The sequence below is a fragment of the Neltuma alba genome, unplaced genomic scaffold, assembly GCF_004799145.2.
Source record: "Neltuma alba isolate B1F8T4 unplaced genomic scaffold, ASM479914v2 tig00010335_pilon, whole genome shotgun sequence".
Lineage (NCBI taxonomy): Eukaryota > Viridiplantae > Streptophyta > Magnoliopsida > Fabales > Fabaceae > Neltuma > Neltuma alba.
The window spans coordinates 379,199-513,092 of NW_021635245.1; the positions used below are offsets into that span (position 1 = coordinate 379,199).

A 133,894-nucleotide genomic window follows, 5' to 3' on the forward strand; every position below is an offset into this window, starting at 1 on the left:
ACAGGATTAAATTTCTCTTCTCACTTTATTCGATCATTTGTTCAAATATTCATTGATCGATCAACTGTTCGATCACTTCAGATAGTCTGTGTCTTTCATTGAATATATTCATACCCATGGTTTATCGATAACATTATCCATCATACATTTATCGATAAGTTGTTCGATCATCAATGACTGAAGTTTCATTTCAATAACATTTGAATTATCGATAATCTGTTCGATCAAACAAGTGTTCGATCACTTGTTCGATCATGGAACGATTTCCTTTTGCCATGATAATTCTTAGAGTCAATGATCCAACACTTGATCGATAATATTGGTGAACTAATTCGAAAAGTCTTCATTCTGTTTATCGATAACCTGATCTATCATCAAGTAATCGATCATCTCTTTGATCAAACTAAACCAGAATGACTTTCTGCTCTTCTTACAGATAAATGATTTTGTCACAAATGTTTGAATGATAAATTTGTTTTCTCTTCTTTGTTCATGATTAAAGTATTCACCGCAAGACTCTCATTTGCTCAAAGCTTAAAATATGCAGATTAATGAAAACGAGTGCAACGGCTCTTCAACGGGATTACGTAGACTGCGACCTACAGTGTCAGAAGCTCAGACGCATTAATGGCGGAGCTGTTGAAACCAGCGAAACACGCAAACGGAGTCACAACGGCTAGAAGCTCTTCAGTCTAACGGCTACTTAACGATATCAACTATAAAAGGCGCGAAGAAGCATTAATGAAGAGATTGAATACCGGAACTACCACCTGCGATTATTTAGTCTAGCATTCAATACTCTGTTTTTCACGAAACTACTGAGCATCAGTGTTTATCATTAAATTCACTCTGTAAGAGAGCCAATTACTACTCTTATTAAAAACTTGAGTGATACTCAAGAGTGTGGACTCTTGAGAGGGCTTGTATCCTTACGGGAGTAAGGGGGAGTGATTGAGCGATTCAATTACTGTACCGAGGCACCAAGAGCCCTGTCGATCTTGGAAGATAGTGAAATACTCAGAGGTGTTCTGGGGACTGGAAGTAGGTCACGTGGTTTAGACCGAACCAGTATAAATCTTGTGTCTCCTCTCTGCGGTTAAATTTCTCCTTACTCTGACTCTCTGTTTTTATTCAATACTGTCACGCATTTGATTTAAAATTTTTGTATCTCACCCAATTCACCCCCCTCTTGGGTGAGATTGTTTCTAACAACTCTCAGAGGTCACAAAGAGTGATATTAGTAGAAGTTAGAAAGAGAGAGGTAACCCCTGATTAGAATTATTAGATTCCCCCTCAAGAGGAAGAAGAATGATGAGGAGTTGAATGAGACTGTTAGGGGTTAAGTCTTTACACCATTAAAAGGTGTGAGTGGCAACCTAAGCTGGACAAACTCTTACAGCCTCGTTAGGGCTAGGGCCCCATGATAGAATAGCTATCTCAAGTTCTGAAAGAGATAAATAGGAACCTGGAGATAGTGAAGTTAAGATGGAGAGCCCTAGTGAAATGTCTTAAGGATCGAGAAGAAGAGGACGAGACAAATGACTATGTAGGGAACTGGCTTAGAGGTTGGCATGTTCCCCTTAATGTTAAGAGATACTCAGTCGCTTGGAGTTTAGGTTGAGAGCCACCCTTTTCAAGGGATAAGTTCTTAGCCAGGAATCTTCCTAGAGAAAATGGGAATTGGCCCTCTAAGTTAGAATTGATATTGCTCAAGATGGAGCAAAATGCCCTATCCGATTGGGAAAAGGGAAGTAGCCGAGGCAAGGCAAGTAGAGTTGACCTTACCTAATGGAAGTATGACTAGCCAAGAATGAAGCTAGCCTTAGATGTACCTGAGCTTAGCAGAGTACTAGAGTAAGTAGAAAGAAAAAGAACCTCAAAAGTCCTCTCCCTATGACTTCCAAAAGCAGCTGCGAACAGAAAAGAGGCTCCCTTGTAGGGATAAGATGTCTGATTGGCACACTACGGACATAGCAACCAGTAAGAGCTTACACTCCTTGCATTAAAATGCCAGGCATTATGCATGCTAGAGTATGCTCGCACTGAAAAGCAAAGTAGAGGAAAGAGAAGTTGCATAAGTCCTCTCTCTGTACCGTTCTAAAGTAGTAAGAGATGGTAAGAGTAGCTGGAGGAGTAAGAGAACTCCTAAGACAGATTGGCTTAGGCACCTAAAGAGACGAATATGTGGCCTGGGGAATTGACAAGAGGCTTAAGAAAATGGTATTGGTTCTTCGAACAGTCTTGGGGAATTATTAGTATGGTGACCAACTGAATGGAGATGACTTCACTTAGTCCTATGGTCTAAGTCTTCCAGAGATTGGTACCTATTTGGGAAGATGAGGACCAGGGATGAGTTGAGGATGTGGAAACCTCCTTCGGTTGTAAACCAGTATTGAGAGAGTACCCATGATTTCCTTCCAGATAACCTTATCATTGATTAGGCTGGATTCAATTTCCTTCCGATTAACAAAGGAAAGCCAAAGTTAGAGGAGTTAGAGTCATAAGACCTAGAAAAGAGACATTCAGGCTAGCTCTAGATACAGGAAGAACTCCATGTGACATAAAAACAGACTGGGTATCGACAGGCAAATCCTTAAGATGAGGTGAGAGACAAAAGAATGTAAGCTGAAAAGACCCAACTAAAGATAGATTAAGAAAGGGGTCTAAGACAGCAAAGTACCAGGGTTGAGCCTATCAAAATTAGTGCCTCAGTTTTCTGTCAGCACTGTTCAGTTAAGTGTGCCTGGTAAGAGTAACCTAGTGATAGGTAACCTCTGGGAAGTAATGTAAGAGGGTACAAAAGCCAGAAATGTTAGCTATTTTGGCAAGAATGCACTAAGTCTAGCAGATAATGGAAGATGAAAGTTAAGGAAGCTATTAGGCTATCGAGTATCCTAAGCAGTATGGTTTCAGACTAAGACCTGAGATTTACTTGAAGTTTTGGAGGTCCTTATGAAAGGAATGGACACTACTCTCAACTTCAGTATAGCCTACCATCCTGAGACGGATAGGTAGACACAGAGAATGATATGGATGTTAGAAGATATGCTACATGCATATGTACTTGATTTTGGCAGTAACTAGGGTATGTACTTATCGTTAGCCGAATTCGCTCAAGATGACAGTTTTCATGTAAGTATTTGAATGGCGCCATATGAAGTGTAACATCCAGACTTTTGGGCTTAGAAGCATCAGAAGTAGCCTGAATTGGATAGGCTACCAAACCCTTTTTGAGCAGAAGTCCCAAAGATGAGAAAGGAAGTCAAAGCAGTTTCAGGGACTAAACTGCAAAGTAAAAGTTTTTCAAGGGCTTCAGTATAATCAAGGTCAGAGACTCCAGTAACATCTCAAAGGCCCAGAGAGAGAAAAGAGACTAGATATAGGCCAAAGGTTAAGTTAGAAGCCTCAAAGAGAGGATTATATGAAGTTAAGTCCAAGCAGGGACTAAACTGTAAATTCAAAAAGTTATGACCAGCAAGGGTAAAAATGGAAGAGTGTACAGAAAATTCCAAGAAAATCCCAAAAAATGGGAAATAATATTCTAAGACTCCTCTATGAAGAGAAAAGATGAAAATACCCTTGAGATAGCTTAAATGGAATTTATGAGGTTATGGCCAGTAAAAAGTACACTGTTTGAGGTAATTATTTAAAATAGCAAGAGACCTCAAAAATATATGTAAAAATGAGTATTAATTGGTTGAAAGGTTATACTAATTTATAAAATTAGTCTCGTAACCAAAAGGCCAGTGGAATGGCTTTAATAAATTAAAGAGCAGATTATACCGATAAAAGGGTATTTTAGTAAATGATTTTTATACAGGTTTAGAGGAAGTGTTATGGCCTAAGAAAATTCATAGATACTCTCTAGAATAAAGGGGAATTTATGGAGTAGATAAAAGAATTTTTGAACCCCGGAAGGCCATAAAGAAAGTCAGAGAAATGTGGGCCAAGTAAAATAAGAGAAAACTTAAGGGCTAAGTTTGATCCAACGGCTAGGATCTAATCTCCCATCTCCTCTACCACATTTTTGACACTTGGCATCTTCTAGAAGCATGATGCAAGGATGATGTAATAAGATGATGCAATGATGATGTAAAAGTCCACTTGAACTTCCAAAATTGCCCTTACTCTTTCTTCTAGCTACCAAGGGCATTTTGGTCCATTCAAGCCAACTTTTTGGCTATAAATAGGCACTCTTCTTCCCCTCAATTCAGCCAAGCTAATGAACACTAGGGTAAACTCTGCTGCCCTTGCATCTAGAGAGAGAAAGAGCTATTTCCAGTGAGAGAAAGTCCACCTAAGTTCAAGCTTCAAGATCAAAGTATGTGGTGGCTATATCATCTGATTTGATGCCTATTTCAAATTAGTTACTTTGTATCTAATTCTAAAATTTTGTATGCTTAAAGTAAACTCTATAAGCTTTAAATCCATGGGTAGAACACTTCATTTGGATATGTGTACGATTTATGGTGATTTTTCAAAATTAGGGTTTGAAATCTGGAAACAGTGTTGAACTTTTGAAATAGTTTTGAGTTCTGTACAATTTCGGTACTGTTCGGCATAGTATTGGTTTCTGAAACTATTTTTCATTTAAATTTAACTTAAGGAGATTTCAGTAGGACTTGGAAGAACTAAATTTTGATTTTTTTAGATTTAATTATGAATTTTCAAAGTTGAGCAAAAATTCTAGAGTTTCTGCGTGAACAGTACCCGCGAACCAAAATTTCCAGATTTGGTATTCTTGAATCTAAAGCCATCTAAAGTGATCCTAATTGATAAGAAATGGACCTTAAGGATGGGAAATGATGAGATCTATGTTAGAAAAGGTAGAAAGAAAACCCTAAGACTAAGAGAAAGGGTTGAGGTTCAAGAGAGCTAGTCTTGAACTTTATGTAATTTAGTGGTCCTAATAGATTGTGTGATCATTATGATTATGTTTAGGACCTTGGAACATCTAAGAGGATGTTTGGTGATGTTGACCAACAGCCCACATGGTTGGAAAGTCAAGGGAGTCAAAGGAAAAGTAAGAGGAAAGCTTGGGGTGTAAGGTAGTGAACTTACCTATTGTCATTGCTTTATGTTGTATGCTTGTGTGTTGCCGTGTACATGTTATTGAATGTTATTGTGACATGTTTTAGCTACTGTAATTGCTATTCATGATGAGTAGATTATGTCTCCATGGCCATGCATCAAGAAGTTAGCTTTGAGCATGCTAGTATGTCACTAATTAACAAGAGAATAAACAAGTTGCGTGTAGTGTATGAGCATCCATCTAGCATGATTAATATGGTATTGTTTGCTACTGAGATTCCCCTGAATCTCACCCCTTCCCTAACCAACCATTTAGGTCAATCAATGATGGGCACTAATGGCATGACAAGCAAGGAGAAGAAGTGGAGAATCATTGATACTAATGATTGATATTAATATTCAATGTATAATTCTCCTATTTTATAATTATGTTGTAAATTATGTTATGAATGCCATCAATCCAATATGTGCTTAGGATGTTTATGGAATGAATGAAAGTATATGGGTATGAATGAGAAAGATTAAGCCCATGTTATGTATGTCAAAGAAATAAAAAGAATTAAAATAGGGAGATGTTAAGGGATAAAACGTTGGTCCTGAAGCAGTTAGTTTTGAGCTTCAGTTTGACCTATCAAATGAATGAGTTAAGTCACGAGATTTGGTAGACTCATAGTACACATCCCAAGATTTAAAACAAGAGGTAAATTACCTCGTTTGGATGTGTATATGAAGTGATATGAATTTTCAAAGTTAAGGCGCAGAATTTGGAAAGTCCAGATTTTACCAAACGAATAGTAATCTTAATCCAATAAACTGTGTGTTTTCAGTGAGGATGAGTTCAGTTGAATATTTTTCCCTTAAAGAGCATTGAAAGAGCTTTCTATAGAATTTTGGAACACCTCCATACGATTTTTTTAGAATTAGTTATGATTTTCAAAGTTGGACTTGTAATCTGAAAACTGGACAATGAACAGTAATTTTCTGAAAATTAACGTCCAAATTGAAAATTTTAAGTTTAAGACCATCTGAAGTGGTCTGGAATGGTTCTAAATGAATGCTAAGGTACTATATAAGTAAGGTGTGACATTTTTGGTATCAGAGCAGAGGTTTTGGCGTAGGAAGGAGAGAACTATCTGTAAGAATTTAGAAAAGCCCAGTTCAGGTTAGAGCTAATAGTGGAATACTAGCTAAGGTCCAACTAAGGTTGTGGATTGGAGGTGAATGCTCTAGGGAAAATAAGTAATAAGGATCTTTAAATGAAGTTGGGATCCTCTGTTAGAAAGGTACAGATAAAATGATGATAAGAAGTTATACGCAGAGGAAGGTAGTCACTGTGTAAAGATAAAGAGACTTCCCTCTAAAGAAAAGGGGATAATGGCTCATAAGTCAGATAGAGGTATAAGTCTAAACCCTAGAAGAAAAAGGGTCAAGTGGCAACCTAAGTTAGATACAGTTACTGTAGCCTTGTTACGAGGTTAAGGCAGCATGATCAAAATAATTATCTTTGATTCCTAAATAGATATAAAAAGGTCAGAAGAGCTAAAGATCACTTTCTGCCGCCGGTAATCCCGGAGGATAAGGGAAAGCAAAAGCGCTAATGGCCTAGAGTTGTGAGCCAGACCCTTCCTTCATTGCTTGAAAGGAAGTAGTTGACTTAGTTGGGGATTACAGTGATGCTAGGACATGGAAGTCCTTCAGGCAGCAGTTAAGGTTACGATGAACAAAGCTAAGTAAAACTAGCAGAAGTAAGAGAAAGCATGTTTTGTCATGATAAACCAAAGAAAGTGGTGGTGAATAAGAATTCTGGTCAAGACGAATAGAGATAGTGACTCTCAGATGCTGAGGTGGTGTCTTGGCACGACTTGATGGACTATGAGGTCCCTGAGAGTAAGACTAATAGAGATCAAAGAGAGAGTAGTAGCCACTATTTAAAAGCTATCAGATTCCCCCTCAAGAGGAAGAGTAATGATGAGTTGAACAAGATAGTTAGGGGTTGAGTCTGTACATCGTTAAGAGGGTGTAGTGGCCATTTAAGCTGGACAAACTCTTAAAGCCTCGTTAGAGATGGGGCACTATGATAGAGTAGCTATCTCAAGTCTCTGGACAGATAAATAGGAACTTGGAGATAGTGAAGTTAAGCTAGATAACCCTAGTGGAATTCTTAGGGATCAAAAAGAAGAGAAAGAGATGAGAATAAGATAGACAGCTATGCAAGGAACTAGCATTATGAGGTCGGCATGTTTCTGATGATGTTAAGAGATACTCAGTTACTTGGGGTTAGGTTGAGAGGCACCCTTCACAGAAGATATGGTCTTGGCTACTAGTCTTCCTAGAGAAAGCGGGGAACTAGTCCTCCAAGTCAGAATTGACACTGCTCTAGATAGAGCAAGATACCCTGTACGAGCAGGAAAGGGAAGTAGCCGAGGCAAGGCAAGCGGAGTTGACTTCACCCCAATGGAAGCATGACTAGCCAAGAATAAAGCTAGGGTTCAATGTCCCTGAGCTTAGCAGAGAAGGGCAAATAGAAAGAAAAAGAACCTCAAAAGTCCTCTCCCTATAACTTCTAGAAACAGCTGCGAACAGAAAAGAGGCTCCTTGACGAGAGCCTTTTGTCGTTCGCCTTGGGGTTCTCAATAAAAAATAAATCCAAACTATGCAGTATAGTGCAAACTCAGGTCGTTTCACTTTTGGGAGCCTTTATTAATTACCTAAGCTAGACTAAATGCCATGCAATGCAATGAAATAAGGTTTTGGGTTTTTAAGATTTAAATGAATGGTACTGAAACTAAATGCAATGAAAACAAACCTAAGATACTATATTTTTGGTGTTTTAAGATAATAATGATGGAATGGAAATGAATGATAGGAAATCTCTTGAAAATGGTTTTGATGGCAATCATAGTTCACTTAAAATATTGGGAGTTTCACAAATCCATTAGGTTTTCTTAATAACAACCTCAATAACTCATTGAGTCCAAAGCTTACATTAATGAACTCATTAATGAAAACTTTGTTAAGCTTCCCTAATGTGTAATTTTGGAATGATCATGCAACTGGCTCAATGTAACACACAATCAACTTAGTATCAAAACATAACCATGCAAGATAGGAGAGAATCATGAGAGTTACAAGAAGCATATATGCAACTACATATATTTAAGCACAAAATTCAACATCAATCAATCCAAATTACAAATGTTAATCATTAACCAATGATTACAGAATTAACCAAAGTGTCTAACTAAGGCTTTACAACTCCTAGACCTAGGAAATCATAAACACATAACTAGAAACTAAAGATTAAAACTAAAACTCCCCTTTGAAGCTTGGAAACTAATGCTACTCCACCATCTTCAAGAGTTGGAAAACCCTAGCTCACCGTAGCCTTGGAATCAGCTCCAACCAGAGTTAAATCTTCAACCATAGCAGTCAGGAGATGAAGGAAATGAGGTGGGATGAAGAAAGAGTGTAGGAAATGGAAGGGGAAGAAGATGGAGATGGAGAGGCAAGAGGATGAGAGAATAGAGGTGTTGGAGATGATAGAATGGAGTGATAGGTCGAAAATAGGGTTTCTAAGGGCTTTTGGGGTCCATCTGGGTCGAATCATATGAGTAGAAGGTTTATTTTTGCATTTTGGATCCGAATCTGACGTTACTGATACGAGAGAGTTTGTCGCGGCGAACTCAAAAGTTTACCGCGGCGAACTATTCCAGAGAGGAAATGTAATGAGATTTTGAGAGTTTGCCATGGCGAACTCAAAAGTTTGCCCCGGTGAACTATTCCAGAATAGCCACTGATGTACATTTTCAGACTTTTTGCCATAGCACAGCATTTTCTTGGAAACTCTCGTGTTGTGTAATGCTTTGGTCTTCAATCTTGGCTCTAATTCTCAAGTGTCCTACAATAAAAAGCAACAATTTGAAGCATCAATTGTATTCAATTGTCCTAGAAATCAATTGAATACAATTAATAACCAATTATGACAATTTTACCCTCAAAAAGACACTAACTCAAAGTAAGGACTCTTAATCAAAATTAAGCACAATTATCATTAAAAGGAGCCAAAACCTATGATAAAAACCCTTAAAATGATATGAAATAACATAGAACAATTGGGTTCAATCACTCCCTCTTGTAGGGATAAGATGTCCGGCTAGCATGCTACGGACATAGCAACCAGTAAGAGCTTACACTCCTAGCATTAAAATGTCAGACATTATGCATGTTAGAGTATGCTCGTACTGAAAAGTAAAGTAGAGGAAAGAGAAGTTGCATAAGTCCTCTCTCTGTACCGTTCTAAAGTAGTAAGAGACGGTAAGAGCAGCTGGAGGAGTAAGAGAACTCCTAAGACAGATTGGCTTAGGCACCTAAAGAGACAAATAAGTGGCCTGGGGAATTGACAGGAGGTTTAAGAAATGGTATTGGTTCTTGGAACAGTTTTTGGGGAATTATTAGTATGGTGACCAACTGAGTGGAGATGACTTCACTTAGTCCTATGGTCTAAGTCTTCCAGAGATTGGTACCTATTTGGGAAGATGAGGACCAGGGATGAGTTGAGGATGTGAAAACCTCCTTCAGTTGTAAACCAGTACTGAGAGAGTACCCATGATTTCCTTCCAGATAACCTTATCATTAATTAAGTTGGATTCAATTTCCTTCTGATTAATAGAGGAAAGCCAAAGTTAAAGGAGTTGGAGCCATAAGACCTGAAAAAGAGACACTCAGGCTAGCTCTAAATATAGGAAGAACCCATGTGATATAGAGACAGACTGAGTATTGACGGGTAAATTCTTAAGATAAGACGAGAGACAAGAATGTAAGCTGAACAGACCTGACTAAAGATAGAATAAGAAGGGCCTAAGACAGTAAGGTACTAGGGTTCGCGCCTATCAGCACTATTCAGTTAAGCGTGCTTAGGCAAAAGTAACCCAACGATAAGTAATCGTTGGGAAGTTCTTGTAGAGGTCCTGACTAAGGTATAAGCAGAGTATTGGTTCAAGCAAAGCCCGGTGTGAGAGAAAACCTAATTAGAAAAGTAACGAGTGACTAGGATTGGTCCAATTGAGATTATGATAGTGAGGTGTTTTCTTCAAGGGAAATAGATATAGAAGAGAAGTAAGAAATAACAGAGAGTAACTTGAGAGATAGGTAGTCGCTGCTATGAGACTCCCCCTCAGGAGAGGAATGGTTGGGCTAAGAGAGCTTGACCAGGGAATGAGTCAAAGTTGAAAGACGTCTCCAGAGGATAATGGCTAAGAGTATGGTAAGCCAATAAAGAATAGGAGTCTAGACCCTAATAGGGAAGCAGGGTGATGACCTAAGCCTCGGGTAATTAGTTAAAGGTGCTTGACTGGAAGGTTACACAACAGAGATGTTTTAATGATCAATGCCTGTTGTGTAATATGGTCACTTTATGATTAGCATATGACCATAGAAGTAATGGGTAAAGGTATAGTAACCAGTCAGAGGTATAAGTCAATGCCCTAATAAGGGAATTGAATGTCAACCTGTACCTTAAGTAATCAATATGACCTCGACAAAGGCATGGTAACAGAATGAGATGTGTTGAGGTTTGTTCAAATCCCTGAATAGAGGTGGAAATTCCTAAAGGATAGTGAACCAAGAGGAACAAAGATTATATGACAACAAATGAAGGGTCAATGATGACATTGGTGCCAGATCTAGATACCGCACAGCAAGGTGAGTAAACATTTACTATGTGATGTGATGTGATGAGGGTATGGTGATCAATACTGGCCCAGAAAAATAATTGGTCAAGAGGTGAAGAAAGTCAGAGAGAGTAAAGTGAGGCAAGATCCCTCTTGAGGATGGAGATGAAAGGAAATGAATAAGAACATGATAGTGGATGGTTGCATTGGGAACTAAAGAACAAAGAGAGATAAGCAAGTTCCTTGTGATATCTAGAGCTCGATGATGCTTAGATATATGATAATGTAAGGGACTAAAACAATATTCTTTTATGTCCCTAAGGTATCCAAGAGCGTGCAACCATGGCAATTAGGCCATTAAGGAATCTAAGAAATGAGATTCCTATAGATAGATGCCACTGCTTATAAGATTGAGTAATCCAGTAGAGAGGCTCCCTTTGATAGGGATATGGTATTCGAGGAATGTACCTTGGCCGAGATTGCATATGAGGAAAGTCTTGACCATGAAGTACCTCTCTAAGATTGGGAAGTGGTTCTCCGGATCAGAGTGGCACTGCTCTAGTAAGAGTAAGCTATCCTCTGAAGGAATGAAATAGAAAGCAAGTGGTTGAGTTGACGATGCTCCAGTTAAAGCAATCTGTCCTCCCACAGGAAAAGTAGAAGCAGCCGAGATAAGGCACAGGATGGACCTTACCCCAGAGAGAGAGAGTGAAACTGGTTAAGACAACAGAAGTGTGATATGTAAATAGGTGCTCCTCGAGCTTAACAGGGTACTATGAAATACTGATGTATAATGAGAATGTGATGATATAAGTCCTCTCCTGATGTTTTTTGAATTATTAAGAGACAGTAAGGACTATGGAGTCTTAAGACAAGATAGGCCGGCATTGATGCAACGGCAAGTTAGTGGGCTCTAAAGATGAGCCAGTGCCTAGGGATTCACATAGGAATCACATTAGCTACTATTGATGAACTAGCATGCTTATCAATTGGCAAACTCAATCATGCAAAGGCCAAAGCAAGATACTATAAAGAGCAGCCACATAGGAATCAAGAGAGCTCAACCACAATAATAGCAATTAACCATACAATAATCAACAATGCTAGTTAGTGGTAGTAGCTAGGTTTAGCTTGCTACCTTGATCCAAAGATTTGTGCTTTCTTTGATTCTCTTCTTTTTCTTCACAAAGGTCAAAATCTAGTATGATAATCCATAAAAAGGACAATAAGAATCATTATCCATTTCAACCAAAAGCAAGAACATAACTCAAAAATACTCTTGCTTCATAATGGTTCTATCTTTGCTCTTTGCTTTTGAACTTGTTTTCCATAGGGTTTAAAAATCCTTTCTTGCCTTATCCCCACATGTTTTTACATTTTAAACACTATGGAACCATCAAAACATTGAAAATATCATCCTAGGGGCCATTTAGTGTCAAAACCGAAATGCTCCTTACAATACACAATAAAGAACACACTTCCAAAACACCCTAAAATCACTTGTAACCACTTGGATCTTTTATGTTTTGAAGTGTTTTACCATATTTGAGCAATATAACTCCTTCCCCTACACCATCATCATTTCTTCCAGCACCCAAAGAAGAGGAGAAACAAGATTTCCAACCATAAAAAGCAAGAAAACAAGGCAATGAACAACTTAGAACCAAAAATTAACCTTGAATCTCACTTGTGTGCTCCAAGATGCTATCTTTCTCCTTAGTTCTTCCTTGGTTTCACTTGAAACACTCTCTTTTCTCTCTTGGCTATGGCTTGCACGAAATGGAGGTCTGATTTTAGGGGAGGAAGTGCTCATTTAATGCTTCAAAATATCTCAACCCCATCATTAATGCTAATCCAAGTGTCACTACCCCCTTGGTTCCTTCTTTCTCTTTCTTAATTAACTAAATCCAAATGAAATTAATTACCAAAAGTCAATTTTTCTTAATTAACTAAATTCAAAATATCTCAACCACCATCATTAATACTAATTATTCTTGACCAATTTTCCTTAATTAGTCAAACTTTTCATAATTGGCTTGGAAAATCATAATAATTATTTTCCACCAAAATTCTTCTATTTCTCCTTATTATTTTTTACCCTCATTTATTTAGGAATATTCCTTATTTCGAATTACCATAATACTGGATGTGACATTTCTCCCCCCTAAATAAATTTCGTCCTCGAAATTTAAAGCGTACCTTAATGGAAAAGTTCTGAGTACTTCTCCTTCATTTTGGTCTCCATCTCCCATATGGTTTCTTCAGATGAAAGACCCTTCTAGACCACTTTGATCAGTGGAATTTGCTTGTTCCTCAGCTGTTTGACCATCTGATCAATGATTCGCTCTGGTCTAACCTCAAAAGACAGGTTGTCTCGAAGCATAATGTCATCATATTTTATGACATGTGTCGAGTCTGGATGGTACTTCTTTCATTGGGAGACATGGAAGACATTATGAATCCAATTCAAATTTAAGGGGAGGGCCAACTTGTAAGCTACTGGTCCAGCTCTGGTCAAAATCTGAAATGATTCAACATACTTTGGACCCAACTTCTTAGTCTTCGAGGATCGACCGACTTCCCTTATCATTACACTTTAATCATCAACTTCAACCTTTAACGGTCTCCTTTAATGTCTAGGTAGCTCTTCTGTTTATTTTAAGCCGTTAGAAGTCTTTATTGAATAACTTTAATCTACTAGGAAGTCTGATCCACTATCATAGGACCATACTTACTTCTTTCATTGAGTTCTATCCAGCACAAGGGAGAGCTATACTTCCTCCCAAAGAGTGCTTTGTATGGTGCCATTCGGATACTTGCATGGAAATTACCATCTTACGTTACTTCAGATAATGGTAAGTACGCCTCTGAGTTACCACCGAAAATAAGCGCAGATGCGTACATTGAATCTGAGGGTAGTGTCCACTTCTTTTATAAGGACCCCCAAAACTTCAAGTAAATCTCGAGTCTTAGTCCGAAACCATACTGCTCAGGACACTCGGTAGCCTAACAGCTTCCTTAACCTTCGCCTTTCATTCTTTGCTAGACTTAGTGCATTCTTACTAAAAGAGTTGACACTTTTGGCTTTTGCACCCTCTTACATTACTTTCCAAAGGTTTCCTATCATTGGGTTACTCTTGCCCACGCACGCTTAACTAAACAGTGCTGACGGGAATCTGAGGCACTGATTCTGATAGGTTCAACTTTGGCACTTTGCTATCTTAGACCCTTTCCTGACCTATCTTTAGTTGGGTGTTTTTAGCTCACCTTCTTGTCTCTCACCTCATCTTAAGGATCTGCCTGTCAATACTCAGTCTGTCTTTGTATCGCATGAAGTTCTTCCTGTATTTGGAGCTAGCCTGAATGTCTCTTGTTCAGGTCTTACGGCTCTAATTCTTCTAACTTTGGCTTTCCTCTATCAATCGGAAGGAAATTGAGCCCAGCCTAACTAATGATACGGTTATCTCGAAGGAAGTCATAGGTACTCTCTCAGTATTGGTTTACAACTGAAGAAGGCTTCTATAACTTCAACTTATCCCTAGTCCTTATCTTCCTAAAGAGGTACCGATCCCTGGGAGACTTAGACTATAGGACTAAGTAAAGTTACCTCCACTCAGTTGGTCACCTAACTGATAATTCCCCAAAACTATTCCAAGAACCAATACCATTCTCCTGGGCCTTGCGTCAATTTCCTAGGCCACCTTTTTATCTCTTTAGGTGCCTAAGCCAATTTATCTTAGGAATTCTCTTATTCCTCCAGCTGCTCTTACCATTTCTTATTATTTTAGAATGGTACAGAGAGAGGACTTATGCAACTTCTCTTTCCTCTACTTTACTTTTCAGTGTGAGCATACTCTAACATGCATAATGCCTAGCATTTCAAGAAGTACAAGCTCTTACTGGTTGCTATGTCTGTAGCGTGCCATCTAGACATCTTATCCCTACCAAAGGGAGCCTCTTTTTCTGCTTGTAGCTGCTTCTGGAAGTCATAGGGAGAGGACTTTTGAGGTTCTTCTTCTCTCTACTTGCTCTAGTACTCTGCTAAGCTCAAATACATCTAAACCTAGGTTCGTCCTTGGCTAGTCATACTTCCATTGGGTAAGGTCAACTCCACTGGCCTTGCCTCGGCTGCTTCCCTTTCCTGCTAGGATGAGAGGCTAGAAAACTGAAGAGGGAAGAGATAAAGGGAGAAGAGGAAAGAGGGAGAGGGTGACTGAGGAGGATTTTGCAGGTGAGGGCCGACGGTTTCTGAAATAATAGAGAGAAGGGGGCGAGGGTTTTTGAAATAATATGGAGAAGGTGGGGGGCAACGGTTTCAGATGAAGAAAATGAAGGAGTAGTGGGGGTTTAATAGGATTGGGAAGGGAAAAGATGTCACACCCTGATAATTTTATTCTAATTGATGAATGATTTGTGACTGACTAAGACCAAATAGTATAGTAGATTGGTAGAGGATTCAGGCTATAAAGAAAAATCAGGATAGGGACATAACGGTTATTTTTGAAAAGATCGGTTAAGAAAGGGCAGTATTGGAAATAATGTCCGAAATTCCTGAAAAATTCCCAGAAAATCATGAAAAATAGAAAGGAGGATACAAAATAATGTTTGAGGCTTAGAAGGTGAATATAAGATTAAAAATAATTTATCAAGGAATTATTTGTAATTATTGGAATTTTTGGTTAATTAAGGAAAAATTAGCCAATTTCCATTATTTAAAATATATAGAGGCCTCAAAAGTTCAAGGAAAAATAGGAATAAATTATGTGACATATTATCCCAATTTATAAAATTACTTCCCACCTTTGGATGTACAGAGGTTAGCTTAAAGAATATTCAATACCGAATTATTATCGGTAGAATAGTGATTTTTGACAGAATAAAATTTAGAAAATTATAGAGGGAGGTAAAACTTGACAAAAATCATGGAATACCCTTGGAATGAGGGGAATTTAATGAGGTGTTGAAATCAAAATTTTGTGACAGTAAATTGGACAGGATTGTTGGAAAATCGGACCGAAAATACACAAATAATTAGTGGATTGCACTGAATATTGGATGATTCATTTTTCTTCCAATATTTAGAGTAATATTTCGGCCAAAAATAAAGGGGGAGGACAAAGTTGGAATTTTCCAAATTGTTCAAGGGCATAAAGGGAAATAAGAGACAAAACAATAAAATAATATTTTATTTCCACATGAAAATCACATGGTGATTAGGTGTCCATCCATGTGTCAACTTCTTATGGTGTGTGCCCTAAGATTTGTCCATGTGTAAAGTAGAAAAAAATGGACGGCCGAGATCGCATCTTTTTCCCGAAGGGCATTTTTGGAATTTTGAAAAATCAAAGCCTATAAATACCCCCCCTTTCATGAACAATTCAGCCAAAGAGGTTTGCATGAGAGGGAATGTTGTGTTCTTGAGTTTTAGGAGAGAGAAAGGAAGAAAGAAGAGAGAGAAAGGGAGAAAGCAAAGTTAGACACCTCTAATCGCCGATTAAGAGCTAATTAAGGTACGTTTACCTCCCTAAGTGTTAATTATTTTTAGTTAATTATTTATTTGAGGAAGATTAGGATTAATTACCTTGATTAATTATGGTTTAGTGATAGCTAAGATTAATCATGTTATTTGATTAAAGATTAGTAAGTAATTAAGGTTAGTTACCCTGATTAATTAGTAATTAGTGATTAGTTATGCTAATTGAAGGATGATTAATTATGATTAATCATGTTGATTAAGGAATGATTAAAGGTTAATCATGTTGATTAGAGAATGATTAATGGTTAATCCCTAAGGGATTAGTGACTTAATCTTAGAAGATTATGTTGTACTAATGACTATGTGACTTGAGAACCTTAATTAAATATTGGATTAAGGACTAAGGGTTAGTGATTAACCAAGAAAGCATGATTAATCATGGATTAAGGAAGAATTCCAAGACCTTAACTGAGGATTAAGGCTTGGTCAAACCAAGGTCAAAGGTTTAGGAAAGGTATACAGAAATTATAAATTGAAAGGCACAAGGGTAGCATTATATAAAGAAAGAATTATATACTGGATATGGAATTTACCATACCCTTACTGTATGGTTGATAGGCAATTTTCTGGAAACCTAGGAGGATCTCAAGCAAGAGAACAAGGAGGAAACATTAAGCGTGGAATTGAGGTAGCGTGAACTTGCAATTATTTTGTTGACCTGCATTTGGTGTTTCTGCTATGTGTGTTTATGTGCCATGAGAATGTTTATGTACAGATGATGTGAACTCCTTGCAATGTATGCCTTGGCTCTTGCATGATTGAGTTTTGACCAGAATGATTATATGCTCCATGATATGATGACATGGATACAGAATGGTTATGGCATGGCATAAAGACTAGCAATGTTATTTTACTGCATGTAGCATGACATCTTATGCATGTTAACTTGATGGTTGTATGTTCAATGCTACTGGGATTTCTATGAAATCTCATTCATCCTACAACATGATATTCTAGGTGCCACTACTTCCAAGGAGAAGGGAAAAGAAATAATCATGGCTTGAGGAAGTTATTAGTTATGTACTATATTATACGATTTTGAACCTTTCTCTTTCAAGCCATGTAAGCATATTCTGATCATGAACACATGATATGATAACCTTTTTGAATGTATATTAATGGTAGAGCACCTTTATATGTGGTTATGGTATGCTTATAGTGAAAAACGAAATGGTGCTAGAATTAGTGAAAAAGGGGATAAAAATGGTCTAGATTTGACCAAACTTTGACCAATGAAGACCCTGGTCAAATGATTGAATTTTTCCCTAAAATTTGGCATGCAAATAGATCTTATTTTTCCCTTTAAAATGAGTGGTGAAGTGTCACAATCGGAGCTCTGTACAAGAAGTTATGCCTATTCAAAGTTAGGCAAAAATCCTGGAAAATAGAAAAATGACCAATGAACAGTACTTTTTGAAATTAAAAACGGATGCATTTCTGATTAAAGTGGAACCTGAGGTCATTTTTCCTTGATAGATGATGTTAAGAGCTTCGAGTGAGACTTGGAACAATCTTGTTTCGATTTTTCTAGAATTAGTTATGATTTTCCAAAGTTATGCCAAGTTTAAGGTTACATAGAATAGTAATGCGGGAGAAGAAATTTTCAAATTCAGGTTTTTCAACTCCGTAACCTTAAATTGCGCTTCCAAATATCTTAACTTGGCACAATATAAGGTCGCAAACGTAAGGTGTTACAAAAGATAGAAATAGATTTAAGAGAAGTGAGTGGGTTAGCAGAAATGGAGGGTAAACTGGGGATTTCACATGGAAAATAGGGTTAAAATGAAAATATGTTGCGCTGAAGTGGCAACTTCGCTGCGGTGAACCCTTATTGAAATGAAAAACAAAGGGAGAGAAGGATGTTTCACCGCGGCAAAGGTAGAAGTTCACCGTGGTGAAACCATCCCGAGAGCAACACCCAGAAACTGGTGATCTTCGCCGCGGCGAAGGCTGGAGTTCGCCATGGTGAAAGGTCACAGAGAACAACCTAACGGACAAAGGACCACTTCATCATGGCAAAGGCTTAGGTTTGCCATGGCGAAGTGTCACAGAGACGCCCAGAACAACACAGAAACACCCAAACAATAGAGAAACACAACACACAAACAACAGAGGCAACTGGATACTTCAAAAGCTTTAAAGTGCATCAAAAGAGATCAAAAGGTGCTCAATAAGTCCATGATTAAGCAGCATACCACAAACAAGCTTTCTTAATCAATCCGATTCATATAATGCATTACAAGCACCATATTACCAACAAGCACAAAATGAGATAGGGTAGAGATCAGAACTTGCAGGGGATCTTATTGAATTCAAACAACAACTACATTACTATACTACTGAATTGGTTTCTCGCCCACACTCACTCAACATACAATGCACAAAACATAGCAAGATCAATAATTAAGCAAAAGCATGTAAATGAGTGAAGGAAAGAAACGACCAGGGAATTAAGGAGGCTTTTGATTTTCATGGTAGAGCTTCAGTAGATGGCCATTAACTTTGAATCTGGTCCCAGTCTCCTCATGTAGCAGCTCCACCATACCGAAACTGTGCACTTTAGTGACTGTGTATGGCCCATCCCATCTGGTGTTGAATTTTCCTTACTTGAAAGTGAACCGAGCCTAATGCTAACCCCAATGCTAACCAAGTGAGGAATGGAGGCAATGGAGGGATTGGAGAACAAGAGAGAGTGGGAGAAAATAATGGGAACCCTGGAAGAAGAAGAATTAGGGAAGCCACTACATCTGATATCAATTTTGACCCATTTACTACTGCGTGCCCTAATTTTGAAGTTAATTTTGAAATTAAAGGTTTATTGATTAACTCACTTCTGAAATTCCATGGCTTGACAGGAGAAGATCCTTATCTGCATTTGCAATCCCTTTCTATGGTTTGTCAGAGCATAAAGCATGTGGGAGCACTGTTGGATCAAGTGATGTGGAAGGTTTCCCATTTATCATTGGAGGTTAAAGCTCGAGAGTGGTACATGAGCCTTCCAAGGCATGTGGCTGATGCATATCACGGTTAGGGGAACTTAAGGAAAGCATTCTTAGAGAAATGCTTTCCGGCTTCTCAGATTTCATCAATGAGAAAGGAGATCTACTCAGCTAAGCAAGACTATGATAAGTCTCTTTACGACTATTGGAATAGATTCCAAGACCTGTTGTCAAGGTGCCCACATCATCAGATTCCAAATGAATAATAGGTGCAGTATTTTTATGATAGGTTGAAGAACCAAGAGAAGGGTATGTTAAACACTGCATCAGGAGGATCTTTGATAGACTCTACTATAGAAGAGGCTTAGGATTTGATCAAGAAAATGGCCTTGAATCATCAATAATTTAGTGCAAGAGATACTCGAGCGGTACATGAGTTGGGAGCTTCAAAGGTTCACAACTGAAGAATGGACACCTTGGAATCAAAGGTTGATTCTCTGGAAAGCAAAATGACTTCTCAATTGTCCCTTATCATTGCGGAGTTGAAGAATATGAATGTGCATAGACCAGCAACCCCTATGGATATTACTGCCCCTAGTTGTGAGACTTATGGCTCGGTTATGCATATTTCTAGTGTCTTTTTTGGCCGATATCAAGAGGTATCTGCGGTTTTCCAGGGTCGTCCAAATCAGAAGTGGGACCCTTACTCCAACACTTATAATGAGGGGTGGAAAGCGAACCCTCGACTTGGATGGAAATATGAAGAGAGTAGACCTCTAAACAGATTTCAAAAGTGTGGAGGAGCTGGTTCATCCTCAAACTTGTTCCAAAACCAACCTCAGGCCTTGACTATTCCACCTAAAGAAGACACCAATCAACTCCTACATAACATGATGGCCTTAATGAAAGAAGAAAGGACTTCTAATGCAAATTTGTTTAGCTCGTTGGCTTCATTGATTCAACAAGACTTATCTAAAAATGATACCAGATTCAGTGCTTTAGAGAAAAGAATGGAGCATTGGGAGACAAAGGCTAAGAACATTAACTCCTATGTAACTCAGCTTTCCAATAACATCAGTGAGCAACAAGCTTGGAGCAGTGGCACCATCCCCTCCAATACTGTTATAAACCTTAAGGGTTTAAATGCTATCACTCTTCGAAGTGGGAGGCAAGTGAAGTTTGATGAAGAGGAGGATGAAACTGTTGATGAGGAGATTACTTGTGATGATCCGCCACCACCTTCCAAAGAGGTCAAGAAGTCGGAAAGCTCCAAAGAGATGAAATTGTGACAGAAGGAGTCGACTACTAAGCATGATGGCAAGGAGAATGCAAAGGAATCTGAACCAAGCAAACATGGAGCCTTGAGCAAGGAAGGTAAGGAGGTAAACATCAATGAGCTACCTTTTCCTCATTTGTACTTGAAAAATGTAAAAATGGGCAATGAAAGGCAAGATCATGAATTGCTTGAGACCTTTAGGAAGGTAGAAGTCAATATTCCCTTGCTTGACCTAATTAAAAAGATTCCTAAATATGCAAGAGTTCTTAAAGAGTTGTGTACACAAAAGAGGAGGTTTAAGCCTAATGAAAGAGTTCAATTGCCCTCTAATGTGTATGCCTTGTTTAAACCCCAAATCCCAGTAAAATGTCAAGACCTTGGATCTTTCACTATCCCTTGCACTATAGGAAAAGTCACTATAGGGGGAGCCCTGCTTGATCTAGGAGCAGCCATTAATGTATGCCTAAGTCCGTTTACACTTCACTAGGAGTCAAGACTCTTAAGTCTACTACTGTTGTACTCCAACTAGCTGATAGGACTATTAGGTATCCTGAGGGCATTATTAAGGATATTTTGGTTCAAGTTAAGGATTTGGTTTTTCCTACTGATTTTTATGTGCTTGACATGTCTTTTGAGCTTGTAAATGACACCACACTAATCCTAGATCGACCTTTCTTAAGGATTGATAATACCATAGTTAGCATGAAAGAGGGGACCATTACAATGGAAGTGGGTGACAATAAAGTTTCTTTTAACATGTATGAAGCAATGAAACATCCTTAGGAGGACCATTCACTATTGGTGTTAACATGATAGACATTGCTGTTGAGGATGCTTGCTCTAAAATTGAATTGCAAGATGATTCTTTTTATTCTGACCTTTACTCTACTGACTTTAATGATAAAGATGAATCTGTTTCTTCTTTTTCATCTCTTTATTCATCTCTTTCTACTTGCTCATATGGTGGTGACGTGACATGTCTTCACTGTACTGTGGTTAATTGCATGCTTTCTATCCCGCATACATTTTCTGTGTCATCAACCGATGCAAATTCAATTTGTGATTTCTCTATTATCAGTGATGATTCCTTTGGGGAAATGTTTTCTGTTCATGTTTCAAATTGCCCTAACATCACAGAAACTGATACTGAAATGGGAAATGATGATATGGAAAAGAATCCCTTCAAGGCGGTTGCTACTGTAGATCAACTTAAAGTTGGTTCGACACTTGGAGAGGAAGGAAACTGCAAAGCTAATCAAATTCAACCAGAGCTATCATTGGTTGAAGGAAATGGGAGTAATCTGTTCTTTCTTGAACTTCATAAATTGATCCCTTCTGTTGTGCAACCACCTATGATTGATTTAAAACCCCTGCCTTCTACTCTGAAATATGCTTTCCTTGAGTCTAATGAACAATTACCTGTTATTATTGCTAACTGGCTGTCTGAGAGTGAGGAAGAGAGATCTTATCTATTTTAAGGGAGCATAGGAGGGTAATAGGGTGGACTCTAGCTGACATTCCAAGAATTAGTTCAGCTATTTACACACACAGGATTCTCCTTAGTGAGGGATCAAAACTAGTGAGGCAGCTGATTGAGCTCAAATTGTTTATACTAACTGATGACTTTTTCCATATTTTTGTTACACTTTTTGGTTCATTTTAATGATAGTTGTGCTTAATTGAGATTGAGGGTCTTTGTTCTAAGTTAGTGTTATTTGAGGGTAAAATTGTCATATTTATTCATTAATTGGATTTAATTAATTTATGGGACAATCGATACCTCAGACCATTACTTTTTATTTCAGGACACTCAAAAAGAAGAGCTAAGGGTGAAGATCAAGGAAGTCCAGCACACAAGACGGATTGACGCCTCTACCAGGTTTCATCGCGGCGAAGACACTACTTCAGCAGAAGTGCTCTCGGCCAAGGTTCACCGCGGTGAACATATACTTTCACCGTGGTGAACCCCTCGAATCAGCAACCCAAACCCGAACTATTTTTCAGAAATTTTACCTATCCAACATTGAGGCTTGTGTCATTAATCTGTCAATTGAGGTTTTGAGCCTTTTTAGCTTGCATTTTAGGTAGTTTAGGTGCATATTTGTTCATAGTAAAGGATTTCATTTTGCATAGCATCAAAATTTGGGAAATAGAAACAAAGATACTGATTTTCTATACCTTTATCATTTTCACCCTGCATTTGCATCGTTCAGAAGTCTGTCTAGCTCTCTGTGATATTTCACTGTGGCAAACATCTGCTTTCACCGCGGCCAACTAGTAGAATCACTAGAGGATCCCTCTCGGGAAACCTTTGCCGCGGCAAACCTTCTACATTCAGCTCACAGACCGTCTCGGCCTACTTTCACAGCTGCATACTTCTGCTTTTGCTGCGACGAACACTTCTGGAAAAGTTTTAAAACTTGAACTTTTTGCTTCTTCTTCTATGCATACACACTCATACTCATACATACACTTGCATCCATCACAACTCATACTTTTATTTGACTTTGTGTGCTACAAGTCATTTTTGTCTCCTTTTTCTCTGCGATTTTGTTCTTGCATGCCACGAAAAACCAAGCTTGTACCCTTTAACCCTGAGATTGAGAGAAGACTCAGAGAGATACGAAGAGAGAAAAGAGTTGAGGGGACAAGCGAATTAGTGGTCGAACAAGAAAACATCTCTGTAGAATCTAGCCTATCTAGTAGTGAGAGTGAACCTATTGAAGAGGAGATGATGGCTGATTTACCACCTAACCCACCTAATCCTAACCCCAATGCTAACCAAGTAAGGAATGGAGGCAATAGAGGGAATGAAGAACAAGAGAGAGTGGTAGAAAATAATGAGAACCCTAGAAGAAGAACAATTAGGGAAGCAACCACATTTGATGTCAATTTTGACCCATTTACTGCTGCGTGCCCTAATTTTGAAGTTAATTTTGAAATTAAAGGTTTATTGATTAACTCACTTTTGAAATTTCATGGCTTGACAGGAGAAGATCCTTATCTTTATTTGTAATCCCTTTCTATGGTTTATTAGACCATGAAGCCTGTAGGAGCATCATTGGATCAAGTGCTGTGGAAGGTTTTCTATTTATCATTGGAGGGTAAAGCTCGAGAGTGGTACATGAGACTTCTAAGGCATGTGGCTGATGCATATCACAATTGGGGGAACTTAAGGAAAGCATTCTTGGAGAAATACTTTCCGGCTTCTCGGACTTTATCAATAAGAAAGGAGATCTATTCAGCTAAGCAAGACTATGATGAGTCTCTTTACGACTAATAGAATAGATTCCAAGACCTGCTCTCAAGGTGCCCACGTCATCAAATTCCAGAAGAACAATTGGTACAATATTTTTATGATGGGTTGAAGAACCAAGAGAAGGGAATGTTAGATGCTGCATCAGGAGGATCTTTGATAGACTCCACTGTAGAAGAGGCTTAGGATTTGATCAAGAAAATAGCCTTGAATCATCAACAATTTAGTGCAAGAGATACTCAAGCGGTACATGAACTGGGAGCTTCAGCAGTTCACAACAGAAGAATGGACACCTTGGAATCAAAGGTTGATTCTTTGGGAAGCATAATGACTTCTCAATTGTCCCTTCTTACTGCAGAGTTGAAGAATATGAATGTGCATAGACCAGCACCCCCTATGGATATTACTGCCCCTAGCTGTGAGACTTGTGGCTCAGTTATACATATTTCTAGTGTCTGTCCTGGCCGATATGAAGAAGTATTTGCATTTTTCCAGGGTTGTCCAAATCAGAAGTGGGACCCTTACTCCAACACTTATAATAAGGGGTAGAAAGCGAACCCTCAACTTGGCTGGATAAATGAAGAGAGTAGACCTCCAAACAGATTTCAAAAGAGTGGAGGAGCTGGTTCATCCTCAAACTAGTTCCAAAACCAGCCTCAAGCCTTGACTATTCCACCTAAAGAAGACACCAATTAACTCCTGCATAACATGATGGCCTTAATGAAAGAAGAAAGGACTTCTAATACAAATCAGTTCAGCTCATTGGCTCCATTGATTCAACAAGACTCCTCTAAAAATGATGCTAGATTCAGTGCTTTAGAGAAAAGAATGGAGCATTGGGAGACAAAGGCTAAGAACATTAACTCCTATGTAACTCAGCTTTCCAATAACATTAGTGAGCAACAAGCTTGGAGCAGTGGCACCATCCCCTCTAACACTGTTATAAACCCTAAGGGTTGAAATGCTATCACTCTTCAAAGTGGGAGGCAAGTGAAGTTTAATGAAGAGGAGGATGAAACTGTTGATGAGGAGATTACTTGTGATGATCCGCTACCACCTTCTAAAGAGGTCAAGAAGTCAGAAAGCTCTGAAGAGATGAAATTGTGACGGAAGGAGTCGACTACTAAGCATGATGGCAAGGAGAATGCAAAGGAATTTGAACCAAGCAAACATGGAGTCTTGAGCAAGGAAGGTAAGGAGGTAAACATCAATGAGCTTGTAAATGACACCATACTAATCCTAGGTCGACCTTTCTTAATGACTGCTAATACCATGATTAGCATGAAAGAGGGAACCATTACAATGGAAGTGGGGGATAACAAAGTTTCTTTTAACATGTATGAAGCAATGAAACATCCTTATGAGGACTATTCACTATTGGGTGTTAACATGATAGACATTGCTGTTGAGGATGCTTGTTCTGAAATTGAATTGCAACATGATTCTTTTTATTCTGACCTTTACTCTACTGACTCTAATGATGAAGATGAATGTGTTTCTTCTTTTTCATCTCCTTATTCATCTCTTTCTACTTGTTCATGTGGTGGTGACGTGACATGTCTTGACTGTACTATGGTTAATTGCATGCTTTCCATCCCGCATACATTTTTTGTATCATCTACTGATGCAAATTCAATTTGTGATTCCTCTATTATCAGTGATGATTCCCTTGGGGAAAGGTTTTCTGTCCATGTTTCATATTGCCCTAACATCACAGAAGCTGATGCTGAAATGGGAAATGATGATATGGAAAAGAATCCCTCTAAGGCAGTTGCTGCTGAAGATAAATTTGAAGTTGGTTCAACGCTTGGAAAGGAAGTAAACTGCAAAGCTAATCAAATTCAACCAAAGCTATCATTGGTTGAAGGAAAAGGGAGTAATCTGTTATCTGTTGAACTTCATAAATTGATCCCTTCTGTTGTGCAACCACCTATGATTGATTTGAAACCCCTGCCCCCTACTGTGAAATATGCTTTCGTTGAGTCTAATGAATAATTACCTGTTATTATTGCTAACTCACTATTTGGGAGTGAGGAAGAGAGACTCTTATCTGTTTTAAGGGAGCATAGGAGGGCAATAGGGTGGACTCTAGCTGATATTCCTGGAATTAGTCCAGCTATTTGCACTCACAAGATTCTCCTCAGTGAGGGATCAAAACCAGTAAGGCATCCCCAAAGGCAACTGAACCCTCTTATACTTGATGTGGTTAAAAAGGACATTACTAAGCTCTTGAGTGCAGGGATTATCTATCCTATTTCTAATAGTGAATGGGTCAGTCCGGTATACTTAGTACCCAAAAAGAGTGGGGTAACAGTGGTTAAGAATGAACGGGATGAGCTTATCCCTACAAGGGTGCAAAATTCATGGCGTGTGTGCATAGACTATAGAAAACTTAATGATGCCACACGAAAAGATCATTTTCCTATTCCTTTCATAGATCAAATGCTAGAGAGGCTTGCTGGCAAGTCACATTATTGTTTTCTAGATGGATTTAAAGGTTATTTTCAGGTTCCTATAGTCCCCGAGGATCAGGACAAAACCATTTTTACATGCCCTTTCGGTACCTACGCTTATCGTAGGATGCCATTTGGGTTATGTAACGCTCCAAGCACCTTTCAAAGGTGTATGATGGCAATTTTCAGTGACCTCCTTGAGAACAACATGGAAGTCCTCATGGATGACTTCACAGTCTATGGGGAGAGCTTTGATCAGTGCCTGAATAGCCTAAAACAGGCTCTTGAGAGGTGCATAGATAAGAAGTTGGTCTTAAATTTTGAGAAATGTCATTTTATGGTGGATAGTGGGATAGTTTTAGGGCACCTAATCTCCCAAAGAGGGATTGAGGTTGATAAGGCTAAGATTGAAGTTATATCCTCACTTCCTTATCCCACCTGTCTTAAAGATTTGAGATCCTTCTTAAGGCATGCGGGGTTTTACCGGTGATTTATTAAAGATTTTAGTAAAGTTGCCCTACCCCTTTCTTCGTTGTTGAAAAAAGATGTGGAATTTAACTTTGATGACAATTGTAGACATGCTTTTGATACTCTTAAATCTATGCTTGTTTCACCTCCAATCTTAACTGCACCCAACTAGGATTTACACTTTGAGCTATCATGTGATGCTTCTAATTTTGCAGTAGGTGCCATGCTTGGTCAGAGGGAGGAAAAGCAGTCAAGAGTCATAGCCTATGTGTCTAAAACACTTGACCCAGCTCAAGTCAACTACACCACTACCGAGAAGGAGATGTTTGCTATTGTGTTTGCCTTAGATAAGTTTAGGCAATATCTAATCAATTCTCGAGTGGTTGTTTTTACAGATCATGCGGCTGTCTGCTATCTATTCAAGAAGCCACAGTGCAAGCCAAGATTGATAAGGTGGGCTTTGCTTCTGCAAGAGTTCAATATTGAGATAAAAGATCGAGTCGAGACAGTGAATTAAGTAGCCGATCACTTAAGTAGGCTACCAGAGGACACAAGGGGAGTAGACTCTTCTGAACTCACTTGTGATTCTTTTCCTGATTCCGCTTTATATGCTGTGGTTGTTAAAGAACCTTGGTATGTTGATATTGTCAATCATCTCATGTCTGGACTCACCCCTCCTTTTACGTCTAGATTTCAAGTACAGAAGCTTCGAAGTGAGTCCCGACACTATATATGGGATGCACCTCATCTGTGGAATAGGTGTAGTGTGTCACATCCAGTAATATGGCATTTAGGAATAGGGATATTTCTAAATATTCAAAGGCTAAAAAGGATGATTAAGAATAAGGAATATTTCTAAATAATTAAGGGTAAAAAATGACAAGGAGAAATAGAAGAATTTTGGTGGCAGTTTTCCAAGCCAATTACGAAAAGTTTGACTAATTAAGGAAAATTGGTCAAGAATAATTATGGAAAAATATTTCCAAGCCTCAAAAAATTAAAAAAAAATAAGGACAATATTCTTTGAGAATTATATGGGATTATAAAATTGGTTTTATAACCAAATTGCCCTTAGAGAAATTACAAAAGAATTTAAGGGTGATTTAAGCTAGTTTAAGGTCTTTTATTTGGAAAATTCCAAATAAATATTTTTAAGAAGGATAAAATCCTAAGAAAATTCTTATGATATCGCAAGGAATTATAAGAGATTATGAAATTAAAAGAAGACCCTCAAGTATCCAAGATTTTTCCCAATTTCTTTGAAAAGAGGAAAACTAACTAAAGACAAGGAAAATAGTTTTCCTTTTTATTTAATTATTGGGAAATTAAATTTGAGACAAAGAGGACAATTTTGGAAGATAAAATTGAGGAGAATAATTTATGGATCTGGTAGAGAAAATAATTACAGAGGCCAGAGCACTGTAATTATAGAAAAGAAATTAAACCCAGAGTAAAAGGGCACCAACAAAGTGTTAATCAAAGTCTTGCACTTTGCTTGGCCCATAAGTTGCCACTTGTAAAGCCTTCAATGGATGGTAATTAAAGCATTCTAAGTGTCAAGCTACCAATGGAGAGGATCTTGACTTTGAAATTTAATTACATTATGATCTAAGTCATTTAAGAGGGAAAATTCAAGAAGGAGTAGGCACTTGACAGTTGGCATCTCATTAATGTGGTAGATGAGATATTTTGGGATCATTAAGTGAGGTCTTCCTCCCCCATTTTCAGATTTATATTTCATCCAAGGAGAGATCAAGAGAGAAAGGAGTGAGCTTGAAGTGGAAACAAGAAGAAAGCAACCATCTTGGATCAAGTAAGCTTGGAGTTAAGGTTGGTAGTTGATATTATGTTGTTCCTTGCTTGATTCTCTTGTTTTTGATGGTTGAAAATTCTGGTTCTCTCTCTTTCATTGTGCTGAAGAAAATAAATATAAAGAAGGGAGGGAAGTTTTGTTGTTCAAACTTGCTAGAACACCTTAAAGCATGATAGATCCTAGTGGTTACAAGAGGTTATAGGTTGATTTTGAAGTGTTTTCTTTGTTATAATGTATGAGAACCATTTCAGCCAAACTAAGATCTGGACTTTAAGATGTGATTTTCAAAGTTTTGAAGCTTTCATTGTGTTCAAAATGAAAAATGGTGTAGGGTAAACCTAAAGAACAAGTATTGGAAGCCATAGAATCAAAGTTGTAATTTTTGAAAAGTGAACCATAGTGCTTCGGCCAAGCTGAAACTGAAAGGAGAAATTTTATTTTGTTAAATCCAAGTAGATATTTAGAATCTACATAAAAAATCATGTAGGAATGAGTTAAGAGGAAATTTTTAGGGTTTATGGAAACCAACTCTAAAAATTCAAGAACAAAGATGGAAGCTTTAAAGGGTTTAGGAGTTACTTGAGTTATGTTATTGATTTTTATGAGGAATGGTTGATGATTCTTGCTGTCCTTTTTATGGATTGCCATGTTAGGATTTGGCATTTGTGGAAGCAAGAAAGGAGAACAAGAAAATCAAAGAGTATTGGATTAAGGTAGTAAGATTTAATTAACCTTAATGTTGAATATTGCATTGATTGCTATGCAATTTCATGTGCTATTATGTGGTTGAACTAAATGATGATGATGATGTTGATTGTGTAGCTATACTCCTTGCTTTATGTGCCTTGGCTATTGCATGTTAGAGTGCTACATGTATGAGGTAAAGTAGTTCCCTATTAATAGCTAAAGGTTGGAATGCTTGTAATTGATGCATGTTAATGTTTTGGTTGATTGATCTTGCTACTGGGATTTCTTAAAATCTCATCCCCCAAATACAATCTAACATTTTAGGGCCTGAAACTCCCAAGAGCAAGCTGCAGATTGGAGGCTAAATTATGGTGTCACACCATAAAAATTCGTGGACTTTCGGTTATGTATAAATATCAATGGTTGGTGTTGTAATCTCTAAACAGGATGTCAATTTAGAGCCACGTTTTATTAACTTACTGAATGAATTTCTGCACAAAATTTAGTATACTTAAATTTCACGTCTTGAGCTTCAAATCAATAGGTAGCACGTTAAAATGGCCAACTACATGATTTTAATGATTTTTCAAAATTAAGGTTCAGAATCTGGAAAAAGGATTTTTGCCAAATGGACAGAGGTGAATTTCACAAGAACCTGACACTTTTTCAAATGGAATTGGTTCATAAGATTATTTTTTCCTAAAATAGAATTCAAATATCTTTTTATATAATTTTAAACCACTCCATTTTGAGTTTTCTAAATTAAGTTATGAATTTTTGAAGTTGAGCCAAAAAACTGGATTTTTACCTGATGAATAGTAAAAATATGAAAATCAGCGTTTTTCATGAATTTTTGAGCCCAAGGCCATCTAATGTGGTCTAAATGGTTTTAATTAAATTCTAAGTAGATTTGATAGTAAGGTACGATATTTTTGGTATCAGAGCGGAGGTTCTGGCATAGGATAGAATGCTCTGCTTAGTTACTATGTCAGTTAAAAGGAAAATTGACATATTGTTGCAGGAATTGTGATGGAAAACACAATGGATTGGGATGCTACATCTGGAAAGTCAGTTAATGATGGGGATACTAGCATAATTGATCTCATAACAGAGGATCCGATGGGATGGACTATGGGGACTGCTAGCCCAGGATATTCAATAAAGGAGTCCAACAATTATCCAGAGCATGGGGCTAACCTTTTAGGAGTTAGTGTTGAGGATTTAATGAACCTTCCTAGACCCAGTAACCCGGTGGATCCCACAACTGATATGTATCAGGAACCAATGGATCCTAGTTTTGACATTCAATCTCATGGACAGCTTGTTAGCCCAAGTGTGCACCCAAGTGACATCCCCGAATCCAGTACCAAGCTAGGGATACCCCCGACACCCACAGTACCTATCCCTGTTCCAACTGAGCCTAAGATCCGTAGTCAGGATCAACTAAGAGAGAAGTTGGAATTCTTGGGTCGACATATCAGGAAAGATGAGGATGAGCAAGACCCGAACATCTACCTCGAATACCTCCAGGGAGTAAAGATGTCATATCAGACTCAAGGACTGGGTAACCCTTATCTAGACACCAAGGACTAGATTTTTATGATGATGGACATGCTTCCATATTTACCCTTCTGGGTATATGAGTTCTGTCGCTTGAATCAGATAGTGGATTTAGGTGTTGAGGATTACATCCAGCACCTTGAAAACTTTGTTAAGATTCACTATTTTTAGATAGTCAGATCCTTGTAAAATTGATGTAGGACTTGTATTGTTACAACTAACCGTAGTAGGTTAGTCTGGCATGTTTGATGGCTATGTATGTTAAAATATATTGCTATGACTAATGACTGATGTATTATGAATGCGTATGTTGCTAAATGAAATCCAAGCATGATGTTTATTTCTTGTTCCTCGGATATGCTATCTATTTAGTTAGCATATTAGTTAGAACTGATGAAATGCTTTGCCGGAGAGATCCTCAGGACACGACGTAAAGGTCTCTCCCGATCTGCTACGATTAATTTTGATCGCTTAGAATTGCAATAAAAAGCTATGGAGGGGATAAGGCCAGCACAAGCTACCCAGGAACAAGAAAAAGACACTATAATAGTAGCAGCGGCAGCAGCAGTAGTGGCTAACCTCAACAGGAGGTAGCCAGAGGAAGAAACCTCAGTAGCGCAAGCAACAGAACAATTGCCTAGATCGGCAATGCCAGCAGTAGACCCCGATAGCATCCAGCAGTGAATGACTCGCTTTTGCAAGCACCATCTGCCATCCTTCGATGGAGTGATTGACATCCAAGTAGCAGAGGACTAGATCAAGATTTTCAAAGTATTAGACTATCCGACAGAGTGGAAAGCCCAGATGGCAATTTACAAGTTAAAGAAAGACGCCGATCATTGGTGGAAGAATATCGAGATTCTTCTAGATGCTCAGAACACAAAAATGACATGGGAAGTGTTCCTAGAGCAATTCCATGAGAAATATTTTTTCGAGGTCAGTCAGGGATGAAAAGGAAGCAAAATTCCTAACCCTGAAGCAGAGGAATAACGAGTCATTTAATGAGTACTTAGCTAAGTTTAGACATCTTTCTCACTAGTTTAGTTACCTGCATTACCAAGATGATGAGAGGTAGATGACCAAAAAGATAGTCATAGGACTAAAGCAGTCCTTAAGGGAGATAATTGCTCCTAGGCAGTTTGAGCACTTCAACATTGAGGATTGTCGAATTACGAAGAACAGCCTAAATCATCATTTGGTGATTGAGCCTACTCTTAAGTTAGAGAAGGGAGATCAGTGTGGCACCTCTTCTGATGTGAGTAGGAAGAGGAAAAGGCTATGGGGCAACTGAAAGAGTAAGGAGGGAGGTAAGCCCTCAAATGGCAAAGAATGCCCAACCTGTGGTAAGAATCACGGTAATAGACCATATATGGCCAGACAGAATATCCGCTATACTTGCAATAAACCTGGACATTTCTTAAGAGAATGTCTGCAGAGTACAGAAAAGGCAAGGCCGCACACCTGAGGACAAGTATTTGCCATCACAGGGAAAGAAAATCGGAAGTCTCCAGAAATGATCCAAGGAACGATCATTATTAAGAACTTACTAGTGATTGCAATGTTTAATTAGGGTGCTAGTCATTCTTTTATTTTATATGCCTGAGCTAAAAGACTTGGCTTGATTATGAATATGTTGCCGTATGATATATGTGTGTCCACACCAACACATAATAGCACAATTACATCTGATAGGTGCTTAAACTGTATAGTTGGTTATAAGCACTGTTATATGTCCTTAGCTTGATATGTAGGCCTTCTATGAAGTTGATGTGGTGATGGGATTGAATTAGTTGTCTTCCCATAACGGTAAGAGAAATGGAGTTAAATCCAGAAGTTAAGTTAAACTTTGTAACGGATGCCTAGACAAGCAATGGTACAATATATGAAGCTACCTAAGACTAGTAGAGGTTAAGGGAAAAGTGTGTTTGGTCATAATAAATCAAGAGAGTTAGTGGTGATGGATGAATATAGAGTAATTATCAAAGGAGGTGGTAACTTCTATCGCTGCAAACAAGGGTTCTGGTCACGACAGATGAACACAATAACTCTCAGATGTTGAGATGGTATCTCAACGAGACACAACAACTCTCAGAGGTCGCAAGGAGTGAGATTAGTAGAAGTTAGAAAGAGAGAGGTAGCCACTAATTAAAATTATCAGATTCCCCCTCAAGAGGAAGAGTAATGATGAGGAGTTGAATGAGATAGTTAGGGGTTGAGTCTTTACACCATTAAGAAGGTGTAAGTGGCAACCTAAGCTAGAAAAACTCTTACAGCCTCGTTAGGGCTAGGGCACCATGATAGAGTAGCTATCTCAAGTCCTGGAATAGATGAATAGAAACGTTGAGATAGTGAAGTAAAATGAAAAGCTCTAGTGAAATGTCTTAAGGATCAAGAAGAAGAGGATGAGACAGATAGCTATGCAGGGAACTAGCTTAGAGGTTGGCATGTTCCCCTTAATGTTAAGAGATACTTAGTCACTTGGGGTTTAAATTGAGAGGCACCCTTTTCAAGGGATAACTTCTTGGCCAGGAATCTTCCTAGAGAAAATAGGAATTAGTCCTCCAAGTTAGAATTGATATTGCTTAAGATGGAGCAAAATGCCCTATCCGAGCTGGAAAGGGAAGCAGCCGAGGCAAGGCAAGCGGAGTTGACCTTACCCAATGGAAGTATGACTAGCCAAGAACGAAGCTAGGCTTAGATGTACCTGAGCTTAGCAGAGTACTAGAGCAAGTAGAAAGAAAAAAAACCTCAAAAGTCCTCTCCCTATGACTTCCAGAAGCAGCTGCGAGCAGAAAAAGAGGCTCCCTCTTGTAGGGATAAGATGTCCGATTGGCATGCTATGGACATAGCAACCAGTAAGAACTTACACTCTTTGCATTAAAATTCCAGACATTATGCATGTTAGAGTATGCTCCTACTGAAAAGGAAAGTAGAGGAAAGAGAAGTTGCAAGTCCTCTCTCTATAACGTTCTAAAATAGTAAGAGATGGTAAGAGCAACTAGAGGAATAAGAGAACTCCTAAGATAGATTGGCTTAGGCACCTAAAGAGACAAATAAGTGGCCTAGGGAATTGACGTGAAGTCTAAGAGAATGGTATTGGTTCTTGGAACAGTTTTAGGGAATTATCAGTTAGGTGACCAACTGAGAGGAGGTGACTATACTTAGTCCTATGGTCAAAAGTCTCCCAGAGATCTTAAGAGTATGGTAGCACTTTGGGAAGATAAGGACCAGGGATGAGTTGAGGATGTGGAAACCCCCTTCAGTTGTAAACCGATGCCGAGAGAGTACCCACGACTTCCTTCCAGAAAACCTTATCATTAGTTAGGCTAGATTCAATTTCCTTCTGATTAATAGAGGAAAGCCAAAGTTAGAGGAGTTAAGCCATAAGACCTGAAAAAAAAACATTTAGGCTAGCTCTAGATACAGGAAGAACCCATGCAATATAGAGACAGATGGAGTATTGATGGATAAATCCTTAAGATGAGGCGAGAGACAAGAATGTAAGCAGAAAAGACCCGACTAAAGATAGATCAGGAAAGGGATCTAAGACAGCAAAGTACTAGGGTTGAGCCTATCAGAATCAGTGCCTTAGTTTCCCGTTAGCACTGTTTGGTTAAGTGTCTCAGGCAAGAGTAGCCCAAGGAAGGGTGACCCTGGGCAAAATGTGAGAAAGTGCAAAAGCCAGAAATATTAGCCATTTTGGCAAGAATGCACTAAGTCTAGCAAATAATGGAAGATGAAAGTTAAGGAAGCTGTTAGGCTACTGAATGTCCTAAACAGTATGGTTTTAGACTAAGACCCAAGATTTACTTGAAGTTTTGGAGGTCCTTATGAAAGAAGTGGACACTACTCTCAACTTCAGTATAGCCTACCATCCTGAGACAGATGGGCAGACACAAAGAATGATATGGATGTTAGAAGATATGCTACATGCATATGTGCTTAATTTCAGCAGTAACTAGGGTATGTACTTACCGTTAGCCAAATTCGCTTAAGATGATAGTTTCCATGCAAGTATTTGAATGGCGCCATATGAAGCACTTTATGGGAGGAAGTGTAAAATCTTCCTTGTGCTGGATAGAGCTTAATGAAAGAAGTAAGTATGGTCCTAATATAGTGGATCAGACTTCCGAGTAGATTAAAGTTATTTAGCAAAGACTTCTAATGGCTCAAAGTAGACCAAAGAGCTACTCATATATTAAAGGAGACCGTTAAAGATTGATGTTGGTGATTAAAGTGCAACCAACAATAGAAGTCAGTCGATCCCTAAAGCTTAAGAAGTTAAGTTCAAAGTCTGTTAGACCGTTTTAAATTTTGTCCAAGACTGGACCAGTAGATTAAAAGTGACCCTTCCCCCGAATGCAAGTTAAATTCATGATGTCTTCTATAACTCCCAATGAAAGAAGTACCATCTAGACCTGACACATGTCATAAGCTATGATGACATTGTGCTCCAAGACAACCCGTCTTTTAAGATCAGACTAGAACGAATCATTGATTAGAAAATCGAACAGCTGAGAAACAGGCAGTTTCCACTAGTCGAGGTTGTCTAGAAAGGTCTTATACTAGAAGCTATGAGGGAGATAGAGACTAAGACAGAGGAAAAGTATCCTGAAATTTTCCAATAAAATATGCTTTAAATTTCGAGGACGAAATTTATTTAGAGGGGGAAAAATGTCACATCCAGTAATATAGCATTTAGGAATAGGGATATTTCTAAATATTCAAAGGCCAAAAAGGATGATTAGGAATAAGAAATATTTCTAAATAATTAAGGGTCAAAAATGACAAGGAGAAATAGAAGAATATTGGTGGAAAATAATTATTATAGTTTTCCAAGCCAATTATGAAAAGTTTGACTAATTAAGGAAAATTGGTCAAGAATAATTATGGAAAAATATTTTCAAGCCTCAAAAAATTAAGGAAAAATAAGGACAATATTCTTTGAGAATTATATGGGATTATAAAATCAGTTTTATAACCAAATTGCCCTTAGAGAAATTTTTAAGGGCGAAAGCTAGTTTAAGGTCCCAAATAAATATTTTTAAGAAGGATAAAATCCCAAGAAAATTTTTATGATATCGCAAGGAATTATAAGAGATTATGAAATTAAAAGAAGACCCTCAAGTATCCAAGATTTTCCCCAATTCCTTTGAAAAGAGGAAAAATTACTAAAGAGAAGGAAAATAGTTTTCCTTTTTATTTAATTATTGGGAAATTAAATTTGAGACAAAGAGGGCAATTTGGGAAGATAAAAATAAGGAGAATAATTTATGGATCTGATAGAAAATAATTACAGAGGCCAGAGCACTGTAATTATAGAAAAGAAGTTAAACCCGAAGTAAAAGAGCACCGATAAAGTGTTAATCAGAGTCTTGCACTTTGCTTGGCCCATAAGTTGCCACTTGTCAAGCCTTCAATGGATGGTAATTAAAGCATTCTAAGTGTCAAGCTACCAATGGAGAGGATCTTGACTTTGGAATTTAATTACATTATGATCTAAGTCATTTAAGAGGGAAAATTCAAGAAGGAGTAGGCACTTGACACTTGGCATCTCATTAATGTGGGTAGATGAGATATTTTGGGAGCATTAAGTGAGGTCTTCCTGATTGAACCTAATTGTTCTATGTTATTTCATATCATTTTAAGGGTATTTATTATAGATTTTGGCTCCTTTTGATGGTAATTATGCTTAATTTAGATTAAGAGTCCTTACTTTGAGTTAGTGTCTTTTTGAGGGTAGAATTGTCATAGTTGGTTATTAATTGTATTCAATTTATTTCTAGGACAATTGATGCTTCAAATTGTTGCTTTTTATTGTAGGACACTTGAGAATTAGAGCCAAGATTGAAGACCAAAGCATTACACAACATGAGAGTTTCCAACAAAATGTTGTGTTGTGGCAAAGAGTCTGAAAATGTGCATCAATGACTATTCTGGAATAGTTTACCAGGGCAAACTTTTGAGTTTGCTGCGGTAAACTCTCAACATTTCACTAAAATTGTTCTCTGGAATAGTTCACCGCGGTAAACCCTCTCATATCAGTAACGTCAGATTCGGATCCAGAACGCAAAAATAGACCCTCTACTCATATGATCCAACCCAGATTGACCCCTTAAACCCTTAGAAACCCTATTTTTTGACCAATCACTCCATTCTATCATCAAGAACACCTCTATTCTATCATCCTCTTACCTTTCCACCTCTATCTTCTTCCCTATCCATTTCCTTCACCTTTTCTTCATTCTATCTCATTTCCTTCTACTCCCAGTTGCCATGGCTGACGAATTCACTTCGATTGGAGCTTTTCTTGAAGCTATGGAGGGCTAGGGTTTATCAACTCTTGAAGAATGGTGGTATGGCATGAGTTTCCAGACTTCAAAGGGGAGTTTAGTTTCAGTTTTCAATTTTTAGCTATAATTTATGGCTTTCTAGGTCTAGGAGTTGTAAATTGTTAGTTAAGAACTTGGGATTGTTACTGTAATCATTGGTTAATGATTTACATTTGTATTTTGGATTGGTTAATGTTGAATTCTGTGCTTCAATATATGTAGTTACATATATGTTTCCTTGTAACTCGCTTGATTCTCTCTTATCTTACATGGTCATGTTTTGATATTGAGTTGATTTTGGGTACCAATTGCATGATCATTCTCAAATTGCACATTAGGAGAGCTTAACAATGTTTTCATTAATGAAGTTCATTGATTTAAACATTAGACTCAATGAGTTATTGGGGTTGTTATTAAGAAAACCTAATGGATTTGTGAAACTCCCAATATCTTGAGTGAACTATGATTGCCATCAAAACCATTCTTAGGAGATTTCCTATCATTCATTTCCATTCCATCATCATTATCCAAAAATACCAAAAATATAGTAGCTTAGGTTTGTTTTCATCACATTTAGTTTTGTCACCATTCATTTAAATCTTAAAAACCAAACCTCCTTTCATTACATTACATGGCATTTAGTCTAGCTTAGGTAATTAATAAAGGCTCCCAAAAGTGAAACGACCCGAGTTTACACTATACTGCATAACTTGGATTTATTTTTGATTGAGAACCCCAAGGCGAACGACAAAGGTCCTCATCACTTCCTCCCCTATTTTCAGATCTATATTTCATCCAAGGAGAGATCAAGAGAGAAAGGAATGAGCTTGAAGTGGAAACAAGAAGAAAGCAACCATCTTTGATCAAGTAAGCTTGGAGTTAAGGTTGGTAGTTGATTCTATGTTGTTCCTTGCTTGATTCTCTTGTTTTTGATGGTTGAAAATTCTGGTTCTCTCCCTTTCATTGTGCTGGATGAAATAAAAATAAAGAAGGGAGGGAAGTTTTGTTGTTCAAACTTGCTAAAACACCTTGTAAGACCCTTAACCCCAAAACATTATAAACTCGTCGTAAAATTCACTACTATGGTAGAAAAGGAAAGCTGTTACAACAAACTACCATAGTAGAAAGAAATTACATAACTTTAGAAATTAACTTTTAAACTCGGTTCAAACTCGAACTCTGTTGCATGCAACTAAAAATCATTCATTAACATCTATTGGGCCTCCGAGCCTCCGGCCCGGGTAACAACATACATCACATCAGCCCATCCAAAATGGTTTCCCAGACAATAAATCAGAGTTTTGTAAGATACTATAAATGGCCTCCGACCAACCCAAAATAAGGAGATAACATCCTCTCCAGTTTACAATAAGGCCAAGTAATCAAAATATTTCATAAAGCAGTCCTAAATGTGGCAATATATACTAGCCATACATATACAAGTGCTAGAGGCCTAAAGCTAACCAAGCTCAAGCCTCTGCGTCTCTTCCCGATGGCCCATGTGACACCTCATGTTTAAATCAATTAACTTTTCTTGCGGAAGCATTTGGAATCACTTTTGAAGGCTACAATTGATGAAAAATCAAGTTCGAAAATTTTCATTTACGGGCTACTATTCATTGTCACCTTAAAATGTGACAAACTTCAAAAATTCATAACTAATTATAGAAAAATTGAAATTGAGTGATTCCAAGTTCTACAGAAAGCTCTTTGGATAAAATTTTGAGGAAAAATAGTTTCTGAACTGATTGCCTTGAAATTCGAGCTCAATTTCCTTTGAAAAATTTACTGTTCATTTGGTCATTTTCGGATTTTACTGTATTTTTGCCTAACTTTGGAAAGGCATAACTTTCTGCTCGGTTATCGAAATCGGGCAAACTACCCCTCATTTTAAATAGAAACATCAGATCTCTTTGCTTGCCAAATCTTATGACCTAACTAACTCGTTGATAGGTCAAACTGGAGCTACAAACTCACTGCTCCAGGACTTACGTTTTATCCCTTAACATCTCTTTAATTCTTTTTATTTCTTTGGCATACATGACATGGCCTTACTCTTTCCCGTTCATGCTCATACACTTTCATTCATGCCATAAATATTATAACCAAATACATGGCATCATTGGCATCCATAACATAATTCACAAAATAGTAGAATTATACATATATCAACAGTCTCATCCATTAACAAGAATAATTCTCCGCTTACTTCTCCTTGCTTCTCATGCCATTATTGCCCATCATTGACTGACCTAAATGGTTGGTTAGGGAGGGGTGAGATTCGGGAGAATCTCAGTAGCAAACACTACCCATAAGCATGCAAGACATAATGCACATGCATGACATGTTATAACATAACACATGAATGCCATGGAAAGTAAGCTAAAGCATTTCATGCTTCCATAACATATTGCCAAGGCAAAACATAACATAAACTTGCAAACATAACTTTGCAAATATTTCATCATAGCTTAGTCACATCATGGCAACACAATCACATCATGCAAGCATACATACCAAGCACACAGTATAGGTAAGTTCACTACCTTGTAACATGGCTTTCCCCTTGCTTTTCCTTTGGTTTCCCTGCCTTTCCAACCATTTGGACATTCCGTCAACATCACCAAACATCCTCTTGGATGTTCCAAAGGTCCTAAACATAGTCACATTGATCATACAAACCATTAGGACCACTAGATTACATAAAGTTCAAGACTAGCTTTCTTGAACCTCAACCCTTTCTCTTAGTCTTAGGGTTTTCTTTCCAACTTTTCTAACATAAATCTTATCATTTCCCATCCTTAAGATCCATTTCTTGTCAATTAGGACCACTTTAGATGGCCTTAGATTCAAGAATACCAAATCTGGAAATTTTGCTTCGCGGGTACTGTTCACGCAGAATTTCCAGAATTTTTGCTCAACTTTGAAAATTCATAATTAATTCTAGAAAACTCCAAATTGAGTGCTTCCAAGTCTCACTGAAAGATCCTTAAGTTAAATTTAAATGAAAAATAGTTTCAGGAACCAGTTCTACGCCGAACAGTACCGGAACTGTACGGAACTCGAAACTCTTCCAAAAGTTCAACACTGTTTCCAGATTTCAAACCCTAACTTTGAAAAATCACCATAAATCGTACACATATCCAAATGAAGTGTTCTACCTATGGATTTAAATCTCACAGAGTGTACTTTAAGCATGCAAAATTTCAGAATCAGATACGCACAGTAACTAATCCGAAATAGGCATAAAATCAGGTGCTATAACCACCACATACCGTGTTTTAGAGTTTGATCTGGCTTGGAACCACTTGGCCTTTCTTTCTCCCTCTTCTTTCTCTCTCTAGAAACCATTTTGCAAGAGCTTCCCCATGGATTCCTTATGCTTGGACGAAATGGTAGGGAGGGGAGGGGGTATTTATAGAAAAACAGACCGAATCTGGACCGTTGATCTTAAAAATACGTGGCTCGATCTGGACCGTCCATTTTCTCTTTTGATCTTACGGTGACAAGTGTCCTATGACATCATGCTTACCTCATCATGATGACATCATGCTTACATCATCAAGCCACATGTCTTTAATCCGACCGCACACGTGCCTTGCATCCGACCGTACACGTGTCTTCCATCTAGCCGTACACGTAATATTTTCTTTTTCTCATCTAACCGTACACTTGTCACTTTTATGTCCTTTCATCATTTATGGCATTAAAATAGGGAGAAAATAAATGGAAATTCGTGCAAAAATATCTCCTTAATTATTTCTCCACCTATCAAGCCAATCTTGCACCATATCAGATACTTTTTGGGTCCTGACTTACCCTGTACCACCAGGACATGTTCTGACACTATTTTCTCATCTTAATTAAGTACATATATGGTGCCACCTTAGAGGAGCATAGATAAAAATAATTAGCTCTACTGACAGGCTACTTAACCTTACTGAGTCATGCAGTAGAGATTTCGCTATAATGGGTAGACAAAAGATTGTCTAAAATATTCCCATACTACGTTCTGATTTTTATGCTGTCCATAAATATCTTCTGGTGACTCAGCATGATGACTCGTAGGTGTCATGATTACGCTTGATGACTCAGCATGATGACTCGTCGGTGTCATGATTACACTTGATGACTCAGCATGCTGACTCAGCATCGTCATGATAGCTTTTAGATATTTTCTTTGGTTTTGTCTCCTATTTAGGGGACAAAATTATTTAATATTTGACTGGAGCATTTTATTCAGTCCAGAGCTCCAAAAATTCATCCAAAAATATCATAAAATTCCTCCTATTCTAGAGAAAATCTGTGAATTTTCTCAGGTCATAACTCAACCTATAGCCCCACTTAAAATCATTCTTTAAAATGCCTTTTTTGGGCACAACTGGCTTTTAAGTATTCTTAAAGCCATTTTGCTTGTCTTCTAGGGATGAGACTAATTTTATAATTTTCTACAGTCTCTTAGATCATACATCCCCATTTTACCATAATTTTCTGAGGTTTCCTTATAACTCAAACAATTAAATCTACCTCTACATCTTAAATTGAGCCATAAACTTCTAAATTCCTTTTAAGTTACCTCAGGGGTATTTTCATCATCTCTCTTCACAAAAGAGTCTTAGAATATTATTTCCCATTTTCTGGGATTTTCTTAGAATTTTCTAAGTACTTTCCATTTTTACCCCTGATGGCCGTAACTTTCTGAATTTACGGTTTTACCCCTACTTAGGCTCAACCTCATAAAACAATCTCTTTGAGGCTTCTAACTTAACCTTTGGTCTGTATCTAGCCTCTTTTCTCTTTCTGGGCCTTTGAGACTTTACTGGAGCCTCTAACTTTGATTACCCTTTAGCCCCTTAAAACATTCACTTTGCAGTTTAGTCCCTAAAACTGCTTTAACTTTCTTTCTCATCTTTAAGACCTCTACTAAAAAGGGGTCTGGTAGCCTATCTCATTTAGGCTATTTCTGATACTTCTAGGCCTAAAAATCAGGATGTTACAGCCCACGCCCGGAACGTTCACCTAAAAACATTGTAAACCACGGGGTGAGACAAACGTCCCAGTAACCAATCTTTCCAATTCAAGGTACTACTAAATAGGTGCTCGTGAGGTGTCAAGTGGGGCAGTTCACAAGTAATATAATAATTGATAGCCACAATAAGTCATGCAAGTGCAATGATGCAATCCCATCAACCATATCCCTCATTTTGGGGGATTTTCAAGAGCCGAACCCGGCCTATCCCTCACTATGGGGGACGTAAGGAGCCATGAAAGGCCTATCCCTCACTCTAGGGGACGTAAGAAGCCAAAAGGTCTATCCCTCACTATGGGGGACGTAAAGAGCCAACCATCATGCATTAATGGAGGCCTTACCACGTGGTAGTACAACCAAAACTCTCACCAATTCCCAATTAATGCATCATGCTCAAACCATAATCAAAGAGTAATAACCATTTCACAATTAACTTCTTTCAGTGGCATATCTTTCACAATTCTGAGATTCATTCATCATCAATCGAAACCCCACAAGACGGTTTTCCTTTTTATATACAACATACTCTTTAAACATAATTGTTACTCGGAGCACAAAACATAAATCTACTCACAATACCACAGAAGCATGTACTAAGGATTGGAAAGTGGTTACCTCTCGCCTGAGCAAGGAATAACAACCAACGATACGGTCCGTGCACCAACAAGGCTCACAACCGGTCTACACAAGCACACAAACACACAACCATTATGTATTAGCTTTCAAACTAATAATGTGGCCAAAACAACACTTGGGGACACAAAATTCCTAGCTCCAATCAAAACTCTACCCAACTCAAAGGGTATAACCATCAAAACAACACTCCAAAGTCAGAGAAGTCCATTAAAACATCTAATCCCCTTCCAAGCATCAATTAGGGTTCAAACCTCAAGGTCCCACTATAGGAATTCTACACCCAAACATCCCATTTGAACAATTGAAGTTCTAACAACAATCTAAACCGATTAAACATCCAGTTTAACCCTCCTTGACATAACCCAATTCACAAAACTCAAAATCAACCTCTACATTATCATCCTCAATCACAAACCTCCCAATCTCATAAACCCTAACTTCAAAAACTCCAAGTTCTTTAAATCCAAGAAAACTACACCGATTAAATACTTAGACTAACCCAAAGCAATCAATTAAACTCAAAACAATCGGTCAAAAACCTCAATTCCATCACAACCTAGAAAACTCTAGGGTTTCACCACAAATCCTTAGAAATTCCAAGAAAGAAGATAGATTAGAGGTTAAAATCACTTACTTGAGGTAATGGATCCTTAGAAATGCCCCTTCCAAGCTAGAAATTCGAAACCCTAGCAGAGCCTCTCTCTACCTCAGATTTTTCTAATTTTCGCACACTGAACCCCTCCCGTGACTATATAGATTCGGACTCTTTCGCCGTGGCGAACTAATCCCGAGAGGGATTACTCGCCTGAAAACCCTACTTTGTCGTGGCGAAAGCTTCCCGAAAGGAAACTCTCGCTCGCCTAGAAAAACTTTGCCACGGCATGCCCTCACCTTCACCACGGTGAAACATTCCCGAAAGGATACTCTCCCCTGGAACTCCTGGTGCACCTACATCGCCGCGGCGAACATACCCTGAGAGGGATATGTTCACCTATTCCTCCAACATACCTCAAATCCAACCTAAACACCAAGATCAACATTAAATCGCTAATCTATCCTCAAAATCAACCAAAAGAGGTTATTAAAACCCGATAAAACTTAGGATGTTACACAGCTCAAAGCATGATAGATCCTAGTGGTTACAAGAGGTTATAGGTTGATTTTGAAGTGTTTTCTTTATTATAATGCATGAGAACCATTTCGGCCAAAGCAAGATCTGGACTCTAGGATGTGTTTTTCAAAGTTTTGAGGCTTCCATTATGTTCAAAATGAAAAATGGTGTAGGGTAAACCTAAAGAACAAGTGTTGGAAGCCATAGAATCAAAGTTGTAATTTTTGGAAAGTGAACCATAGTGCTTCGGCCAAGCTGAAACTAAAAGAAAGAATTTTATTTTGTTAAATCCAAGTAGATATTTAGAATCCACATAAAAAATTATGTAGGAATGAGTCAAGAGGAAATTTTTAGGGTTTATGGAAACCAACTCTAAAAATTCAAGAACAAAAATGGAAGCTTTAAGGGGTTTAGGAGTTACTTGAGTTATGTTATTGATTTTTATGAGGAATGGTTAATGATTCTTGCTACCCTTTTTGTAGATTTCCATGTTAGGATTTGGCATTTGTGGAAGCAAGAAAGGAGAACAAGAAAATCAAAGAGCATTGGATTAAGGTAGTAAGATTTAATTAACCTTAATGTTGAATGTTGCATTGATTGCTATGCAATTTCATGTGCTATTATGTGGTTGAACTAAATGATGATGATGATGATGATTGTGTAGCTATACTCCTTGCTTTATGTGCCTTGGCTATTGCATGTTAGAGTGCTACATGTATGAGGTAAAGTAGTTCCCTATTAATAGCAAAAGGTTGGAATGCTTGTAATTGATGCATGTTAATGTTTTGGTTGATTGATCTTGCTACTGGGATTTCTTAAAATCTCATCCCCTAAATACAATCTAACATTTTAGGGCCTGAAACTCCCAAGAGCAAGCTGTAGATTGGAGGCTTAATTATGGTGTCACACCATAAAAATTCATGGACTTTCGGTTATGTATAAATAACAATGGTTGGTGCTGTAATCTCTAGACAGGATGTTAGTTTAGAGCCATATTTTATTAACTTACTGAATGAATTTCTGCACAAAATTTAGTATACTTAAATTTCACGTCCTGAGCTTCAAATCAATAGGAAGCACGTTAAAATTGGTCAACTACATGATTTTTAATGATTTTTCAAAGTTAAAGTTCAGAATTTGGAAAAAGGATTTTTGGCAAATGGACAGAGGTGAATTTCACAAAAATCTGACATGTTTTCAAATGGAATTGGTTCATAAGATTATTTTTTCTTGAAATAGCATTCAAAGATATTTTTATAGAATTTTGAACCACTCCATTTTGAGTTTTCTAAATTAAGTTATGAATTTTTGAAGTTGGGCCAGAAAACTGGATTTTTACCTGATGAACAATAAAAACCCAAAAATTAGCGTTTTTCATGAATTTTTGAGGCGAAGACCATCCAATGTGGTCTAAAATGGTTTTAATTAAATCATAAGTAGATCCAATAGTAAGGTACGACATAGTGATCAGGTTATCAGGAAGTGTGTACCAAATGAAGATTTCGAGCCTATCATTTCAGCTTGTCATTCCATGGTTTGTGGGGGTCATTTTAGTGCAAGGAGAACATCTAGGAAAATCTTAGATTCTGGATTTTATTGGCCAACCCTTTTTAAAGACACTTTTGCATTTTGTCGGTCCTGTGACAAATGTCAACGTTTTGGAGGGTTAAGAAAAAGGCGTGAGATGCCTCAACAGCCTTTATTGTTTTGCAAATTTTTTGATGTTTGGGGCATTGATTTTATGGGACCCTTTCCTTCATCCTTAGGTTTTGTATATATTTCGTTAGCTGTAGATTATGTGTCCAAATAGATTGAAGCGATACCTTCTAGAAAAGATGATGTCCAAGCTGTTTTGAAATTTCTTAAATCAAATATTTTCTATAGGTATGGGATCCCTTAGGCTATAGTGAGTGATAGGGGTACACATTTTTGTAATAGGATTGTGGATAATCTATTTTCAAAATTTGGTGTCACTCATAAAGTTTCCACTACCTACCACCCCCAAACTAATGGTCAAGCTGAAATTTCTAATAGAGAGGTGAAGCACATACTGGAGAAGATGGTAAGGCCTTCCAAGAAAGACTGGAGTTTACGTTTAGAAGAAGTATTATGGGCTTACCAGACGGCTTACAAATCACCTATTAGCATGTCCCCTTACCGATTGGTTTTTGGGAAAACTTGTCATTTACCAGTGGAGCTTGAGCACAAGGCTTATTGGGTAGTTAAGCAGTGTAACGTGAATATAGAGTCTACCGGAAAGGAAAGGAAGTTGCAACTATAAGAGTTGGAAGAGCTTATGTCACACCCCAAGTTTTAAGCCTAAGAATACACGGATTAGCCTAAGATAGGTAGGCTACTAAATCTCTATGAGCAGGAGTCCCAAAAATGTAAAAGGAATGTTGAAGGCTTTTAGGGATTAAACTGTAAATAGAGAAAGTTCTAGGGACTAAAATGTAAAGAAAGTTAGAGGCTCCAGTGAAGTCTCAAGGCCCAAAAATGAGAAAAGAGGTTAGTGCAAACCAAAGGTTATGATAGAGGCCATAATAAGGTGATTTATAAGGTTTACTTGACCAGGGGCAAAACTGTAATTTTTGAAAAGTTTCAGGCTAGGAATGGGTAAAAATGGAAGTAATACCCAAAAATTCTAGAAAATTCCAGAAAATGAAAAATAACATTTTAAGGCTTGTATATGAGGAGAAATGACAAAAATGCCCGTGAGTTGACTTAAAAGGAATTTATAAGTTTATAGCTCAGTTTGAGATATAGAGGTAGATTTAATTATTTGAGTCATAAGGAAACCTTAGAAAGTTATGATAAAATGGGGATGTATGATCTAAGAAGCTATAGAATTTATAAAATTAGTCTCAACCCTTGAAGGCCAGCAGAATGGCTTTAACACTTTTTAAGGCCAGAACTGCAGTTTATGGGTTTGTTATGGGAAATTTAAAAAGAAATACTTATGGTCTGAGTTATGATATGAGAAAATTCATAAATTTTCTACAGAATTAGATGAATTTTATGGTATAAATAGATAAATTTTTGGAGTTCAGGATGGGATAAAATGCTCCAGTCAAATGTTAAATAATTAATGTCCCTTAATTAGGGACAAAGTTAGAAAATATCTCACATATTTTGAGGAAGACAAGTTCAACTTGAATTCTCTTCTTTTTTCCCATGTGCTTCATTTATGAGGGTGATGAGTCATCGTATGAGTCACCAGAAGATATTTTATGGGCAGTAGAAAAATTAGAATGCAATACGGGTACGTGTTAGATAGTTCCCTAACTACCCGGTAGAGCAAAATTTCTACTATGTGACTCAATAAGGTTGACTAATTGGTCAATAGTATTGACTATTTTTTTTCCCTTCTGCTCCTTTAAGATGGCACCATATATGTGCCTTTTATTGGTCAATATCAATTATTAAAAATACCTAGAGATCTCAAAAAATTATGAAAAAGTAAAGGAAATTCATTTAGGAATTATGGAGATTTATAAAATTATTTCCAACCCTAAATGATGAAGAGGTTAGCTTTAATTGAATTTAAAGCTAAATTAATATTGGTAGATTGTCTATTTTTACGGAAACAGCAATTTAAAGAGTTATATGGGGAGAAAAATTATGAAATTAATTAGGGAAGTTCCCTTTACTGAGATATAATTAATGGTGAGCTGATATAAAAATTTTGAGATACTAGAATTTTTCGGCTATCAGATAAAATAAACCAATATTATATTACAATTCAGTAGACTGTCAGGACAACCGGGGTGGTAAAATTTCTGACAGAATGTCAAGGACACATGTCACGCCCAAATTGGCCAAGAAAGGAAAAAAGAAAATAAAAAGAAAAAGGAAAAGAAAATACTAAATCAAGTTAGATTAAAATTTAATTAGGGATAAGTAAAATGATTATGGTTAAGTCATCTTCCGTAGGATCATGACACGTGGCAAACATGGTTCATTGGATGGCTAGGATTGAGATACTCAAAAGTTTCTAGAAGGGTAATTAGCCAAGTTAATCAAGGAATTAAGAGAGTTAACCTTAACTAAAGCCTAATTAATCTTAATGGATAAGAAAGATGACATAAGCCCTAATGACTCACCATCCAAGTGTCAACATATTAAGCCACATAGCCTAAGATTTGTACATGTGGAAAGAGGTAAAAATTGGAGGGCTAAGATTAAGTCTTATGCAAGAAGGGCATATATGGAATTAGTGAAATATGAGCCTATAAATATCCCCTCACATGTTCATTTCATGCAAGACCTTTCAAGTAGGAAACCTCTTGCAAATTTTCGTGTAGAGAGAGAAAGAGAAGAATTCTAGTGAGAGAAAGTTATTTGGAAGCAAGGTAAGCTTCTAAAACTCTTCTATTTCAAGTTATAATGATGGTATGTTAGTTTTAGGCTATTTTAATGATGATAGAAAGTCATTTTTCTAAGGGAAAGTGCTGCCCAAATTTTATCAAAATGATAAGGAATGGTTTAGATGAAGATTAAGCATGGTTAAAGGTTAAAGATTAAGTGGTTACATGTTAGTTTGGTTGAAAATCCTTTTCCCTACAAATATATATATGGTTCGGCCAAGCTAAGTCAATGGGAAGGGATTGGATTTTCATAAAACTAATATGATAAATGGATTCTACATGGAAAATTATGTAGGAAAGGCCCAAGAAAGTTCAAGAATCAAAGCTAGAAAAATAAACCCTAAAAGTCAAGAAAAAAGGGGTTTAAGGGGTTATGTTAAGTTATGGAGTTGAAGTAATGCTTAATGTTGTGTCATTGGTTGCCTAATAGGCTATACACAACAAAGGGGCAAAGATCTAGTCAAGAGAAAAGAGTTCAAGAGGAAGGAAAGCCAACAAGGTAGCTTTTGCATTCTATTACTTGTTAGAGTTACTATACATTGTATGTTCATTGCCATGTGTTATGATGTTATGCCATGATGCCTCCATGCATGTATACCTTGGTTTATGCATGGTTGAAATGATATGTTATGTTATGATGTTATGTTTTTCCATGGCAAGTACATAATACTCAAGTATGTATGTATGCATGTAGCTTGAATTACATTGTGATGTGTAACCATAGTAATGTATGCAATGTGCTACTAAGATTCCCCAAGAATCTTACCCCCATACTTAACAAACCCTAGGGCTTCAACCTCGAAGAGCAAAAGAAAAGAAGTGGCTATAGTGGAGAATTAAGTTTGCTTCAAGAAGAAGAAGAAGAATGAAGAAAAACCTTATATTGGGTGAATGTAATTAAGAGTATGCTTTAAGGTTTTAAGTTATGGATATATGCTAGCTTATGTGTTAATATGTGAAAGCATGCTAGTGTTGTCCAATATGCATGGTTATATGGTAGGAGAATTAGTATGCAAGTAATTGGTCAAGTAAGACAATTATTCCTTCCAAGGGGGATAAAAGTCAACATTATGGACCTAATCTTTGACCAAAGTCAAATTAAGCAATTGAGTGAGTATAGCCATGAGATTCAGCGACCAAATAGATGGGATTTTTCTCTTTAAGATGAGAGTTAGTTCACCTGAACCTGATAATCACACAAGAAGTTATGCCCTTCCAAAGTTGGGCTAAAATAAGTGAAAAATGAAAAAATGACCATATGAACAGTAACTTTTTCAAGAAAAACTGGGCTTGAATTTTAAGGCAATCAGTTCAGAAACTATTTTCTCTCAAAATTTTATCCAAAGAGCTTTCCATAGAACTTAGAATCACTCGATTTCGATTTTTCTACAATTAGTTATGAATTTTCGAAGTTTGCCACATTTTTGGGTTACAATGAATAGTAATCCACAAAAGAAAATTTTCAAACTTGATTTTTCATAACTTGTAGTCTTCAAAAGTGATTCCAAATGCTTCCACAAGGCAAGTTAATTGGTATAAACATAAGGTGTTACAGCTTAGACTTGAAGCTTATGAAAACTCCAGACTCTACAAGGAGAAAACAAAGTTCGTGCATAACCGGGGAATCCTACAAAAACACTTCAAAGAGGGTGACCGAGTATTGCTATATAAGGCCCGGTTCACTTTCAAGCAAAGAAAATTCAACACCAGGTGGGACGAACCCAACACGGTCACGAGAAGGCACAACTTTAGTATGGTTGAGCTTTTATACGAGGAGACTGGAGCTAGACTAAAAGTCAATGGCCATCTATTGAAGCTCTACCATGAGAATCAAAAGCCTCCTTAATTCTCAGGTTATTTCTTTCCTTCACTCATTTACTTACCTTTGCCCTATTATTGCTCGTGATATGTTCTGTGTTTTGGTATGCTGATTGAGTGTTGGGAAGAAACCATCTTAGTAGTATAGTTTTAGTGTAGTTAGTTATTTGCATGTTCAATAAGATTCCCTTCTTGATTTTGAATATCTGCCTTTTCTTGTTGTGTGCTTAATTGCTATAGTACAACAAATTGTTGCATTATCTGTCTTTGATTAATAAAGAAAGTTTGCTACTCAATTTTGTATGTTGTGCTGCCTTATCTTGTGTTAATTGAGCACCTATTGATCTCATTTTGTATACCTACAAAGTCTATGAAGTATACAGCTGCCCCCTGTGTTTTTGTGCTATGTTCCTTTGCTGCTTGGTTGTTTCTGTTCGTTTTGGGCGTCTCTGGCTACTTTTGCCGCAGTTAACTCCTACCTTCACCACAACGAAGTTGCCCAGTTTTTCATTTCTCGCTCTCGGTGAACTTTTGCTGCGGCGAAGCTCACCCAGTTCTATGTCTTGATCTCGGGATACTTTCACCGCGACAAACTTATGTTTCGCTACGGCGAAAATCCTTTTCTCCCCCTTTTTCTCATTTCGAGAAGGTTTCGCCACAGCGAACCATACCTTCGCTGTGGCGAACTTCCGGTTTCTGCACGTAACGTCTTCTTTAAATCTGATTTTTTAGTGTCTATTTACCTCTTTGCCCCTTGTAACTACCTACCCATTCAATTCTCTTAACTCCATTTTAGTCTTTTCACCTCCCCTTAACCTTTAACCCCCCTTCATTCATAAAACCGCCCCTTACCTCACCTTCAGTTTTCATTTTCGCTGAAACACTCCCCCTCTCTTTCAGTTTCCAGTCGGCAGCTTCCATTCTCCCTCTCCTGGCATACCTTCGCTTCTTTCCTCCCTGGTGTTGGTTCCTGGTTCTCCTTTGTCGCCTTCCTCCTCCCCTCTCTACGCAAGGATTCCCTTTCCCCCCTGTTTGGTAAGTTCTTCTCCTTCTTTTCTTTCCTATGCCCTTTTTCTTCTTGTTCTAAGTTAATATTTTGCTTAGGGTTTATGTGTTTTTCTGTTTTGTTGTTTTAGTTTGTGGTGGGGTGGGTTCCTTTTCACTTTCAATTTCAGTTATGTAGCTCTTAGGCTATCTAATGATTCATGGTGCATTTTGTTTTTTAGTGATTTCCCTACTCAATTTTGAAAGTTTTTAGTAAATTAAAAACCTATGAATCATTACATAGCCAATTGCTATTGCCTGAGTTGTTAATTTTGGTTTTTCTGGGGTAGTGTTCATTACTGTGTTGTTTGGTCTTTGTTTAGTGTGTTTAGTTTCTTGTGTTCAGAGTATGCCTTGTACTAAGAACCCTGCGCCTGTGTCTGAATCTGATTCTGGGGATGAGTATACTTTTGAGGAATTATATGACAAAATTGATCAAAGACCTCTCATCAAGGAGCGACCTTTTCCCTTAGAACCCCCTGATCACCCTTTTTTCCGCGCTGCTAATGTCCCTGAGTACAACAATGACAGCTACTTTGAGCCAGCCCCCTTGTTTCGATATGACCGCCTTAAGCAGCCTGTCATTGGACCACCTTTACCCATCCAACCTATTTATGACATTGGAGTAGCTCATGCAGCTGGTGCACAAGCTCCAAAAGCCCAAGAAGGGCACCAAGGCCAGGAAGATCCAGAAGCTCCTGAACCGGTCACCTTGGACACCTTGGCTGATGATATTGATGAGCTGGCAGAGCATGTCCACCAGTTGCGTGTCACAATCCTTCGAGAGATGAAGAGGCAGAAGGACCACGACGCTCTGTATGATAGAGACTGGCGCTACCATCATCATGTTAATGCTTTGATTGCTGAACGGCTGAACTTCTTCCTACCTCTCGAAGAGGATGACCCTCAGAGCGGAGTCAGAACATCTGGATCAGGCACTTCTAGTACAGGACCATCTGGGTCTGGGGCGGATAATAGTGGGATGCAGCAGTAGTTCTTTCTTTGTGTTTTGTTTTGTTTCTTGTTCTTTGTTTGTTTTGCGTCAGTTTTGCTGGATACTTGTTAAGCTTTTTGGTATTTTCATTGCTGTGATACATTGGATGCTGGTTTAACTGTTTGGCTACTGATTGCCTCTTTATTTTGCTGTTATCTTTATGCCTGCATTGCTTCCTTCCATTATTTTCACTTATCCTTTTTGCTTTGCCTACAACCTGTCACCTTTCTTCCTTCTCTTCGTGAATTCGATGTGTTGTGCTTCAATTTAAAATTGGACTTCACAACTTCCTGTTCACTTGTTGATTGGTTTGCATGTATAAGTTGAAACATTGAGGACAGTGTTGTGTTTAAGTGTGGGGGAGGGATATCTATTTTTAATTTCAGCAAGTGCTTCATTATGCATCTATTTTGATCCCTTAGGTGTTTTAGAACTGATTAACTGTGGCATTTTTTAAGTCATTAAAGTTAACTTTCTGGGAAGTTTAAAAATTGCATTGTATTTTGCCTCTCTGTCAACCTTCGCCATGGCAAACTCCTTCTTTCGCAACGGCAAAGTGCTTCTTTTTCAATTATTTTTTGCATCCCGTCCATACTTCGCCGCAGCCAACTTATGTTTCGCTGCGACGAAGCAGGTCTGCTTCCAGTTTTTCCTTCTCAGTTAAGGTTCGCCACGGCAAACTCCTTCTTTCATCGCGGCAAAGTAAAAAAAAAAAACTTTAATGCTTTGCAGTTTCGTTTTTCCTCTCTCTGGAAATCCTCCTGGCTTAGATTCTTAATACTCCTGCAATTTTTTTAAAAAAATTACTGAAAAATCAAAATTACACTTGTGTTTTTAGAAAACTACTCATGCTTTTAAATGATGGTTAAACTTAGACCAATCCTTCCCCACTGTTTTTGACAAGCAGTAAATGAGGGTATGCTTCGAAAATAGGATTATGCGCTTTTAAACCTTGAGATTGATTGAGATACTAGCCTTGTTGGAAGGATATTTGGGCCTTAATTTGTTAAATTACGTGAATCTATTTAGTTTCATATTTCTCTAGAACTTGTTGTAATTCTTAATCAAAGCCTAGTGAATCAACATGTTGTGGACATGATGGAGGCATTCGATTCCAAACCCCTATTACCCAAACACAAGCCCAAACACCTTACTATTGTCAACCCCTTTGGACCTACACTTTGAGTACATGCATGCAATTAAATTGTGGATTTTTGTTCTGATTGACCATATATATGTCAAAACAAAAAACCAAAAAACAACAAAAAAACAAAAAAAATAAAGAAAATAAAGAAAATAATAATAATAAATAATTATTTTATTAACTCCTTTCTTCAGGAAGGTTTATGTTTATGGCATAGTTAGAATAATTGTTATGCTCGTACTCAATTTCACTTTCTCTCTTATCCCGTCCATTTCACTTGACCATCACCAAAATTTACGAACCTTAAGTCCTCTTGATTTGCAATGTGTGGTTCTTGTGGTGGAGAGGTAGAATTATTACAAGCTTGTGGTAGAGATTGGACTGAACAAACTTAGAGTGAAATAATCCCAAAACAAGTGAGTTGAGAGTTAAACACATACCTCTGAGAAAAAGCTCTTTTGCTCAATCTTTTGGATTTAACGTCTATGGTGTTTATTTTCTTAGCATGTCTTTATTTTATTGTTGTCAATCTCCGTGGGAATTTCTTGCTAATCTTCTACTATCATCTTTAAGCATGTTAGTATTTCTCATTGCACTTGTATCTTTTTGAATCATTTGAGCTTTGTCCAGGAGTACAAAGGTCTAAGTGTGAGGGAATTTGATTGAGCTCAAATTGTTTATACTAATTGATGACTTTTTTCATAATTTTGTTACACTTTTTGGCTCATTTTAATGATATTTGTGCTTAATTGAGATTGAGGGTCTTTGTTCTGAGTTAGTGTTATTTGAAGGTAAAATTGTCATATTTATTCATTAATTGGATTTAATTAATTTATAGGACAATCGATACCTCAAACCATGACTTTTTATTTTAGGACACTCAAAAAGAAGAGCCAAGGGTGAAGATCAAGGAAGTCCAGCACACAAGACGGATTGATGCCTCTGCCAGGTTTCACCGCGGCCAACTTTGTCTTCGCTGCAGCGAAGACACTACTTCAGCAGAAGTGCTCTCGACCAAGGTTTGCCATGATGAACATATACTTTCACCGTGGCGAACCCCTCAAATCAGCAACCTAGACCCGAACCATTTTCAGAAAATTTACCTACCCACTCTCATAAACCGACCCAATACACCTCACTATCGGTTTAGAAACCCTATTTTCATGCAAGTGACATCATTCACTGAGACCACAGCCCCCATCTTCATTCTCTCTCATGTTTCTCTCATCTAACTCTAATTTCTTCCATTTTCATTATCAAACCTCCACCATGGGAAGCTCAGATTCATTCTTAGTTGAGATGCTTCAGATTTCTATGAGTGGCTAGGCTTTTTCCTTCCTCTTGGAGGTGTAGCAATGGCTGGAGTTCAATGAGCTAAGAAGGGGAGTAGTTTAATCCTAGTTCATGCTATGAATTTATGAGTTTTTAGGTTTAGGATTTGTATTTGGTAGCTGAACTACTTGATTATAGTTGTAATTAGCTTGGATTTTCATATGTGTAGTAATTGATTATTGTAGAACTTTGAGCTTAAATTTGTGAAGTCTCATATACGTCAGTTGTAATCTTTTGATCCTCTTTACTCTTGCACGGTTGTGTTTTGATATTGAGACAATTTTGATTGCATTTGACTTGTTGCATTAATCAATTTTTCTATACACACTAAGAGCACTTAACAGGATCTTGAGAAATGGAGTTCATTTATCAAGATTCTGGACTCAAAGAGTACTTTGAGGTTTATCAATTACAAACTTAGTGATTTCTACTCCCATATCAATTGATTTTGAACTATGATAGCCTGAGCACACTTTCAAGAGGAACTTGATTATCACATGGTTATTGTCTACCTACATCCATCACCTATTCCCTAAAATCCAAAAAATATATATACATATATTTTGTTTACCCTTCATTCAATTCACTCAATGATTTTGAAAAAACCAAAACCCCCTGTTTATATTCCAGTTTGCATTACATGACACTTAAGCTAATTTAGGTCCATTTTGCTAAGGCTCCATTTAAGTGAGACGACCCGAGGTTGCACCCTATAGTGCAATCCTTGGATAAAAGTTTTGATTTAACCTCCAAGGTCTAAAAGAAAGTACTGGGTAAGAATCAGCAGCCCTAAAGGTGACTGAACCCTCTTATACTTGATGTAGTTAAAAAGGAGATTACTAAGCTCTTGAGTGCAGGGATTATCTATCCTATTTCTAATAGTGAATGGGTCAGTCCGGTACACGTAGTACCCAAAAAGAGTGGGGTGACAGTGGTTAAGAATGAACGAGATGAGCTTATCCCTACAAGGGTGCAAAATTCATGGCATGTGTGCATAGACTATAGAAAACTTAATGATGCCACACGAAAAGATCATTTCCCTATTCCTTTCATAGATCAAATGTTAGAAAGGCTTGTTGGAAAGTCACATTATTGTTTTCTAGAGGGGTTTTCAGGTTATTTTCAGGTTCCTATAGCCCTCGAGGATCAGGACAAAACCACTTTTACATGCCCTTTCGGTACCTATGCTTATCGTAGGATGCCATTTGGGTTATGTAATGCTCCAGGCACCTTTTAAAGGTGTATGATGGCGATTTTCAGTGACCTCCTTGAGAAAAACATGGAAGTCTTCATGGATGACTTCACAGTCTATAGGGAGAGCTTTGATCAGTGCCTGAATAGCCTAAAACAGGCTCTTGAGACGTGCATAGATAAGAAGTTGGTCTTAAATTTTGAGAAATGTCATTTTATGGTGGATAGTGAGATAGTTTTAGGGCACCTAATCTCCCGAAAAGGGATTGAGGTTGATAAGGCTAAGATTGAAGTTATATCCTCACTTCCTTATCCCACCTGTCTTAAAGATTTGAGATCCTTCTTAGGGCATGCGGGGTTTTACCAATGATTTATTAAAGATTTTAGTAAAGTTGCCCTACCCCTTTCTACTTTCTTGAAAAAAGATGTGGAATTTAACTTTGATGACAATTGTAGACATGCTTTTGATACTCTTAAATCTATGCTTGTTTCACCTCCAATCTTAACTGCACCTAACTGGGATTTACACTTTGAGCTATTATGTGATGCTTCTAATTTTGCAGTAGGTGCCATGCTTGGTCAGAGGGAGGAGAAGCAATCAAGAGTCATAGCCTATGCGTCTAAAACACTTGATCCAGCTCAAGTCAACTACACTACTACCGAGAAGGAGATGTTTGCTATTGTGTTTGCTCATTTACTCATTTACTTACCTTTGCCCTATTATTGCTCCTGATATGTTCTGTGTTTTAGTATGCTGGTTAAGTGTTGGGAAGAAACCATCTCAGTAGTATAGTTTTAGTGTAGTTAGTTATTTGCTTGTTCAATAAGATTCCCTTCTTGATTTTGAATATCTGCTTTTTCTCGTTGTGTGCTTAATTGCTATAATGTAGTAAATTGCTACATTATCTATCTTTGATTAATAGAGAAAGTTTGCTACTCAATTTTGTATGTTGTGCTGCCTTATCTTGTGTTAATTGAGCACCTATTGATCTTATTTTGTATACCTAAAAAGTTTCTGAAGTATCCAGCTACCCCCTGTGTTTTTGTGTTGTGTTCCTCTGCTACTTGGTTGTTTTTATTCGTTTTTGGGCGTCTCTGGCTACTTTCACGGTGGCTAACTCCTGCCTTCGCCTCGGTGAAGTTGTCCAGTTTTTATTTGTTGCTCTCGATGAACTTTTACCACCCAATTCTGTGTTTGCTCTCGGGATACTTTCGTTGTAGCGAAGCTCCTTTTCTTCCCCTTTTTTCTCGATTCGGGAAGGTTTCGCCGCGGAGAACTCCCAATTTCTACACATAACGTTTTCTTTAAATCTGTTTTTCAGTTTCAATTTACCTCTTTGCCCCTTGTAACTGCCTACCGATTCAATTCTCTTAACTCTATTTTAGTCTTTTCACCTCCCCTCAACCTTTAACCCCCCTTTCATTCGCAGAAACCGCCCCACCCCATACCCTTTGGTTTTCATTCGAAGAAACGCTCCCCCTCCCTTAGCATCATCCAACCGGCGGCTTCCCCCACTCTTCCTCTCCTCGCCTACCTTCTCTTCCTTCCTCTCTTGGGTTCAGTTCCTTGTTCTCCTCTGTCTGCCCCTCTGCCTGTGCCTTCTTCTCAGTAGTCACGCCTGGTGCTCCTCACTTTTGGTTTTTGTTTCATCTCCTGCGTAAGATTCTCCTCTTTCTCTTCTTTTAGTTTTTCTTCCTTCTTTCTTTTTCAAAGTCAAAACACTCCCCTAGAGGGTAATGGCTAAGAGTGTAGTGAGCCAGTCAGGGGTATGAGTTAGTGTAACACCTTACGCTTATGACCTTATATTGTGCCAAGTTAAGACATTCGGAAGCGCAATTTAAGGTTACCGGGATGAAAGACCTGAATTTGAAAAATTCTTTTCCCGCATTACTATTCATTGTAACCTTAAACTTGGCATAACTTTGAAAAATCATAACTAATTCTAGAAAAATCGAAACAAGGTTGTTCCAAGTCTCACTCGAAGCTCTTAACATCATCTATCAAGGAAAAATGACCTCAGGTTCCAATTTAATCAGAAACGTATCCGTTTTTAATTTCGAAAAGTACTGTTCATTTTGTCATTTTTCTATTTTCCAGGATTTTTGCCTAACTTCGGAAAGGCATAACTTCTCACATAGAGCCCCGATTGTTACGTTTTACCACTCATTTTAAAGGGAAAAATAAGATCTATTTGCATACCAAATTTCAGGGAAAAAGTCAACCATTTGACCAGGGTCTTCGTTGGTCAAAGTTTGGTCAAATCTAGACCATTTTTATCCCCTTTTTCACTAATTCTAACATCATTTCGTTTTTCACTATAATCATACCATAATCACATATAAAGCTACTCTACCATTAAAATACATTCAAAAAGGTTATCATATCATGTGTTCATGATCAGAGTATGCTTACATGGCTTGAAAGAGAAAGGTTCAAAACCGTATAATACAATACATAATTCATAACTTCCTCAAGCCATGATTATTTCCTTTCCCTTCTCCTTGGCAGTAGTGGCACCTAGGATATCATGTTATAGGAGGAATGAGATTTGATAGAAATCCCAGTAGCATTAAACATACAACCATCAAGTCAACATGCATAAGATGTCATGCTACATGCAGTAAAATAACATTGCTAGTCTTTATGCCATGCCATAATCATTCTGTATCCATGTCATCATATCATGGAGCATATAATCATTCTGGTCAAAACTCAATCATGCAAGAGCCAAGGCATACATTGCAAGGAGTTCACATCATCTGTACATAAACATTCTCATGGCACATAAACACACATAGCAGAAACACCAAATACAGATCAACAAAATAATTGTAGTTCACACTACCTCAGTTCCACGCTTAATGTTTCCTCCTTGTTTCCTTGCTGGAGATCCTCCTAGGTTTCCAGAAAATTGCCTATCAACCATACAGTAAGGGTATGGTAAATTCCATATCCAATATACAATTCTTTCTCTATACAATGCTACCCTTGTGCCTTTCAATTTATAATTTCTGTATACCTTCCCTAAACCTTTGACTTTGGTTTGACCAAGCCTTAATCCTCAATTAGGGTCTTGGAATCCTTCCTTAATCCATGATTAATCATGCTTTCTTGGTTAATCATTAACCCTTAATCCTTAATCCAATATTTAATTAAGGTCCTCAAGTCACACAGTCATTAGTACAACATAATCTTCTAAGATTAAGTCATTAATCCCTTATAGATTAACCATTAATAATTCTCTAATCAACATGATTAACCATTGATCATTCTCTAATCAACATGATTAACCATTAATCATTCTCTAATCAACATGATTAATCATTAATTAATCATCCTTCAATTAGCATAACTAATCACTAATTACTAATTAATCAAGGTAGCTAACCTTGATTACTTACTAATCTTTAATCAAATATCATGATTAATCTTAGCTATCACTAAACCATAATTAATCAAGGTAATTAATCCTAATCTTCCTCAAATAAATAATTAACTAAAAATAATTAACACTTAGGGAGGTAAACATACCTTAATTAGCTCTTAATCGGCAATTAGAGGTGTCTAACCTTGCTTTCTCCCTTTCTCTCTCTTCTTTCTTCCTTTCTCTCTCCTAGAACTCAAGAACACAACATTCCCTCACTACAAAACCTCTTTGGCCGAATTTGTTCATGGAAGGGGGGTATTTATAGGCTTTGATATTTCAAAATGTCAAAAATGCCCTTCGAGAAAAAGATGCGATCTCGGCCGTCCATTTTTTTCTACTTTACACATGGACAAATCTTAGGGCACACACCATAAGAAGTTGACACATGGATGGACACCTAATCACCATGTGATTTTCATGTGGAAATAAAATATTATTTTATTGTTTTCTCTCTTATTTCCCTTTATGCCCTTGAACAATTTGAAAAATTTCAACTTTGTCCTCCCCCTTTATTTTGGCCGAAATATTACTCTTAATATTGGAAAAAAAATGACTCATCCAATAATCAGTGCAATCCACTGATTATTTGTATATTTCCGGTCCGATTTTCCAACAATCCTGTCCAATTTACTGTCACAAAATTTTGATTTCAACACCTCATTAAATTCCCCTCATCCCAAGGGTAATCCATGATTTTTCTCAAGTTTTACCTCCCTCTATAATTTTCTAAATTTTATTCTGTCAAAAATCACTATTCTACCGATAATAATTCGGTAATAAATATTCTTTAAGCTAACCTCTCTACATCCAAAGGTGGGAAGTAATTTTATAAATTAGGATAATATGTTACATAATTTATCCATATTTTTCCTTGAATTTTTGAGGCCTCTATATATTTTAAATAATGGAAATTGGCTAATTTTCCTTAATTAACCAAAAATTCCAAAAATTACAAATAATTCCCTGATAAATTATTTTTAATCTTATATTCATCTTCTAAGCCTCAAACATTATTCTGTACCCTCCTTTCTATTTTTTATGATTTTTTGGGAATTTTCAGGAATTTTGGACATTATTTCCAATACTACCCTTTCTTGACCGATCTTTTCAAAAATGACTGTTATGTCCCTATCCTGATTTTTCCTCATAGCCTGGGTCCTCTACCAGTCTACTATACTACTTGACCATAGTCAGTCACAAATCATTCATCAATTAGAATAAAATTATCAGGGTGTGACAGTTAGTGCCCCAATAGGGGAACTAAGTGACAACCTAAACCCTAAGTAATCGATGTAACCTCGATAGAGGCAAGGTAACCGGACAAGCTTTTTGAGGTTTGTTCAAATCCCTGAATAGAGGTAAAAATCTCTAAGGGATAATAAATTAAGAGGGACAGAGATTAGATAATAATGAATGAAGAGTCAATGATGATCTTAGTGCCTGACCTAGATACCATATAATAAGGTGATTAAATGTTCGCTCTATGATGTGATGAGGTTATGGTGATCAATACCTGACCATAAGAATAAATGGTCAAGAGGTAAAGAAAGTTAGAAAGAATAAAGTCAGGCGCGATCCCTCTTGAGGATAGATTTGAACAAAAATAGATGAGAATGTGAAAGTTGATGGTTGCATTGGGAACTGATTTATAGAGAGAGATGAGTAAGTTCCCGAAGATGCTTAGAGCCTGATGATGTGTAGATACTTGATAACGTTGGGGACTAAATAGTACTCTTTTGTGTCCCTAAGGCATCTATGAGAAGTACGACTATAGCACTCAGGCCAATAGGGAATCTGAGAGATGAGATCCATACAGACAAATGCCATTGCCAGGATGATCGAACGGGTGAGGTTGAGAGGTTCGCCTAATAGGGATTTGGCATGTAAGAATATGCCAGGATGGAGATTAAATAACTGGCAAGTCTTAGCCATAGAATGTCTCTCAAATTGGGAGGTGGTTTTCTGATGCAGAGTCGATGCTGCTCTGCCAAGGGCAAGCTGTCCTCTGAAGAGAAGGAAGGGGAACTATTATGATGGGGTTAACAACATTATGAAGGTAACAGTGTGTCCTCCCGGAGCAGTAGAGTTGACGTCGTACCTGTAAAAGTGTTATGTCCTCCATCAAGGGCGGTAAAGTGGTTCCGGTGATGTGCTCTGGTGTGAGCAATACGTCCTCCCACAGGAAAGAGTAATAACAACCAACACAAGGCTCACGGAGTTAACCTTACCCCAATGAGAGGGAAGTTAGCCAAGAGTGATGTAAGGATAGAATATCTGAGGATATGATGAAAATGATTTTACAAGACCTCTCCCTACAAGATGAGAAAAGGAATCGTAAGGTGTGGCAGACTGTCATGGATATAATGATAAGCCTAGAAGGCCATAGAGGTGAACAAATGGCCTAGAAAATTACAGGGGTAAAATGACAGGGAAATGGCCTGAGGTAGCTAAAAGTTAAGGAAAAAGGATGAATTATTCCGGTGTTGGAAGAAAGGATTGAGTAAGTGATTGAATCTAATTATTCTATGTTATTTCATATCATTTTGAGGGTTTTTATCATAGATTTTGGCTCCTTTTATTGATAATTGTGCTTAATTTAGATTTAGAGTCCTTGCTTTGTGTTAGTGTTTTTTTTAGGGTAAAATTGTCATAATTAGTTATTAATTGTATTCAATTGATTTCTAGGACAATTGATGCTTCAAATTGTTGCTTTTTATTGTAGGACATTTGAAAATTAGAGCCAAGATTGAAGACCAAAGCATTACACAACATGAGAGTTTCCAAGAAAATGCTGTGTTGTAGCAAAAAGTCTGAAAATGTGCATCAGTGGCTATTCTAGAATAGTTCATCGGGGCAAACTTTTTGGTTCGCCGGGGCAAACTCTCAAAATCTCACTAGAATACCTCTCTGGCATAGTTCGCCGCGGCGAACCTCTTCGTATCAGGAACGTCAGATTCAGATCCAGAACGCAAATATGGACCCTCTACTCATATGATCCGACCCAGATTGACCCCTCAAGCCCTTAGAAACCCTATTTTTGACCTAACACTCCATTCTATCATCTCCAACACCGCTATTCTCTCATCTTCTTGCCTCTCCACCTCTATCTTCTTCCCTATCCATTTCCTTCCACTCCCAGCTACCATGGCCGACGGATTCACTTCAATTGGAGCTTTTCTTAAAGCTATGGAGGGCTAGGGCTTATCAACTCTCGAAGAATGGTGGTGTGGCATGAGTTTCCAAGCTTCAAAGGGGAGTTTCAATTTCAGTCTTTAGTTTCTAGCTATGTATTTATGATTTCCTAGGTCTAGGATTTGTAAATTCTTAGTGAGACACTTTAGTTGATTCTGTAATCATTGGTTAATGATTTACTTTTGTAGTTTGGATTGCTTGATGTTAAATTTTGTGCTTAAATATATGTGGTCACACATATGCTTCTTTGTAACTCTCATGATTCTCTCCTATCTTGCATGGTCATGTTTTGATACTAAGTTGATTGTGGGTTACATTGAGCCAATTGCATGATCATTCTCAAATTACACATTAGGGGAGTTTAACAATGTTTTCATTAATGAAGTTCATTGATTTAAACATTGGACTTACTGAGTTATTGGGGTTGTTATTAAGAAAACCTAATGGATTTGTGAAGCTCCCAATATCTTAAGTGAACTATGATTGCCATCAAAACCATTCTCAAGAGATTTCCTATCATTCATTTCCATTCCATCATCATCTTATCAAAAATACCAAAAGTATAGTAGCTTATGTTTATTTCCATTGCATTTAGTTTAGTCATCATTCATTTAAATCTTCAAACCCAAAACCCCCTTTCATTGCACTGCATGGCATTTAGTCTAGCTTAGCTAATTAATAAAGGCTCCCAAAAGTGAAACGACCCGTGTTTGCACTATGCTGCATAGCTTGGATTTATTTTTGATTGAGAACCCCAAGGCGAACGACAAAAGGCTCTTGTCAGTAAGGCCTAAGAAGGCAATATGGGTGTGTGTGATCAGTTCTGGGGAATAATCGGTCAAGTTACTGGCTGAGGATAGGTGACTTATTCCCTAACTCAGCCTACTAGTCTAAAGGCTCCTAAAGAGTAGAACGTGGCTCAGGTAGAATATGAAAGAATCCAGGGTCACAGTGGATCATGAAGAGGCTTACGGTAGAGTACAGTAGCTCCCAAGGTCACAGTAGACCAAGCCTAAGGGAATGTTGCCGAGCTACAAGGGCAGTATCTCTTTGGGGCACGAGAATGAGATGACCAAGGATGAGTTTAAGATGGGAAAACTCCTTAGGTTGGTTATCTAGTATAGAGAGAGTACCCTTGACTTTTCCCATAGACACTGTTATTGTTAATTAGACTGAGCTCAATTTTGTTCTAGTCAACAAAGAAAAGTAAGGAAAGTAAGAATTAAGGGAACCACAGGCTGTAAGTCCTGAAAGTTATGTATTCAGGCAAGCTATGTGTGAAATCAGAATGTAAAAGAAAGGGAATAGGCCCTTAAAATAAAGTATGAAAGGGTCTAAAATATGAAGATATAGGAAGTACCTAGAGAAGATATGATAAGGGAAACCCAGAAAGCCACGATATGATGAGACACCTTAAGAAAAGGTATGATGTTAAGGCACAATGTTGAATATGTGTGCCTAAGGAATGAAAGATGTGTAAGAACACGAAAAACATTCATGTAAATGCCCAAGGGCATAAGAACTTATGAGATTAAGTGAAAGTTCATGAGATTGAAGTATGAAACCTAAGGCTAAAGCCTGGCCAAGAAAACAAAAAGCAGAATCTGCAGGCTGAAAGTGAGAGCCAAAGAACATTCTCCCTAAGAAACCTCCTAGGAAAAGCAGAGGTTGAGGTTTAATCTTGAAATTTTGAGGATGAAATTTTTATAAGAGGGGGAGTAATGTAACATCCCAAATTTTGGCTCATAGATACAAGTAATAGCAAAAGGAAAGGATGATTACTAAGTCCAATGCAACGAAAGTCCCGGAGATCCCTTGAAAGGAAAAAGAGATTTTCTAAGGGTAAATGTGGAAAACAATAGTGTTCGGGAACTAAAGAATGACAAACTAGAAACAACTAAGGGCCAGAGGTTAAGCCAGAAACTTGTAAGCAATGGTTCCGAAGGTTAGGCCTAAGGAGGGACCAAATTGCAAAGAAAAGATTCTTAGGCCACGTAGAGACCTAATTGTAAATAATAAAAGTTCTAGTCAGCTAATGCTCAAAGTTAGCAAAAAGGGTCCAAATGACTTAGAAAAATTCTAGAAAAATGGGAATAGGATCCCAGAGTCGATATAAAGCTAGAAATGATGGAAATGCCCTAAAGTCATTCCAGGGTTTTAGACAATTTGAGATAGATGGCCACAAATAATCAGGAAAAACTAGGGAACAGTAGTTGAGGAATTTACACAGATTGTAAAATTAATTCCGTCCCCAGAAACTGACAAGGTTAGCTTTAATTAAATTTAAAGCCTATTTATACCCTATCCTGGGAAAGTCAAAATAACTGTCTACAGTTTGACTTTTGACTCAAGAAAAATTAGAGGGATTTCCCGTGATGAAAGGGAAAGAATGAAACCCAGATACAGATCATCGGAGTTATGAGCTGATAGAAAGAATTCGGAGAAGGTAACCCCGATTAAGTATTATTTAATAATATTTCTGGGAAAAAGAGAAAGAAAATATCTAAAGACCATCTTGACGGTGCTGAGTCACCAAATGCAATCATGACACCTACGAGTCATTATGCTGAGTCAGTAGAAGATATTTATGGACAGCGTAAAAATCAGAACGCAGTATGAGAATATTTTAGACAGTCCTTTGTCTACTTGTTATAGTGAAATCTCTACTGCGTGACTCAATAAGGTTAAGTAGCCTATCAGTAGAGCTAATTATTTTTATCCATGATCCTTTAAGATGGCATCATATATATACTTAATTAAGATGAGAAAATGGTGCCAGAACATGTCCTAGTGGTACTGGGTAAGTCAGGACTCAAAAAAGTACCCTATATGGTGTAGAATGGCAAAATAGGTAGAGGAATGCCTATGGGCTATATTTTGCACGAATTTTATATTAATTTCTTCCCTATTTTAATGCCAAAATGATGAACGAATATGGAAGAGAGAAGTATACGGTTAGATGGGAAAAGAAGATATTACGTGTACGGTCGGATGCAAGACATGTGTGCGGTTGGATTAAAGACATGTGGCTTGATGATGTAAGCATGATGTCATCAAGATGACATCACCCTAGAAAAGTGTCACATTTCTTGGAGAGAAAGCTTACTTATTCAAGAAGAAAGAATGGATGGCTGAGATCGAATCGGAACCGACGGCCAGGATTTGTTCTAGCTTTCTATAAATACCCCCCACCCCTCCATTTCGTCCAAGCTCCTTGAACCCATGGGAAAGCTCTTGCAAAATGGTTTCTAAAGAGAGAAAGAAGAGGGAGAAAGAAAGGCCAAGTGATCTCAAGCCAGATCAAGCTCTAAAACAAGGTATGTGTGCCGTTTTTGATGTAGTTTCTACCTCCCTTGTTATTTTTGGGTTGGTGGTTGGTTTGATTGGATTTTTTATGATTGAAATCCTATGGGGAGGTGCTGCACGAAATTTATTGAAATAGGAGAAGATGATATGGATGTTAAAAGCATGTTTAAAGGCTTGGAAACAACAAGAATCAAGTGGTTCTGTGTTGATTTTGCAAGAAATCCAACTTTCCCTTAGTTTGTGATTCTGTTCGACCTTGACTGTTCTGAATGGTTAGGATTGGATTTTGATTTTTTTTTGAGCTTGGAAATGGATTCTAAATACAAAATTATTTGGGGATAGTATGTGGAAATAATTTTAGGATGATTGGAATTAAACTGAAAAGTTATAATTCAATTATGTTCAAGAAAGAACCAGGTAGGAAATAGATTGGTGTCTTGGTTCTAATGAATGTTTGGCATTGTGTATGGATATTTTTAGGACCTTGAAACATCCAAGAGGATGTGTAAGACTCTAGTCTTCACTTTATCAGTGCACTTTTACTCCGGATTTAACTTCTTTTCTATAATTACAGTGCTCTGGCCCCTGTAATTATTTTCTATCAGATCTATAAATTATTCTCCTCATTTTTATCTTTCCAAATTATGCTCTTCGTCTCAAATTTAATTTCCCAATAATTAAATAAAAGGAAAAACTAATTTCCTCTTCTTTAGTGATTTTTCCATTTTTAAGAAGAATTGGGAAAAATCTTTGATACTTGAGGGTCTTCTTTTAATTCTATAATCTTTTATAATTCCTTGGGATATCATAGGAATTTTCTTGGGATTTTATTCTCCTTCCAAATATTTATTTGGAATTTTCCAAATAAAGGATCTTAAACTAGTTTAAATCGCCCTTAAATTCCTTTGTAATTTCTCTAAGTGCAATTTGGTCATAAAACCAATTTTATAATCCCATATAATTCTCAAGGAACATTGTCCTTATTTTTTCTTAATTTTGAGGCTTGGAAATATTTTTTTCATAATTAATTTTGACCAATTTTCCTTAATTAGTCAAATTTCCATAATTAGCTTGGAAAACCATAATAATCATTTTCCACCAAAATTCTTCTATTTCTCCTTGTCATTTTTTACCCTTAATTATTTAGGAATATCCCTATTCCTAAATGCCATATTATTGGATGTGACATTTCTCCCCCTCTAAATAAATTTTGTCCTCAAAATTTAAAGTGTATCTTATTGGAAAAGTTTAGGATACTTTTCCTTTGTCTTAGTCTCTATCTCCCTCATAGCTTCTAGTATAAGACCTTTCTAGACAACCTCAACTAGTGGAAATTGCCTGTTTCTCAAGTGTTCAACTTTCTAATCAATGATTCGCTTTAGTCTGATCTCAAAGACGGGTTGTCTTGGAGCACAATGTCATCATAGCTTATGACATGTGTTGGGTTTAGATGGTACTTCTTTCATGGGGAGTTATAGAAGACATCATGAATTTAACTTACATTCGGGGGAAGGGTCACTTTTAATCTACTGGTCCAATCTTGGACAAAATTTAAAACGGTCTAACATACTTTGAACTTAACTTCTTAGGCTTTAGGGATCGACCGACTTCTGTTGTTGGTTACACTTTAATCACCAACCTCAATCTTTAACGGTTTCGTTTAATGTTTGAGTAGCTTTTTTGTCTACTTTGAGTCGTTAGAAGTCTTTCCTAAATAACTTTAATCTATTGAGAAGTCTAATCCACTATATTAGGACCATACTTACTTCTTTCATTAAGCTCTATCCAGCACAATGGAGATCTACACTTCCTCCCGAAAAGTGCTTCGTATGGCGCCATTCGAATACTTGAATGGAAATGGTTATCTTAACCGAATTCAGCTCACGGTAAGTATGTATCCTAGTTATTGCCGAAAAAAAGCACACGTGCGTGTAGCATATCTTCTAACATCCATATCATTCTTTATGTCTGCCTATCCGTCTCAGGATGGTAGGCCATACTGAAGTTGAGAGTAGTGTCCATTTCTTTCATAAGGACCTCCAAAACTTCAAGTAAATCTCAGGTCTTAGTCTGAAACCATATTGCTTAGGACACTTGGTAGCCTAACAGCTTTCTTAACTTTCATCTTCTATTATCTGCTAGACTTAGTGCATTCTTGCCAAAATGGCTAACATTTCCAGCTTTTTCACCCTCTTACATTACTTCCCAGAGGTTAACTATCACTGGGTTACTCTTACCCAGGCACACTTAACTGAACAGTGTTGACGAGAAACTGAGGCACTTATTTTGATAGGCTTAACCCTGGTACTTTGCTGTCTTAGACCCCTTTCTTGATCTGTTACTTTGCTGTCTTAGACCCCTTTCTTGATCTGTCTTTAGTTAGATCTTTTTAGCTTACATTCTCGTCTCTCACCTCATCTTAAGGATTTACCTGTCAATACTCAGTTGTCTCTATATCACATAGAGTTCTTCCTATATCTAGAGCTAGCCTGAATGTCTCTTTTCTAAGTCTCATGGCTCTAACTCCTCTAACTTTGGCTTTCCTTTATTAATAAGAAGGAAATTGAATCCAGCCTAATCAATAATAAGGTTATCTGGAAGGAAATCATGGGTACTCTCTCAGTACTAGTTTACAACCGAAGGAGGTTTCCATATCCTCAACTCATCCCTGGTCCTCATTGTAACATCCAAACTTTTAGGCCTAGAAGTACCAGAAATAGCCTAAATTGGATAGGCTACTAGACCCATTTTAAGCAGAAGTCCCAAAGATGAGAAAGGAAGGCAAAACAGTTTCAGGGACAAAACTCCAAAGTAAAGGTTTTAAGGGGCTAAAGTGTAATCAAAGTTAGAGGCTCCAGTAAAGTCTCAAAGGCCCAGAGAGAGAAAAGAGACTAGATATAGGCCAAAGGTTAAGCTAGAAGCCTCAAAGAGAGCATATGAAGCTAAGTCCAAGCAGGGACTAAATCGTAAATTCAGAGAGTTATGACCAACAAGGATAAAAATGGAAGAGTATACAAAGAATTCCAAGAAAATCCTAAAAAATAGAAAATAATATTCTAAGGCCCTTCTGTGAAGAGAAAAGACGAAAATACCCCTGAGGCAGCTTCAATGGAATTTATGAGGTTATTACCGGTAAAAAGTATACCATTTGAGGTAATTATTTAAAATAGCAAGAGACTTCAAAAATGTATACAAAAATGAGGTTAAATGGTTTAAAGGTTGTACTAATTTATAAAATTAGTCCCATAACCAAAAGGCCAGTGGAGTGGCTTTAATAAATTAAAGACCCGGTTTTGCCGATAAAAAGGGCATTTTGGTAAATAAATTTTTATGCAAGGTTTAAAGGAAGTGTTATGGCCTAAGAAAATTCATAGATATTCTCTAGAATCAAAGAGAATTTATAGAGCAGACAGAAGAATTTTCTGAGCTCGGAAGGCCATAAAGGAAGCCAGAGAAACGTTGGCCAAGTAAAGTCGGAGGAATTAAGTTTGATCCAACGGCTAGGATCTAATCTCTCATCTCCTCCACCACTTTTATGACACTTGGCATCTTCTAGAAGGTTGAGGTAAGCATGATACAAGAGGATGATGCAATGATGATGTAAAAGTCAACTTGAAGTTTCAAAATTGCCCTTACCCTTTCTATTAGCCACCAAGGGTATTTTGGTCCATTCAAGCCAAATTTTTGGCTATAAACATCATACTTGGATTTCATTTAACAACATATGCATACATAATACATCATTTAAGCATCATTCATTGGTCACAGTAATATAGTTTAACATACATAGCCACCTTAGGAACATACATAGCAATCAAGCATACCAGACTAACCTACTACGGTTAGCTGTAACAATACAAGTTTTACGTCAGTGCTACAAAAGTCTAACTAACTATCCGAAATGGGAAATGGTGAAACTCTCAAGGCTCTGCGTCCATTAACTTAACATAGGATCCCAACATCTGACACAAACGACAGAACTCATTATTCCATTGGGGTATAAACAGAAGCACATCTATTGTCATCAGGATCCAATCTTCTGCATCTACTCAAGGAAATGTATTCCTTACAAAGATCTCAAGGGCATCAATGAGATCATTGAAGCTGGTAATATCCATGCGACTACAAATGTCTCTCACACTATTTTTTCAAAGCTGGGTCTGAGGGGGTACTCTAAGCAATGCTAATATCCAATCCATCATCTCTAGGGTAGCATCTTCCCTAGTCACATAATGGTAGAGCCTTCGGATATCCTCTAGATATCTCAGATACACATGGGCATTCTGATTCTCATTGGGATTAATGTACCAGCCCTTCTCCCTAAAATCCCTGGCTAGGTCTTCTATGGTGTGAAATTCTTTCATAATTAGAAGTAGTTTGACTTTACTAGGTCCAGCTCCATCATCATCAGATATTTTAATGACCTTAATCCTCTAAGGATTATTGGAAGCAACTGTGGCTATGTCAGGCGGAGGGTTACTCTCCCATAAAGTATCATAGTAGAAATCTGCTACAAGGCTATAGTCCTCATTCTTATCGAACCATTGAGGGAAATGTTCTCCTGGTCTCCTCTGGTTAATTGAACCCTTTGAGTCACTATTGCCGCCACAACAGGCCATTCTACTCTGTCCTACATTATAATAGTTAAACCATTCAATAAATAGACAGTAGTATTCTCCTGCAACAATATGTCAATTTCCCTTCTACTGACATATTAATTAAGCAGAGCGTTCTATCCTATGTCAAAATCTCCGCTCTGATACTAAAAATATCACACCTTACTATCGAATCCACTTAGGATTTAATTAAAACCATTTTAGACCCATTGGATGGTCTTGGGCTAAAAAATCCATGAAAAACGCTGATTTTCATATTTTTACTGTTCATCGGGTAAAAATCTAATTTTCTGGCCCAACTTCAAAAATTCATAACTTAATTTAGAAAAATCAAAATAGAGTGGTTCAAAATTCTATAAAAATCAATTTGAATTCTCTTTCAAGGAAAAATAATCTTATGAACCAATTCCATTTGAAAAAGTGTCAGGTTTTTATGAAATTCACCTCTGTCCATTTGGCAAACATCCTTTTTCCAGATTCTGAACCTTAACTTTGAAAAGTTAGTAAAAATCATGTAGTTGGCCATTTTTAACATGCTACCTATCAATGTGAAGCTCATGACGTCAAATTTAAGCATACTAAATTTCATGCAGAAATTCATTTGGTAACTTAATAAAACGTGACTCTAAACTAACGTCCTGCTTAGGGATTACAACACTGTCCAACCGAATATTTACATAACCAAAAGTCCACGAATTTTTATGGTGTGACAACATAATTTAGCCTCCAATCTGTAGCTTGCTCTTGGGAGTTTCAGGCCTTAAAATGTTAGATTGTATTTGGGGATGATATTTTAAGAAATCCCAGTAGCAAGATCAATCAACCAAATCATTAATATGCATCAATTACAAGCATTCCAATTTTTTGCTATTAATAGGGAACTACTTTACCTCATACATGTAGCACTCTAACACGCAATAGCCAAGGCACATAAAGCAAGGAGTATAGCTACACAATCATCATCATCATCATCATTTAGTTTAGCCACATAATAGCACATGAAATTGCATAGCAATCAATGCAACACTCAACGTTAAGGTTAATTAAATCTTACTACCTTAATCCAATACTCTTTGATTTTCTTGTTCTTCCTTTTTGCTTCCACAAATGCCAAACCCTAACATGGCAATCCATAAAAAGGCAGCAAGAATCATCAACTATTCCTCATAAAAATCAATAACATAACTCAAGGACAATCTTTATCCCTTAAAGCATCCATCTTTGTTCTTTAATTTTTAGAGTTTGTTTCCTTAAACCCTAAAAATTCCCTCTTGACTCATTCTTACATGATTTTTCATGTAGATTTCAAATATCTACTTGGATTTAACAAAATAAAATCCCTTCTTCTAGTTTTGAACTGACCGAACCATTAGGGTTTAAAATCCAAAAATTGCAACTTTGATTCTATGGCTTCCAACACTTGTTCTTTAGGTTTACCCTACACCATTTTCATTTTGAACACAATGAAAGCCTCAAAACTTTGAAAAACACATCCTAGGGTCTAGACCTTGCTTTGGCCGAAATGGTTCTCATGCAACATAACAAAGAAAACACTTCAAAATCAACCTACAAACTCTTATAACCACTAGGATCTATCATGTTTTGAAGTGTTCTAGCAAGATTGAACAATAAAACTTCCTCCCGTACACCATAAGCATTTCGGCCAACTCCAAATAAAGAGAAAAAATCAGAAATTTTAACCATACAAAGCATGAAAACAAGACAAGGAACAACTTGAAACCAACAACTAACCTTAGATCTCACTTAGATTATCAAAGTTGCTCCCTTTCTCATGATTTCTCCATCAAGCTCTCTCTTTTCCCTCACCTTTCTCACTTGGCAGAAACATGATCTGATTTAGGGGGAGGAGGAGCTCATTAATGTTCACAAAATATTCCACCAACCATCATTAATGATTTGCCAAGTGTCATATGCCTACTTAATCTTAATCCTCTCTCTTAATTAACTTAAATCATAATGTAATTAAATTCCAAAGCCAAGATCCTCTCCATTGGTAGCTTGACACTTGGAAAGCTTTAATTACCATCCATTGAAGGCTTGACAAGTGGCAACTTGTGGGCTAAGTAAAGTGCAAGACTCTAGTCTTCACTTTATCAGTGCACTTTTACTCCGGGTTTAACTTCTTTTCTATAATTACAGTGCTCTGGCTTCTGTAATTATTTTCTATCAAATTTATAAATTATTCTCCTTATTTTTATCTTCGTAAATTACCCTCTTCGTCTCAAATTTAATTTCCCAATAATTAAATAAAAGGAAAAACTAATTTCCTCCTCTTTAGTGATTTTCCCACTTTTCAGAAGATTTGGGAAAAATCTTGGATACTTGAGGGTCTTCTTTTAATTCTATAATCTTTTATAATTTCTTGGGATATCATAGGAATTTTCTTGGGATTTTATTCTCCTTCCAAATATTTATTTCGAATTTTCTAAATAAAGGACCTTAAACTAGCTTAAATCACCCTTAAATTCCTTTGTAATTTCTCTAAGGGCAATTTGGTCATAAAACCAATTTTATAATCCCATATAATTCTCAAGGAACATTGTCCTTATTTTTTCTTAATTTTTTGAGGCTTGGAAATATTCTTTTCATAATTAATTTTGACCAATTTTTCTTAATTAGTCAAATTTTCATAATTGGCTTGGAAAACCATTTCTCCTTGTCATTTTTACCCTTAATTATTTAGGAATATCCCTATTCCTAAATGCTATATTACTGGATGTGACAATTGAAGGGAATTGAAAGATGACGCGCAGCGGAAATCAACTTAAAATTTAAAACTTTCAACCCCTTGCCCGGATCTACCGATCGCGTTTAAGTTAGGTAGTAAGAAGCATTACCTTCGGTGTTCGATTTCCAGGTGGCTCGGTGATTCCGCCGTTCAGGATGCCTCTGCTCGCCTCCTTTGTCGTTCGAAGTCGACAACTCCAGTCGGCTTCCTCTACCGGTATCCACACGAGTAGCCCTCAATCTCGAACGACGTGCTAGCGTCTATGTCCGTCTAGGGTTTTCAAAAATCCGTCCTCTCTTCTCACTTTTGGCCGTCCCTTATCTGCTTAGTGCTTTCGCTCTCCCTCTTAAAATCCCAGCTCCTCATATCAAATATATAGGATGCTATAGGTTTAATGAATGATTTTTAATTTTGAAATTAATCCTAAATTAATTCTGAAATTAATACAATATCAAATATTGCCTAATCAAATAAGAGAATAATTAAATAAATATGGTTTATATTAAATCCGTCTCACAGATTTAATTCACCTATTTATTTAATTCAAAAATAAAGATATGACGGAATTAATTTACATAGATCTAATTTATCTTTATAAATTAAATCTAACAATTAATATCTCTTATATTTATATAATATATATATACGAATATATATATACATGTCCACCCTATATTATTCATTGAATCTGGACATATCTTAGATTCAATGAATCTGGACATCATAACTCGCGTTGGGCTATTTTGTGTGCGACCCTGTAGGCCCATATGAAGTTGGCAGTGGGCCATTAACTATAATGACTCACAAGTCGTAAGCGGTCTCTAGCAAGACATTACGACTACCCAAATCATATGAGGATCGTTGAACGATGTAACCTTTCATACAACCATATCGCGTCCCTTTTGTCACATGACATTTTGGTCATGGATGAGGCATGGAGAACATCATCCTCCTATTCATGACCATTACTTTCTCGATCCCTGAGTAGTCTGAGTATAGAAACGGAACTACCTTTCCATTATAGTATGGCCATACATTTCTCAGACTCACTCATCGAGGGGCCCAGTAATATCTCTCTACGAATGTGAGGGACAAATTCCATCTTGACCATTCACATTCCTCCGCATGAAAAACCACTAAGCCTGAACATAGTCTTTATGATCACTCGGTCAAAAGTGACTTTTGACTAGGTCAAAGCTACGTGTTTCTCATGTAGGAATCCATGATGATCTCAGGTCAAAGGGCACAGTGACATAGTTTGTATATGAGAGAAGCTTATGACTTAACCCATGCAGCTCTCTCATAGTGGGTCGGTCCAACACCTTGTACTCTTACATGTGCCTATGACTTTAATTTATATCTCTATATATCTTTAAAGTCATATTGGTCTTATTTCATCTCTGCTCCCACATAGATGACCGACCAGGGATATTTAGGATAAACCATGAGTTATCCAAGGATAGTCATCACAGTAAACATGCAAATAATATGATAACATAATTAATAAATTCATAAATTAACAATGTTCAAAACATAATTATTAGCCCCTAGGGCGTAATTTCCAACAACAATATGACTAAGCTATGATGAGATGTTTGCAAGTTTATGTTGTGTTTTGCGTTGGCAATATGTTATGGAAACATGAAATGCTTTAGCTTACTTTCCATGGCATTCATGTGTTAATGTTACAACATGTCATGCATGTGCATTGTGTCTTGCATGCTTATGGGTAGTGTTTGCTACTGAGATTCCCCTGAATCTCATCCTTCCTTAACCAACCATTTAGGTTAATCAATGGTGGGCAATAATGGCATGAGAGGCAAGGAGAAGAAAATGGAGAATTATTGATGTTAATGAATGATGTTATTATTCAATGTGTGATTCTCCTATTATGTAATTTATGTTATGGATGCCAATGATGCCATGTATTTAATTATAATGTTTATGGGATGAATAGAAATGTATGAGGATGATTGGGAAAACGTAAACCCAATTTATGTATGCCAAAGAAATAGAAAGAAATAGAAATAGATCACCTTAATTGGATGTGTACACACTGAGATACAAATTTTCAAATTTAAGGCACAGAAACTGGGAGTTCCAAAATTTACCAAATGAATAGTAATTTTTATTGATTAAACTGTATGAATTGGTCATGGATAAGTCCAGTTTGATATTTTTCCCTTAAAGGGAATTGAAGGAGCTTTCTGTAGAATTTTAGAACACCTCAATACGATTTTTATAGAATTAGTTATGAATTTTTGAAATTAGGCCTGTAATCTAAAATTTGAACAGTGAATAGTAACCCAAGTAACTATGTTGAAATTTTAAATCCACGGGCTTGTGTCATCACCTGCTTGAACCCTAATGCTTACAAATGCGTACTCTAAGAGGTTAAAGGTAGGATGTTTCAGTTAGATCCTCGTAAAATTGATGTAGGACTTGTTTTGATACAACTAACCTGAGTAGGTTAGTCTGGCATGTTTGATAGCTATGTATATTAAACTATATTGCTGTGATTGATGCTTGAATGTTGTATTGTGAATGCATATATTGTTAAATGAAATCCAAGCATGATGTTTATTTCTTGTTCCTTGAATATACTATTCGTTTAGTTAGCGTATTGGTTAGAACTCGAAGAAACCCTTTGCAGGAGAGACCCTCAGGACACGACGTAAGGGTCCATTCCGATCTAATACGATTAATTTGGAAAACTTAGAGTCGCAATAAAAGGCTATTGAAGGGTTGAGAACGGCACAAGCTAGCCACGAATAAGAAAGAGATGCTGTAATAGTAGCAGCGGTAGCTGTGGCAGTGGCTAACCTTGACATGAGGCAGCTAGAGGAAGAAACCTTAGCAACACAAGCAACAAAACAATTGCCTAGATCAGTAATGCCAGCAGTAGACCCCGATAGCATCCAACAGTAGATGACATGCTTTTACAAGCATAGTTCATCATCCTTCGATAGAGTGGTTGACGTCCAAGCAGTAGAGAATTGGATTAATCACTTGGAAAAGATTTTCAAAGTTCTAGACTGTCTGACTAAGCAGAAAGCCCAAATGGCTATTTACCAGCTAGAAAAGGATGCCGATCATTAGTGGAAGAATACCAAGATTCTTCTAGATGCTCGAAACAAGAGGGTGACATGGGAAGTGTTCCTAGAGTAATTTCATGAGAAATATTTTTTGAGGTTAGTCAGGGATGAAAAGGAAGCACAATTCCTAACCCTGAAGCAGAAGGATAACAAGTCATTTGATGAGTACTTAGCTAAGTTTAGACGTCTTTCTCACTACTTCAGTTACCTATGTTACTGAGATAATGAAAGGTAGATGACCAAAAAGATGGTCAGAGGACTAAAGTAGTCCTTAAGGGAGATGATTGTTCCCAGGCAGTTCGAGCACTTCAACAAGACAGTTGAGGCCTGCTGAATTATAGAGAATAACTTGAACCATCATTTGATGATTGAGCCTACTCCCAAGTTAGAGAAAAGAGATCAGGGTGGCACCTCTCTTATGCGAACGGGAAGAGGAAGAGGCTATGGGACAACCAAAAGAGTAAGAAGGGAGGTAAGCCTCTAAATAGCGAGGAATGCCCAATTATGGCAAGAGTCACGGTGATAGAACGTATATGGTCGAGAAAAATGTTTGCTACACTTACAGCAAGTCCAGACACTTCTCAAGAGAATGCCTGCAAAATATAGAAAAGCCAAGGTCACGCACCCAAGGATGAGTATTTGTCATCACAGGGGAAGAAGTCAGGAAGTCTCCAGAAATGATCCATGGAACAATCATTCTTAATAACTCCCCAGTGATTGCAATGTTTAATTAGGCTGCTAGTCATTCTTTTATTTTGTATGGCTGAGCTAAAAGACTTGGCTTGATTATGAATATGTTGCCTTATGATATACATGTGTCCATACCAACACATAATAGGATAATTACATCTGATGTGTGCTTAAACTGTATAGTTGGTTATGAGCACTGTTAAGCTGTCTTAGACTTGATATATATGCCTTCCATGAAGTTGATGTAGTGATGGGATTGAATTGGTTGTCGTCCCATAATGGTAAGGACAAAACCCTGATCCTACCCCCAAGAGAAATGGAGTAAATCCTGAAGTTAAGTTAAACTTCGTAACGAAAGCCCAGATAGGCAATAGTACAATGAATGAAGCTACATGAGACTAGTAGAGGTTAAGAGAAAAGTGTGTTTCGTCATGATAAACCAAGGGAATTAGTGGCAATAGACGAATACAGAGTGATTACCAAAGGAGGTGGTAACTTCTATCACTGCAAACAAGGATTCTGGTCATAACAGATGAACACAATAACTCTTAGATGTTGAGGTGGTATCTCAATGAGATATAACGACTTTTAGAGGTCGCAGAGAGTAAGATAAGTAGAAGTCAAGAAGAGAGAAGTAGCCACTATTTAGAGTTACCAGATTCCCCCTCAAAAGGAAAAGTAATGATAAGGAGTTAAATAAGACAGTTAGGGGTTGAGTGTAACACCTTATGTTTGAATCAATTAACTTTCCTTGTGAAAGCATTTGGAATCACTTTTGAAGGCTACAAATGATGAAAAATCAAGTTTGAAAATTTTCATTTACGGGTTACTGTTCATTGTCACCTTAAAATGTGACAAACTTCGAAAATTCATAACTAATTGTAGAAAAATCAAAATTGAGTGAATCCAAGTTCTACAAAAAGCTCTTTGGATAAAATTTTGAGGAAAAATAATTTTTGAACTGATTGCCTTGAAATTTGAGCTCAATTTCCTTTGAAAGAGTTACTGTTCATTTGGTCATTTTCGGATTTTACTTGATTTTTGCCTAACTTTGGAAAGGCAAAACTTTCTGCTCAGTTATCGGAATTGGGCAAACTACCCCTCGTTTTAAAGAGAAAATTCATATCTCTTTGTTCACCAAATCTCATGACCTAACTCACTCATGTACTCATATGGTCATTGGTCAAACTTTGATCCATTTTAGTTGACTTTTTACCCCTTTTGGAAGGGTAACTTGACTTAGTTGACCATTTCACATTATAACATACTCTTGTTGGCTATTCAAACTATCTCTAACATGTTTAAACTATTCTAATCATGCTTGTATACTTCTAACCTTAGTCATACTATTGAAAACTTAAACATGCTTAATATTACATTCTTCCAAATTAAAAAGGTTCAAAGCCATATAAAGTCACTATGGCTTACTACTTCTTCAAGTAAGAGCCAACTCCTTTCCTTTGTCTTTGGTTGTTGGAGGCCTTAGGGTTTGTTTAAATATTGGGCTAAGATTCTTGGGGAATCTTAGTAGCAATTGCATACATTATCAAGGTCACACAATATATTGCAAATCAAGCTACATGCATGCATACTTTAACTTTATGTTCATGCTATGGCAAGGACATATCATCATAAACATTCATAGCACTCAACATAGCATAAGCCAAGGCATACTTTGCATGGAGGCAACATCATATAACATAGCATTCTCATCCACCTCATAGCATAACAAGTTAGCAAAACACATAGCCATAATCATATAAAGTAAGGTGACACTCTAATATAATGAATTGCAAAAGCTACCTTGATTGCTTTCCTTCCTCTTGAATTCTTTCCTCTTGATTAGATCCTTGTCCCTTTGTTGTGTATAGCCTATTAGGCAACCAATGACACAACATTAAGTATTATTATAACTTCATAACTTAATATAACCCCCTAAACCCTTTTTTCTTGATTTTTAGGGTTTATTTTTCTAGCTTTGATTCTTGAACTTTCTTGGGCTTTTCCTATATAATTTTTAATGTAGAATCCATTTATCATATTAGTTTTATGAAAATCCAATCCCTTCCCATTGACTTAGCTTGGCCGAGCCATATATATATTTGTAGGGAAAAGGATTTTCAACCAAACTAACATGTAACCACTTAATCTTTAACCTTTAACCATGCTTAATCTTAATCATACATAACCTAAACCATTCCTATCCATTTTGAGAAAATTTGGGCAGCACTTCCCCTTAGAAAAATGACTTTCCACTATCATTCAAATAGCCTAAAATAAACATATAATCATTATAACTTGAAATAGAAGAGTTGTAGAAGCTTACCTTGCTTTCAAATGATTTCTTCTCACTAGAACTCTTCTCTTTCTCTCTCTAAATAAAATTTTGCAAGAGGTTCCCCACTCTTTCCCACTTGGACGAAATGGTGTGTGGGAGGGGGTATTTATAGGCTTCAAATTTCATTAATTTCACAATTGCCCTTCTTGCATAAGACTTAATCTTGGCCCTCCAATTTTTATCTCTTTCCAAATGTACAAATCTTAGGCTATGTGGCTTAATATGTTGACACTTGGATGATGAGTCATTAGGGCTTATGTCATCTCTTCTTATCTATTAAGATTAATTAGGCTCTAATCAAGGTTAACTCTCTTAATCCCTTGATTAACTTGGCTAATCCCTCTTCTAGGAACTTTTGACTTTTCAAAAGTAGATGGTTGAATCCTAGCCATCCAATGAACCATGTTTGCCACATGTCGCAATCCTACGAAAGATGACTTAACCCTAATCATCTTACTTAATCCTAATTAGATTTTAACCTAACTTGATTTATTATTTTCTTTTTCTTTTTCTTTTTATTTTTATTTTCTTTTTCTTTTCTTGGCCAATTTAGGCGTGACATGTGTCCTTGTCCATCTGTAGGAAATTTTATCACCCCTGTTGTGCAAACAGTCCACTGAGTCTTAATATAATACTGGTTTATTTTATCTGATAGCTGAAAAATTCTAGTATCTCAAAATTCTTATATCAACTCACTATTAATTATGTCTCAGTAAAGGGGTATTTCCTGATTAATTTCATAATTTTTCTCCCTCTATAACTCCTTAAATTGTCATTTATGTAAAAACAGACAATCTACTAATATTAATTTAGCCTTAAATTCAATTAAAGCTAACCTCCTCATCATTTAGGGTTGGAAATAATTTTATAAATTTCCATAATTCCTAAATGAATTTCCTTTAATTTTTCATAATTTTTTAAGATCTCTAAATATTTTTAATAATTAATATTGGCTAATTTTTCCTTAATTTAGCCAGAATATTAATAATTAAAATAATTTCTTAATAAATTATTTTCAGCCTGTATTTACTTCCTAAACCTCAAATATCATTCTACAACATTAATTCTTTTTTTATAATTTACTGGAAATTTTTAGGATTTTCAGGCACTAATTATGATAATGCCCTTCATAGACCAATCATTTCAAAAATGACAGTTTGGTCCTTTTCCAATCTTCACTTCAATTATTGTGCTGTTTACTTGTCTTCTATTTCACCTAGCCTTGGTCAACCCTAATTTCTTTGTTAACCATGCTAAATATATTAGGATATAACATATTTTCCTATTTCTAGGTTAGAAATTTTGGGATGTTACATTGAGTCTTTACACCATTAAGAAGGTGTAAGTGGCAACCTAAGCTAGATAAGCTCTTACAGCCTCGTTAGGGCTAGGGCACCATGATAGTGTAGCTATCTCAAGTCCTGGAATGGATGAATAGGAACTTAGAGATGGTAAAGTCCAAATAGAGAGCCCTAGTGAAATGTCTCAAGGACCAAGAAGAAGAGGACAAGACAGATAGCTACGCAGGGAACTAGCTTAGAGGTTGGCATGTTCCCCTTAATGTTAGGAGATACTCAATCGCTTGGGGTTTAGGTTGAGAGGCACCTTTTTTTAGGGGATAATGTCTTGGCTAAGAGTTTTCCTATAGAGGGTGGGAATTGGTCCTCTAGATTAAAATTTACATTGCTCAAGATGGAGCAAGGTACCCTATCCGAGCAGGAAAGGGAAGCAGCCGAGGCAAGGCAAGCGAAGTTGACCTTACCCAATGGAAGTATGACTAGCCAAGAAAGAAGCTAGGCTTAGACGTATCTAAGTTTAGTAGAGTACTAGAGCAAGTAGAAAGAAGAAGAATCTCAAAGTCCTCTCCCTATGACTTCCAAAAGCAACTGCGAACAGAAAGAGAGGCTCCCTTTTTACAGATGAGATGTCTAGTTGGCACACTACAAACACAGCAACCGATAAGAGCTTGCACTCCTTGCATTTGAAATACCAGGTATTATGCATGTTACAATAAGCTCTTACTGAAAAGGAAAGTAGAGGAAAGAGAAGTTGCAAAGTCCTCTCTCTATAACGTTCTAAAATAGTAAGAGACGGTAAGAGCAGCTGGAGGAATAAGAGAACTCCTAAGACAAATTGGCTTAGACACCTAAAGAGACAAATAGGTGGCCTAGGGAATTAACATGAAGTCTAAGAGAATGATATAGGTTTTTGGAACAATTTTGGGGAATTATCAGTTAGGTGACCAACTGAGAGGAGGTGACTATACTTAGTCTTATGGTCAAAAGTCTCCCAGAGATCTTAAGAGTATAGTACCACTTTGGGAAGATAAGGACTAGGAATGAGTTGAGGATGTGAAAACCTCCTTCGGTTGTAAACCGATGTTGAGAGAGTACCCACGACTTCCTTCTAGAAAACCTTATCATTAATTAGGCTGATTCAATTTCCTTCCGATTAACAAAGGAAAGCCAAAGTTAGAGGGGTAGAGCCATAAGACCTGAAAAAGAGACATTTAGGCTAGCTCTAGATATAGGAAGATCCCATACGATGCAGAGACAGATAGAGTATTGATGGATAAATCCTTAAGATGAGGTGAGAGACAAGAATGTAAGCTGAGAAAACCCAACTAAAGATAGATCAAGAAAGGGGTCTAAGACAGCAAAGTATCAGGGTTAAGCCTATCAGAATCAGTGCCTCAGTTTCTCGTCAGTACTATTTAGTTAAGTGTTTCAGGCAAGAGTAGCCCAAGAAAGTGTGACCCTGGCAAGTAATGTAAGAAAGTGCAAAAGCCAGACATGCTAACCATTTTGGCAAGAATGTACTAAGTCCAACAGAAAATAGGAGATGAAAATTAAGGAAGCTGTTAAGCTACTGAGGTACTTAAGTAGTATTGCTTTAGATCAAGACCTGAGATTTACTTGAAGTCTTGGAGGTCCTTATGGAAGAAATGGACACTACTCTCAGATTCAATACAACCTACCATCCCAAGACGGATGGGCAGACACAGAGAATGATACAGATGTTAGAAGATATGCTATACGCATATGTACTTGATTTCAGCGGTAACTAGGATATGTACTTACCGTTAGCCGAACTCGCTTAAGAAGACAATTTCCATGTAAGTATCTGAATGGCGCCATATGAAGCACTCTATGGGAGGAAGTGTAGATCTCCCTTGTGCTGGATAGAGCTCAATGAAAGAAGTATGGTCCTAATATAGTAGATCAGACTTCCCAATAGATTAAAGTTATTTAGCAAAGACTTCTAACGGCTCAAAGTAGACAAAAGAGCTACCCAAACATTAAAGGAGACAGTTAAAGATTGAGGTTGGTGATTAAAGTGCAACCAACAACAGAAGTCGGTCGATCCCTAAAGCTTAAGAAGTTAAGTTCAAACTACGGTGGACCGTTTCAAATTTTGTCCAAGGCTGGACCAGTAGATTATAAGTGACCCTTCCCCAAATGTAAGTCAAATTTATGATGTCTTCTATAACTCCCAATAAAAAAAGTACCATCTAGACCTGACACATGTCATAAGCTATGATGACATTGTGCTCCAAGACAACTCGTCTTTGAGATCAAACTAGAGCGACTCATTGATCAAAAAGTCAAACAGTTGAGAAATAGGCAGTTTCCACTAGTTGAGGTTGTCTGGGAAAGTCTTACATTGGAAAAAGCTATGAGGGAGATGGAGACTAAAATAGAGAAAAAGTATCCTGAACTTTTCTAATAAGATGCGCTTTAAATTTTGAGGACGAAATTTATTTAGGAGGGAGAAATGTCACATCCAGTAGTATGGCATTTAGGAGTAGGGATGTTCCTAAATAATCAAGGGTCAAAAATGACAAGGAGAAAAAGAAGAATTTTGGTGGAAAATAATTATTATAGTTTTCCAAGCCAATTATGAAAAGTTTGACTAATTAAGGAAAAATTGGTCAAGAATAATTATGGAAAAATATTTCCAAGCCTAAAAAAGTTAAGAAAAAATAAGGACAATGTTCCTTGAGAATTATATGGGATTATAAAATTAGTATTATGACCAAATTACCCTTAGAGAAATTACAAAGGAATTTAAGGGCGATTTAAGCTAGTTTAAGGCCTTTTATTTGGAAAATTCCAAATAAATAATTGGAAGGAGAATAAAATCCCAAGAAAATTCCTATGATATCCAAAGAATTATAAGAGATTATAAAATTAAAAGAAGACCCTCAAGTATCCAGGATTTTTCCCAATTCCTTTGAAAATTGGAAAAATCACTAAAGAGAAGGAAATTAGTTTTCCTTTTTATTTAATTATTGGGAAATTAAATTTGAGACAAAGAGGGTAATTTTGGAAGATAAAAATGAGGAGAATAATTTGTGGATCTAACAAAAAATAATTACAGAGGCTAGAGCACTTAGTTATAGAAAAGAAGTTAAACCCGGAGTAGAAGTGCACCAATAAAGTGAAGACTAGAGTCTTGCACTTGGCCCACAAGTTGCCACTTGTCAAGCCTCTAATGGATGGTAATAAAGCTTTCCAAGTGTCAAGCCACCAATGGAGAGGATTTCACTTTTGAAATTAATTTCATTTGGCATTAAGTTAATTAAGAGAGAGGATTAAGATTAAGTAAGCATTTGACACATGGCATGGCATTAAATGTTGTTGCTTGGGATATTTTGTGCACTTAATGAGCTCCTCCCCCCCTCCCATTTTTCTGAATATGTTTCATCGAGAGAGAGCTAGAGAGGAAAAGGAAGAACTTCAAAGGAAAACCAAGGAGAAAGGCATCAACTTTAAGCATACAAGTGAGAATCAAGGTTAGTTTATGGTTCCAAATGGTTCCTTGCTTGTTTCCCTTGAGTCGTATGGTTGAAATTTCTGGTTTTCTTCCTTTTTGGTGCTGGAAAAGGTGTATAATAAGTAAGGGAGGAAGTTTGGTTGTTAAATCTTGCTAGAACACTTCAAAACATGATATATCCTAGTGGTTACAAGTGGTTGTAGGTTATTTTTAAAGTGTTTTCACCAAACCAAGAACTGGACCCTAGGATGTGTTTTTCAAAGTTTTAAGGCTTCCATTGTGTTCAAAATGGAAAATGGTATAGGATAAACATAAAGAACAAGTGTTGGAAGCCATAAAATCAAAGTTGTAATTTTTGGAAAATGAACCATAGTGGTTCGGCCAAGCTGAAACTAGAAGAGGAAGTTCTATTTTCTTAAATCTAAATTGAAACTAGAAGAGTAAGTTTTATTTTCTTAAATCTAAGTATATATTTAGAATCTACATGAAAAATCATGTAGGAATGAGTTAAGAGGGAATTTTTAGGGTTAAGGAAACAAACCCTAAAATTTAAAGAACAAAGGTAGAAGCTTTAAGAGACAAAGGTTGTCCTTGAGTTATGTCGTTGATTTTTATGTGGAATGGTTGATGATTCTTGCTACCCTTTTTGGATTACCATGTTAGGGTTTGACATTTGTGGAAGCAAGAAAGAAGAACAAGAAAATCAAAGAGCATTTGATCAAGGTAGTAAGATTTAATTGACCTTAATGTTGAGTGTTGCATTGATTGCTATACAATTTCATATGCTATTATGTGGTTGAACTAAATGATGATGATGATGATGATTGTGTAGCTATACTCCTTGCTTTATGTGCCTTGGCTATTGCATGTTAGAGTGCTACATGTATGAGGTAAAGTAGTTCCCTATTAATAGCAAAAGGTTGGAATGCTTGTAATTGATGCATATTAATGTTTTGGTTGATTGATCTTGCTACTAGGATTTCATTGAAATCTCATCCCCCATATATAACTTAACATTTTAGGGACTGAATCATCAAAAGGGAGGCTGAAAATCCAAGGATAAATATGGTGATAAACCATGAGGAAATATTTATATTTGGTTATGTATAAGCATGTATGGTTGGAGCTGTAATCCCTAAGCAAGATGTCAGTTTAGAGTCACGTTTTATTAAGTTACCAAACGAATTTCTGCACAAAATTTGATATGTTTAAAGTTGACATCATGAGCTTCAAATTGATAGGCAGCACATTAGAAATGGCCAACTACATGATTTTTAATGATTTTTCAAATTCAAGCTTTAGAATCTGGAAAAAGGATTTTTTCCAAATGGACAGAGGTGACTTTCACAAAAACCTGACACTTTTTCAAATGGAATTGGTTCATAAGATTATTTTTCCTTGAAATAGAATTAAAATATCTTTTTATATAATTTTGAATCACTCCATTTCAATTCTTTTAGATTAAGTTATGAATTTTTGAAGTTGGGCTAGAAAACTGGATTTTTACCAGATGAACGGTAAAAATCTGAAAATCAGCGTTTTTCATAGATTTTTGAGCCCAAGACCATCCAATGTGGTCTATAATGGTTTTGATTAAACCCTAATTGGATCTGATCGTAAGGTGTGACAGAACACAAAGCATGTTGGGCAGTCAAGCAATGCAACATGGACATAGAGTCTTTTGGAATGGAGAGGAAGCTGCAATTACAAGAGTTAGAGGAGCTTAGACTAAAGGCTTATGAGAACTCTAGATTTTATAAGGAGAAGACAAAGTTTGTGCTTGACTAAGGAATTCTGAGGAAGCACTTTGAATAGGGAGATCAAGTACTATTATACAAGGCCTGGTTCACTTTCAAACAAGGGAAATTCAACACCAGTTAAGATAGACCATGCACAGTCACGAAGGTATACAACTTTGGCATAGTAGAGCTTCTACATAAGGAGACTGGAGCCAAACTTAAAGTCAATGACCATCTATTAAAGCTCTACCATGAGAATAAAAAACCTTCTTAACTTAAGGTTCGTTTCTTTCCTTCACTTATTTACTTACTTTTGCCCTATTATTGCTCGTGATATGTTTTGGTACATTGGTATGCTAAATGAGTATGGGGGAGAAACCCCTTCAGTAGAAAAGTAGCTTACTTTTAGTGTAGCTAGTGTAACATCCTGAGTTTTATCAGGTTTTAATAACCTCTTTTGGTTGATTTTGAGGATAGATTAGTGATTTAATGTTGATCTTGGTGTTCGGGTTGGAATTGAGGTATGTTGGAGGAATAGGTGAACAATCCCTCTCAAGGTTTGTTCGTCGCGGTGAACCAGGAGTTCCAGGGGGAAGTGTCTTTTCGGGAAGATTTGGCCGCGACGAAGTTGTTCAAGTGAGTGAGGTTTCCCCTCTCGAGCAGGTTTCGCCGTGGCGAAGGTAGGGGTATCCCACGACGAAGGTTTTCTGGGCGAGCGAGAGTTTTCTCTCGGGAGTTCGCCGCTGCGAAGTCAAGTTTTCAGGCGAGTAATCCCTCTCGAGATTAGTTCGCCGCAGCGAAGTTCTGGGTTCACTGCGGTGAAAGGTGTCGAATCTATATAGTCGCGGGAGGGTCTGGTTCTGCGAAAATTAGAAAAATCTGAAGGAGGAGAGAGAAGCTCTGCTAGGGTTTTGGTGTTGTGGCTGGAGAAAGGTGTTTCTAAGGATCCATTACCTCAAGTAAGTGATTTTAACCTCTAATCTACTTTCTTTCTTGGAATTTCTGAGGATTTATGGTGAAACCCTAGAGTTTTTTAGGTTGTTATGGAATTGAGGTTTTTGACCGATTGTTTTGAGTTTAATTGATTGCTTTGGGTTAGTCTAAGTATTTAATCGGTGTAGTTCTCTTGGATTTGAAGAACTTTGAGTTTTTGAAATTAGGGTTTATGGAAATGGGAGGTTTGTGATTGAGGATGATAATATGGAGATTGATTTTGAGTTTTGTGAATTGGGTTATGTTAAGGAGGGTTAAATTGGATGTTTAATCGGTTTAGAATGTTATTAGGACTTCAATTGTTCTAATGGGATGTTTGGGGTGTTGAATTCCTATAGTAGGTCCTTGAGGTTTGAATCCTAAATTGATATTTGGAGAGGAATTAAGGTTTTAATGGATTTTTATGACCTTGAAATATTGCCTTGGTGGTTAAACCCTTTTGAGTTGGGTAGAGTTTTGGTTGGAGATAGGAATTTTGTGTCCCCAATTGTTGTTTTGGCCACATTATCAGTTGAAAGCTAATACATGATGGTTGTGTGCTTGTGTAGACCGGTTGTGAGCCTTGTTGGTGCACGGGGCTGTGTTGTTAGTTTGTTTTTCCTTGCTCAGGCAAGAGGTAACCACTTTCCAATCCTTTGTGGTATTGTGAGTGAATTTATGTTTTGTGCTCCGAGTAACAACGGTGTTCAAAGGTATGTTGTCTATTAAAAAGGAAAACCATCTTGTGGGGTTATTTTCACTCTTAAAACATCATATATGACTCAAAAACCCAAAATAAATTATTGCAACATTTCTCAAAAATAGTGATTTTTGAAGAAAATAGTGAAAATTGAGGAAATATAATTATTTTAATTATATAAGGGCCTCAATAATTCAAGGAAAAATATGTGTAAGTTCCTTGGGAATATATGTGAATTTCTAAAATTGTTCCCAAGCACTGGAAGTGAAGGAAATAATGTATGGGGAATTTACTTCTGAAATTCTATCAGTAAAAGCCCGATTTTGGAGAAAATATGAAATAAATAGTTAGAGGTTATGAAAAATCCCCAAACTTTCCAGATCATACTTTTATATTAAATGTCGATTTTTCATGGAAGGAAATGATTTTTTGGAGGCCCCGACCTATTTTTACTAATAAAGGCCTAAAAGGAGCAAATCGGGTAAAGGATCACGGTTGGGATTGAACTAGATTAATCCCAATTGCACCCTAACCAGATTTGGGGCACTTAGTTAGCCCAAAGAATTAGAGGATTTAGTGCTCCCTAAGCCTATGCACATGGTCAAGTTGGTTGGATAAGGTTTAATCATGACTTTGCAAAATATCTCAAGTAAGCTTGTGAAATAAGCTTGCATATGTGGCTAATTGTTTCCCTTCCACTTGGTCCGAAATTTTAAAGATATTTTGGACAGGAAAATGCTGATTAATAGGAGAGAGAGAAGGCAGCACATGTGGCAAATTTCTTGGAGAGGAAACAAAGATCAATGGCTAGGATTAAATCGAAACCGACGGTTAGGATTTGTTCTAGCTTTCTATAAATACCTCTCCCCACCCCTCCATTTCGTCCAAGCATCTTGAACCTATGGGGAAGTTCTTGAAAAATGGTGTCTAGAGAGAGAAAGAGGAGGGAGAAAGAAAGGCCAAGTGATCCAAAGCCAGATCAAGCTCTAAAACAAGGTACGAGTGTCGTTTTTGATGTAGTTTCTACCTCCCTTGTTATTTTTGAGCTGGTGGTTGGTTTGATTGGATTTTTTATGATTGAAATCCTATGGGAAGGTGCTGCACGAAATTTATTGGAATAGTAGAAGATGATATGGATGTTAGAAGCATGTTTAAAGGCTTGGAAACAACAAGAATCAAGGGGTTCTGTGTTGATTTTGCAAGAAATCCAACTTTCCCTTAGTTTGTGATTCTGTTTAGCCTTAACTTTCCCTTAGAAATGGATTCTACATACAAAATTATGTGGGGATAGTATGTGGAAATAATTTTAGGAAGGTTGGAATTGAAACTCAAAAGTTAGAGTTCTAATATGTTCAAGAAAGAATCAAGTAGAGATAAGTTAATAACTTGATTCTAATAATTGTTTTGCATAATGTATTAATGTGCTTAGGATCTTGAACGAAAATCCATAGGGTTGGAAAGACAAGGGAATCAAAGGAAAAGCAGGAGGAAAGCTATGTTACAAGGTAGTAAACTTACCTATATTGTGTGCTTGATATGTACGCTTGCATGATGTGGCTGTGTTGCCATGATGTGACTAAGCTATGATAAAAGTTTGCAAAGTTATGTTTGCAAGTTTATGTTATGTTTTGCCTTGGCTATATGTTATGAAAGCATGAAATGCTGTAGCTTACTTTCCATGGCATTTATGTGTTAATGTTATAACATGTCATGCATGTGCATTATGTCTTGCATGCTTATGGGTAGTGTTTGCTACTGAGATTCTCCTAAATCTCACCCCTCCCTAACCAACTATTTAGGTCAATCAATGGTGGGCAATAATGGCACGAGAGGCAAGGAAAAGAAAGTGGAGAATTATTGATGTTAATGAATGATGTTATTGTTCAATGTGTAATTTTCCTATTATGTAATTTATGTTATGGATGCTAATGATGCCATGTATTTAATTACAATGTTTATGGGAGGAATAGAAATGTATGAGGATGATTGGGAAAGCATAAACCCAATTTATGTATGCCAAAGAAATAGAAAGAATTAAAGTAAAAAGAGGTTAAGGGATAAAACGTAGGTCATGGAGCAGTGAGTTTGTAGCTCCTGTTTGACCTATCAAATGAATGAGTTAAGCCACAAAATTTGGCAGATTCATAGTACACATCCCAAGCTTTAAAATGAGAGGTAGATCGCCTCAATTGGATGTGTACACAGAGAGATACGATTTTTATGGAATTAGTTATGAATTTTTGAAATTGGGCCTATAATCTGGAATTTGAACAGCAAATAGTAACCTGAGTAATTATGTTGAAATTTTAAATTCACGAGCTTGTGTCATGACCTGCTTGAACCATAATGCTTACTAATGCATACTTTGAGGGATTAAAGGTAGGATGTTTCACGATACGATATAAAATTGTGAAATCAGTAGAGGAATTGGCAAGGGTGAGAGGGAGCACGAATTTCTCCATATTTTAAGGCAAATTTGATAAAGGGATATGGATGGAATTGTATAAGTTGTTAAGGGGCACGTTTGGAAGAATAGAATTATGTAATAAAATATCATGCTTTCTTCACATGTGGAATAAGTGGCATGTGATGTGTCCTATGAGGTGGCATTCCCATTGAATGAGAAGGATACCTTTGAGGGTTTAGGTGGCAAGAATCAAGAAGGAATGAGGTTTGATGCAAATCAGGTGTCATAGGGTAAAAGTAAATGGTGAAATTAAAGGATAACCATAAGGTAAATTTAGCCTGTATTATAAATACCCCTTTCCCCTCCCATATGGCTAAGATTTTTAGCCAAAAAAAGGAAAGAGAGGGGCAGAAAGGCTGAAAATATGAAGGGAGAAAGGAGAAGAAGGAGATCAAGACAAACCATGCAAGATCAAGTTTTAAGACAAGGTAAGAGCATGGTTTTTGATGTAGTTTATTTTGCTATTTGTCTTGTTGAGCTTAGCTATGGTTTTAATAGATTTTGAAATCTTAAAAGCCTAGGTTGAAATGCTGTTCAATTATGTTTAAACCATACAAAAGATTGATTGAAGTTAAATTAAGGATTAAAGGCTAGAAGACAACAAGAATCAAGTGGTTTTGTGATAAAAATTGAATGAATCCAACTTTCCCTAACTTTGTGTGAATTTTGGCTAGACCTAGGGTTCATGATAGGGTTTGATTTTGATGATTTTGATACTTTCAATGTGTTTAAAATAAAAAAATTATGTGGGGTACAAGTGAGAAAGCAAGTTTGGAAGCATTAGAATTGAAAATAAAATTGTTACCCTATGTGTTTCGGCCAAAGCTAGTTCTAGGGGAAGGAGTTAGATTTTGATAATTTTGAGCTTGAAAATGAATTATGCATACAAAATTATATGGGAATAGCATGTGGAATAAATTTTAGAAAGATTGAAAATAAAGCTTAAACGTTAAGGCTAAACTATGTTCAAGAAAGAGTTAAGGATCGAATGTGTTTGATGTCATAGCTCTACTAAGCATATGGCATGATGTGTTGATACATTTAGGACCATGAGGTATCAAGAAAGAGGAATAGCAAAGGTTAAACAAGTAACCTTAAGGTTGGTAGCAAAAGAGAGATAAAGAAAGCAAGAGGAAACTTAAAGCTATAAGGTAGTGAACTTACCCTTATTGTGTGCTTAGTATATATGCTTGAGTGTTGATATTGCTTGATGATGATTTAGATTATGAAATATTGAATATTTCCCTATTTCTTGTATATTCCTTGGCTATGTTTGAATGAAACATTAAGCATTAGAGCATGTCATTTTATAAGCATGAAAGCATGTAACCAGGCTTGTCGTCTACCAAGCATTAAAATTGCATACATGTGGGTAATTGTTTGCTATCATAATTCTCCCAAATCTCACCCTCCCTTAAGTAATGCTAATAGGTGATAATGAGCAAGCAAAAGGATGCATGAAGTAGAAGCAAGGGAAAGAGGAAAAGAATTGAGGAAATGTGTTATATTACATTATGTAATTTGTATGTCAATATATGATATGAATATGCCACTAATGTTATGTGATGATAAATGATGTTGATGGCATGTAAGACTAAATATGGTGATGTATGGAATTAATTATGCAATGATGGAATGATTATGAAACAAAAAATAAATGAATATAAATTATTAATGCAAGTAAGGGGGATAAGTTATTCCTAAATGAGCCATGAATTAGTGATAGAGTAAAAGTAAGGCAAATGATGGAATATGCCTATGAAATTTGGTATGTTTAAAGTAAACATCCTGAGATTTAAAAAAAGTAGTAGATCACTTAAAATGGATATGTGTGCTAAGAGTTATGACTAGTTAAAATTAAGATAGAGAAACTAAAAAGTACAGTTTTTACCAAATAAATAGTAAACTTCCACGAATTAACTATACGAATTGCCAAGGTTTAAGTCTATATTCATATTTTTTTCCCTATAGATAATTGAGATAGATTCAAATAAAATTTTGAACCACCTTAGTACAATTTTTCTAGAAATAAGTTATGAATTTTCAAAGTTGGACTGAAAATCTGGAACTTACCAGTGAATAGCAACCTGAGAATAAACTTAAATTTTCAATCTACAACTTGTTTCATGATCTGTTTCAACCATAATACTTCTAGATGCATGCTAAAGAGGGTTTAAGGAAGGATATTTCAATGTGTATGCACACATGCACACGCACATGCACATGAACATGTACACAGCACTCACACGTGCACATAATAGGGAATTTTCTACAATGGGCAAAAGCCTGATAGAACAGTGCCGAATGGAGGTACAAGGTCTATAGGTCATTAACTTCCTTTCTCAGAGAAGAAATAATAACATTATTGAGGGAATAAGCATTAACTAATACACACACATGTGAACGCAGGCACACATATGCACACGCACACATATACCCCAAACCACATCTCACGACTTCACACATGAAAAACCAAACCGCGATCTTAGACTCTATACCTCTTCCACACACACATATACCTGAACCACATCTTATGACTTCACACATGAAGAATGAAAGTATGATTTCAAACTCTATACCTCTTTCACAACCTTCATAACCATCATTAATCACATTTACCATTCACCCCAGTTTCACTGTTAGCTTCCTTTTTCTTCTTCACTAGTTTGCTATCTTTCCATCAACAAAGATACTCAAACTTTAATAAACATACGGCAATTAGGCAAATAGTTCATTGAAAGAAATAGAGTAAAATCACCAATACTTTCTTCTTTGGATTCTTCTCAAAGTCAGATGGAGTAAAATCCAATAAAAGAACAATAGAAGATGAAAGTGAAGAGAAATCCGTAACACCTTACTTTATTTACCCAATTTTACATCAAGTAGGAGCACTTGGAATCATTTCTCAAGTCATTGAGTTGGAAAATTTTGAATTTTTAAGTTTAAGTTCTCAGGTTACTATTTGTTGTAACCCTAACTCCTCTAAACATTAAAAAATCATAACTAGTTTTAGAAAAATCAAAATGATATGGCTCCAAGTCCTACTTAAAGCTTGCAATGAACTCTTTAAGGAAAAATATATTTAGAGTATGAACTCAGCTTATGTTACACCTTACTATTAGTTCAACTTAGAGTTTAATTAAAACCATTTTAGACTACATTAAATGGTCTTGGGCTCAATTTTTTCACAAAAACACTGATTTTTGGATTTTTACTGTTCATCAGGTAAAAATTCAGTTTTTCTGACCCAACTTTCAAAATTCATAACTTGATCTAGAAAAATCAAAATAGAGTGTTTCAAAATTCGGTGAAAATATTTTTGAATGCTCTTTCAAGGACAAATAAATTTATGAACCAATTTCATTTGAAGAAGTGTCAGATTTTTGTGAAAATCACTTCTGTCATTTTGATAAAAACTTTTTTTCCAGATTCTAGACCTTCACTTTGAAAAATCATTAAACATCGTATAGTTAGCCATTTTTAATGTGTTAGCTATCCAAATGAAGCTCATGACGTGAGCTTTAAGCATACCAAATTTTGTGAAGAAATTTGTTCAAGAACTTAATAAAACGTGGCTCTAACTTAGCGTCCTGCTTAGAGATTACAGCACTAACATACATACTTATACATAACCAAAATGTAATTGTTTCCTTATGGTTCTTCACTATATTTATCCTTGGATTTGCAGCCTCCCTTTTGATGATTCAGCCCCTAAAATTTTAGGTTACATATGGGGGATGAGATTTCAATGAAATCCTAGTAGCAAGATCAATCAACTGAAACATTAACATGCATCAATTACAAGCATTCTAACCTTTTTGCTATTAATAGGGAACTACTTTACCTCATACATGTAGCACTCTAACATGCAATAGCCAAGGCACATAAAGCAAGGAGTATAGCTACACAATCATCATCATCATCATCATTTAGCTCAACTACATAATAGCACATGAAATTGCATAGCAATCAACACAACACTCAACATTAAGGTTAATTAAATCTTACTACCTTAATCCAATGCTCTTTGATTCTTTGACCTTCTTCCTCTTCTCCACAATTAACAAACCTAACATGATAAATCATAAAAAGGGCAGCATGGTTACCAACCATTTCACATAAAAATTTCACAACATAGCTCAAGTAACTCTTAACCCCTTAAAGCTTCTATCTTTGTTTTTTGAATTTTTAGAGTTTGTTTCCTTAACCCTAAAAATTCTCTCTTGACCCATCCCTACATGATTTTTCATATAGATCCTAAATATCTACTTGGATTTAACAAAAAAAATATTTCTTCTTCTAGTTTCAACTTGGGCAAACCATAGGTTTCATTTTCTAAAAATTACAATTTTGGTTTTAATGCTTCCAACCTTTGTTCTTTAGGTTTATCCTACACCATTTCCCATTTTGAACACAATGAAAGCATCAAAATATTGAAACAAACATCCTAGGGTTTAACTATAGTTTTGGACGAAATGGTCCTTATGCAACACAACAAAGAAAACACTTCAGAAACACCCTACAACCACTTGTAACTACTAGGATCAATCATGCTTTGAAGTGTTCTAATAAGTTTGACCAAAAAATCTTCTTCCCTTCCCTTATACATGTTTTGGCCAGCACCATCTACAAGGGAAAAAACAAATATTCTAACCATACAAAGCAAGAAAACAACACAAGGGTCCATTTAGAATCAAGAACTAACCTTGATTCTCACTTGTATGCTCAAAGTTGACGCCTTTCTCCTTGGTTTCTCCTTGAAATCTCTTTTATCCCTCTTGGTTCCTCTTGACCAAAATAATAATCTGAAAATAGGGGTGGGAGAGCTCCTTTAATGAACTAAAATATCCCAACCACCATTGTAAATGAAGATACAAGTGTCAACCCCCCTTTACTCTTGCTTTCTCTTTCTTAATTAACTAATTCCAAAAGAAATTAATTACCAAAAGTCAAAATCCTCTCCATTTGAGGTGTGACACTTGGCAAATTCAAATCCCCTCTATTAGGGGCTTGACACATGACCAATTGTGGGCTAAGTAAAATGTAAGACTTTAATCTACACTTTGTTGGTGCATTTTTACCCCGGGTTTAATTTCTTTTCTATAATTACAATACTCTGACCTCTGTAATTATTTTCTATCAGATCCATAGATTATTTTCCTCATTTTTATCTTCCCAAAATGCCCTTTTTAGCTCAAACTCAATTTTTCATTAATTAAATAAAAAGGAAAACTATTTTCCTTCTCATTATTGATTTTCCCACATGTCCAAATAATTAGAAAAAAATCTTGGATATTTGAGGATCTCTTTTTAATCCCATAATTTCTTATAATTCCTTGAAATATCATAGAAAGTTTCTTAGGATTTTATTCTTCTTCCAAATATTTATTTGGAATTTTCCAAATAAAAGGCCTTAAACTAGTTTAAATCACCCTTAAATTCCTTTGTAACCTTTTCAAGGGTAATTTGGTCATAAAACCAATTATACAACCTCATATAATTCTCAAGGAATATTATCTTTATTTTTTTCTTAATTTTTAAGCCTTGAAAATATTTTTTCTATAATTATTTTTTACCAATTTTTCTTAATTAGTCACACTTTTCATAATTGACTTGGAAAATCATACTAATTATTTTCCATCATAATTCTTCTATTTCTCTTTATCCTTTTTGGCCCTTGAATATTTAGGAATATCCTTATTCCTAATTGCCATATTACTAGATGTGACATTTCTCCCCCTAAATAAATTTCATCCTCGAAATTTAAGGCGTATCTTATTAGAAAAGTTTAAGATACTTTTCCTTTATCTCAATCTCCATCTCCCTCATAGCTTCTTCTAGTGTAAAACCTTTCCAGACAACCTCGACCAGTGGAATCTGCTTATTCCTCAGCTGTTTGACCTTTTGATCAATGATTCACTCTAGTCTGTCTCAAAAGACAGGTTGTCTTAGAGCACAATGTCATTATAGCTTATGACATGTATCGAGTCTAGGTGGTACTTCTTTCATTGGGAGATGTGGAAGACATCATAAATTTGACTCAAATTTGGGGGAAGGGCCAACTTGTAAACTACTAGTCCTGCTTTGGACAAAATTCGAAACGGTCCAACATACTTCGGACTTAAATTCTTAATCTTTAAGGATCAATCAACTTGCGTCATTGGCAACACTTCGATCACTAACCTCAAACTCTAATGGTCTCCTTCTAGTATTTGTGTAGCTCTTTTGCCTACTTTAAACCGTTAGGAGTCTTTACTGAATAACTTTAATCTGTTAGACATATGATCCACTATAACAGAACCCTACATACTTCTTTCACTAAGCTCTATCCCAACACAAGGGAGATCTACACTTCCTCCCATAGAGTGCTTCATATGGCACCATTTGGATACTTGAATGGAAACTATTATCTTAAGCGAATTCGGCTAACGGCAAGTACGTATCCTAGTTACCGCCGAAATCAAGCACATATGCCTATAGCATATCTTCTAACATCTGTATCATTCTCTGTAACTACCTATATGTCTGTGGATGGTAGGCTGTACTGAATTTGAGAGTCATGTCTATTTCTTTCAGTAAAGACTTCCAAAACTTCAAAATAAATCTTGGGTGTTAGTCTGAAATAATACTGCTGGGGATACTAAGTAGCCTAACAATTTTCTTAATTTTGTCTTCTGTTTTCACTGGACTTGATGCATTCTTGCCAAAAATGGCTAACATTTCTGGCTTTCACACTCTCTTAGCTTACTTCCCAAAGGCTACCTATCATTAGGCTACTCTTGCCTGAGTACGCTTAACTGAACAGTGCTGATGGGAATCTGAGACATTGATTTTGATAGGTTTAAATCCTAGTACTTTATTATCTTAGACCCTTCTTGATCTATCTTTAGTTGGGTCTTTTCAACTTACATTCTTATCTCTTGTCTATTCTCAAGGATCTGCCCATTAATACTCAGTCTGTCTCTGTATCACAATGGGTTCTTCCCATATTTAGAGCTAGCCTGAATGTCTCTTTTTCAGGTCTTATAGCTCCAATTCTTCTAATTTTGGCTTTTTGCTATTAATCAGAAGGAAATTGAGCCCAGCCTAATCAATGATAAGGTTATCTGGAAGGAAGTTGTGGGTACGCTCTCGGTATCGATTTACAACTAAAAGAGGTTTCCATATCTCTAACTTATCCCTAGTCCTTGTCTTCCCAAAAAGGTACTATACTCTTAAGATCTCTGGGAGACTTTCAACCATAGGACTAAGTAAAGTCACCTCCTCTCAGTTAGTCACCTAACTGATAATTCCCCAAAACTGTTCCAAAAACCAATACTATTCTCTTAGGCCTCATGTCAATTCCCCAGGCCACCTATTTATCTCTTTAGGTACCTAAGCCAATATGCCTTAGGAGTTCTCTTATTCCTCTAGCTGCCCTTACTACCTCTTACTGTTTTAGAACGGTACAGAGAGAGGACCCATGCAACTTCTCTTTCCTCTACTTTACCCTTCAGTATGAGCATACTCTAACATGCATAATGCCTGGCATTTTGATGCAAGAAGTATAAGCTCTTACTGGTTGCTATGTCTGAAGTGTGCCATCCAGACATCTTATCCCTACAAGGGGAGCCTCTCTTTCTGTTTACAGCTTATTCTGGGAGTCACAGGGAGAGGAATTATAAGGTTCTTCTTTTTTATGCTTACTCTAGTACTCTGCTAAGCTTAGGTACATCCAAGCCTAGCTTCGTTCTTGGCTAGTCATACTTCCATTGGGTAAGGTCAACTCCACTTGCCTTGCCTCAGCTGCATCCCTTTCCTACTCGGATAGGGTATCTTACTCTATCTTGAGCAACATTAATTCTAATTTGGAGGACCAATTCTCACTTTCTCTAGGAAGACTCCTGGCTAAGATCTTATCCACTAACAAAAGGTGCCTCTTAACCTAACCCCAAGTGACTAAGTATCTCTTAACATCATTAGGAATATGCCAATCTCTTAAGCTAGTTGCCAGTACAGCTATTTGTCTCTTTCTCTTCTTCTTGATCCTTAAGAAATTTCACTAGGGCTCTCCATCTTGACTTCACTATCTCTAAGTTCCTATTTGTCTATTCCAAGACTTGAGATAGCTACTCTATCATGGTGCCCCAGCCCCAACGAGGCTGTAAGAGTTTATCCAGCTTAGGTGGCCACTATGCCTTCTTAGTGGTGAATAGACTCAACCCCTAACCATCTTGTTCAACTCCTCATCATTACTCTTCCTCTTGAGGGGAAATCTGATAACTCTAAATAGTGGCTACCTCTCTCTTTTTGACCTTTACTAACCTGACTCTTTGCAACCTCTAAGAGTCGTTAAGTCTTGTTGAGATACCACCTTAACATCTGAGAGTTATTGTGTCCCTTCATTGTAACCAGAATCCTTGTTTGTAGTAATGAAAGTTACCACCTCCTTTGGTAATCACTCTATATTCATTCATCGCCACTAATTCCCTTGGCTTATTATGACAAAACACACTTTTCTCTTAACCTCTGCTAGTCTTACTTAGCTTTATTCATTGTACTATTTCCTGTCTGGGCTTCCGTTACGAAGTTCAACTTAACTTCCGGATTTAACACTATTTCTCTTAAGGGTAAGATTAGGGTTTTGCTCTTATCATTATGGGACGACAACTAATTCAATCCAATTACCACATCAATTTCATAGAAGGCATACATGTCAAGTCTAAGGTAGTATAACAATGCTCATAACCAACTATACAGTTTAAGCACACATCGGATGTAATTATCCTATTATATGTTGGTGTGGACACATGCATGTCATAAGGCAACGTGTTCATAAACAAGCCAAGTCTTTTAGAACAATCATACGAGAGAAGAAAATGACTAGCACCCAAATTATACATTGCAATCACTGGGAAGTTGTTAATAATGATCATACCTTGGATCATTTCTGATGACTTCTGGGTTTCTTCCCACAAATACTCGTCCTTAGGTGTGTAGCCTTACCTTCTCTGTATTTTGCAGGCATTCTCTCAAGAAGTATTTGGGCTTACTGCAGGTGTAGCAAACATTCTGTCCAGTTATACACGATCTGTTACCATGATTGTTGCCGCAATTGCGCATTCCTTGCTATTTAGGGGCTTGTCTTCCTTCTTACTCTTTTGGTGCCTCATGGCCTCTTCTTCTTCTTGTTGGCATTAGAAGAGGTGCCACCCTAATCTCCCTTCTCTAACTTGGGAGTAGAATTAACCATCAGATGATGGTTTAGCTGTTCTCTGTAATTTGACAGGCCTCAACTGCCTCGTTAAAGTGCTCAAACTGCCTAGGAGCAATCATCTCCCTTAAAGACTACTTCAATCCTTTGACCATCTTTTCCGTCATCCAGCCCTCATCATCTTGGTAAAACAAATAACTAGAATAGTGAGAAAGACAGATAAACTTGGCTAAATACTCATCAAGTAGCTCACTATCCTTCTGTTTTAGGGTTAGGAACACTTCCTTTTTGTCCTTGACTGGCCTCAGGAAGTACTTTTCGTAGAACTGTTCCAGAAACACTTCCCATGTTCCGAGTATCAAGAATGAGTTTGATGTCTTTCCACCAATAGTCGCTGTCCATTTCTAGCTTGTAGATTGCCATTTAGGATTTCTGCTCAGTCAGATAATCCAAAACTTTGAAAATCTTTGCAAGCGGTTAATCCAGTCCTTTGTCACATGGACGTCAAACACTCCATTGAACGACAGTAGATTATGTTTGAAAAAACAGGTCATCCACTATTAGATGCTGTCAAGGTTTATTACTGGCGTTACCGGTCCAGGCAGCTATTCTGATGCTTGAGTTATGAAAATTTCTTCTTCTGGCTTACCTCATATTGAGGTAGCCACTGCCTCTGCTACCGCTGCTGCTCTTACGATGTCTCTTTCCTGTTCCTGGCAAACTTGTGTCATCCTCACCTCTTTAATAATCCTTTGTTGTTGCTCTAAGCGATCCAAAATTAACCGTAGCGAAATGGGAGGGACCCTTGCGTCATGTTCTACGGGTCTCTCTGGCAAGACGTTTCATTGGGTTCTAACTATTACGCTAATGAAACAGATAGAATATCCGAGGAACAAGAAATAAACAATATGCTTGGATTTCATTTAACAACATATGCATTCATAATACATCATTCAAGCATCAGTCATTAGTCACAGCAATATAGTTCAAACATACATAGCCATCTTAGAAATATACATAGCAATCAAACATGCCAGACTAACCTACTATGGTTAGCTATACCAAAACAAGTCTTACATTAGTATTATGAGGATCTGACTATCTAAAAATAGTGAATCTTAACAAAGTTTTCAAGTTGCTACCTAAATCCACCATCTGATTTAGGCGACAGAACTCATATACCCATAAGGGTAAATGTGAGAGCATGTCCGTCATTGTATAGACCCAATCCTTGGTGGTTACCTGGTCCATGAGTCTGATATAACACCTTTACTCCCTGAAGGTAATCTAGGTAAATGTTTGGGTCTTGCTGATCCTCATCTTTCTTGATATGTCGACCCAAGAATTCCAACTTCTCTCTTAGCTGATCCTGACTATGGATCTTAGGCTCTGTCAGAACAGGGATAGGTACGGTAGGTGTTGGGGGTATCACTAGCCTGGTACTAGGTTGGGGGATGTCGCTTGGGCATACACTTGGGATAACAGGCTATCTGCGAGACTGAATGTAAAGACTAAGGTCCATTGGTTCCTGATACAAACCAGTTACGGGATCCACTAGGTCATCAGGTCCAGGAAGGTTCATTAAATCCTCAACAGTAACCCATAAAAGGTTAACCCAATGCTCTGGATAATTGTTGGACCCCTTTGTTGAGTATCCTAGGCTAGCAATCCCCATAGTCCATCCCACTAGATCCTCTTTTGTGAGATCAATTATATTAACATCCTAATCATTGACCAACTTCTTAGATCTAGTGTCCTAATCTATTGTGTTTTCCATTTCAATTCCTGCAAAGGTTTGTTAGTTTCTCCTCAACCAACCCCGATATCTAACGCATATACTTAAGCAGAGTGTTCTATCCTATGCCAGAACCTCCATTCTGATACCAAAAATATTACACCTTACTATCAGTTCAACTTAGAGTTTAATTAAAACCATTTTAGACTACATTGGATGGTCTTGGCCTCAATTGTTTCATAAAAATGCTGATTTTCGGATTTTTACTATTCATCGGGTAAAAATTCAGTTTTTCTGGCCCAATTTTGGAAATTCATAACTTAATCTAGAAAAATCAAAATGGAATAGTTCAAAATTCTGTGAAAAGCTTTTTGAATTCTCTTTCAAGAAAAAATAAACTTGTGAGCCAATTCCATTTGAAGAAGTGTCATGTTTTTGTGAATTTCACCTCTGTTATTTTGATAAAAACTTCTTTACCAGATTATGTACCTTAACTTTGAAAACTCATTAAAAACCATATAGTTGGCCATTTTTAATGTGTTAGCTATCCAAATGAAGTCATGACATGAGCTTTGAGCATACCAAATTTTGTGAAGAAATTCATTCAGGAACTTAATAAAAATGTGGCTCTAACTTGACATCCTACTTAGGGATTATAGCACCAACATACATACTTATACATAACCAACATGTAATTATTTCCTCACAGTTCTTCACCATATTTATCCTTGGATTTATAGCCTCCCTTTTGATGATTTAGCCCCTAAAATATTAGTGATGAGGACCTTTGTCATTCGCCTTGGGGTTCTCAATCAAAAATAAATCCAAGCTATGCAGTATAGTGCAAACTCGGGTCGTTTCACTTTTGGAAGCCTTTATTAATTACCTAAGCTAGACTAAATGCCATGTGAAGAGAGCCTTTCTTATCATTTGCTTTGGGGTTCTCACTCAAAATTTAATCCAAGCAATGCAGTATAATGCAAACTCAGGTCGTTTTTCTTTTGGGAGCCTTAATTAATTTCCTAAGTTAGACTAAATGCTATGCAAAATAATGAAAAGGGGTTTTTAGGTTTTTAACATTTAATGAAATGTGCCAAAACTGAATGCAATGAAAACAAATCTAAGATACTATGTTTTTGGAGTTTTTAAGATAATAGTGATGTAATGGAAGTGATTGATATGAAGTCTCTTGAAAATGGTTTTAATGCAATCATAGTTCACTTAAATATGGGAGTTTCACAAATCATTAGGTTTTCTTAATCAGAACCTCATTAACTCAATGAGTCCAAAGCTTTCATTAATGAATTCATTAATGAAAACTTTGTTTAGCTTCCCTAATGTGTAAATTTGGAATGATCATGCAATTGGCTTAATGTAACAAACAATAAACTCAGCACCCAAACACAACCATGCAAGATAAGAGAGAATAATGAGAGTTACAATAAGCATATATGCAACTACATATATTTAAGCTCATAGTTCAACATAAATCAATCCAAAATACAAATGCTAATCAGTAACCACTGATTACAGAATTAATCAAAGCATCTAACTAAGACTTTACAACTCCTAAACCTAGGAAATCATAAATGCCTAGCTAAAAACTAAAGATTAAAACTAAAACTCCCCTTTGAAGCTTAGGAACTCATGCTACTCCACCATCTTCAAGAGTTGAGAAGCTTAGCTCATCATAGCCATGGAATCAGCTCCAACCAGAGGGAGATCTTTAGCCATAACAGTAGCAGATGAAGGAAATGAAAGTGGATGAAGAAGAAATGCAGGAAGATGGAAGGTGAAGAAGATGGAAATGAAGGGAATTGAAAGACGACGCACAGCGGAAAACAACACAAAATTTTAAAACTTTCAATCCCTTGCCCGGATCTACCGATCGCGTTTAAGTCAGGTAGTAAGAAGTATTACCTTCGGTGTTCGGTTTCCGAGTGGCTTGGTGATTCCGCCGTTCAGGATGCCTCTGCTCGCCTCCTTTATCGTTCGAAGTTGACAACTCCGGTCGGCTTGCTCTACCGGTATCCACACGAGTAGCCCTCAACCTCGAACGACATGCTAGCGTCTATGTCCGTCTAGGGTTTTCAGAGAATTCGTCCACTCTTATCTCTCTTAGGCCGTCTCTTATCTGTTGGTTCTCTCACACCTAAAACCCTAGCTCCTCATATCAAATATATAGGATGCTATAGGTTTAATGAATAATATTTAATTTCGAAATTAACTCTAAATTAATTCCGAAATTAATACAATATCAAATATTGCCTAATCAAATAAGAGAACAATTAAATAAATATGGTTTAAATTAAATCCGTCTCACAGATTTAATTCACTTATTTATTTAATAAAGAGATGACGGAATTAATTTATATATTTAATTTATCCTTATAAATTAAATCTAACAATTAATGTCTCTTATATTTATATAATATATATATATACGAATATATATATATACACGTCCACTCTATTTATTCATTGAATCTGGACATATCCTAGATTCAATGAATCTGGACATCATAACTCGTGTTGGGCTATTTTGTGTGCGACCCTGTAGGCCCATATGAAGTTGGCAGTGGGCCATTAACTATAATGACTCACAAGTCGTAAGCGGTCTCTAGCAAGACATCACGACTACCCAAAACATATGAGGATCATTGAACGATGCAACCTTTCATACAACCATATCGCGTCCCTTTTGTCACACGACATTTTGGTCATGGACGAGGCATGGAGAACGTCATCCTCCTATTCATGACCGTTACTTTCTCGATCCCTGAGTAGTCTGAGTATAGAAACGGAACTACCTTTCCATTATAGTATGGCCATACATTTCTCAGACTCACTCATCGAGGGGCCCAGTAATGTCTCTCTACGAATGTGAGGGACAAATTCCATCTTGACCATTCACATTCCTCCGCATGAAAAACCACTAAGCCTGAACATAGTCTTTATGATCACTCGGTCAAAAGTGACTTTTAACTAGGTCAAAGCTAAGCATCTCTCATGTAGGAATCCATGATGATCTCAGGTCAAAGGGCACAGTGACATGGTTTGTATATGAGAGAAGCTTATAACTTAACCCATGCAGCTCTCTCATAGCGGGTTGGTCCAACACCTTGTACTCTTACATGTGCCTATGACTTTAATTTATATCTCTATATATCTTTAAAGTCATACTGGTCTTATTTCATCTTTGCTCCCACATAGATGACCGACCAGGGACATTTAGGATAAACCATGAGTTATCCAAGGATAGTCATCACAATAAACATGCAAATAATATGATAACGTAATTAATAAATTCATAAATGAACAATGTTCAAAACATAATGATTGGCCCCTAGGGCACAATTTCCAACAGGAAATGGAGGATTAGGGTTTCTGTGGGAAAGATAAGAGAAGATGATGATAGAAACGTAGGTGGTGGCTGAATAATGAGAGTCTGACCTCACCATACCCAAAATAGGGTTTCTAACCCAAAAATGACGTGTATGGGTCGGTTCCTGGAGGTGGGTAGGTCAGATTTTCCCGAAATGGTCGGGTCTGAAATTTGCTGATACGAGGAGTTCGCCGTGGCGAACCATAGCAGAGAGCTATGCTTCTTTGACGACGATGTTCACTGCAGCGAAAGCAAAAGTGTGCCGCGGCGAACTATGGCAGAGGCTCCTTTTCACTCTTTGTGCCTTGAGTCTTCAATTCTGGCCCCAATCTCTAGTGTCCTACAATAAAAAGCAACAAATTGAAGCATCAATTGTCCTAGAAATCAATTGAATACAATTAATAACCAATTATGACAATTTTATCCTAAAAAAGACACTAACTTAAAGTAAGGACTCTTAATCTAAATTAAGCACAATTATCATTAAAAAGGGCCAGAAAATACCACAAAATCATGGATAATGTAATGAAAAGATAATAATATCTTGAGCTCAATCACCATGCAATGCAATGAAAGAGGGTTTTGGGTTTTAAGATTTAAATGAATGATAATTAACTAAATGCAATGGAAATAAACATAAGCTACTATATTTTTGATAAGATGATGATGGAATGGAAATGAATGACAGGAAATCTCTTGAGAATGGTTTTGATGGCAATCATAGTTCACTTAAGATATTGGGAGTTTCACAAATCCATTAGGTTTTCTTAATAACAACCTCAATAACTCATTGAGTCCAATATCTAAATCAATGAACTTCATTAATGAAAACATTGTTAAGCTCCCCTAATGTGTAATTTGAGAATGATCATGCAATTGTCTCAATGTAACCCACAATCGACTCAGTATCAAAATATGACCATGCAAGATAGGAAAGAATCAAGAGAGTTACAAAGAAGCATATATGTGACCACATATATTTAAGCATAGAATTCAACATTAACAAATCCAAACTACAAAAGTAAATCATTAACCAACGATTACAGAATCAACTAAAGTGTCTTAATAAGAATTTACAAATCCTAGACCTAGGAAATCATAAATACATAGCTAGAAACTAAAGAATGAAACTAAAACTCCCCTTTGAAGCTTGGAAACTCATGCCACACCACCATTCTTCAAGAGTTGATAAACCCTAGCCCTCCATAGCTTCAAGAAAAGCTCCAACTAAAGTGAATCCGTCGGCCATGGTAGCTGGGAGTGGAAGGAAATGAAATGGATGGAAGGAAAGATGAAGGAAATGGATGAGGAAGAAGATAGAGGTGGAGAGGCAAGAAGCTGAGAGAATAGAGGTGTTGGAGATGATAGAATGGAGTGATTAGGTCAAAAATAGGGTTTCTAAGGGCTTGAGGGGTCAATCTAAGTCGGATCATATGAGTAGAGGGTCCATATTTGCATTCTAGATCCGAATCTGACGTTCCTGATACAAAGAGGTTCGCCGCGGTGAACTATTCCAGAGAGGTATTCTAGTGAGATTTTGAGAGTTTGCCTGGTGAACCAAAAAGTTTGCCCTGGCAAACTATTCCAGAGTAGCCAGTGATGCACATTTTCAAACTTTTTGCTACAGCACAACATTTTCTTGGAAACTCTCATGTTGTGTGATGCTTTGGTCTTCAATCTTGGCTCTAATTTTCAAGTGTCCTACAATGAAAAGCAACAATTTGAAGCATCAATTGTCCTAGAAATCAATTGAATACAATTAATAACTAATTATGACAATTTTACCCTCAAAAAGACACTAATACAAAGCAAGAACTCTAAATCTAAATTAAGCACAATTATCAATAAAAGGAGCCAAAATCTATGATAAAAACCCTTAAAATGATATGAAATAACATAGAACAATTGTGTTCAATCAATTAGGTTACATATGGGGGATGAGATTTCAATGAACTCCTAGTAGCAAGATCAATTAACCGAAACATCAACATGCATCAATTACAAGCATTCTAACCTTTTTCCTATTAATAGGGAACTACTTTACCTCATACATGTAGCACTCTAACATGAAATAGCTAAGGCACATAAAGCAAGGAGTATAGCTACACAATTATCATCATCATCATTTAGCTCAACCACATAATAGCATATAAAATTGCATAGCAATCAATGTAACACTCAATATTAAGGTTAATTAAATCTTACTACCTTAATCCAATGCTCTTTGATTCTTTGACCTTCTTCCTCTTCTCTACAATTAAGAAACCCTAACATGATAAATCACAAAAAGGGCAGTAAGGTTACTAACCATTTCACATAAAAATTTCACAACATAGCTCAAGTAACTCTTAACCCCTTAAAGCTTCCATCTTTGTTCTTTGAATTTTTAGAGTTTGTTTGCTTAACCCTAAAAATTCTCTCTTGACCCATTCTTACATGATTTTTCATGTGGATTCTAAATATCTACTTGGATTTAACAAAACAAAATTCCTTCTTCCAATTTCAGCTTGGGCAAACCATAGGGTTCATTTTCTAAAAACTACAACTTTGGTTTTAATGCTTCCAACCTTTGTTCTTTAGGTTTATCCTACACCATTTTTCATTTTAAACACAATGGAAGCATTAAAATATTGAAAAACTCATCCTAGGATTCAACTATAGTCTTGGCTGAAATGGTTCTCATGCAACACAACAAAGAAAACATCTTAGAAAAACCCTACAACCACTTGTAACTATTGGGATCTATCATGCTTGAAGTGTTCTAACAAGTTTGACCAACAAAACTTCTTCCCTTCCCTTATACATGTTTTGGCCAACACCATCTACATGGGGGGAAAAAAATATTCCAACCATACAAAGCAAGAAAACAAAACAAGGATCCATTTAGAACTAAGAACTAATCTTGATTCTCACTTGTATGCTCAAAGTTGATGCCTTTCTCCTTGGTTTCTCCTTGAACTCTCTCTTTTCCCTCTTGGTTCCTCTTGAGTGAAAAAATAATCTAAAAATAGGGGTGGGAGAGCTCCTTTAATGAATCAAAATATCCCAACCACCATCATAAATGAAGATACAATTATCAACCCCCCTTTACTCTTGCTTTCTCTTTCTTAATTAACTAAATGAGGTGTGACACTTGGAAAATTCAAATCCTCTTCATTAGGGGCTTGACACATGGCCAAATGTGGGCCAGGTAAAGTGTAAGACTCTAATCTACACTTTATCGATGCACTTTTACTCCGGGTTTAATTTCTTTTCTATAATTACAGTACTTTGGCCTCTGTAACTATTTTTTTCAAATCCATAAATTATTCTCCTCATTTTTCTCTTCCCAAAATGCCCTCTTTAGCTCAAACTCAATTTTTCATTAATTAGATAAAAAAGAAAACTATTTTCCTTCTCATTATTGATTTTTCCATTTGTCCAAATAACTAGAAAAATCTTGGATATTTGAGGATCTCTTTTTAATCCCATAATTTCTTATAATTCCTTGGGACATCATAAGAATTTTCTTGAGATTGTATTCTCCTTCCAAATATTTATTTGAAATTTTCCAAATAAAAGGCCTTAGACTAGCTTAAATCATCCTTAAATTCCTTTGTAACTTTTTCAAGGGTAATTTGGTTATAAAACTAATTATACAACCTCATATAATTCTCAAGAAATATTATCTTTATTTTTTCCTAATTTTTTTGAGGCTTGAAAATATTTTTTTCATAATTATTTTTGACCAATTTTCCTTAATTAGTCAAACTTTTTATAATTGACTTAGAAAATCATACGAATTATTTTTCACCGTAATTCTTCTATTTCTCCTTATCCTTTTTGGCCCTTGAATATTTAGAAATATCCTTATTCCTAATTGCCATATTACTAAATGTGACAGCTCATGTGTGCTCAGTTTCAATGATAAGATGTACTATTCATTTGGTAATTTTTCCAATTTTTCAGAATTTATACCTAAATTTGGAAGGACATAACTTGTTATACAAAAATCCAAATTTTATGATATACCACTCATGTAAAAGCTAAAAATATGAACTATTAAACTTTTAAGTTTCAAATCCAAACTATATCATTTGCCTAAAATTTTACATGGTCAAAATTTACCTTTAATTAGGTCAACTTTCATCCCTTTTTTGCAAAACTTGTCAAAATAAAACCATAGCCATTCCAATATGATTTAGCCATATATCACAACATTTAAAAATAATTCTTCGTAATTTACAGCCCTTATAGGTCATCAAAGTAATAATTCACAATTATTATAAAATTTTCACATAAAATTTAACATAATTCCATAACATATTTCTTTTACAGAGAGACCACTTCCTTGCCCTTGGCCATACCACTTGAGTGTCCTATTAATGTTGTTTAAACAAGTATTATTCCATTCCATTCAAAATCACCATGTTAATGCATATTGCCAAGGCATACAATTCAATCAACCAACATGTCATTATCATCAAATAAATTCAAATATAACATGGCATATATTCAAGGAACCACATCATGTAACAACCAAGCAAGTTAATATTAAAATTGTAAATTCCATGCTACCTCTTTCTAATTCAAAGCTTTCGACCTTTTTAGTCCCTTTGTGTTTTTCCTTGTTTTCTTGCTCAATGCCCATCAACTCATGCATAAATATCTGCCATGTTATCAATAATAACACATAAAATAGCATTAGATATCAAGATAACTCTATAACCCTATTTTTCTTTAACTTTTTTACTTTAATTTCCATCTTTGTTTTGACAAGTCTCAAGGGCCATTCCTACACAATTTTTCATGTAGAATTCTAATATCAACTTGATTTTATCAACACCAAACTCCTCCCTATTGTATTAAGCTTGGTTGAATAATATGTAATTTAGGGTAAGAGTTTTTATTTTTGATTCCAACACTTTCAAACACTTTCTCTTGACATATTGCCACACAAAAACACATTCTAAACTCATCAGAATGATCAAATTAAACTAAAATAATCTCTAACGCTCAAAACCAAGCTTGGCCAAATAGGTTCCCAAGTCAAGGGACTTAGAGTTTTTTGTCCAACAATCAATCAAAACACCAACCAAGCAAGCCGATCCAAGCTCTAAATCATGGTTCCTATCCTTCTCTAATCATTGCTCATTAATTTGAAAATTGGACAGCATGGTTCCTTGGAATTTTGTCACCAAACTTCACTTGAAACAAGCTAGAAACATAGTCAAATTAAAGCTTTAACATACCTTGATTGATCCTTGATTCTTGCTTGATAATTCTTGGCTATTCCCTGTGTATTCTTGGCTCTTAAAACTCAATATTTCTGCAGCAAAACCTTCCCTCCTTAAGGTGCCAAAATAACTGAATTTGAAGGCATGTGAAGGGGGTATATATAGGTCTCAATTTGGCTTCCCTTGAGTTCCATGTGTCCCTTAAAAATCTAAGGTAATAAGGCCATGTGTCCCCCTTCATAGGCTGCTGAAAACTTGGTGGAGCCAAGTGTCCCATGTGTAATTATGATTTGGATAAATCATGTGTTAATTTGCATTATTTTATTCCTTAATCATATAGGCTATTGATCCACAAATTTCTAGTTTATTTCTAGCCCAAAATAATGCCCAATGGACTGGAGAAAGAAGGGAGGAGTATTACCCTTCAACTCCAAACATTGCTCCGCCTGATTTTGCCGTATCAACTAAAATTGTTTTCTAATTTTTGATAATATTTTTGGATCTCCAAAAGTTTATTTCTGCCTATCTAAAATCATTTTTTAATATAGGAAGGTCCCTTGAATTTTTCTAGAATTTATTTCAAACTCTAACTACATGTATTGAATTTTCTTCGAAATCAGGCTTTACTGATAAGATTTTGGTAATAATTATTCTAAAATTAATCCTTTTACTTCCAAGGCCTAGAAATAATTTCATAAAATCAAATAAATCCTTAAATAATTTTCTCATTTTCAGAATTATTGAGGCCTCTACATATTTAAAATAATTGTTTCTGACTAATTTTTTACTGTTTTTCGGAAAAAGCCTCTGTTTACAGAAAATTCTGCAATAAATCATTTTCATACTATTTCCACTTCCAATGCCTCAAATAGGATTCCAAACCTCCTAATTTATCTTTTTACTATTTTTCAGAAATTTTATGAAATTTTTCTCTAAATTTTCTATTTTGCCCTTCCTAGATTGATAATTTCAAAAATATCAGCTTGGACAAGAGTGGGATCTCAACTCAAAAGTTGTTCCACCTCTGAATTTACTTTACTACTTGGTCCTCTATCTAATTTATTATGCATACTTCTAGGGTTAAAATTAGTGGGATGTGATAAAACCTCACCTTTAAACTTTTACGACAGATCAATAAAAACCCATTAGAGACAAAAGGTTTGACAAAAGCATGAAAAGAGAGAGGAGTCTCAAAACGAAAAGAAAGAAAGGCAAACAAGAAATAAGAAAGAGAATGGATAAAAAAGGATGAGGCCATATTCAAATTTTGAAACTCAAATTTTTCGCCCTTATGAAAAAAATTTGCACAATGGCTCCCCCGTTATGAGAATGGAGGTATGATTGTCGGTTATGACTCTATAGAGGTTGATTTCCTGCTTTAACTTCAATTGGGGGAGAAGATGAAGGATGGAATAGAGAAAGATGAGGACGGTGAACACAAATCCTATCTTTGAACCCAGAGTGGCAATGTTTTAGGTGGGTTAAAGTGATGTTCCCATTAGCCACCTTGAGCTCCATGAGCCAGATCCATATGAATAGAGACTTTGAGATGAAAATAAACTTGCTCAAGGAAGGAAAAAAAGAAATGGGAGAGAGAAGGCATTATGAAGCAATGAAAATGGAGGGAGTTTTAAAATTTGAAATTCAAAATGATGTGTAGGAAATTGTAAGCACGGAGTCCAATATATTAGCCAACTATTAGTTGTTATTGTTCACATGAATAGTAACATGAGAGGGTAATATATGCTATAGATATTTAAGTTATATAGATAATATATCATGAAATTCTTCATTATATCTCCAAGTTCTTCTCTTTGCTTCTAGATGGTCCAACCCCTAAATGGTATCAATTTGAACATAATAGGAATGAGATTTCATGAAAATCTTAATAGCAAAGAACAATAACAATAATACCAACAATGTGAGGTTATCACATCACATACATAAAGCATTATGCCATGAAAAGGAAGCCTATGATCATGCAATAATAAAACTCTAACATGCATATTGCCAAGGCATCATAATGCAACAACTCAACACATGTATCACTAGCTCAACAATATCATGGCATAGAACATATCTTGCTACCTCTCCCCAAGCTTTGATCTTTGATTCCCTTTCATTGAATTTGAAGGCTTCTTTGACAATGCTCAATTCCTGTCGATTACATATTAGGGGCACATTAAGTATCAATTCATATAACGCCCATAAATCTACTTGAAACCCTTAACTCTTGTCTTTGATTTCTAGGACTTTAGTATCATTTTTCTTGAAACAAACCCCACATGTCTTTTTTGCATAATTTTTCATGTAGAATCCTTATTTGAACTTAAATTAATCAAACTCCAACTCCTCCTCTTAGAAACTCATCGTGGCCGAAACATATAGGATTAGGGTTCAAATTTTTCATTTTCAATTTTAATGCTTCCAAACACTTCTCCTTGATATTAACCTACACAAATTTCCCTTCTAAACTCATTGGAAGCATAAAATTGACATGCATCAAACTCTAAACCTATGAATTTGTGGTGGCTAAACGATATGCTCAAAGAAAACAAGATGAAATTCTTTCATAAACCATGTAATAACACAAGATTCAAGCTTCTTCCCACCCTATAATCATCATGTTCACTTCAAATCATGATTAACTTATTTCATGCCAACTTGGGCATCATCAAAGCTTAGGGTTTCTAACTCCTAATCATTCTCAAAAAACCATATTCAAGTTTAACAACACTTATGGCAACATAAGCTTCATCAAAATCCACAACCTTTCCTTGTATTGAAGCTTGACTTTGCCTAAGACTTTTTACTCTTCTTCTTTTCCCCTTCCACAATTCAGCCTCCCCCTCTACTTTTCTCTCTTGGCCAAAATATTCAAGCAAATGGGAGGAAAAAGAGTTATTTATAATACCCTAGATTAAATCATATTGGAATACAAGTTCATATCTATAACTTTGCCCTTGGAGTTGATAGAATTTACAAGGCCATGTATCATCTTCCTAAACTCCCATTTAGCCTTAGCTAAAAAGGAAAGTAATTTGGAATCCAAAGCCAAATTGGAAAAGTCATTTGAAATCCAAATTAATATTTTATTCCTTTTCAAGTTTCCCCTCAACAAATGTCAAAATTCCAACATCATCTTTTCGTGTTTATGGTGCCAAAATTAAGAGGAAATTGGGAGGAAATTTGTCCAAAAATAACCTTAGGTCATTCCTCCAAACAATATTGCAATATTACACTATATCGGGTAATTTTTCGAGTCTTGACTTACCCAATAGCTCTGACGAGTGTCCTAATAATTCTATCTTGTAGTTTTACTCTCTTTCTCTATATGTGGCATAATGAAGATGAACATTAAATGGAAATGACTCTTAGAAATTTTGTCCTCCCTTTCAGAAACATTGAGTTACTTTATTTTGTCATTGGACCAAATGCTTTTTTGGGTTTTCTAGCTCCAAAAATTCACTCCTATGCTCCATTAATATCTTTTTATTGTAGAGAAATTTTTTTAATTTTTTTGACCAAAATTCAACACATAGGTACTTCTTTTTAAATTTCTTGAAATTGACCCTTTTTTTGGAAAATTTGGTTATAAATATTTTTAAAGCCAACCTTTTCACTTCTAAAGGCTAAGAACATTTTTATAATCTTCTATAAACTCCAAAATAATTTTCTCTATTTTTTATTATTTGAGGCCTCTACATAATTAAAATAATTGATTCTAATCTAATTTTTCCTTAATTAGGAAAATTTTCCATAAATAAATAAAATTCTCTCATTAATTATTTTAATTAGATTTTCACCTTTTAGGCCTAAAATACTACTTTGAACATTTTTTCTATTTTAAGTGAATTTTTGAAAATTTTTAGAAATTTTGGGCACATTTGCTTAAAATGCCGTTCCTAGACCTGAACTTTTTAAATTTATAATTTAGTTCTTCTAGGGTTTCATCTCAAAAGTTATCTCATCTACCTCTCTGCTATCCTATATGGCCCTTAGTTAGTCCTAGATTTCTCTTTTAGTAATTGAAAATGCAGGACGTGACAGAATACAATTTAGAATCCAAAGCTAAATTGGAAAGTGATTTATAATCCAAATTAATATTTTATTCCTTTCCTGTTTGCCCTTAGAAAGTGTTAAAATTCCAATATCATCCTTTATGTTTATGGCACCAAAAAAGGGGAAAATAGAGAGGAAAATTTTGTCCACAAAGGAAACCTAGACCTTTCCTCTAAGCAATACTGTAATGTTACACTGTATTGGGTAATTTTTCAGACCTGACTGACCCGATAGCTTTGACATGTGTCTTAATGTTTTTGTCTAGCTTTGACATGTGTCTTAATGTTTTTGTCCTGTAGCCCCATGTCCTCTCTCATTACTAATGTATTCATGTGGTGCAATGATGATGATAATTAATTAGAAACGACCCTTAGAAAATTTGTCCTCTATTTAGAAAACATCAAATTACTTTGTTTCACCGTAATTTTGACCAAATGCTCTTTAATATTTTTTAGCTCCAATAATTCGCCCCTCTACTCTAATAGTTCCCTTTTGTTATAGAGAAATTTCCTAATTTTTTTGGACAAAAACTCAACATGTAGGTACTTTTTTTTAGATTTCTCAAAAACAACCTCTTTTTGATATAACTCGATTTTAAATATTTTTAAAGCCAACTTTTTCACTTCTAAGGGTTGGAAATAATTTTATAATCTTCTATAAATTCCACACTAATTTTTTTCTAATTATCTGAGGCATACAATTAAGATATTTAATTCTGGCTAATTTTTTCTCAATTAGCCAAATTCCCATAATTAAATAAAATTTTGGAAATTTTTAAGAATTTTGGATACACCGTACAAAAATGTCCTTATTGGACCAAAACTTTTCAAATTTACAGTTTAGCCCCTCCTAGAATTTCATCTCGAAAGTTGTCTCATCTGTATCTCTGTTATCCTATTTGGCCCTTAGTCAATTCTAAATTTCTCTTTTAGTAGTTGAAAATGTGGGATGTGACATAAATTGCTAAATTTTACTTGTTCATTCACACCCAAACAGTGACATTTGGGATTGTGAATTTCTTTATGTTGCTTGTAAATCACTTAATTTGGTATAAATGGCTGAATTTTTGTCGTAAATAGTCGAATTTTACTTGTTCATTAACACCTAAACTCTTGCATTTAGGATTACGAATTCCTTTATATTTCTAGTGAACCATCAAATTTAAGTTGTAAATTGCTTAATTTCATTTGTTCATTCATATCTAAACATATATACGGGGTTGTGAATTCCCTCATTTTTGTGATAAATGACCATATTTGAGTTGCAAATCATCACACTTTTATTGTAAATTGCTGAATTTTATTTGTTTATTCATATTTAAACACTTGCATTTAGGTTTGTTAATTCTCTTATATTTTTGGTAAATTGCCAAAGGTTTATTGTAAATCACCACCCAATTAATTTCACTTGCTCATTCACATCTAAACATATTTTGGATTGTGAATTTCCTTAAGTTTCTTGCAAGTACTAAATTTGGGTTGTAAATCACCAAATTTCACTTGTTCATTCTTATTTAGACACTTGCATTTGTTTTGTTACATATATTTTTTCTTTGCATTACATAAACAAGTGGGTTGGTTAGCTTGATGGTCACATTAAGTGCCAAGGGGTCATAGGTTCAAATCCCCGTGGTTACTTTATTTGAGAAAAATACTTTAGTGACCAGAGCTTTGGCGGTTGGCCTTTAGAACAGTGGTATCTTTGTCTTATCACCCTTAAACTTTAATTCCATTTTGGTCTAAGGGGATGCAGTTAAATTTTTTAATCTTGTGATGGCTATTGGATATTAATTGTCTACTGTGGGGTTTAAAATTTTCCCTTTTTTTTTAAAAATAGAATCCAACTTCTTTTTTTCATTATCCACATGTTCATCCTTGTGTTACTTTTGGATATACTTAGAGTTGTTTAAATGGGCCAAGCCCATTAGGTTAACCCATTTAAGCCTTTTTAAGTGAAGGGTTAGGCTTTTATTTTAAGAGGTTCAAAAGAAAATTGGCTTAAAAGGGTTATCCCTTTAAGGCTTAGAAATAAAAAGACCAGCTCATTAAGATCGAAGGTCAGACCTCTTCAGCACGCTTTTTTTTTTAATTTATCAAGATATTTATATAATTATGGATTAGCCTTTTATGGACAAGTCTGAACTAAAAAATTATTTAGAAGAACCAATACTTAATATAGATAATTAAAAAGAATTAGATGTCTTGAATTGGTGGAAGAATAATTAAGATGCTAATTCTTTCAAGGATAACAACTAATATTCTTAGCATTTTAATTACTACAGTAGCCAGTAAATGTTCCTTTACCATCAGTTTACATGTCTTAACAAAGTATAGAAATTCTTTTATTCTAACAAATGTTGAGACTCTCATTTGTATTCATAACTGCTGTATAGTTTTACTAAGGGTTGTGAAAACAAAAACCTTGATATTTTTATAACTAAAGAAGAGCCCATTTATAGTAAAGAAAAATTAAATATTGTTCATCTTGATGATGATGATGAAAATAAAGATAATAATCATGCTAATGTTGTTAATATTTAACTGCTTGCTTTTTATCTTTCTATTTTTCCTATTTTATTTGGTTTTTGGGTTTTTTTTTTGAGTTTGGATAATAGTTTATTTGTGTCCGATGTTTTTTTCTATACATCATTAATTTATTTTAATAATATTATAATTAGAATAAAATTTTTTTCAAAGTTTTCTTTTTTATTTCAAAATAATTAAAAAGAATTTAGATTTAAAAAAAAAATAAAAGAACCGACCGTTTTAGACTCTAAGCCCATATATCTAAAGACCGAGTTTTAATAATATGATAATTTTAAAATATATCGGCTTTAAAAGACCAGTTCTTTTAGGCCCTAATCCTTCAAGGGCTAGCCCTTATCAATGGCTATAGATATAGTCTCCATTTTGTCTTTCACACTCCTATATCTAGTCATTTTTCAGTTTTCCAATAGTTTTCATTACAACCATTAGGGATTGGGTCTAGCAGAAGGGGCTAGTCCCTCATAACATAGTGAACCAAGGTTTAAATTCTTCTTAGGAGAGGTATCCATATTTATTGCTCTATAGTGGCTTAAATAGGATTGCCTCCAATAGAAAGATGATTATGCATAGCAAAAAAAAAAAAAAAAAAAATAGTCTTCATTACAATCTATATATCTCTCATCGCCCTTTTTTTTTTTTTTTTTTTAATGCTATTGCCTCTCATCTTGTATTAGTTCTTTATGTTGATTTTAAGAACAATTGTTCTCTACAAGTTTTTATTTTTTATTTAGTTTTCGAATACAATTTTTACAACAATTGTCCGAACTTAGTTTCTTTTTTTTAAATTTATTTTTAAAAATAATTTTATAAAAATTTTCTAAAAACATAAAAATGGAAAAACAGAAACATTCAATATCTAATTTTCCCTATATTTTTTATATTTCCTGTTTTAAAAGATACTATTTAACACGCTGATGCAGTTAGATATTTTCTATTAAAGGATTTGTCATAAATGTTAAATAATTTTAAATATAATATAGGTTGTGAATTTTGTCTAATGTCCTTTTTATCAGTGCTGAAGTATTTTGTCACTTTTTTTCTCGGAAATACTATGTAATTAGAAATTGCATAACTCTATTCTTATAAGATGTGCTTGTATGTTTTTATAATTAATTAGATAAAATGCAATATTATTATTTAGGGCTATTATAATTTAACTAATGTTTTCTTACTTTAATAATAGCATTTAAATTCATTTTCATATCGATATACTACTATTTATTAGCATATCTAAACCTTCAGCTAAAAAGAAAACTATTCAATAACTTTTTATATAATCCAAATACCAGTCCGTTTTATATTTAAAATACCATACGTAAATAATAAACATTTTAAATAAATCATAAAAATTTATTTAAATTTCAGCGATGGCGCATTTAGTCTCGAATAATATCTTTAACTCGTTGGATGATTGGTTAACTTATCTTGCTTTTGATATACTTTAATTTTTTTTTGGCCGACTTTTTTATATACTTTAATAAAGTATAAATAAAATTATCTAATTGAATTGAAAGTTATTAAGAGTTTATAATTAACATTATTTATTTCGTACCTTCTGCTAAATAAGAAGTTGAGTAAGATTCTATTGGATCAAATCCAAATTGAACTGAAAATGATATACCTTCTCGAATAATATGGGACAAAAGGATTGATTAATTAAGAATAATTTCTTGTTCTTATTAACGATCATAACTAGATCAATATGTAAGATAATTTAAAAAGAAATGAAAAGTCAATAATTTAAATATATGAATCAAGATAAATATATAAATCATTGACCCTTTGCCTTAGCATATCTGTTAGATTTAAGGTCTTGATGATAACAAATTAAGGAATCTGTGTTTTAGTAAGTTGATCGATCAAGGGTTCATCGATCACTTGACAGATAAAGTTCTTGTGTTAACAAGAAACTTAGTAGAAATGTTAATCGATAACCTGATAGAAAAATCAAATTTGTATGTGTTGATCGATTATCGTTAACACTGTTTTCTATAGAAGTTTGTAGAAAATTATCGATCAATTGATCGATAATCTAGTGATTGAACAACTGACAGATAATGGGATACAAGTTTTGGTAACTGTTTATCGATCACTTGATCGATAAATAAGTTATCAATGAGAAGACAGATAAATGATAAAGCTTCCTACTCTTGTTGTATTTTGTTCTAATCACCATTTATCGATCACTTTATCAATCATAGTTTTATCGATAACATATTCTGTCATTGCATAATATCTCACCTGCTTATCAATATTTTTCTTCTGGTTAAGTATTTTTGAAAATTACTTTATCGATATATTGATCGATCTATTGTTTATCAATCAAATGATCGATCATTACCTTTTCACTGATTTAAACTATTTAAGTCCTTTTTCGATCATTTGATTGATCATCAATTTTTTTCGATAAATTGATGGATAATCCAATCCTCTGAATATTCTGTTTTCACGTAACATGATCGATCAAACATTTCTTGGCATTTAAGAACTGAGTTTCTCGGCTGCATTTTTTTTATCGATCAAACTTTATTCGATCACTTACTCCATCATCTTAAGATTAGTGTTCTTTATGAACATCTTTGATAAACTTCATTTTATCGATCAAGTTTTCTGTCATCCATTTATCCATAAAGTTTTCGATCAATGTACCTTGAAAATCAAATTCACTCTTGCTTATCTTTATTGATAAATTGAGCGATCTAACACTTTTTAATCAATTATTCGATCAATGATCCAACTCTTTCAATACCAGAAGCTACAATGAGATCTAAGAATCTTCTTAATATTTCTCTTCGAGCTTTTCTCAGCCTTACTGATTAACTTAATACTCTATTTTAAGGGTTTCAAAATTATAGTTGACCTTAGGTCTCTTCTCTACATAATCTTTGTGAAGTCATTCTTTTCATTTATCGATTACTTGTTCGATCATGAGTTAATTCATAACTTGATCGATAAATATACCTATATGTTTCAAAATCTTTTATCTTAATTAATTGATAATATAATCGATAAACCAATTATCATCATGTCTTCGATCAAAGTTGATCAGTTCATAGTTATATTGGATCTAATGTTTGGTTGATTTGCTTCTATCCTACCATAAGAATGTTACTATCATTTTATCAGTTATCTTCTTGAATTTCATTCTGAAGGAAAAACTTATTAGATTGAAGTATTGTTACAGATTACAAAGAAAGTTCAACGGTTATCCAACGGTTATTCAATAGCCTGTAACCTACCATGTCAGAAGCATTAAATGGCGAATACCATTGCAACTGAGAAAACACGCAACTGAACTCTCTACGGCTAGAAGCTCTTCCGTCTAACAGTTATTAAACCTCCTCAACTATAAAAGGCGCAAAGAAGCATTGAATGCGAATTATTGAATACGTGAGCTACCTTCTGCAAGTATCTTACTGTTGCATTCAATACTCTATTTTCATCTTTACTGAGCTTTAGTGTTTCTCATTCATTTACTCTGTGAGAGAGACTAATATATCATCCTTAATCACTTTCTGAGTGTAACTCAAGAGTGTGGACTCTTGAGTGGGTTTGTAACCTTACAGATAGTAAGAGAGAATGATTGAGAAGATCAATTGCTGTACTGAGGCACCAAGAGTCCGATTAATCTTGGATCATAGTGAAAATCTAAGAGGTGTTCTGAGGACTGGACGTAAGTCAAGTGGTTGAGACTGAACTAGTATAAATCCGGTGTTTGTGATCTATGGTGAAATCTTTCTAACTCTAAAGTTCTCTGTTTTATTAATATCACTGTTTCAATTCGCTTAAATTTTTTTTTATGACTCACCTAATTCATCCCCCTCTTGGGTGAGACTGCCACTAACAATATCAACAATTAAGTTTATTTATAAATAAACTATATGCTTAGATCTTTTCAATCTACTCTAACTCATCATCAATTTTGAAAGTTGATAGCTTTTAGTGAGTTACCTTATATTAAAGATTTTATAAATTTATGAAAAAAGATTTGACATTAAAGATTTGATGTGGGTTACGTGAAATTTCATAATATCTATAATAATGTAATTTTTTTACTCTCTACATAGTTTAAATTTGGATCGTATATTTCTAGTAAAAAAAAAATTATACTTTGTATAATTATATCACAAAACATATTTATCTTTTCGATACTGCTAGTCAATTTTAATTTTTTTAATCTAAAATATACTAATTGTATTTATTCAATTCCTTGATTTATCCAAGGAAAATAAAAAATTATTTATTCAATAATATAACTTATTATTATTATTGATTAATTAGGTAATTTATTTTATTTAAATCATTTATTAGATGTTTGAGTATAATTTAAAAATTATGTACTGCATATTAAAATATTTATCATTCAAATTTATTAATTATTAGTTACGTATTTAAACTTCGAGTTGAAATCAAATTAATTAGTTAAATGCTATATATAAAAAGATTAAATGCTATCTAAAAAGGTCTGGTTAGTATTTTTTCTATAATGTATTACGAATATTACGAATCCAAAATTTGACCTAAATTCATAAGGCCAACTCAATATGACAATGGAGAGAGCCGGTCAAACACACTTTTTAGTCACGCGCCATCCAACCATCGCAGTTGTCCTTTTATTGGCAAAAAAAAAAAAAAAATCACAGCTATCCTTTTAGTCAGAGATACTACGGTCCTTCGGTTTAGAGATACTTCAGTTCCATAGTTTCTAACTCAGTTCATTGCTTTTTCTTGTTCGGTCTCAATTCTATGATGGAGAAGAATTGATCCGATTGTAAGAAGTAGTGAAGAAAGCTGCTGACTCAACAGCCAACGAAGTTGATGAAAATCAATTTCTTGATGCGTTCAAGCTGCTCAAGAATTTTTCTGTTGATTATCAAATTCTGATATCAACCTAGGTGGGTAAACATCTAAGAGTTCTAACAAAGCATCCCATAAAGAAGATTAGGGATTTTGCTATGGAGGTGGTAGAGATATGGAAAGCCATAATCATCAAGGAAATAAGCAAAATTAAGAAAGAGAAGGTTCATCAGAAGGTTCAGAATGCTTTTGTGATTTAGCCTAAGGTTGTTATGGACATTCCTCAGGCTGAGAAATTTGATAATGATATTGAAACATCAACCTTTGAAGCCAAAACTGTTTCTAATATCAAAAGCTCCAAAACTGTTTTTGCAGAAAACACAAGCAAGGACCAGAAGAAGAAGTAAGTTTCTGAAATACTTAAGGCATCCTTAAACCCCATTGCTTCTCCAAAACAGAAAAATGTGATTAAATCTGGAGATGCCACGCGAGAAAAAATAAGGGAAATTCTTCAAGAGGCGTTCTTTAGGGTTTCAAGGGAGACTGATGGAGCAGTCATGGATAAAGCTAAAGCATGTGACCCTATTAGGGTTTCTGTTGTAGTGGAGTCTGTTGTACTATTTTAAAAGTGGGGTTCATTTTTTGGGCCTCAAAAGATCAAGGATAGGGTCCTTGTTATTTATCCTTAAGGATTCTAAGAACCCAGATTTCCAAAGAAAAGTTTTGCTCAGAGAATTGGCTCTGAAACGGCTCATCGACATCAGAAGAGAAGACATAGCTAGTAATAGAAGGAAAAAGGAGAACGAGAAGATCAAAAGAAAAGCTTTGTTCGAGTGTGAGCATGGACAAAAACCAAAAGCCACAACTGATCAGTCCGTGTGTGAAAAGTGTAGGAAAAGAGAGACCACCTTTTACCAGATGCAGACTCCTAGTGTTGATGAACCTATAACCACTTATGTCACGCGTGTTTAATGCAATCACCATTGGCAGTTCTGTTAGTCTAGCTAGTTTATATCTCCAATATAATGTACCCTTTCTTTGGAGGGCTATCGTTATATATACATGTGATTTGTTATTATAAATTTTGAACAGATTATGAAATTATGAATTCTATCAAGCTTGTTTTGTAGATGGACTTGTTTAGTTAGTCTTTTAATACAAATATATGTCCGTTCAAACTATTTGCTGCATATATTTTAAAGTTATGACTTGTATGAGTGTGTATTTGGCTATTTACATATATAGAATATAATATTGCCTTATAATTTTCAAATATCTCTTGGCATAGGAATCAGTTTCGGTGCTCATCCTTTTGATGAGCACGATAAGCTTACCAAATCTAAATCATCCATATCTCATTTGGATGGTCCATATTTGATTTCTTTTTTTATTATTTATTGAAAATAATTATTTTAATATGTATAGAATCTAAAATAGTGATGATCTCTTAATTATCATTCTTTCAAAAAATAGTTTTTTCTATTTAAAAATAATTAATTAAAAATTTTAAATCTAGGCCATTCAAATCAAATATAAACGGTCTAGATCTGATGGGTTTAGGTACTCATCAAAGGGATGAGGACCAAAACTCATTCTGCAAAATAAACTTCTTTAGGAAACCTTGGATAGAGGCATCGGATACTAGATTTTTTTGGTAATAATTAATGGTTGTCACTGTAACCTCGCCACTTACTAACTAACCATGATAGAAAAGACTAAAACTAGTAAACATACCCTATCGTGGTTATTTAGGAATAATCACATCAATAAGAGGCTAACCATGATAGAAAGGCATTCGACCTCAATTAAGTCTATCATAGTTAGAAAAGAAATAACCTATATCAATAATCAACAACATATAGCACATCCACACGCAAACATTGTTAGGAGAGATTAGTCATAGCTAATATAGTTATAAAACAACATGCCCTTAAATGATAATTTATAATAGCAATTCAGGTTAACTATTTCAGTCGATACTAACAACAACTAAACTTGCAGAAATTGCCATTATCACATTATGGATCCATAATAATTCAATTACATGCAACCTAAGGGCCTTAGGCCCACTACTAGCACTCCAATCCAGTGTCCAAACAAAATAAACCAAAAATAAAAGGTATAATATGTTCATTAAGACAAACGACATAAAAATATAAGAAGGTAAAATAAATCCCAAATAAATGCAATGCGTCTATACGAAAGTATTACATATAAGATCCAGAAGCTACAGCTACAGCTATTAAGCCTCAGGAGTCTTCCCCGAAGGTCTCGCTACCGTATTGTTTCTTGAAAATGGCAAAGCAACGGGAGTAAGATAGCATCTCAGTAACTAAATCCCTACCTATCATACCCCTAGCATGGGCTAGCAAGGTGTCAGGTAGGATACACAAAGTTAATAATAGTTGATAGGCATTTATTTAACATTTAAACTCACAATAATCATATAAGACAAATATTTCCACCAATCTCATGCAGTTGATACATTTCAAAAGAGATAACATAGTTTTTATTTATTTAAAAGATATAAATATCCATGAATATCCTATATCATATACAATTTGTGAACCCAAATCCATCCTTATATCCTCCTTATTTCCGCCAACTAGACCTATGGGCTAAGTTCTTCCCATTTGACTAGCAACTTTGACAAGCTTACCACATGAGTGATGTGGATCAGCCAAAGACCACAGAGCACTCGGTGGACCATGGGTCCCCAGTCGAAGAACTAGTGGGGTGTTGCAATCCCTCAAAGAACTAGTGGGACAATAATGGTGGCCAACCATAGAGCTCCATATAGAGGTCAATACCACGTGGCAAGTATACGAATCTCAATAATTTCAATTATCTCCTTCCCCCACCCAAACTAGATGCACAGGGTTCAAAATGACACAAATGCATAATCAACCGAATTTCATAATAACACATTGATGAAGCCCTATCATTAGACTATCAAATAAAACTAAGCTAAATACAATATAGTAGTACTAACCTAGATGCTGATCTCTTGAGGAACCTTTGAATGCCTTAGTAATCTTATCACAAATATCAATTTAACCAAGTATAATGTATGAAGTGTGTATATAACTAGTAACTATATCAAAACCTAAAGTACAACTATCTAAACTCTTTGTAATTTCTGTATTTAATGAATGAAGTGAATGCAATGTATGAATTATTCTTGATGGTCAAATCCACCAATCATCCCAGTTTCTCTCTTGATTGAGTTCAATTTCTTTATTAGACTTGGTTTGTGAAGACCTTCTACAAATAATGAAATCAATGAACTAGAACCCTAGCTCATCAAAATCACTTAATGCCTAATATGTATTATGCTCCGCAAGAGGTATTTTACTCTCTTAATTAACAATGTTAGCACCCTAACTGGTCAATCAAGAGATTCAAACACTTAAGAAGGAAGAATCAATATAACAGAAGGAAATATCAATTCAATTACTCAATTAAAGTGCAGAATACAATCTAAATCTCAGTCTCCATGTAAAACAACCAGATTACACCTCTTTACAATCACAAATCACAAATCTAAACCATAGAAACTACAATCTATGAATGTAGAGAGTGAAGCTAAGATTAAGGTAGAAGAAACTCCCAATTGCAGCTCTAGAAACTCAGATTGGCTTCATTGAACACCAAGAAATGAAGATCTAGCCTCTCATGACTGAAATCACAGCTTCACCAAGCTCTGCAACTTCCATGGCCATAGCAGCATTGATCTAAGGGGAAATAGAGGAGAATAATCGGTGGAAAATGGAAGAATTGAGGTAGAAATGATCAATTGATGGTGGAGAATGGTAGGGCAGTGAAGAGAGATGAAGTAGGAGAGCTTTGGACGAAGGAAATAAAGTAGAAAAATAGGGAAAATTGCTCAATGACGAACTGGCATGCGTTCTAAAATTAAATCTTAAGATTTCACATATTAATCGCGACTAATTAATATGTTGGTCGTGACTAACCTAAAAATGACACCGTACGAATAAGTGACAGTGTTTTCCCTCAGAAAGAATATTAGTCATGGTAAAAACCATATTTGGTTACGACAATATAGGTAGAACCAGGTTCCCTTGATCTTCTTAAACCTTTGATGACCTGTAACATCAATTTAAGCTCATAGTCATCTATTCTATTGTATGTGGGATACTTACGAGTCAATAAATGAAGTAAACTCAGGAATTAACATATAAAATCACATACTTAACCGTTATACCCCTTATGCACAATAACCTCTATCTTAACCCAAATTACACAATTAAAGACCACAAAAGCATTAGTTTGGACTGGGAAACATATAATAAAATATGAGACTTATCAACTCCCCCACACTTAGCTTTTATACTCCTGGGCAAAACACTTAATGCAAAACAAGAGGTAGGACTAAATGTACCATGCAAGCATCAAGAATCATATTTGGCAATCACAATTCCATACTCACATCAAATCCATGCTCATGTCATATGGTAAAAGAACTAGGCAAATGGTGCAAAGACTAACCCAAATGAATGCTCAAGAAACCTCCCAAGTATAAATGTTTCACTCTAAACTCTCAAGGGTTAATTTCACTCAACATCCACTTAACTTTGCTCTACCATATGCTTGTAGTGGTTCTAAGCTCTCCACCAGTAGTAGCAATGACATAAAAGATCAATAGGACTTTTATTAGGTTGTAATGTTGAAAAGGCAAATGAATGAAGGGTTAAATGCATGGATGTAATGGAAGGGAGATAAGGGAATAAAAACAGAATAAACCAAATACTTGTATACAATTAAATGCATAAGAGTTGATAAATCCCTGTTTTAATATATTATTTAATGTCTTTTTGGGGATATTTATCAATTAAAGTGGGATAAATTGCATTGATTGTAGGTATTTTGAATCAAATACTGATTGCATGAAATTAGAGATTTAATAAGAGATCTTATCATATTTTTATCTCTTTTTAAATAATTGATTTTGGATTTGGTGATAGTATCTCAATTTATCTTTTGCAGGCTTTAAAAATAAGGAAATAAAGATAATGGGAAAGCTGAAAGGAAGGAAATAAGAAAAAAAAAGGAAAATTGGAGACACAGTTTGGATGGCATCAGATTATGATATTATCTATATTTTTATGGATTCAAAAAGAGGACACAGAAATTATCCTTGCTCCTTCAAATTTGATTCGGATATATCTCCCCTCCTTTACGCAATATCACTCAGCCGCCTCCCTCAATTCCTATATGTATACCGCCCCCCTTTAACAATCAGGAGAGACACCACACTCATACGCCACTATCATAACCTCTTCATATCCATACCCCCACGCCACATACCTATATACCCATGCACACCACCAAACCGCACGCATCCTTTTTCTTTCCATCAAGACCCAAGCCGCACACACAAGAAGTTCATATCCTTTCCTCAACATCACAAACCACACACCATCATTATTCACTTGATTTCCATCCAACCTCTGCAGCCTCATGGACTCTTATTGCTTCAAATATATTGTGGATTTTTCTAGAATCATGAGAGGCTAATTCTATTGTGCTTCTTGGAGATGGAGGAGTAGCTTGAGCTTGGAGCTTCAACTAGGGGAGTATTTAGTTTTCTAATTAATTTTCTTCTGGACTTCATTAGATTTTTCCTGTGTTAGGAATGTTTCATTTGATTAGAGACTGAGATTATGCGTTATAATTTCTGTTAATTGGATTTTTGCAGTTTAATTTGAGTTGTATTACTTGGGATTTGAATTTATATATATTTCCTTTGCAATCATTAAAATTATCTTATCTGGCATGTTGTTAGATTTTATAATTGCAATATATTGCAATTGAGTGTCTCCGTGAGCATTCTTTGAGAGGGAAACAAGTTTATTAACTCAATTTAAATTGCACATCAAGTGGTTTTTAAAAGTAACTTAATAACTTGATTACTATCTAGCGTTTAGGGTAGTTAAGTGTTGAGTTTACTTGACCTAAACCGTATTTGGGGTTGTTTTTCTTAACTTGGTGTATTATTTTACTCCCATACCTTTTATTAAGCAAGGATAGCTACATTCCCTTTTCAAGAAGCATTCTTATTACTGATTTTCTAAAATTCAAATTTACATTTTTCATTCTTTCTTTATTAAAAATACCCAAAAAATAGTTTAGATTTATTTCTTATTTTTATAATTAGTTTTATTAATTGAAAAATCCTTTTTCAACCCCCCTTTTTATTCTTTGTCACTTAGTTAACTTAGGAATTAATAAAAGGCTCCTCAAGAGACACAACCCGAGTTGTGCTTTACTGCATAATTTGGTTTTATTTTTGATTTAACCTAAGGCGACTAACAAGTTTCAAATCAAGTGGCGCCGTTGTCAGGGAAGGATGAATGTGACATCAGCCACCTCATTGGCCATCTCCAAATACTTGACATTCCTATTAATGATCTGAAGTCAAAAAAGATGTAGGAGCACCATCATTGGCCGTTGGTGAGTCAGTTTGGGTCCAGTTCTCTAAATTCGAGACCCTAGACCATGAGACAAAAGCAAGATGGATCGGACCTGCAATAAACCAAATGAAGGGTTAAATGCATGGATGTAATGGAAGGGAGATAAGGAGAATCAAAAACAGAATAAACCAAATACTTGTATACAATTAAATGCATAAGAGTATAGAAGACAACTCCATGAAGCTCACTTATTCCAATAATATATATTTTTCTATTCTCTTTTCTTTTTTTTTTTGTATATATTTTTCTTTTCTTACTTTTTTTTCTTTTCCATTCTTTTTCCCCCTTCTTTTCAGGGAATTTCGTCATGGCTAAAAGGTTACTTTGCCGCGACTAAATCTCACAGAATAGCCATTTTCTTCTTTCAATTGATGTAAGAGGTTGTCTAACTCAAGAAAAGATATGGATACAATACAATTAAGTTCATTCCTATGTAAAAAAAGTGAAGAAATGAAAATGATGGGCTCAAAGGGTTAAACAAAGGATTAGCTTTTTAAGGTTGGCTTTTTGGTGGAACTAGCTTTTTAAATGAATGCTTATATTATCTCAATCATGTCAATGCAAATACAGCCTCAAGCAAGAACCAAGACAAGTTCTAGAGAACAATAGACTAATTGGATGAGACACATATAATGAAATGAAAGATAGGCTCAAATCCTTCTAACTAGGCTTCTTGTTCCTATCACACTCATCAAGCCTAGTATATACACCACTCTTAGAACATAATGCATATGACATTCACAATTCATTTCAATAAGTAGGGAATCACAATCAACCAAAATGCAATTGAGATACAAGACATGCCAATTCAATCCAAAAGTAGATAAAATTTTGAAAAATAGACCCCCAAAATGAGTCCCTTTTGCAAAAAGAGAGTTTGAAAACTAAACCTAAACAAAATAAACATAGCACAAACAAAACAAACAAAGCACTAAATGCTCCCCCACACTTAAACCTTGCATTGTCCTCAATACAACCCAAAATAAGACTCAACAGTATGATTAGAACTACAAAGAATAAGGTGGAAAGATAAAACGTCACACAAACTTTAAAAACTACCCTTTTCCTACTGGCATATCTCTCCCCCACACTTGTTTAACAACACATTCAGTGAATTCAATGTAGATAACTAAGAATAAGGAAAAGGAGAGATACAATCTTAATCATGAAGGCTTGCAACTAGTGTGCTAGAGGCGGAGGCTATTAGCTCTGGAGTGAAAATGCTTGCCAAAGCCATCCTTCACTTTGTATTTTCTATTTGAAAGCTTTGAGACTACCTCTAAAGGTCCTATCCAAGTGTCTTTGAAGTCTTCATGAGGTGTGGAGTAGCTAGGAACATAAGCCATTACATAGTCACCAACGTTATACTCCTCTTTATCGACTTGGAGAGCTCCTTTGGCAAGTGTCTTAGGATCCAATATCAAAGCATGTAGTGGAAGAAGCGGACTCATCACTTGTTCAGTTATAGGGTCTAATGATGTCTCTTCTTTTGATGGTGGATGATGAATCTCACACAAGACCTTGACAGGTTACCCTATCTCCCTCAATGCTTTGATCAAATTCAATGGCTTCTTAGTTTGATACCTCACAGCTCCAATATACCCTGCAAAATCATCACAAGAAACATCTTTCTCTAACACTTTGGGTTTAGTGGGAGGTTTAACAAGCATAGTATTGTCACATGAAATAGTACATGAGTGGAAGAAGTGTAATCCAATGAACAAGCATTAGAACACAATAAATCACTATCATGGGAGGGGAAATAGAAGAAGGGGTAGAATGGGGGTGATGGACCATGAGTGTATTAGAAGATTCAACAACCTTATGAGAAGCTCTATCATTATTAACATGCAAATGATCCTTAATTTCATCAATAAAGTACACATCATGCAAAGAATAATCTTCATTAGATTGCTTCATACTCTCATACATGTTGAAATGCACAAAATACCTACACTCATAGTGATAGAACCTCCCTTCATTTTAATTTCAGTATTAGCGGTTCTCATGAAAGGTCTACCTAGGATTAATGCACCTTCATTCATGCTTTCCTTCGACATAATAGAAATCTGCAGGAATAAGCAAATCCTTAACCTTTACTAACACATCCTCAAGCACTCTATGTGGATATCTAATAGTGTCGTCTGCTAATTGCAACATAACACTAGTGGGCTTAAGAGTAGTGATACCTAGGGACTCATAGACTGACTTGGGCATCATATTAATAGCAGCTCCAAGGTCTAGTAAGGCTTTCAAAATAGTGGTCCTTCACATGGTGCAAGGTATAGTGAAACTCCCCGGGTCTTGACACTTAACCTGTAGTGGGGCTTAAAAAGTGCACTAACATTAGAAGGTACTTGGACCATCTCATTAGGCTTGAACTTCTTTTTATATTTACACATATCCCTCAAAATTTTAGCATATTTAGGTTGAGAGGCCAACTCAAGTAAAGGTACATTAACTTCCAATTTGCTAAACAGCTCAAAACAAGTCATCATCTTTCTTTTTAGAACTAGCTTTTTTCATGCCTTGAAGTTAAGAATGTGGAAAGGGAAGTTCTTGAAGATTTACCTCATTACCTTTTTTGTAAGAGGTTTCTTGAGTGTGAGGTTGACTTCCCTTAGCAGCTCCAACATCCTCTATCATCACAAGTGTAGTGGCCTTCTTCTTTAAGGTGCTCTTCTCTTTCATACTTTCAGATGAAGGTATAGCTATAGGGGTTGGCTCCTTGAGTTGTAAAATTTTATCAAAATCAACTCCTACATCTTCATCTTCACTTTCCTCATCTTTCTTCCCAACTAGCTTGTCACTTCTCAAGCTTATGGCATTTAGGCTCTTGGGATTAATTACAGTGTTGGATAGCAAATTTCCTTTCCTAGCATCTTCTTTGCTTTTAGAACTTACTATTTGAGTAAAAAGGCTTGGAGATTGTTGTTTTTGACCTTAAGTTGCTCCACTTTGTCACATAGCTTGCTCATCATCTTCAATAAAGTGCCCTCTCCATTTGGTTCTTGAATTGGGATCTCTCTTGTTGTAGATGGTCCTACATAATTTCCCATAGAGGCATTCCCAAACTGTCCTTGAGAATTTCCAGCACCTCTATACATATTTTCCTTGCCTAGACCACCTTGAAATCCTCTATTATCATTGCCACTCCACTTAGGTGTGAAGTCTCCTCTCCAACAACCATTATTGTAAGTGTTTTGAGAGAATTGGTTAGGTCTTTGGAAGTTCATGACAGCTACATCTCTTGACTCAATCATGGAGGGACAATTAAGAGTAGTGTGCATAGGACTAGTACACACATCACAAGTGGTAGGAATAAGAGCTTAAGTCATAAGGGTAGAGTGTAGAGCTTTAACTTGGTGGCTTTGTTGAGTTTGCATGGCCTTTTGCATGCAGACCATTTGATCACTTAGAATGGCCAACTTATTAAGAATTTTGTCAGTTTGCTAAGCCCATATTCTATGTACTTGAGCAGTATCTCTAACTCTAAATTGTTGATTATTTACAGCTATCTTCTCTAACAAATCCCAAGCACCTTAAGAAGTCAAATCAATTAAAGAACCACCACTAGCAGCACCAATGGTAGACTTTTGATGATCTAGCAATCCATCATAGAAATATTGAACCAAATGTTGTTGGGAAATCTGGTGATGTGGGCATTTGGCAAGGAGGACTATGAATCTTGTCCAATACTTATACAAGCTTTCTCTAATCCCTTATTGCACACTGTAGATTCTTTCCTCATTCTAGCTGTCCTTAAAGCTAGAAAATACTTTTCCAAGAATTGCTTCTTTAATTGCTCCCATGAAAGTGTTGCAAAATGTTGAGGCAACATGTGCAGCCATTCCTTAGCCTTGCCTTCCACAGAAAACAAGAAGGCTTCACTCAATACATCATCAAGGTGGCCTCCAGGAGGCTTCATGGATGAGCATATCATGTGAAGGTTTTAGAGATGCTTATATGGATCCTCTCCTGCATTGCCATGGAATTTAGGTAAGGCACTTATCAAAGCTCCTTTTAATTCAAAATTAGCATTAAAATTGTAGAAGCCATAAGGATTATAGTCGACATTAGAAGAACTCATTTCTCTTATGCTTCTATGCCTAACATTAGCTCTATTGTTTTCAGCTTGTTGCTCTTATACATTATTCACATTAGGCCTTTCTTCCTCTCTATGAACTTCATTAACCCTAGGTGGCTCATTATCCTTAGACATATTATTCTGACCCATGATAAAATGATAATCTATGTAATTGCCAAGTGAAGAATCAGATTTAGAAAACTCAATGAATCACAAGAATATTTAGAATGTAGTGAAAAAGGGGTGTAAAAGGTTTAGGATGTTCAAAATGTAAACAACTAGTACCCTCAAGTAATATTTCTTCCTATGTACTCTCAAAGTCTTATTTATTTCAGTGTCCAGTGGTAAAAGTGTTTCTTTTCCAGATCGAGTCATACAACACTTAGGCTACTTCAAGAAATTAAGCACCTAAAACAATTCAATCTTCAAGAATCAAGAAATTGAATCAATCAATCAAAGAATCAATGAATTCAGGTCAATAGCACCTTAAGATACTCCAGAGAATGGAAAAAGGTTGAAAGAATGCTATGAAAGATAGTTCAGAACAATCCTTAAAAGTATCTATAAAATGGCACTTCATCGCAGCTACAGGTAGTTGATAAAACCTAATTTTTATATGGTTTTCTCAAGTGTTTTCTAATGTTTTGCAATAATTTTACCCTCATTATACATGTGGTACATCCAGACTTTTAGGCCTAAGTTCCAAAAATAGCCTAAATAAATAGGTTACCAAACCCTTGTGAGCAGAAGTCCCAAAGATGAAAAAAGGAAGTTAAAGCAGTTTCAGGGACTACACTGCAAAGTAAAAGTTTTCAGGGGCTCAGGTATAATTAAGGTTAGAGACTCCAGTAAAGTCTCGAAGGCCCGAAAAGAGAAAAGAGACTAGATACAGGCCAAAGGTTAAGTTAGAAACCTCAAAGAGATGGTTCTATGAGGTTAGGCTTAAGCAGGGGTAAAATCGTAAATTCAAAAGTTATGACCAGCAAGGGCAAAATGGAAGAGTGTACAGAAAATTCCAAGAAAATCCCAAAAAATGGGAAATAATATTCTGAGACTCTTCTATGAAGAGAAAGATGAAAATACCCCTGAGGCAGCTTAAATAGAATTTATGAGGTTGTGACCGGTAAAAAGTAACACACCGTTTGAGGTAATTATTTGAATAGCAAGAGACCTCAAAAGTGTATACAAAAATGAGGTTAAAGGGTTGAAAGGTTGTACTAATTTATAAATTAGTCCCGCAACCAAAGGCCAGTAGAGTGGCTTTAAGAAATTAAAGAGTCGATTTTGCCGATAAAAGGGTATTTTAGTAAATGAATTTTATGCAAGGCTTAAAGGAAGTGTTATGGGCTAAAAAATTCATAGATACTCTCTAAAATTAAAGAGAATTTATGGATCTGATAGAAAATAATTACAGAGGCCAAAGCACTGTAATTAGAGAAAAGAAGTTAAACCCGGAGTAAAAGTGCACCGATAAAGTATTAATCAGAGTCTTGCACTTTACTTGGCCACAAGTCGCCACTTGTCAAGCCTTTAATGGATGGTAATTAAAGCTTTCCAAGTGTCAAGCTACCAATGGAGAGGATCTTGACTTTGGAATTTAATTACATTATGATTTAAGTTAATTAAGAGAGAGGATTAAGATTAAGTAGGCTAATGACACTTGGCATAACATTAATGATGGTTGGTGGGATATTTTGTACACATTAATGAGCTCATCTCTCCCCTAAATCAGATGGGAATTTCGTGCAAGGCATGAAGAGAGGGAAAAAGAGAGAGTTTTTTAGGGAAAACCAAGAGAAAGGCATCAACTTTGGTCATACAATCAAGGTTCAAGGTGAGTTCTTGGCTCTAGATGTGTTCTTTGCCTTGGTTTCTTTCTCTTTTATGGTTGAAAATATGTCTTCTCTCCCCCTTTGATGGCTGGTCAAAATGGTTGATGAGTGGGGAAGGGAGTTTGGTTGTTAGATCTTGCTAGAACACCTCAAAGTATGGTAGATCCAAGTGGATCTATATGAAAATTGGAAGAATTAACGTGCTGATTTGATGGCTTTTTCAAATTAGTTACTGTCATATCTGTTCTGAAATTTGGCATGCTTAAAGTACACTCTATGAGCTTTAAATCCATGGGTAGAACACTTTATTTGGATATGTGTGCGATTTATGGTGAATTTTTCAAAGTTAGGGTTTGAAATCTGGAAAACAGTGTTGAACTTTTGGGAGATTATCGAGTTCCGTACAATTCTGGTACTGTTCTGAGTAGAACTGGTTCCTGAAACTATTTTAATTTAAATTTAACTTAATTATCTTTCAGTGAGACTTGGAAGCACTCAATTTGGATTTTTCTAGATTTAATTATGAATTTTGAAAGTTGATAAAAAATTCTGGAGATTCTGCGTGAACAGTACCCGCGAACCAAAATTTTCAGATTTGATATTCTTGAATCTAAAGCCATCTAAAAGGGTCCTAATTGACAAGAAATGGATCATAAGGATGGAAAATGATGAGATTTATGTTAGAAAAGCTAGAAAGAAAAACCCTAAGATTAAGAGAAAAAAGGTGAGGTTCAAGAGAGCTAGCTTTGAACTTTATGTAATCTAGTGGTCCCTAATAGATTGTATGATCATT

General features: G+C 36.0%; 1 pseudogene; it reads left to right on the plus strand.

Annotated features, from left to right (window-relative positions):
- The first annotated feature begins 60,869 nt into the window (after positions 1–60,869).
- On the plus strand, positions 60,870–121,687 carry LOC114755757 (transcription elongation factor TFIIS-like; annotated as a pseudogene).
- The last annotated feature ends 12,207 nt before the right edge of the window (positions 121,688–133,894 follow it).